The sequence below is a fragment of the Prunus mume genome, linkage group LG4, assembly GCF_029339155.1.
Source record: "Prunus mume cultivar Tortuosa linkage group LG4, ASM2933915v1, whole genome shotgun sequence".
Taxonomy (NCBI): domain Eukaryota; kingdom Viridiplantae; phylum Streptophyta; class Magnoliopsida; order Rosales; family Rosaceae; genus Prunus; species Prunus mume.
Window position 1 is genome coordinate 5,589,795 of NC_142701.1, and position 111,582 is coordinate 5,701,376.

The window sequence follows — 111,582 nt, forward strand, 5'->3', positions numbered from 1 at the left end:
ACCTAAACCCCCGCCATCCTTCTCTCCTCCCCCCTCCCCTCTCCCCCCAAAAATAATCAGATCAACTGGAGACTAGGGATTTGAGCTGGACGAAGGTTAGGGTTTCGACTATGTCGACGAGGGCGAGGGCGAGAGCTTTTTTAAGAAGTAGAAACCAATTGCTGGCGATCTTATCCTTTTGCTTCTTCGTTGCTAGCCTGACGTTGGTTGCTTCTCTGCTCCAGTCAAATAAAACCATCCAAGGAAGATGGACAAGATCACGAAATTTAATTTCCCAAAAAATTCAGAATCAAAATATTAAATCCTAATTTAATTTGAAGTCTTTGCTTTTTGCTGGCCTTTTGACTTTTGCGATTTGCTGTCCGCAACTTTCCAAGATTGAAGATTGGAGAAGGGCTTTATTTATTCATAGCTCTAGATTTGGAAAAAAGCAACCAAGAATTGAGTAAGCCCACACAATTTTTTTATGATCTGTTTGGGAACAACAGCGATTATAGATATTCTGGTTTTTCATGTGAAGAAGAGAAACAGCCATAGAAAACCACAGCGGCTAGTCATAGAGGGGTAGAAGGACGACGATGGTTTAGGTTTGATAATGGCTGGTGGCTGGGCTATGCTGGAGAAGTTGGGTTGGGTTGGGATGGAGAAGGAGAGAGAAAGAGAGTTGGGTTTGGGGCTGGGCGACGGTGGAGGGATGGCTAAGAGGTGGTGTTGAGTCGGGAGGGAGAGAGGAGAATTTTTAAAATAATAATGATTTTAATATGATTTAAAAATTATTTTTAATATGTACGTAATTTTTTATTAATTATTTGTCCACCTCTAAGTCTAACTCATTAAAAAATAGAATTCACATTCGCCACACCCTTTTATTTATTAATTTTACTATTTTTTTAATATAATTTTTTTAATTAAGTAAAAAGACTAAAATACTAACGGTTTGGTTCTAGGAATTACAACTATTATAAGTAAATTATCGGGACGACTGTTTTAATTGAATAATAAAGGATTTGCAGCTGACTCAGTCAATGTCATTGCTCCTCTGCCTCGTAATAAAATTGTAAATACATACGTGCTTGATGACGTCTCATCTCAGGTCGACGCTGGTCCAACGATCTTTATAGTTAACATGGTCGGTTGGGTGATGAGTTTAAAGGCGGAACTAAGAAGGAGCTCCAGTGGGCTGTAGCGTGGTACTAAGTTTCTAATTTAAGCTTCAATGGGTTTTTCTCAACCCACACAAAGGAATAAAGCCAAATAAAAGCACCTTTATATTGGGTATATATCTATCTTCCTTTCGAAACAGTTCAAAATCGTTCGAAACAAAGTAGTACACTTATCTTCCTTTTCAAAATCGTTTAGAGGGTTCTTCATATTGGTAGTTTTATCTCTTTCTTCTTATTTAATTCTAAATTTGAATTGTTATTATTAGATTTTTAAGGTTTGACCGTTAAATTTTGGGAATTCTTAGAGCAACAAGAAAAGAGACAACAATATTTATATATGCAAGATTTCAATTGATAAATGTTCTATATATATATATATATATATATATGATTGTTAGTGTATAATATTTTTTTCTTAGGATATAATGTTACATGATGAAAATAGATCGGCGAAGAGAGAAAAGACTATTCATTTATTCTTTGGAAAAAAGTGGTAATGATAATGAGAATACACCTTCTGCATCTAATCTTGATATTAAGAATACACTTTTTACATATAATGCTTGATACTTCAATTCAGTTTGACACTAGTTCTTTAGAATGAGATCCAAGAAAACGTGTTCCAATTTGTGAACACCCCATTAATCAGTGTGATGAGATTTGAAGGGTTTATACCAAATTAGGGCCTTATCAACCTAAATTTTTGAGTATCCAAATACTTTTTTTGGGCAACAAAGACATCGATTTCAATATTCTTGGTTCTCACAATTTTCATGGTTATAGTATTCTCCAATAACAGATAAGACATATTGTTTACCATGCTTTGTGTTTGAAAAGAATCCAGCAAATGGGTCTTCACTAATTACTGAAGGGTTCAATAATTGGAAAAGAGTGAATGATGGAAAGAAATGTGCATTTTTGCAACATGTTAGAGGTCCATCTTCACCACATAACACTTGTGTAAGATGTGCTAAAGATTTAATGAAATCATCTCAACATATTGAAAAAGTTATTCATAAACAACCAAAAGAGCAAATTTGAAAGAATTGGTTACGGCTAAAGGCAACAATTGAGAGTGTTAGGTGGCTTACATTTCAAGCATGTGCTTTTAGAGGTCATGATGAATCCATAGACTCAATGAATCGAGGAAATTTCATTGAATTGATAAAATATATAGCGCATTGGAATGATAAAGTTGTTGAAGTTGTTTTAGAAAATGCCCCGAGAAATGCTAAATATATCTCACCATTGATTCAAAAGGAGATTTTGCATATTCTCACTGACAAAGTGAGAACTAAAATTCGCAAGGAAGTTGGAGAATCGACTTATTGTATTCTTGTTGATGAAGCAAAAGATGCATTTAACAGAGAGCAAATGGCCATTGTTTTAAGATTTGTTGATAGAGATGGTTTTGTACGAGAACGTTTTTTTTGAGATTGTGAGGGTTGAAGACACTAGTTCTTCAACACTTAAAAAAGAGATATCTCGAGTCCTAATTAATTGTGATTTCCAAATTGATAAAATGCGAGATCAAAGATATAATGGTGCTAGCAATATGTGAGGTGCATGGAATGGATTATAAGCATTATTTCTTAGAGATTGCTCTTATGCAAATTATGCACATTGTTTTGCTCACAAACTACAATTAACATTAGTTGCAGCAACCAGTGGCGGATCTAGGATTTGAAATCCAACTTAGGGAAAACTTACATTAAAAACTCGAGGTTATGAGTGAATCTCATTAATAAACATAAAAATATACACCTTGTAGGAGGACATAATGAGCCTTACCCTCAAATGCATCTCTATACATGAATACAAGTATAGCGGAAAAAAAAAAAAAAACTATTCTTTTTCTTAAAAAAAATCTAACAAATTCTTTATTTTCTTGGGGTTCAAATTGTGATCTGACATAACAAAAGATAACCTATTTAATCCAACATCCCAACAAAAAATCAAATAAATTCTCATAATAACATCAATGCCTTTAATCAAACATTAACATACCAACAACAAATCAAAACATCTCAAAAATACCAATATCAAATCAAACATCTCAACAAAATTCCAAAAATCAAAGACCTAATTAATTTCAACAAAGTCAGCAAATTATAATTCATTCTTTAAGTAAACTCTAGAATAGATTAGAACACATAACTTCTAACCTATTTAGAATATATTAAATTCAATGTTGTCATACACAAAATCTTAAAATTTAAGGGTAGGAAATTAAAGAGAAGATAATTAAAGAGGAGATAATTAAAGAGAAGAGAAATTTTAGGTTATGCATACATATGGCTTACTTTTTGGGTGGGCATTGGTTTGTATGTTTCACATGGGTGGGCATTGGTTTGTATGTTTCACATGGGTTGGCATTGGTTTGTATGTTTAACTATTCTATATGGGTATTTTTTATTTTTGAAAATTTTGGGGTAGGCAGTAGCCTACCTTGCCCTAGGTGTAGGACCGCCCCAGGCAGCAACAAAAGATGTGGCTCTTATTTGGCTATTCTTTTCAACCTTGAATTCCGTTATCAATCTTATTACTGCTTCTCCTAAGCGCCATGGTGAGTTACAATTTACTCAAGCAACTGATATTGCACATATGCTGGATATTGGTGAACGTGACACAAGTAGAGGGGCTAATCAAATTGGTACCTTGCTTCAGCTGAAGCTACTCGTTGGGGTTCTCATTATGATTCTGTTTCAGACTTGATATATATATGTATAATGCATCTTGTTCAGTGGTTGAAACCTTAATTAAGGATGGAGCCATTAACTCTATACGCAAGGAAGTTACTAGTACTTTCAAAGTGATGACATCTTTTAAGTTCATATTTGTCTTGCATTTGTTGGATAAAATGATGGGAGTTACTAATGGCCTTTGCCGAGCATTACAAAATAAATTTCAAGATATCTTGACTACTATGAATTTAGTTTGTAGAACAAAAACTGTTCTTAAGAAATTAAGATTGGGTGGTTGGGATATTTTCTTGAGGAAGTGGAATCATTTTGCCAAAAACATGACATTGATATGCCAGATATGAACGCTCTTTAAAAAATTGGTACACATTGTTCTTGTCAACAACGTGATGATATTACAATTGAACATCACTACCAAGTTGATTTATTCAATGATACCATAGATTATCAATTGGAAGAGTTAAACACTAGATTCAGTGAAGGAACAATAGAAGTTCTTACTCTTAGCTCTGCTTTGGACCCTAGCAATGATTTTAAAGCATTTAAAATTAATGATATTTCCAAGCTTGCAGATAAATTTATTCCAGGAGATTTCACTTCTAAAGACTTACATTTATTGAGGTATCAGCTAGAACTTTTTTTAGTCTGAAGTACATCTTGATATCTTTCAAAATATGTCTACTCTTTTTGAACTATATCAATGATGAACTCAAACAAACAGAGCACAGACATATTATTTGATTGATAGGTTGATTCGTTTAGTGTTAACTCTTCCAGTTTCTAGGGCGACTACATAACGAGCATTTTCAGCTATGAAATATATTAAAACTATACTTCGCAACAAGATGGAGGATGAGTATTTGACAGATTCCCTTATTGTCTACCTTGAGAAAGAACTTTCTATGGATATTGATTCAGATTCAATAATCACAGATTTTGAGAAACTCAAATAGCGTAGAGTTCTACTTCACTAGAATGTTTGGCAATATGTGTTTAATTTGATGTTTGACAATGTGTTTAATTTGATGTGTGACCATGTGTTTAATTTGATGTTTTACATATATTATGTACTTCTTTGTATTATATTTGTTCGGTATGTGAATGAACTTGATTGTTTTAAGAAAAATATGTAATATAACATATCTCCCATAAAATAAAAAATAAAAATTTAGCTCACCCTTACAAAAATTCCTAGTTTTGCCCAACACTAAACCAAACGACGTTGTGCCCAACTCTAATGCAAACAAAATTCCTGTGACTTTGCATCAATTTTTTTATTTTTTTAATGAATATGAGCGATATTGAGGGGTGATTGGAATATAAAACTTGGGTGCAATAGTAACTACTCTTAAACACTTGAACCGCAAGCCTTATGACATGTGACTTTGCATCATTAACTAAAAAATAAGAGACGAAAAAACTAAACAATTATGGGCTTTGGGCGAGAGAAAACCAATCCCAGTGAATAAGAATGCCAAAACCAGGCCCAAACAAACAGACCAGAAAGTGTTTGTTCATCAACAAGCATTAAACGGACCAGTAAAAAAAGGACTTTCACTAAAACAAAAATGAAAATTATAAAACCAAGCACTATTTAAACATATAAACACACAAAACCCATCATTACACACTCAAAACCCATTTATACTAAACAGGTTTTTTAGGTTTTAGACATAAATTTTTTCACTTTTGGAAAAAGCCAAAGTTTTTTCAAAAAGACAAAACCACTCAACTTTCAAATCAAAGCATGTATTTGATTCCTTAGAAATCTAAAAATAAGTAAGCATTTTTGTCCATTTTGCTTCTTTTAAAATTTTCTCTCTCCTTTTCTTTTTAAAATGTCATAAACACACCAAAAAGTTGAATTTTGGGTGTGTTTTTATATTTAAATAGTCTTGAGTTTTTATAAATGCTTATTTTTATTTATAAATTTGTATATAAAAAAAAAAGAATCGATAAGAATTGGAGGTCAGCACCAGCGGCATTCACACAAAATGAAATGCAGCGTCTGAAATTGATACCTATGCTTTCTCCAACGTTACAACGCTCCGTGTGCTCCCATGTCCCTTTCTTATTCTGCCTCAAAATCAACTCCTTTACTTCTTCTTCTTCTTCTTCTTCCTTGCAATGTTCACCTTGGACTGGTCTGCAAACCTGGAGAGAGTCCCCACTCAATGAGAATCGTTGCTGGGGACCCAAAGGCCCAAAACCTCAGCCGCTACAGTCACAGCCGTCTTCTCTTAACAGCGATGACAGTCCAATGGTGTCATCAGCTTCCTCCCTTGCAGAGCTTGGTGCTCTGGTTCTCTCCACAAGTGACCCTCTCGCCAAATCCAAGCTTTCCCATCTTGCTTTTTCCAGGTGGCGCCTAGAGAACCTTCCAATGGGCTGGTGTGAACCCCCTGCTCGACCCGCTCGCCCTCTCAAACCTCAACTGGTTTGTTTCTCTGTTCCTTAAAAATACATTTTTTTTAAAATAATTTATAAATAATGATAAAGCCTTGTACTTGTTGCCTTTGAGGGTATTTTTAATATTCCCTTGAATTGGGTATTGCATATTTTCTCATGGAAATTTCCTGTTTCCAGTGTTTTAATTTATATTAATTTTTTCTGAACAAACTATAAAGATGTATACAATGCTTATGCACATCTGTGGGCACTCATTATTGCCATGTACTATGTGAATTCAGGTTTCCCCGAAAGAAATTCCAGCTCCCAAGAACTCGGGTTTGCCTCTTAATGCTTATATGCTTCATAATCTTGCTCATGTTGAGCTCAATGCGATTGACTTGGCTTGGGATACTGTTGTTCGTTTTTCACCTTTTAGTGAGACTCTAGGGGAGGGATTTTTTGCTGACTTTGCTCATGTCGCTGACGATGAGAGTCGCCATTTTGCTTGGTGTTCTCAGAGACTTGCTGAACTTGGTTTCAAGTGAGGAGAGTAGTTACTTTGGGTACATAATTGGTTGTTGTTTCTTAGGTTGACTTGTAACTTTGCTTTTGTGACAAGTTATGGAGACATGCCTGCTCATAATCTGCTTTGGAGGGAGTGTGAGAAATCATCTGAAAATGTTGCTGCACGTTTGGCAGTGATCCCTCTAGTCCAGGTAATATCCATAATCCCTATGTTATCTCTAATATTTAAAAAACAACATTTTTCTCAGCCAATAGATCAGACATAAACAAGCTGAGATGCATGTCAGTGCATTAGGTATCCATATATAATGTAACAGTTGAGAAAAATGTCCTTATTAAAACTTCTTGAAGAAAAAATGTGTTGTTTTTTCCATGCGATAACAATCTGTGACATCCCTCAATACCAATGTTTTGTATTGACTATTGTCTGGTGATTGGCAACATCTTCACATGTGCGCAATGTATATGTAATCAGTTTCTCTTGCTTTGTTGTGTAACATGTTGTTATCTTTTCAGACTATCAATCAGGATAGTTTAATTGGTTAAGTTGTGTCCAGTCTTGATTTGCTAATCTGCAGTCTTGATTTGCTAGACATTCGGATAAGCCTAAAAGAAAGAATAAAAGTAGAAACTTTAAGGAGTAAAGTTAAATGTTTTAAATGTCAAAAGTTTGAAAGAGATCATCCTATATATATATATATATATATATATATGTACGTAGTAACCAAACAGGAAGAACAAGAAGAATTTGAAAACTTTTATTTGAATGTATTTATCGATAATATTCACATGTTTTATGTATAATTTCTCTCAAAATTATCATGTCCTCCAAATAAAGAGAGCTTTATGACCTTTGTATATATTTGTATGGAATGTTGAGGGAGTGTAAGCCTATACGGTTGATACTAAAATAAAGTATGTTTTAAAACATGGGATCAAGTTGTAAAAGTTCGTGGTTTTTACATCTATAACAACATCTATGAACAATGATTAAACACTTACAGGAAGAAGTTAAAAATAAGCTGCTCCAAAAATTGATTTTGAAATATTGCTGAATGTTCTGAAATTTTTTGGAAGAAAGAATAATGAATTTTTTATACAGAATTTTTCTGAGAAAAATATACCTACTAAAGAACTTTTGTCAAAAAATATAATAAGACTTGTGGTTTTTATGAGGTCTGGAGGATTGTTGAGCTAAATTATAGGAAGAAAGCATGAGAAGCCTAGATTAGTGCTGTAACAGTTGACTGATTTATTATATAAACTCTTCTGCTTCTTGTTCTACCTTTAGCTACGATGACCAAATTTTGGATTTCTAGTGATGCATATTGGACACAAAAACAAATGATTTTGCGATAATGTTTGATGTCGCATAAATGTGTTGCATCTACTTGCCTTTACTGCAGGCAGGATTGGCATTGTCTTGAACTCTTAGTTTTCCTTCAATTAATTTACCTGACATGTACTTCTTGAGGCTATTTTTTAACATTGATAACTCGTTAAGAGTGATGGGCATTTGCTTCTTTAAAAGCTAAGATTTGGTGCTGTTTATAATACCAAGAAAAATTGGAGATGGTTGATTGATTGCAAGATAATTTCCTCATCAGTCACTCCATGAACATCTGGATATATAGTTAATTTGAGGATGGATGACTTAAGAAACATTAGTTTTTCCCCCCCAACATTTTGGCATGTTGTTATTAACCAATTTAAGGGCAGACTCCTTGGTAAGAAAGGGAAGAAAAGAATGCACACGTGTACACATGTGTTCTCCACACACATTAAAAAAAGGATGAAGAGAAAGCAAGAAAGAAAAGAAAAGAAAAGAAAAGAATTTAATCTTTGTTTCGTCCAGATTTATTCTCTTTAGCTTATATTTGATGAGTTGTAATCCTTGGTTTTAGGAAGCTCGAGGACTAGATGCTGGACCACGACTTGTGCAAAAATTGGTTGGCTTTGGAGATCTCAGGACATCAGACATTGTAGCTAGAATTGCTGATGAAGAAGTTGCACATGTGGCTGTTGGAGTCCATTGGTTTGTTGATGTCTGTCAGAAAATGGATTGTACCCCATCTTCTGCATTTAAAGGTTTGGCTGTCCCTTCATATTTCCTGTGTATATATTCTCATCTATAGTCCTACTACATTCTTAGAGCAAGGTTGATCATTATACGGATTTTTTACAATAACCATGCAGACTTGTTAAAAGAGTATAATGTGGAGTTGAGAGGGCCCTTCAATTATTCAGCTCGTGATGAGGCTGGCATTCCTCGTGATTGGTGAGCAAATTGTATTTCTTGGCAGTTCTTTGGATTGGTATTAATTAGGATGAGTTTTTGTACAAAATGTCACTATTAATATCAAGTTCAACTTTGTTTTATCTTTTGAAAAATGACTTAAATTCTCGTTCTAGTCTGCATGTGTAAAAATATATGTTCATGGAATCATAACAATTTGCTTCATCTCCTCTACAGGTATGACTTACCTACAAATGACCAGGATAAGAATAAGAAAAAGGATAAAACCAAGAAGCTTACGGAGGTATGTGATCCTGGCATTACATGCTCCGTGAAACTAATTTCAGAACTTTGTTATTTATCTTTTATCCTTTGGCAAATGGATACTCTTAACATCTCAACTGTTATTATTCAGGTTTATGATAGGCTTGCTTCCATAATTTCCATGGAGAGTGAGAACTCAAGTTTGAACAGGCCTTAGTTGTTTTGCTTCAGCAAATGTTTTTGTCTCCTAGCAATTGGTATGAAGCATATCCTCGTATATGGTTGCACACTTTCTTTCTTTCTTGTGTGTTCGCAAGAAGCATTACAACTCAGTTACCTATCTTGCTGATTTTTCTTCAGGGCACCACCTAATTTGGCATGTTTAGAGGAGAGAGAAAGCGCCATCATACTAGACCTAGAAAAGTGCACATACTTTTTGAGTTATTATCTTTACCCTCTTCTTCAATTTCTTTCTTTTTCTGCTCAACAGAAAAATTCAAGTAGAAAAGCTGTTGTCAAATTCTTGTAAGCTTCACAGTTGTTTTTTTTATTATTTGTTAAGATGCTTCACCATTATAGTTTTTTCTTGTAAATTTTGTACATGCATTTGTTATATGTACGATTATAGAAGTTTTCTCTCCTCTCTTCTGACATCCAAGCTGTATAAACCTTTTCTAGTGAGCGGTTAAAATGTGGTGGGAATGCATGGTATATAGCGCATGGCTCACATGGCCATAGGAGATGCTATTATTGCCTTATCTTCGCTTTATTTTTGCCTTGTTTGCAAATATTGCAATCACCTCTCGCATCACCACCTACACGCGTAGGCGACTTCTGTTCCCAAACTTGCTTTGCACATCTGTTCTTCATTTAATACGACACGCCAAGGAATCATGGGCTCACCGCCACACTAGCTTTGTTGACAAAACATCTCATGCAAGTCTTTTTCTTTGGCTCCACATAGAAATGTCTATTTGAGAAGGGAAAAAAGAATAAAAAAAAAAGGTCATATAGACAACTATTTAACTACAACCTACTTTTCTAGGTGGCAGCCCATATGGACATCTTTCAGTTCACGTGGCACATCTTCATTGCTGTGAAATTATTTGCTCCCACGTCGCTTTTGATGATTGTAGTAGGGATAAGGCGCAGTCCCCCCCCATTTTCCATTTGGTTCCCTTGTATTGTCGAAGTTCGCATTATTAACTTTATATATGGAAGAAGACGGGATGTAAGTTAGTGGAAATAGACATTAACTTTTAAATTAGTGGTTTTAAATTTAAATTTTATGGCACTTTGATAGGGATGACAACATAACGATTTGAGGCTGAATATGACAATACCATCATCATCTCAGCTTTCCATATGTGCCCCCGTGCCCCATTCCCAATAATAATTTTCGGGGAATTCTCCTCCCCGTCCTGTCGAGAGGCTCTCTCTCAAATCTAGCCTGAATTCTAGATTTTTTTTCTTCAAAAAATATTTATCCTACATTATAACATTTATTTCAACTTAAATTATCAATCACATTTAATTGACCTATAAAATTCAATGAAACTGCTCACAATCATCTTAATTCAATTTTAGAAAACTAAATGAATATTAAATTATATATTTATTGATTATATTATAATCATACATAGTAATATTATATGTAAATTACTTAAAAATAAATATATCAATTATCAGGCCAGATTTTGGTATGGGGATAACAATACCATCCCGCCCGTACTGATCAGAATTTTTAAATTCGGGATCTTCGCATTTGCCCCAATTTTTTCCCAAAATCTTCCCGTTAGGGTTGAGGACCCGATAAGGATTTTTTTCATCCTAATAATAGGGGTGGGCATCTAAAACCGAAATACAAACCATACACTAACCATACCGTTTCATTTGGGATGAGGAGATAATCTGCCATACCATACCAATAGAGTATGGTATGGTTATATCAAGTATTTGGTACAATACATCAGATCAAATATAAACATGTTCAAATAGAAACATATAGTTGTTGTGATGAACTGTGAAGGAAAGAAGGAGATTTTCCAAAGTCCCGTTTTGCAAATTTGTACAGATAAAAAAAAAGAATTTCTTGAGGTTGCTGGGGATTTGGGTAGCTGTTGTTTACTTTCATTGATCAATGTCAATGAATTGTAATTTTCTTTTTGCATCTTCTGTCAAATTTTCTCGGATAATCATATCTGGAAGTTCATTTTCATGGCTTAATTAATGTAAATTTCATTTCCTCAATTTTTGTTTTCCCCATTTCTGCAATTGAGTTGGGTTTTTCTTCCCCCATAATTAATGTCTTGCACATATAAGAAAATGTTGTAATTTAATATGGGTAGCCAACATTATGATGAAAAAAGTTATGTTTTGTCTTTAAGCTTTAGTCTGAAGGTTTGGATTCTCAAGGCATATCATATGAATGAATTATGAAATTTAGTAGCTATTTTTATTTTCTTATTCATTCTGTCTTGCATTTTTTTGTTGTGTCATTTTGGTACCGAAATAGTACCGATATTGATTTAGCATGCAGGTACGGTAACTTTGATAAACGATAATCCCATATCGTATCTGTTGGTTTTAATTTCAATATCGGTAGCTGACGAGTTCAATACCGTACCATGTCCACCCTTATTTAATATACAAATTTGTGTGTGAAAAACCCTTCATCCCCATATAGTTTAAACTATCACTTGTATTAAAAAGAAAAAAAACTTCATATCTCTTGTTACAAAATATGGGTGGGGAATTTTTAAAAAAAAAACATAATAATAGTCACTCTTTTTATTATTTAAAAAAAACAGTTGAAAAATACGTGGTTTAGAAAGTAAAACTTTATTCCGAAAGTATTATTTCGGTACCAAAAGAAAAGGTAAAAGATTCGATGCTTAAAATTTGTTTTTATTATTTCTCTCAGTAGAAAAAAATATATATTTAAATATTTTTTAATTGAAAACCAATGCAGATTTTTCGTAATCATGTATATCCCACTGGTTGCGTTGCGTTGGTAAAAGAAAATAGAAAAGCACAAGAAACTTCCAACAATAATACAACACACAACGTGTGCCGTCTCCCATTACTAAACAAGTCTCTCTCCATTCTCTTCTCTCTCAACTCTCAAGCAGTTGCTGCGGAAGAACCAAAATCCCAGAAAAAAAGAAGAAGAAAGAAAGCGAGAGAAAATGTGCTCTTCAGAAGGTGATTGCAGGCCTCTGGGCTTTCTGCTCGGCCTTCCTTTTGCTCTCCTCTCCCTCGTCCTCTCCATCGTCGGCATCGTTATCTGGATCGTCGGGTACAATTCCGTCTGCCTTTCTCAATTCAATTGATTTTCAGGCATATGGGTCATCTGGGCAATCTCTAGTTTTCTTGGGTCTTAACTTGTTATGCAGTTTCATTCAATTTGATCTTATGGGTTTTTGAAATTATGCGATTTTTATGCAATCTGATATTTCGTAGTGCCTGGAGCTTGTTGATTTTGAAGTTGGGGTCTGATTGGTTTTTTTGGTTTTTATTTTTGGGTGGGGGTAATTTTTTATTATTTTTTTGTGTGTAGATTGTTGCTGACTTGCATATGCCCGTGCTGTTTGTGCGTGACGGTGGTCGTGGAGTTGGCTCTGGAGTTGGTCAAAGCCCCAATTCATGTGATGGAGTGGTTCACTTCTCAAATCCCCTGCTAATCTCATCTCATTCAGATTGTTTAAATTTATTTTTATTATTTTTATTTTTAGTTTAGTCTTATCACTGAGTTTGGTGTTTTATATTCATCATGCACTGTGTTTACTGTGTACTGTTTATGTATTCCATGGAGGTGAATATGTAGAATTCTATGTGAATTTGAGTGAAAAAAACCCCATCAAAACCCCAAAGCAACTCATCAAAACCCATAAAAATCAGAGTAAAAAAAAATGATCATCACCATTCTGAAACTGAGCCATTCTACTCAAAACAGCAATTCAATTCACATTATATTACAATAACATTCAATCCCTTATTCAAAAATCAAGAAGTAACCGGCTTGATATCAGTGAAGGGAGAATATAAGGATGGCTTTGGTGAGGCTCTGGCTGTTATCTGCCTTTGGGTGGAGGTGCGTGAATTGAGTGGGGTAGCTAGCTGTGTGTAGGGGAGGTGGGTGGCTGCGGGATTGGTGGGCGTACATTTTTACGGCACATCCACACCTCCGAGGGGATCAAAACCAGCTCTTCCATGGGGATTTTCCAATTTTCAGATCCCCGTTTACCCCAAGGAATTCGCCGCTAGTCATGTGCTGCAGCCGGCTTTGGGTGGCTGCTGTGAGTTGTTTGTTTTAAAACAAATGCTGTTGAGGTAGCGGTGCCTTTGCTTCTGCCTGCTCTGCCCCTGTTTCTTAAACCATGGCTGCTGGTTTCATGTTTGCCCTCGTTCTATAATTTGGTCAAACTAATATAATATGCATAAGAATTCCTTTTATGGTTAAACAAAACTCATTAACACAACTTTTTCCTGCGAAACTCTTTTTTCCCTTGGAAGCCACAACTGGAAGCGAAAACAAACTGAAAACAGCGCGAATGGACTATGAAAAACCCATCTTTTGTGTTCTTGATGCTTTAACCTATGTGAGCTTCTGGGTTCTCAAAGGATTGCTTGGTAGAGGTTTTCACAGTCCACGCATCCAGAAGAATGGTGAGCTTTTGGACATTTTTCGCATGTTTTCTTTTTTCTTTCTTTAGGTTTAGGTTATGAGAATCTGAGTTATTTGATAAAGGGTTTGATGCAGGGGAAACAAAAATTCAGAAGAGAATTAGGGAGATGGAGAAAGTGGAAGAGATATTTTAAGTGTTTGTTGTGGACTACCAGCATTCTTTTGGCTTTGAAGGGTTGCTCTGCTATGTTCTGTTGTTTAGACAGTCCAGATATGATCAGTGGCGAATCTAGGAATATTTCTTCCGGGGTCGACATGTAAAAGTTCTAAAAAATATTTAGACAAAAGATACCGTAAAATTGAAACTCATTAGTATTGTCAATCATGATTCATGAAAGAAAGTCTCATTACCATACAAATTTTTCTTAACAGTTTTTGCTTGAAGCATTACCTTTGAGTATGTTTAATTTCTGAGTTGTAACACATACATACCCAAGCTAATAAGATCATCCTTCACTTGAAATTGAAAGAACTTTTGTCATGATAATTTGTTAAGCTATAGATAAAAGGGGGATTTACTGATTGGCTTCTCATAGATATATTTTCAATCCCTTCTGCTAGCAAGGATAAAATCCGATTGTCCATTGTATGTTTGGCCCACATATGCTTGTAATGTATGTATGTAGTGCATTGTATGTGTGACATTTATTTATTTTTGGCAAAAAGTCACTTTCAGTCCATGTGGTTTATCACTTTTACAACTAAGGTCTCCATGTGTTTGCCCGTTCTTGGTTTACTCCTATGATGGAAGGGCAAAGTTCCTACTGCCTTGAGAACCATAAACTGTCAACAAGTCAACTTTCTTTGGTGTCGAGCGTGCCACTGCTAGCAAAATTTCTAGCAGACTTGGTTTGGAATGGATAACTTGCGTCCCAAGTTACTGATTTCTGCAAACAAACGATTGTGAATTTGGGTGAGGAATATCTCCCAAGTAAGTTCTTTTCCTGCCTCAGACTGGTGAGGACTTTAACAATTTATCTCAGTATAAGGAGGTTGCCTTGGCCAGAATGGTTTGATGGGATTTAAATTGTTCTTTAGGCGGAACTGCCTTTTACAAAAAAATATATATATAACAGTGAATGCTTATATTAGAGGAAGATGAAGGGACAGCCGGGGCTTTATTTCTGTCGAGATAGAAGGTTCAGTCCGACTGGACTGGAGATACCACTGGGACGCTTGGGCTGGATGGACCGTTGACAACCTTGGCTGCTAGGCTTCAACTTGTAAATCGATACCAAAGGCTGATTCTGGCAGAGCTTTGATGTACCTCATGCTTTTGTGAAGCTTTTGAGTGGCAGAACTGCAATCTTCTTAATCTGCACGGGCAGGAGTGACGGTTTTGAGGGCTTCAGTGGGCTAGAGACTGCACTGTGAATTTTGTTGAGGTTTTCCATACTTGGAGGAGACTCAAACCCTGCCTGTCTTGGTTTGCTGAACCAAATTTGTAACGAAAGAAATCTCGTTTTGAATGACTTGTTTCTTAAATCTGGATTTTGTGTATCCTGATCTGGAGTTGGTTTCACTTGAAATTCAAGTGGGCTTGTTGGTTGATTTTGAACTTGTCTGTTGACGGTTTTCTTTGTGTAGGATCTTTGTTTGATTGGGTGATGATTTTTTTTGTTTCGTTGTTTTGTCCTTTACCCTGTTCACTCCTTCTTGTATTTATAGTAAAACTGTTTCTTTTCTGAAGTAGGGTGATTGTGTTTATTTATTGGGCGGCAAAGATATCTTCCCCCTTTTTCTTTTTTTAATGGAAGGAAAGAAAATAAGATTTCTTCAGTTTTGGCAGATAGGCTCTCAAATAGGCAATCACTTCCCTGATTTTCTTGAAAAGGAACCTAATCTCTTTCCCAATTTCAACTGCCCCTTGTGAGATTTTACCCGTGATGGTTAGTTTGACTCCTTTTCTGGACAGCTCCCTGCTTTCCTGCTTATCCCTCTTTGAGATTGTAACTTGCCTATCTCCTTGGGAGAATTACCTTCTCTGAAAAGACAGAAGAAAAATCTCTGAATATACATATATATATGTAAGAGGGATTTGATCTTCAGTTTTTTCAGAATCAACTTGATGTCATGAACCCTTCAATCACTTCTTCTATGACAATTGCCATTGCTGACTTTTCTTTATCCCAGAGATGTCACGTGGGATTGTTCCTATTTCTGGGCTCCTCTTCCTATTTTATTGGGCCTGTGAGGCCCAGATTAGCTGTTTGCTCTGATGAGCCTTGGGTCTCTTCGGTTTTGGGCTTCCATCTTTCTTTGATTTTTTGCGCTTTATTCGGGCCTAATTTTCACTGAGTGTGTCAATTTTTGGCCCAAACACCATGGTTTCAATTTCGTCACTTTTGTCCCTGTGGTTTCAATTTGATACAATTTAAGGACAATTCCCAATTTCTGATACTTATTGAGGGGCATTTCAATCCAAACTTGTAGCCCCTCCCCAACCACCTCCACCGCCACTAGCCCCCCAAAAACTCCTCCCTGTTGTAAACATTGACAATCCCACTGTCTAAACCAGCAACAAACAATGCTCCTTGAAGATGTACAAAGAGAGGTACCATTATACAACCTTCATTAATAATTTTTTTTAGAGATTATGTTGAATTACATAATAAGAAACTATCAAAGCTTGTGACACTGGTACAAGGTGCAGTAAGAGCTGCAATTGATGATGTTGTTGTAATCCTAGGCTACTTTTATGAAGCTTAAAAAGACCGAAGTAGACTTGCTCTGGCTACCTTTTTTTTCTTTTTTGGATGGAGATCACCTTCATCCCTTATGAAGAAATGAGATGGATTATGATTATAATTGTGAGTTTTTCTTTGGGTTAAAAAAAAAATAAAGAAATGTATCTCCCTTGTGTAATCCTAAGACCCGCTCGATTATGATTTTGTTAGTTGATGTTTATGTATAGATGGCCATAATTTTTATCAACAAAAATTCAAATGGAGCATTTTTTTGTTGTTGATTTACAACAGAGACAAGTTTTTGGAGGGGCTGCTTGGTGGTTGTAAGGTGGTTGGGGAGGTGCTGCAAGTTTGAACCGAAATGCCTCTCAATAAGTATCAGAAATTGGGAATTGTCCTTAAATTGGTTCAAATTGAAATGGTTCAAATTGAAACCACAGGGACAAAAGTGATGAAATTGAAACCATAAGGACCATAGTGGTAAAAGTGGTAAACCACATGGACCTAAAATGACTTTTTGCCTTTATTTTTTGTTCAAAAGAGATTAGAAAAACATAAAAAATGGGGCTGGGAATTGAGGTTTGAAATTGAATTTGTTTGTGGGGTTGTCAGGCTGGGAATAAGGTCGACATAGTTTTGATCGCTTATTCGGATCGAATGCCTTCTTGTTGAGCTTTATATACAATTTCTCTAAATGGAAGTATTGGTAAGTTCTATTAACAATTTGTGTCTAAATAAAAATACTAAAAACTAATGATGATTCCTTTCAATGACACAAAATCTTCTAATTTTTTAGGGTGAATAAAGGGCAACTGAGTTGGTCCTCAATTGGCTGGCGATAGGCGGGGGTTATTGGCCTGCAGTAGGAGCAGTGGTTGTAACATCCCATATCGACCAATGGAGAGGGGGTGATGTGCCTTATATGTACATGTCCGCCTCCATCTAGCACGAGGCCTTTTGGGAGCTCACTGACTTCGGAGTCATAAGAACTCCGAAGTTAAGCGAGTTGGGGCTAGAGCAATACCAGGATGGGTGACCCACTAAGAAGTTGCTCATGAGTTCCTAGAAACAAAATCGTGAGGGCAGAGAGGAGGGCCCAAAGCAGATAATATCGTGTTACGGCGGAGCCGATCCAGGGATGTGACAATTTAGTATTATAGCCACTTTGCTGTGTGGTGAGAGTGTGCCGACGAGGACGTTGGGCCCTTGAGGGGGTGGATTGTAACATCCCACATCGACCAATGAAGATGGGGTGATGTGCCTTATATGTATATACCCGCCTCCATCTAGCACGATGCCTTTTGGGAGCCCACTGGCTTCGAAGTCATAGAAACTCCGAAGTTAAGCGAGTTGGGGCTAGAGCAATCCCAAGATGGGTGACCCACTTGGATGTTGCTCGTGAGTTCCTAGAAACAAAACTATGAAGGCAGAGAGGGGGACCCAAAGCGGATAATATCGTGTTACGGCGGAGCTGATCCCATGCCCGCCTCCATCTAGCACGAGGCCTTTTGGGAGCCCACTGACTTCGGAGTCATAGGAACTCCGGGTTAAGCGAGTTGGGGTTAGAGCAATCCTAGAATGGGTGACCCACTGGGAAGTTGCTCGTGAGTTCCTAGAAACAAAACCGTGAGGGCAGGGGGGCCTAAAGTGGACTATATCGTACTACGACGGAGCCGATCCCAGGATGTGATAGTGGCGGCTGGCCAGAAAAGGAATTGCCGGAGGTGGACATGTGGCATAATGTGCTTTCCTTATAAGGAGTGGCATTGTGTGTAATTGTGATGTTTTACGTTATTGTAAAATTAGGTACTACTTTTTGGTCTTTGGCTTTGTGCTAATTATGTAAAATTGTATTTCTATCTTCCAAATTAGTAAACTATATAGTGTTTAAAATAAAGCTCCATGTTAATGGGGAGATTATAGGCTCAAATTCGAGATCTCAGTGTGCTTTCTGGAAAAAAAAAAAAAAAAACTTTGGCATTTGGAGGTACCAAATAAGGTTAAAATCTTTCTTTGGAGGGCAAGTTTAAATATTTTGCCTACATCACTAAATCTTGTTCAAAGGAAGGTACTAGCTTCAACTTCTTGTTTTGGTTGTGAGACTGTGACAGAGGATGTTGTCCATGCTTTCAGGGAATGTAAACGAAGTAGATGATTTTGGGCACAAACTTCCTTCATTGTTGATTTGGCGGGCATACAAGGTTCCTTTGCTAACTTTTGGAGGTTATGTTTCATACATTTTCAGCAAGCGATTTTGGAAAGGTTTGTGTGCTGTTGTTGGAGAGTTTAGAAGCTTTGCAATGGTGTGCTCTATGGAAAGGAAGTTGGTGGGCTTACTGAGGTCGTTGAATGGACCATGGAGTTTTTGGAGCATTTCAAAATTCATAATGCTCGCACTAAGCTAGCAAGGGTGCCACGTTTTATTAGGTGGATTGAACCTCATTCTTCTATTTTGTTATAGAACTGTGATGGAGCTATTGGAAAAGAAGGTTGTAATAAAGGGGTTGGTGGTGTCTTAAGGGACTCTGAGGGTAACTTCATTTGGGAGTTTGCAGATAAGGGTCCAGCAGGTTTGGATGTTTTTGCTACTGAATGTGTTGCTATACACATGGTTTGATGAAGGCTGCCAAGTTGGGACTATCTAGTTTTTTGGTAGCATCCGACTTGCAAGAAGTGGTGGCTTTACTGAAGGGTGATGGTGAGCTATGGAGTAATTTGGGAAATATTGTGGACGACACTAGAAGGTTGATGGTGCAGTTGCGTATTGTTGATGTTTGTTTTCAACCGCGATTGGGGAATTGAGTAGCCCATTCTATGGCGCAGTTTGGATTGCGAGAACAACATCCATCTCTCTAGGATGGTTTAGCTCCTTACTAGCTAGTATCAACGTTGGTAATAGACATGGAGGGCGGGTAGTTTTATTACTTTCGGATGTTGTGGTACTCTTTTTTCTTGGTTGGATTTCCTTCATTGGGGGTTTTTATGACAAGGTTTTAATGATGCCATTTCTTTTTGCATCCTGTTTTGTTTGCAAATTGTACCTTTGTTGGTTGGAATGAAAGTTTCTTACTCTTTGATATAAAAATATATAAAAAAATGAAAGCTTCCCAAATTTTATACCCTAATTGCCAATTGATGATAATATATGCGAAATTATGGTTTGTTTTATTGGATGAGATTTGTGTTTTGATTAAAGTTTATTGATAGCATTTTCCTTTCATTAATTGATTAAGGCTTATGTTTTAATTAATTGATTTTAGGATTTTGTTGATCGGCCTTATATGACAGCATTTGAGATTTGACATGGTAGAGCACAACGCAGGTAGTAAACTGTGTGAGGGGAGATATCTTGAAGGGGATTCGGTGGTTTGGGAAGTATTTATTCAAATATTTTGAAATGCTAGCAATCTTCTCTCTAACCTTCTCGTTTAAACCTTCTCCCTTATTCTCTTGATAAGTGTCATTTTCCTTACACTTAAAACAATGTCATTAATGCATCACACAACTAGTTTTTGTTTTTCAAATTTACCCTTATTGAATGTATTAACTCTTTTTAATAACAAGCTAGTTTTTTTTACAACTTTCTCACTACCTTGTTAAAAAATTAAATAAGTTTTAATTTTTTTTTTCCAAAGAGGACGTATGTTTTGTTAAACACAAAATAATGATGATATCACTTTCATGATAACAATGTTATGAAGCAAACTTTTTTTATTATTATTTTAAAAGGGACGTTTTTTTTTTTTAACAATGTGCTAAGGAAGTTGTAACAAAATTTGGATAAATTGAAAGAAATATAAAAGCTAATACGTTTAATAAGGGTAAACTTAGAAAACAAAAACTAACCTGTGTGATGCATTAAAGATATTGTTTTAAGTGTAAGGAAAGTGATACTTGTCATGAGGTGAAGGGAGAATGTCTAAAAAAGAAAGTTGCTAACATTCCCTTATTTTCTTTGGTATAAAGGTGGGACCACCCAACAAAATGTATATACTTTGGTATAAGGGTGGGACGTAGAGGTGTCAAACAGTAGCCCATCCCATTTAAACTCGTGCTTTTAATGTTTTCGTGTCAAGCCGGGCCGGCCCATTTAATTTATCGGGCCGTGCCGTGTCGGTCCATTTAGTAAAATTATTGATCCCGGCCTTGCCCAAAGCCCATGTCCATATTGAAACGGGCTGGGCCGGGCTCGTGCCTTGCCCATGCTCGTGCTCGTGCCATACTAGGGCCCAAGAACCAATCCATTTAATTTGAATTTTTTTCACTTCATTTTTTTTTCCACTAGATAATTCAAATTATAAACATTAAAAATATAATTAGAGGCAAGAAATGATGAACTATTTGAAAACATTAATCAATCAAACATCCAAACAATATGAAATGACAGAGGGCAAAAAGTGTCAAACTCTACAAAGTCTACTTCAACTTTTCATCTTTAAACAACTTATGATTTTATATGTGAAATAATATCTTGATTTGATTATAAGAGAAGCATATATGTCATATGTACTGATTAGATATCAAGTCCAATGTTGTTTAATTAATTTGTAGTTGATACGTTTAATTAATTAAAGACCCAAGTAATTTTCAGAAAATGAAAGACATCAAATATATATTTATGATTAAAAAAAACATATAAATAATGACATTAGATGTCAAATTATTGCATTTTGATTTTTGAAAAAGAAAAAAATGTTAAGTGGGCCATGCTTGGGCCGTGCTTGAGCTCGTGCTTGGGCTCGTGCTGTGCTTGTGTTTTAGATCGCGAATACGCCATTAATATTCAGAATCGTGCGCGCCGTGCCGTGCCTCATTTAAATGAACTGCGCTCGTGCTGTACTAGGCCGGTTCGTTCCGTTTGACACCACTAATGGGACGGCACAACAAAATGTATACCTTTGGGTTTTTGGGTATATCTTTGGGATAACCAGAACATCCAATCCAACAATAACTCTGTCAGTACTGTGGCTTCCAAGGAAACTTGATTGACACGACAAATCGTTCAAATTCAGACAAAAAATAAAATATCGTTCAAATTTCACCATCATTCGTTTTATTTCACCAGGGATAAGATATGCACGAATTGAGAAGAGAGAGAGAGAGAGAGAGAGTCCTGCAATTTGACCGCTCTGCTACTAAAACACTGGTAAATTTAGTAGTAGTAGTGTGTTTTCCTCTAGAGAAAGAAAGTGAGGGAAAACAAGAAAGTGATGGTGAAGCGGAGGAGGAGGAGGAGCGAAGCGCATCTGAGCAAGGATTCGAAGGTCGAAGTTTGTAGCAACGAAAAGGGTTACAGAGGTGCATGGTTCCCAGCCAAAATACTTGACCCACAACCCTCAGATCCCTCAACGAAGAAGAAAATGAAGAAGGCTCTGGTGCAGTACGAGACTCTGGGCTCGGACGATGACCCAAACAAGCCACATATTGAGCTCGTTCATGCGCTCTATTCGCCCAGTGCCTCCTCTTATCGACAATCCTGACCAGCCCTTTGAGCCTGCCGACGTCGTAGACGCCTCTTACATTGATGTTTGGTGGGTCGGGGTTGTAATGAGGTGTGAGGTTTCTTAAACCCACCTGGTCTGCTTGAGTTAAAGCGCTCTGAGCTGCGCCCTCATTGGGATTTTCTCAACGGCAAATGGGTTCGACCCCGGAAGAAAGGTACTAGTGGGTTCTACATTTTAATAATTATTATGCTTGTGGGTTTGTTTTTTTCATACAGGATTTGTACTTGGTTTATGCTTGCAAGTTACATGGGCTTTCTTTTGTTGATTTATGAATTTTCTTTGGATCTTGACCATTGGTTTTCATGATTTAAGAACATGCAGGTTGTTTATTGTACATTGGCCTGGCCCTTGTTGTTCTGCTTTTAGATTCTTCTTTTTTTCCTTAAAAAGATTTCTATTTTCCCGAAAAGATAATCTTTTTATGTTGTTGCACTCAAAGGATCTTTCTTTCATGTCTTCTCTTTGTTTTTTGTATCTCAAATTAGGATCTTGTGATTTTATAGAGTTTTTAAGTTTGGATATTTATTGAAGACTTTACTTATATGTTTGCAAGTTCATGCCTTTCCAGTTCATTTGCAATATATCTGGATTCCTTCTATTTTTGAGGGATGATAGAAATTTCTATATGCTGTGCTTCTATAGAAAGAAAACTGATATTTCTCACTAATTGTTCAAAAAGGATGGTGGGATCAGTTTTCAGCCCTGGGACAGCAGTGGAAGTGAATCTCAGCAAAGAACATATATTCGTTGCTTGTCTCCCAGCAATTTATCTTGGCGAACTGGGGGACAACTCTTACTTGGTTCAATATAAGAGCTGAAACAACTCTGATGCTAAAGTGATTGTACGTGGCAAACAGATTCGGCCTTGCATTGATAAATCACCTTATGGAAAGACAAAAAAGAAAAGAAAAATTAATCAGAAACCTAACGATGATGCAACCATTGTAGGTTTTTCCAAGAAGTTGATAGCATCTGAAGACTGTCATTTGAATGTAAGAAGTGATATATATAAAAAAAGAAAATAGAAAAGAAAAAGATATGCATGATTTTTTTCTCTCGTTTTGTTTCTTCTGATACCTGATGGTCCTGATTAGAATGCATTCTATTCCATTTGCAGAAGGTTGAGCAACAGCAGCTTGGAGAATTGGACAATCAAGCAATAATTTCTCATAAACGAAAAGGTAAACCACAAAATTCTTAAGGTGATATCCCTTGGCCAAGAGTGAGATATTATTTCTGTATTGACATATTTATTGTGTCATCCACATAAAACAAATGTGTTTAAATTATTGCAGTCAAGAAGGGCAGTGAAATTGAAAAGGTTGATGAAGAAGATGTTGAAGATGAGAATGGACTGGACAACATTGAATCTTCTGGTATAATGTCAGATTCTGAACTAACTGGGGGATCTCATGCTGGAACATCATGTCTGCTCCCCATGGAGGTATATCTGAAGCTCGTACGTTATGCTTCTTTGATATCTTTCTATGTATCAAAACTGCAGTCTATATTAAACTTTGGGTCAAAATTGCAAGACCAGTGTGCTTTCTATCAAACAAATATAAGGCCAATATGGTTGAAGGAAGGGATGATTCTCCTGTTAACTAATTGGATACATGCTAATTTAAGTAGTCATGTTGGTCATTTTGGTGATTAAAGTAATTCTCAAACATGACTATTTTAATCACCAAATTAGCATGCATCCAGTTAGCTAGCAGGAGAATCATCCCTTATTTCAATCATAGAGAGATATCAAAGAAGCATAACATACGAGCTTCAGATATACCTCCATGAGGTGCAAACATGATGTTCCAGCATGAAATCCCCCAGCTAGTTCAGAATCTGACATTATACCAGAAGATTCAATATTGTCTAGTCTATTCTCATCTTCTTCATTAGCCTTTTCGATATCACTACCCTTCTTGACTACAACAATTTAGACACATTTGTTTTATGTGGATGACACAATAAATATGTCAATACAAAAATAATATCTCACTCTTGGCCAAGGGATATCACCTTAAGAATTTTGTGGTCTTTCGTTTATGAGAAATTATTGCTTGATTGACCAGTTTTCCAAGCTGCTGTTGCTCAGCCTTCTGCAAATCTAATAAAATGCATTCTAATTAGGACCATTAGGCATCAGAAGAAACAAAACTAGAGAAAAAAAATATCATGCATCTCTTTTTCTTTTATTTTTTCTTTTTTTTATATATATCACTTCTTACATTCAAATGGTAGTCTTCAAATGCTATAAACTTCTTGAAAAACCCTACAATGGTTGCATCATCGTTAGGTTTCTGATTAATTTTTCGTTTATTTTTCATCTTTCCATAAGGTGATTTATCAATGCAAGGCCGAATCTGTTTGCCACGTACGATCACTTTAACATCAGAGTTGTTTGAGCTTTTATATTGAACCAAGAAAGAGTTGTCCTCTAGTTCGCTAAGATAAATTGCTGGGAGCCAAGCATCAAATATATGTTCTTTGTTGAGTTTCACTTCCACTGCTGTCCTAGGGTTGAAAACTCATCCCACCATTCTCTTTGAACAAGTAGTGAGAAATATCAGTTTTCTTGCAATTTTGACCCAAAGTTTAATGTTGACTGCAGTTTTGATACATAGAGAGATATCAAAGAAGCATAACATACGAGCTTCATATATACCTCCATGGGAGCAAACGTGATGTTCTAGCATGAGATCCCCAGGTTAGTTCAAAATCTGACATTATACTAGAAGATTCAATGTTGTCCAGTGCATTCTCATCTTCTTCATCAGCCTTTTCGACTTCACTCAGGCGGATCTTAAGCCAGGGCAGGGTAGGCTACCGCCTACCCAAAAATATTTCACTATAAAAAAAAACCTATATATAAGCTATGTAATTGATATCCATTCAATGTGTTGGTATACACTCTTGCCTACCCAATCCATATAAAATCCACAAGCCCACTCAAACTTTAAAAAACTGAAAAAAAATTATAACCAGCCAGCCCATGTTATGAATGGCCCAGTCAAACTTTAATAAAAGAAAGAATATAATTTAAGCAGCCAAGTAGTGGCTGTCGTTAATTCAGAGTCGGAGAGCTTCTTCTCAACGCAAGCCTTGGTGTCTTTGTGCAATCGTGGACACTGGACAACCTCTTCTCTTCTCATATACAAGGAAACAAGTATTCTTCTTAATCTCTTCTCTTTAATTATCTTCTTCTATTGGGTTATTCCTAAAATAAATGTATGCATCTTAGTTTTAATTTTAATTTGAAATTGAGTTTTTTAGGGTTTAATTAGGAATGAAATATAATTTGGGGATTTTGTTGAAATTAGTTAGGTCTTTGATTTTAAGAATTTTGTTGAGATGTTTGATTTGATGTTGGCATTGTTGAGATGTTTGATTTGTTGTTGGTATATTAATGTTTGACTAAATTCATTGATGCTATTATGAGAAATTGTTTGATATTTTGTTGGGATATTTGATTAAATAGGGTATCTTTTATTTGAAAAATTTAAGATTTCTAAGCCTCGTAGGGTACAATTTTAGATTAAAATAGTTTAGTTTTTGTGTTGCATTGCATTTACTTCTTGTTTTTTTTGTTAAGTTTTTATTTATGTATAGATATGCATATTTGAGGGTAAGGCTCATTACGTCCCTCCTGAATAGGTGTATCTTTTTATTTTTATCAATAAAATTCACTCGTACCGTCGAGTTTTTAAGATAAGTTTCGCCTACCTGACTTTTGAATCCTGGATCCGCCACTGACTTCACTGCCCTTCTTGACTGCAACAATTTAGATACATTTGTTTTATGTGGATGACACAATAAATATGTTAATACAGAAATAATATCTCACTCTTGGCCAAGGGATTATCACCTTAAGAATTTTGTGGTTTACCTTTTTCGTTTATGAGAAATTATTGCTTGATTGTCCAGTTCTCCAAGCTATTGTTGCTCAGCCTTTTGCAAATGGAATAAAATGCATTCTAATAAGGACCATCAGGTATCAGAAGAAACAAAACCAGGGAAAAAAATTATGCATCTCTTTTTATTTATTTTTTCATTATATATATATATATATATCACTTCTTACATTCAAATGGCAGCCTTCAGATGCTATCAACTTCTTGGAAAAGCCTATATATCAAACAAAGGCGAGCGGTATAAGACCTCCGGCCTGGGAAAACAGCGAACTCTAGAAGCTAGGGCTTTGTTTGCCTTTGGACACGAACACTATTCCGTTCTTAGCGGAAACCCGCCCTAGAGATTGAACGTCGACTTATCTTATTGCCGTTCAACAATTGCAGAATCTACACTCGGTAAAACCAAAAGTCAGTGTGTTTCTTTAATTGCAAAATCATTGTTTCTTAATTATGTTTCACCACCTCTGTTTACTGAGCCTTCCAAATTCATTTTCCTAAACACCCATCCAAATGTTGTAATTGACTTGTATCTTTTTCATCACAAAAAAAATATAGACTACCAATAAAAAACAAATTAGTGGAAGAAGAGGCTAGGAGCCATCAAATTAAATTGCACATGAGTTCCTCTTGTTTTTTTACATAAACGAAAGGTTTTTCCAAGTTGTGATGTACCATACAATTCTCATTTCACAACTTGAGTCTTAGTCAATTCAACTTGAGCAACAACTACAGTTCCAAACGACATCGATGTATCCCCTGAAATATCCGTAAATTGAAGGCCAGATGATATCTGTATTGCCGATATTTTCATCCTTGGTGTGAGGGAGCTACAATTAAATCCCTTAATATTTTTCTTTTGTTAAAATTAGTCTATAAGAAAATGTACAACATATTGGTAGGTGAATAGGAAATAAAAGGGATTTACTTATCCTTCTCACTATTTTCCCTTTTGGTAGTTATTGTTTAATCCTATTTATTGTTATCCCGTATAGTGCAAAATTCGTACCTTTCTTAAAATCATAGGTTATGAAGATGCAATGGTCGAAGCAGAAATTGAAGATTCTGCAATGGATATTGAGACAATAATAGAGGGCACAAGTAAGCTATTGTGAAAGTTTTCAAAGCATTGTTTTGGTTTTGGTTCATTTGTTTAACATCAAGGTTTCTTCTAGGTAAACTTGCTGGGATTTCCAAGAAACAAAATGAGGTCGGAGGAAGACAGGTTGAAACTGGTGTAACAGGTGAGACTGAGCAACAAGACAGTCCACTTTGCTGTTCTGAAATGTTTTCCAGTTGGGAAAAAAATTGAAACCATGGATGTATAAAAAGATGTTAGACTTACTAGGGATACGCTTGTCCTTTTTCTTGTGTTTTCCTCTTTCGATAAGCACTTGCTTATCCTATTCACTTTTATAGCTTGTGTTGTCTAAAATTTCATCTATCTTAAATTTGCAGGTTTTGAAGAAATGAAGAGAGACATAAACTGTGGATTTTGCAATGGATTACTTGACAAAAGAAGTTCAGGTGGCTGTGACTGGAATATCTGCAACGGCATCTGCCCATGATCAACCTTTATCACTGTGCATAGATGAAATGCATTCTGTAAAATCCATAGAGTGCTCAGTAAGCTATTGTGAAAATTTTCAATGGATTCCTTTGGCTGTAGTTAGTTTGACTAATATCATGATTTTGTTCTCTAGGTAACCCTGCTGGGACTGCCAGGCAACAAAATGAGGATGGAGGAACACAAGTTGGGCAACCACATTTGCCTTTTGTGAAAAATTCTCCATTATGGGAAAATATTGAATCCATGGAAGTATTCAAAAGATTTCCGCAAAAGCCACATTTTCATCCACTATTGAAGTGTAAAGAGGCCTATCGTGAAGGATCAGCCCTTGGAAAGATGGTAAACTTTGCCTTTATGGTGGGAAGACTTCCAAGTTGCAAGTTGGCGATCCTAGAGACTTATTTGATAGCATTTTGGAGGCACTAGCTGACTTGGAAATGTTGGGCTTTGATGTCACGGCAGTATGGGATCGTTTGAAGGAATTGCTTGAAATGAAAGTTAAGTTGGGGCAGCTTCAGAACCGATCACAAGAAGTTGACATTCAGATCACAGCGTATGCTCATGACAGAACCAGAAACAATGAAACAATCAGTGGTATTGATAAGGATATTAAGGACTTGCAGGAAAAGTGGGCGACGCTGATGTCAATTGATGTGGCCAAAGGTTCTGAAATTTTGCAAGTTGCAATCAAAAGCAAATGCTATAACTGAAGGCATTCAGAGCATCCATCGCAATTTTGAGAAATTAGCTGTTGCAGCATGGTGATTCTTATGATTCTGATGGATGACTCTTTAGATTACCACTGTTTTTGCTAACCTTTGCAACATCGTGATGGATGACCCTTCAGATTACCCTTTTGAATGGAGTAATGGAAGTGATACCAAACTGTTCTGTAGTGCTATTTTGTTACAACAGCCATTAGCCCTAGATGCTGGTAACAATTATCTGTACTACTATAAAACTTACTTGAAGCTACTCTGATCAGCAATCCACCTCTGTATCCGAGACCACTTTAAGCTGTCCTAGACCACTTTATGCTGCCAGCTGTAAGTAATTTTTATTTGCTTTTCTTGTTCCTTTCTGTACTATATACCTTGATCTACTTTGCCTCTTTGAACTTGGGTTTTGATACAAACGTCAAACATCTTTATTAACTTAAGAACTTAATATTATTGGTTTTATCTGAAAAATGTTCGTCAAACGTTACTTTCTAACTCGTAAATTTAAAAGAAGTTGGGTTAATTTTAATTTAGTATCCTGAATTTTTCACTAAATAGCATGGTAATACAGTGTTTTCAATTTGAATTGTCATTAGACTGATTATCAAGAATTAATTGATGATGAATCTAACTAGGAACTCACCCGTGGTGTTTTTTTTCTTTCTTGTTTTCAAATTATTAGATTGACCCTTTCAAGTTCAACCCTTCCCCTTTCAATTCTCGTGCAAGTGTTCTTTTTTATGCTCTTAGTTAACTTGATCAATTCTTCCTTTCAAATCATATTCTCTTCCCTTTCAATTCTCGAGCAAGTGTTCTTTTTTATGCTCTTAGTTAACTTGACCAATTCTTCCCTTCAAATCATATTCTGAATCGACATAGAAAAAATGAAAATGGTCAAAGAATGGGTATTTCGTGGGTGAAAATGAGGTCTAAAAAGGGAAGAATTGGTGGAATTAACTATGGACCCTTGAATTTCATGGCCCTTCTTTTGTTTTTTTATAGAATAAGCAAACTTGACGGAAGGGTAAATTTGATATTTTTTGAACCATTTTCATTTTCACCCCAAATTCGAAAATTCGGAAACAAGAAAGAAATAAAAACAAAGGGTGGGTTCCTAGTTAGATTTGTCATAAATTAATTCTTCTTGATAATCAATCTAATGACAATTCAAGTTGAAAACACCATATTACAATTAACCCAACTTCTTTTAAATTTACGAGTTATAAAGTAAATCTTGATGAACAATTTAAGATAAAACAGATAATATTAAGTTTTTAAGTTAATAAAGATGTTCGCTGTTTGTATTAAAATCCAAGTTCAAAGGGGCAAAGTTGATCATGGTATATAGTACGGAAGGGAATAGGTAAAGCAAATCAAAATTACTTACAGCTGGCAGCATTAAGTAGTCTGGGATATAAAGGTGGATTGCTGATCAGGGTAGCTTTAGGTAAGTTTTATAGCAGTACAGATAATTGTTACCAGCATTTCTAGGGCTAATGGCTGTTATAACAAAAAAGTACTACATAACAGTTTGGTATCACTTCCATTACTACATTCAAAAGGGTAATCTGAAGGGTCATCCATCACGATGCTGCAAAGGTTAGCAAAGACAGTGGTAATATGAAGAGTCATCCATGAGAATCATAAGAATCACCATGCTGCAACAACTAATTTCTCAAAATCATAATGGATGCTCTGAATGCCTTCAGCTATGGCATTTTCTTTTGATTGCAGCTTGCTAATTTTAGAACCTTTGGCCACATCAATTGACATAAGTATCACCCATTTTTCCTGCAAGTCCGTAATCTCCTTATCAATCTGACTGATTGTTTCATTGTTAACAAGTTCTGTCATGAGCACACGCCGGATGAGGAACGTAAACATTTAAAATAATTTCCCCAAGGAAAAAATATTTATTTTAAAGCTACCCATGCCACGTTAGCGAAATTAACGATTTTGTTATGAAACCTTGGTCACATAATGGAAGTTTAGAGGGGATATTGAGTCATTTAAAACGTCGGGGGGTAAACTAAGATAATTTGGAAACCACATGGAGCATTTCAACAAACTGTTGAAATTAATTAGGGCTTTGATTTTAAGAAATTCACTTGTACCGTGGAGTTTAGCATGTAAATTTTGCCCAACTAGCTTTCAAATCCTATATTTGCCATCCTTTGGTCTTTTCCAAAGTCTCCTTTTTTTTTTATTTTATCCCCCACATACAAAATTATGGGTTTGCCACTATCGAGAGCTAGGCATAGTGCAAAAGTGTCAGCTTGTAGAACATAAGTTGCACCTATCGATAGTGGAGAACATAGATTAAAAGGGGTGATGGGTAGTGGTGGAGGTGTGATTACGCCTGCAAGGGCCTTGGCCTTCCCAAAATTCTGAAATACTATACATATTGGCTTTGCATTGGACAACTCAAGATAACATATATATATATATATTAAAATAATGCTTATGGCCCCCACAATAAAGAGAATGATGGATTTACATTTCCCCTTCCAATTAAAAGGCTCTTTTCTTAGCAATATGACTAAGGCCCCGTTTGGGATTGCTTTTTTTCGCCAAACACCTGCTTCACTTTAAAGTTAAGTAGTTGTAGGGGACTTTTCTTCGCAATCAGAATCGGGCTGCCATGAAGGGAAGATGATGAAATTGTCCTATTTGCTGAGTTCGAAAATTAAGCCCAAAAATACTTCAAAATGGCAGCAGAGCCTTAGGAAGTATTTTGGTTACCTTCACCACCAAAAAATAACAATTTACTGAGTAATTTTTGTATGCTTACTGAGATAAACCTTTGAGCTGGCATAAGAGGCATGTGACATGAAAGCAAAATCAACATGAGTTTAGCACTGAGGGGAAATTTAGGCTTTCTTAGGGGGAAAAGGGAAGTGTTAAGGTGAGAAAGGAGAGATTTGTAGGAGATTTGGCTAGGAAAAGAGAAATGAAGAACAATGCTCTTCCGACAGCTTGACATATACTCTATCTGCCAGAAGAGAAGAATGGAGAAGAGGGTGAACAGTGCAGATTGCTGGGCTTATGCAAGTTAGAGAGAAAGCTTGCTCTCTGAATCTGGGTTGGTTTCATTGGGTAGAAGATGTCTCATTTTATAGCTACTGGAAATCATCCCTTCCCAAGAAACCCTAATGGTTTCTACCCATTTTGGCTAAGCTTTTCCATTTCTTTCTCTTCTCCTCCCTTTGCTTTTCCTATCTTGGTGAAATTTCCTCTGTCTATTCGCACAAAATCAGAAACTTTGGGAGCTCAAGGCCCCTTTCCCGCAGCTGTTCCAGTGGGAGGCTCCATTTTTAGCTATTTTTCTTCTTTTTTCCTTCCTCCTTTCTTGGCCAGATCTGATGAAGGAAAGGAAGTGGATATACATGCTGGTTCAAAGGGTGCTTCTGGCAGCTCGCAGGCTAATATTCTTTGGTTCCTTGAATGTTTCTTGCTTGGAACTTGCTCCCCTCATGTGTTGGAACCTCCAGCAGCTTTGTTCAATAAATCTTCATACCTCCCCCTTCGTGGCTTCTATTTTTCTAGCAAGGGGCTGAGGTTTTTGTGGCTTATTTTGGAGTTTTGTATGGGTCAGGGTGGTTCCTTAAGTAAGTGGGCTATTTAAAATGTTTGGGCTTTTTGGTTGAGTCAATAGGCTATTTTGATTGGGCTTATTTTTGGTTGGGTTATTTTCCCTTTTGTGCTCACTTATGTGTTTGGGCTTAAGAAATGGGCCAGTCCGAGACTCTAAACAACCCGAGACTTCCATTTCTCATCCCATCAATGGGCCTCATGTTGATTTATTACTATCCATACCACAACCCACTCAAGCAAGCCTCGGGTATTTGAGCGGCTTGGGCCCGCTTAGACTTGTAGCGTGGTTGGGTGCGAAATAACGATTTCGTCCTTGGCATGGCATGTCGCTTGACACGTTTTTAATTGTGATGCTTGATGAGATAATTAGCATGGATTTGTAGAGCTAATGCATTTTATAATCTTAATCTCGATTCCTAGTATAACGGATTATTTATTTGGCATGGCAAGTGGAGTATGACTCGTGCATGACGGATTTTCGTGTGCTCCAAATCGGGTCTTTTCTCAATAATATATCATTTTGGGCCAAGAATATATTCAAGCCCAACAATGGATTTTTTGGGCCTCAACATTAGCCCCCTTAATTATTAGGGCCATGGATAAGTGCTGGAATGGGCTGAATTATTAATCCCGACCCAAAATCAAATTCATAAGCTCCAGCAATTATTTGCGATTTCCCAGATACCAACTTCCTCCTTCTTCCTATTTATTATTTCTTCCTTCTTTTCCTTCTTCTTTATGCGTACCAGAGCAAACCTCTTTTTACCACTTTCCCCTTCTTTCTCTTTCCTTCCTCCAGTGAACTTAGAGAGAGAGAGATCAGGCAACAACCACCTATTTTCAGCCGCTGGAAGAGAGTTTGAGCCAAATCAGACTCCGTCATCCCCTATCTGAAGAAACCCGCTTGCCGCTTGCGAAGAGATTGTCTCTGTGCAGAATTTTCTTCCAAAATTCCCAATTCCTTCTCTCTTGGTGCATCTGAGGCTATCCTTTCAAGGATTAACAAGGTATGCCCCTTTCTCCTGCAATTTCTTGAATCTATTGAAGGGTTTGGTGGGTTCTTCATACCCATGGGTTTTGCTCTTTGTTTTGGCAGCGAAGCATCCACTCCTTTTGACCCATCCACCTTCTGTTGGAGTAATCGTTAGCAAGGAAGGGTTTGCATCAATTTTGGGGTTCTCCCATTTTTTGTTTCTTTCTTTTGCAAGTCTTTGGAAGGGTGCTTTGAAAGTGAGAGGAAAAGTCGCTGGTATGGATTGCTCCACTTTTCTTTTCTCTATTTTTCTTCCCCCTTTTTATCATGTGGTGGCCCCTTTTGAGCTGGTGAAAAGACTTAACTTTGCATGATGCGTTTTTTCTATGTAGGTGTATACGTCTCTAGCACAGGCGGGGAAGGTGAGTGCTAGAAGCTTTGACGTTTTGCTCTTTGGAACCTTCAATCTTCCACCTTCTAACTTGTATTTTTTTTTTTTGGGCTTCTGTTTTAGTCTTTCGGTAAATGACTCTGCCAATTTGAGTATTTGAGGAATAATTGTGGAGTTTGTTCTTGGCTGTGAGAAGTAGAAGTTGACAGGACGCAAGTCTTGCAATCCTTGATTTTTGTTTTGATGGAGAATTTGCTTGGCATGCTTATTGATTCACAAGATGAGAACTTTGTTTGTCATGAACTTAGGTCATAAATTGCATATTTGCTTAAACTCCTTTTTTGATTGAACTATATGCATCACGAGCATATGCTTGTACCTCTACAACCACTGCCATTGCCACCACTACCACCACCACCAGCTCCTCCACCTCTACCTCTACCTCCACAACCACCGCCACTGCCACCACTACCACCACCACATCCTTCTCCTCATCCTCGGCCACCACCACCTCCACCACCACCATCACCACCACCTTCAGCACTACCACCACAACCACCTCATCCTCCAAAACCTCCACACATCCACCACCACCACCACCACCACCATGCTGCCACTACCACCACCATGCTACCACTACTACCACCACCACCACCTCCACAACCACCATCCTCACCTCCACCACTACCACAACCACCAACTCCACCTTCATCACCACCACCACCTCCACTCTATCACTACCACTACCACCACATGATTAGTACATAACATTTTTAACATTATGTCTATTTTAGTCGTTATTCACAGTTACAACAATTTTATATTAAAATTTACCAAACGGTTTTGACACTTTTTTTTGTACTAACAACACTTTAAAAATATTGTTTACCAAATATGGAGCTGCTTTATTTTACAGCTAATTGTTTTCAAAGCACAACAAAAGCAACTTTTTAAAAAAGTGACAGTAATTCCAAACTGGGCCTAAGTTACTCTTGGATACCACCAACATAATTAATAAAAATGAAAAGAAACATCCAATCAAATCTTTCTTTCACAAGTATATTTAAGAAAATAGGAAATTAAAGATAATCGGTTATTTATTTATTTACAAGCTTAACACTAGGAAAGAGATCAACCCTAAACCCTAACATATTGCCATTCCCCCCCACCCACAACATAAAATCCTGGCTCCGCCACTGGTGATGGGGAACTTCAATCTAACCATGGTTTAAAAGAAATTATCACAAGGGGCTTTTTATTTAAAACGCCCCAGTGAACTTATTTACTAACCTAAAAGAAAAAGACGAGAAGAGAGGAGGGGGAGGAGGGGCAGTGACACTTTTTTCTCTTATTTTTCTTAGAGGAGGGGCAGTGACGCTTTTTTCTCTTATTTTTCTCATTAAAGAAAATCTTTTCCTGTTTTAGCTGTTTTTCTTTTGGAATAATACTAATCTTACCATATTTTTGTATACCACATTCCAATACCAACTTATGTGGTAGATGAGGTGACGGATCAATTAAAATTAATTTAACATTTTCTTTTCTTTTATGATTTATTGACACTTTTTAATTGATGTGATTGTCCACTTCATCTACCACGTAAGGTTGTATGAGAATGTGGTATACAAATGTGATAAGAGTAGCATTATCATATTTGGTGAAGAATTTTGAATTTGAATTAATGTGATGCTATGTATTTATAGATGGATGTAGTTGGTATGTGAAATTAAATTCCGGTTTTTAACTTAATTAGGTTGAGTTCTGAAAGAGGGAATCCATATATTTGTGCAGTATGAATATTAGAGTGTATTGTATACAATAATTAGTGTGATGTATATTACAGGACTTATAAGGAAACTACATATATACAGCTGTAATTGAGAGAATGGTGATATACAAAATCTGCTAATTAATCCAATCCTTGATTTGGTAACAACAAAAAATCAATACCCCTACTTACTGAGACATCAAAATTCTGGTGGTTGGTTGGTAATAATAATACAACATCAAAAGACCAAGTAGTAGTAGTAGAAGAAGAAGAAGAAGAGAGGGGGTCTAGCATGAAGAACAGGGATCACGACAAGAGCAGCAATGGAGGAGAGGAAAAAACTGAAAGAGTTGCATTTGTGAAGTTATTTTCGTTTGCAGATAAGACTGATATTATGTTGATGATGCTCATCGGCACGATTGGTGCCATGGGGAACGGTTCATGTATGCCGATTATGACGATACTGGTCGGGGAGATGAGTGATTCTTTTGGAACTAATCAAAACAATACACACATAGGACTTAGTGTTGTTTCCAAGGTAAACTTATGTTTCACAAGTCTACAGACAAGTTACAACCTGAGTTCTAACCTTCATCACTGGAAAAACGTCTAGTTTTATTTACATTATCAACTTCTTTTTTAATTTACGAGGTGAAATATTTAAGTTCCAGAAAATCCTGTTTGACTTCTGGAGCTCAGGTGTTTTTTTTATACATATATTTTGTTTCAAGGTATTCATATCATAATTATAACAAGATCTCTTCCTCTATTGATTCGATGAACATTTTGATGATCACGTACTTATCTTGGAAAATTGTAGGTCTCTCTAAAATTTGGGTATTTGGCTATCTGGGCAGCTGTGGCTGCAACTCTTCGTAAGTACATATCATAAGTTTTTGTTTTTGATAATGCAATGCATAGAGAAATTCTTTCTTCTATATATTAATTGAGCATTTGAACTGATTGATAAACCCCTTTGTTTTTTGTTCAATAGAGGTCGGTTGCTGGATGGTAACAGGGGAAAGACAAGCTGCAAGGATAAGGGCTTTGCATTTGAAAGCAATATTGAGACAAGATGTTGCTTTCTTTGACATGGAAACAAACAGTGGAGAGGTCGTTGGGAGAATGTCCGGTGACACTGTTCTCATACAAAATGCCATGGGTGAGAAGGTACGTCTACTAGTACAAGAAATAAAAATAAAAATCAGCTGGAAATGGAATGGAAGAACAGAAACCTTGAAATGTGTTACTCTTCTTATAATAATGTAACAACAACTTGTTGGTGCAGGTTGGGAAATTTGTCCAGCTATTTTCAACATTCATTGCAGGGTTTATAATAGCATTCATCAAAGTGCGGCCTCTTACCCTTGTCATGTTATCCTGTGTTCCTCTGCTTGTGGCAGCTGGTGCATCCATATCCTTCATTGTAACCAAGATGGCATCCCATGGACAGAATGCTTACGCAAAAGCAGCAAACGTTCTTGATCAGACGATAGGCTCCATTAGAACTGTATGTAGTCACATAACGTACATTTATTTGCCTTGGAGCTAGTTATTGGAATAATTAATTTCTTTTAAATTATTTATGTGACCAACCAAGAATATATATGATGATGTTTTTCATTTGATTGGTTCCTATATCATATATCTAGGTTGCATCCTTTACTGGAGAGAAGAAAGCTATTACAAGTTATAGTAAAAATCTTGTGGATGCTTACAAATCAGGTGTTCATGAAGGTTCGGCTGCTGGTTTTGTTCTTTTCTTATGCCTTGGCTGTATGGTTTGGTTCAAGAATGATAAGGGAAAAAGGATATTCCGGGGGTGTGAATGTGATTCTTGCTGTTTTGACTACTGTTTGTACAAATTTCCTCACGAGGATATTCGCCTAAGATTCCTTCGTCTTCTCCACTTCTCTTTCTCCCTGCAAAACAGATCGGGTAAAAGGACCACACCCGGGTGTTGGCCAAAGGCCCTCCGATGCCTAAGTTAGGTAGGGTATTTCAAGGAAAACCGGGTGGCCGGAGCCGTGTGTGGTGGCCGGAGCCTTGTGTCAGAGAGAGAAAGAAAGTGGTGGCTAGGGTTTGTGAGAAATAATTTCTGCAGAGTTTGTAGGAATTTAGACGTACCTTCACCTTTGTGCGTAGCCAAGTATTTATAATGGTCTCGGAGATTAGGGTTTCAGAGGAATAATTCCATAGATGGAAGGGAATTATTCCTCCCCTATTTGGAATTGATTTGATTAATTAGGGATTTGATTTATTTGGGTAAATCAAATCCCTAATCGTGGTAGGTATCAGATCAAATCCCAATTTAATTAGGTAACTCCTCATTTAATTGGGAATTGGGGTAGGAATCAAATCAATTCCCAACTTAATTAGGTAATTCTCAATTTAATTGGGTAACTCCCAATTAAATTGAGTAACTCCCAATTAGGTTGAGTAATTCCCAATTAGGTCAAATAATCCCCAAATGGAAGGAATTATTCGACCTAGGGTTTTGATTTAATTGGTTCCCACAACTACATCCATGTAAGCTCCACTCTTAACTTTCAAATTTCGTCCCTTTATGTTTTAATTTGTTTTTTTTTCTTAATAATTTGATAATTTTCTTTCTTTTGAAACTATTTGGGATATGAGTTGGGTCTCTGGGGTAGGCATCAACGTGCTTCAGTGCATTCGCCGCTGGTCAAGTTGCAGCATTTAAGATGTTTGAGACTATTAGGATGCCAGAGATTGATGCCTATGACGAAAAAGGAAAGACATTCGTGGAGATATAGAGTTGAGAGAGGATTTTTCAGTTATCCAGCCAGACCAGATGAACAAATATTCGATGGGTTCTCACTTTATATCCCTAGTGGCACCACCGCAGCTTTGGTTGGAGAAAGTGGAAGTGGGAAGTCAACAGTCATCAGTCTGATAGAGCGGCTTTATGATCCAAGAGCTGGTGAAGTTTTGATAGTGGTATAAACCTAAAAGAATTTCAGCTGAAATGGATTCGGAGTAAAATTGGTCTTGTCAGCCAGGAACCTGTACTGTTTGCATCCAACATTAAGGAAAATATTGCCTATGGAAAAGATGGTGCTATTCTTGAAGAGATAGAAGCAGCAGCTCAACTTGCAAATGCTGCTAAATTTATTGACAAACTGCCCCAGGTTCTAATTTATTTGCTCTAGCTAGCTCATTTTGATTGAACTGTACATATATATACACGCATGATCACCATAAGAACATAATATAGGCTTACTTCACTTTGGAATTGCATATATATTTCGTGTTCAGGGGTTTGACACCATGGTGGGTGAGCATGGAACTCAGCTGTCTGGTGGGCAGAAGCAGAGAATTGCTATAGCAAGAGCAGTTTTGAAAGATCCACGAATTTTACTTCTGGATGAAGCTACAAGTGCACTTGATGCAGAATCTGAAAGGATAGTTCAAGAAGCATTGGACAGGATTATGGTAAACCGAACTAGTGTTATTGTTGCTCATCGTTTGAGCACGGTGGGGAACGCGGATACAATTGCAATCATTCATAAAGGAAAGATGGTTGAAAGAGGTATTCTATCTAATAAGGTCATTCATAGCACATTATTTTTATTCTCATAATTAAATTATGCTGCTTTATGCACACTATCTCATAATTATTTCTGCAGAATTAACTTAGAGGATGATGTAAAAGAAAATCACTTTTTTCATTTTGTTTAAGATGGTATAGAAAATCAAACTGCCTGCATGCCTAATATGCATTTCCTGCTTCTTTCCCATCTATACATCTTTTCTGTGGACAGACTAGTTGGGGATTGACACTTAGAGTGCAGACGTACTGCTTAAAAATAATGTGAAAGGCAACAGGAAGTCCACTGCTGCTGCAGTTAATTATTATCTACTACGGTGAAGAGAAACAGCAGTATATATTCACAATGGAAAGATATACACAGAGGCCGTTAGCTCTGATCGGTACTTTCTGTATATAACAATTAACAGTAAATTTTTGTCAACTGATCAGGCTCGCACTCAGACTTACTCAAGGATCCTGAAGGAGCATACTCTCAACTTATACGCTTGCAAGAAGTAAACAAGGGATCAGAACAAATAGCAGAAGCTCAAAACAAATCCGAAATTACTATGAAATGTTTTAGACAGTTGAGTCAAAGGATGGCGTTAGTAAGATCCTTAAGTCGGAATTCCTCTGTTGGTAGCATGCATGAGGACAATACATTGCAGGCAGACCCAGAAGCCCCTGCCCTGCCATTAGAGCAACCTCCGAAGATCACAATGCACCGTCTTGCTGCCCTCAATAAGCCCGAGATTCCAGTGCTTCGTATTGGAACTGTAGCTGCAATCATCAGTGGTGTTATGATTCCAATTTTTGGTTTGCTTTTGTCCAAGGTAGTAAAGACTTTCTATGAACCACCTCGTCAACAAAAGAAAGATTCAGAGAAAGTGGTTCTTATTCCAGTGCTTCTATGTCCAAGCCCGAGATTCCAGTGCTTCTTATTCCAGTGCTCCTTGCAGGCAGACCCAGCAAGGGAATACTTCTTTTCTGTGGCTGGTAGTAAGTTAATTGAACGTATCAGATTGATTTGTTTCGAGAAAGTGGTTCACATGGAGGTTGGGTGGTTTGATTAGGCTGGGAACTCAAGTGGTGCAATTGGTGCCAGGCTCTCAGCAGATGCCGCTCTAGTGCGGGCCCTAGTAGGAGACACACTAGCTCAGATGGTTAGTAGCATTGCCACTGCAGCTGCAGGTTTGTTCATTGGTTTTACTGCATGTTGGCAGCTGGCATTCATTTTACTCGCATTGATTCCTCTGATCGGAATTAACGGATATGTTCAAGCAAATTTCATGAGAGGATTCAGTGCAGATGCAAAGGTATGATCTATAGCTCCCTGAAAGTAAAAGCTTTCTCATTTAAATACAGTTAGAGTTTGTCCACATTTACATTTTCAAGTGCCAATTCTGGATTATTAGAACATTTCACAATTTGTAAATTCAAATCCCTTCTTTCTTCTAACAATCAAGATGTATTAAATGGTTGCAGATGATGTATGATGAAGCAAGCCAAGTTGCAAATGATGCAGTTGGGAGCATAAGAACAGTTGCTTCTTTCTGTGCTGAAGAAAAGGTAATGGACCTATACAGAAGGATATGTGAAGGCCCTACGGAGGCAGCCAAAAGACAAGGCTTGATCAGTGGAATAGGATTTGGAATATCTTTCTTCTCTCTGTTTTGTGTCTATGCAACCTGTTTCTATGCTGGAGCTAAACTTGTTGAGGCTGGAAAAACAACATTTCCACACGTTTTCCAAGTAATTATTCACTCCATTCATCAAATAGTTTTTAAAACAAGACCAAAGCATATGTAGATGGTTTTAAGATGTGTATTTGGCCTGCAGGTTTTTTATGCTTTAACCATGGCAGCTATGGGAATTTCTCAGTCCAGCTCCTTTGCTATTGATTCTAGTAAAGCCAAGAATGCTGCTGCTTCCATATTTGCAATAATAGACAGGAAGTCAAAGATAGACTCTAGTGACGAGTCTGGTGTGAAATTGGACAGCGTAAAGGGAGAGATTGAGCTTCACCGTGTAATCTTTAAATATCCATCTAGGCCAGACATACAGATTTTCCGAGACCTAAGTTTGACTATTCATTGTGGCAATGTAAGCATTTCATCATTGATTTGGATTTCAATTCTGTTATTTTAAAAAAATTAAATTTACTATCTATATTTTAGTTTGATGACATGTTGAAGTGTAGGTCTTCATATAGTGGTTCTTTTGCGAATATCTTTTGCAGACAGTTGCCTTGGTTGGAGAAAGTGGGAGTGGAAAATCCTCAGTAGTAGCATTGTTGCAAAGATTTTATGATCCCGATTCAGGTCATATCACACTTGATGGAATTGAACTTGGAAAATTCCAATTGAAATGGTTAAGGCAACAGATGGGGCTTGTGAACCAAGAACCTGCTTTATTTAACGACACCATTCATTCCAACATTGCATATGGAAAAGATGGAGATGCAACTGAGGCCGAAATTATAGCTGCATCAGAGTTAGCCAATGCCTACAGGTTCATTAGTAGCTTAGGACAGGTTAGAACATTAATGCATTATAATAAATGTTTTTGGGTACAAGTCAACTGATCTTAGTGATAACTTATAATAGATTGTTGCAACATTAATCCGAATGCATTATGCAGGGGTTTGACACCATAGTAGGAGAACGAGGAGTGCAACTGTCTGGGGGACAGAAGCAACGCATAGCCATTGCGCGTGCTATAATCAAGAGGCCCAAGATGTTACTCTTAGATGAAGCTACAAGTGCACTCGATGCTGAATCTGAGAGAGTGGTTCAAGATGCATTAGACGGAGTGATGGTAAACCGGACCACAGTGGTGGTTGCCCGTAGACTATCCACAATCAAGAATGCTAATGTGATCGCAGTGGTGAAAAATGGGGTTATCATAGAGAGAGGCAAGCATGATACTTTGATGAATATCTCGGATGGATCTTATGCATCCTTAGTTGCTCTTCATATGAGCGCTTCAACTGCATGAGATTCTTGTACATCTTTCTTTTTCCTTGTAATGGTTTGGTTTAAGTCTGCCACCTTTTCTTTTCTCACCAAAGACTAAAGAGAACTGCATGAGTCTTCAACAGGTCATTACTTGTTTTTTTGTTGTTGTTGCAGATCAAACATCTTCTTCAGCAGCTTCCCTTGTTCATCAATTCGCAACTTTAAATTTCACTGAATCTGTTCGTACAAGTAAATAAATGAAATTGAAATATTAGAATGTAACCAGAAGTACATGGCATTGTGTTTTCTATTAGTCCTCTGCAACATCAATGTCTTCCAAGTTCAGAGATCTCTTTTTACGGGCACAAAGACAAGCCCTGAGAATTCCTATAACTGATTTGGCTAATGTTATGAGTTGCAAACCAGTTTACAGTTATTAACCCCAACAAGGACTCTAATGCAGAGTAAAATACATGTGGAAACAAGAAATTAAATGGATCTAGCATATATAAAAATCATATAATCTTGAGACACTACTGAGATCTCATCTATGCACCTGTAATTGATATGGTTGTCCACTTCATCTACCACATAAGGTGGTATGAGAATGTGGTATACAAATGTTGTAAGAGTAGCATTACCACATTTGGTGAAGAATTTTGAATTAGAATTAATGTGATGCTATGTATTGATAGATGGATGTAGTTGGTATGTGAAATTAAATTCCTATTTGTAACTTAATTAGGTTGAGTTCTCAAGGAGGGAATTCATATATTTGTGAAGGCTTAAGTTAGCAAAATGGTCCCTGAGATTAGCGAAATTATCACATTATGTTTTTGTGACATTAATAGTCCTTAACATTACCTAGTGTTGTGAAATGATTGCAAGCGCACAATCCGCACAAGTAATATAGAGATAAGTGAAGTGTCGTTCCTACGAAGACTGTAATTTCCTTTTAATTACCAATTATGATTAATGCATAAGTTTATTTAAACAGTTAATTAGGAGGATTGATTGATTTAATTAAACTAAAACAGTTATGAAAAATAGCAATTTAATTAAAGATATGGAAAATCAAGTTGATGAAACACTAGAGCATCTGATTTCACCATCACCAATGCCACTTAATTCTTATAGCCAATTAACCCTAAATACTAACCATATTGACAGTTGGTTTCTCCTAATTCATTTGATAACCCCTTTCGAGCTCAACCAAAAGTATTCTTAATTAACAACCTTTTCTCCCTTGAGCAACGGATTTAAAAAATCAAAAACCCATTAAGTTCTATGAGAACCTGCAAGAAAGCTGCATGAGTCATGTTAGTCCCTCTCGGGCACTTATTCAAGACATGGTATTTGTTACGATAAGCAAACACAAAACATCTCCTCTCGGTCTTCGTTTGGATCATCAAATCAATTAAATATTGGCCAGATATTCAAAGCATTAAGAACAGTAACAAATACTCAACATGGAATAGTAATCAGACATTAATATAACTATAAAAATTAAGTATTCACAGTTAGGCTACATCGTAGCCCTAGCAAGGAAAATTAGTTCATGACAAAAGAAAAGATAAACAAGAGAATTGTTGTCATAAAACCGATTTAGCCGATGGGTCATCTTTGGATTCTCCACAACACCTTTGTGAGCTCCAAAAGCACTGTGACAACAAATTCTTAGCTCTCTCTCTGATATATTTGTGGGTGTATATATGAAAGTTTTATATGGGGAGATGATAAATGATATGTGGCTCCTCATTAGAGAGAGTTTAGGGTGACCTTATATAGTGTAAAACAACTAAACCCTACTCTAAAAATGTTCGGAAAAACTCTGCTAAAGCAAAACAAAATCCCAGACAATTAAGGGAATAAACTAGGAAAGAATCCTTCTTTGACTTGGAAACACGTTAGCCAACTTGCCCACACGTTTTGGGGTTTTTCCACTTCCTATAAAATTCTGAAAAAATATGAGAAACGTAGCTTGATCTCTAAGCTTTCCAAGCATATATCACATGCCACTAGGAAAAATCGGAAAGGTCTTCAAATCTTCAATCTTCCACAGCAGTGCAGTTCTAACGGGATTTTAACTTAGGCTGTCTTGATTTGTAAGTCTGGAGCAGTTGGCTTGGTAGAAAATTATGAAATTTTGATACAATGATCTTCAATGTCTTAGCTTTCTTCAACAATTGGCCTTGCGCTAAAATTCATTCGAAAAGTCAATTTTTAGTCGAAATCCTTCCAATAGCGCAGAATAGCTGAAAATAAGGAAAGTAAGGTAATAATGCTCTTTTTAATTAACTTTCCCTACAAAAACCAAATATAAAGGTATAAAAATATAAGAAATAATGCACTTATCGCCTAGTATACAAGAAATTATAGAGTAGTACTGTATTACCACATCAGCTAATGATACTCCCATTCAAAATATGTCATGTGTCTTTATTTTTTAACAACTCAAATTTTATTTTACAACTGGACTTTAACCTAATTTTTACCCTTTAAAATAAAATTAAGAAAATAAACAATGGAAAAAAAAAATAGCCACAGCCCACCCGAACAAGCCTACCCCGCACCGCCGCTCTAGTTTAGGGCTCCCTCTCTTTTATCTTCCTCCCTCCATCTCTCTCTCTCTCTCTCTCTCTCTCTATGTGTGTTGCTGTTCTGCAATTTTCTCAACCTTTTGGTGACTACGCCAAGATCCATGTATATTTTATCATTGATTAAGGTCTCACTAGCAGATGTGAAGAAGGTTGGGATGGGAGGTGGGTCTGTAACAAACAGGCTACAAATCGACTAGAATGAAATTGATATGGAAAGGGTTGATTGTTATTGGATCTAATATCTCCATCAGATATTAAGATTCATTGAAAATGATGACGAAGTTTCCTGGTTGCAACAATTTATTAGGCTATGGGGATTTGGTTCTCTTACTTGTGTTACTAATGACTGTTGATGGCAGTCGGAAGAAGACGACAGAGGGGTGGCGTGCGGGTAGAATTGCTCGATATTCTCCTTTCTTTTTTATTTTTCTAATTTATTTCAGCGGATAAAACTTACGTCCAGCTGTAACAAAGAATAATTAATTTATTAAAAAAATTACATATGGCATATTTTGAGTGGGAGTATCACTAGCTAATGTGGTAATAAGGTACCACTCTATAATTTCTCCTAGTATACATCAAAATAGTATTACCGTTAGAAACTCTATTAAATTGCTGACGTGGAAGGTAAATGGGCTCCACATCTCCAATGACGTCGTGACACATGTATAAGATAAAATATATTTTTAAAACCATTAAAAAATTTAAAATTGAAGAAAAAAGTTGATTTTTTTTTCCCATCCCCCTCTGCCCTCTCTCTACTCTCACCCCATCCCAACCCACAACCCATGACACAATAGCATCCTCAACCCCTACCCTCTCCTCTCTCCATATGACTTCCAATGGCCCTTCACCACCACCGCTCCTCCCCTCTGTTTTGTTGTCTCCCCAACAACCTCCCCACCACCTCTGTTAATTTCAATACCTCCACATTCCGAAAAAGCTCACAGTCAATCCAAGCCTTTCAGAAACAATCGAAAGGTAAAATTATTGATCATGATTCATAAATGGCACCTTACAGCCTCCCATCTCAACCTTTTTCCAAATTCACACAAAATCCATCAACCAAAACATCCAAATAATTCAATCTTAAACACTTGGGTTTGTAAAAAACTATCAAAACTAGATAAAATCGATAGCATTTGGGGTAGGAGGTCGTGGGGGACAAAAAAACACCATATGGGAGGGTGGGGGGAAGGGGCCATTGGAAGTTGTTGAGGCCCAAAAAAGTTACGGGAAGCCCAAAGACATTTAAAGCCCAAAATAACATATATTGTCGGTCATGCGTTAATCCAAGCTGTATTTTGGGATTTAATTCATTAAATAAATATAGAAATAGCATACATGCCATGCCAAACTAATAATACATTTTTCTCATGCCAATCACCTATCAAGCTCACATGAACCCAAGTCATGTGGTTTATGGGGCTTGCATGAGGGATTGTGGTGTGGAAGGTTATGAAGGTCCATGAGGCCCACGAAGCTCTTGGATAATAGAGACTTTGGGCTAGCTACTTGGGAGCACCAAAGTCCAAGCCCATTACTTAGAGTTCTCCAATGTGGGTGAGTAAATAAGATATTTTTCAAGCACTTCCTTTTACCTATAGGAAATAGTCATTTTCCAAATACCTAGCTTTACCCATTGGAAACAAGCTTTTGAGCACTTCCTATTACCCACTGGAAACAAGTAGTTTCTAGTGCTTCCTTTTACCCATAAAAATAATCAGTTTGTGGTACCTAGCTTTACATGCTGAAAAATAGTATGCCCCAGTGCTCCCTTTTAACCACTGGAAATATGCTGGTTCCAACACCTCCATTTACCTATCGGAAATAAAGGAAAACCCTCACCCTCTATAAATTGGCATTCATGGCTTAAGCAAAGGGAACCAATTTTTCTTCGGCCAACACTTCTTACTTGGCTGAAGCATCCCAGCAGCCATCAACCCTTCTTGGTTGTTGCAAGCTTCTCAGCAACCATGAGAACTCACCTTTCCTTAGTTGTTGCTAGTATTCCAGTAGCCTTCATAGTCATTCCTCAGCTATCACAACCATGTCTTCTACTTTCTCACCCTTGAAATCCATCATCTTCTCCATAAAGCCTCACCAAGCATAACTCCAAGCTTTTCTTTCCTTCCAAGCTTTAAACATCATAGCTTTCAAACCTCAAGCTTTTCCTTACATCATCCTTCTCTTGAAACTCTTAAATCCCCATAGCTATAGCCACACACAACAAATTATCAACACCAAACTCAAATATATCAAACACCAAGCTGAGCACATGCATTCTCATTTGCTAAACTTGTGGGTCTTTAGCTCCCACACTCCAAGCTCTCATGCCAAGCTCATATAATCTCATATCAACATCAGCAAGTCATCTTCAACTCTTTGTCGAGCTGTCGGAAACATCAACACAAAATACGCATTCTTTGGAAGAAGAACAAAGTACTCCCCTGGGACTTGCTTCTCCCTCGGGGTACTTTGGGCCTAGTTCTTGCTAACTCAGAAAAAGGGGCATTGAAAGCTTGATTCATCACTCTATGGCGGTCCAAGAATCAATAAGCCCGGATGAGCCTTCCGACGAAAAAGACCCCAACATAAATGGCGACTCTGCTGGGGACTAGGCCATTATTCTTACAGCGGCTTCTCCACACAAGATTTAAGTCAGTCGATGCAAGATACCAAAGATAAGAGTGTTTCCTCCTTTGTTTCTCTTTCTTAGCCATATGCCCTGTAGAACAACCCAAAAAAAAATTGTTCGTAACATTTTCTCTTTCTCTGTTTCTTAGATCTATGTTCTCAAGCTAAACGAAATCTTATGGAAGGGCCACTGAGGTACCAGAGACACCAAAGCAAACTCCACAACTGTCCCTAAATCCAAATAACTTGGGGGCTTCATGCCAAGCAAATTTGATGCAAAATCAAAGAAAAGGTTTTCAAACTTGAGAGAAACAGAGCATACTGACAGAGAAGAGAAATGAAAGCTTGAGCAGAAGAAGGTTGAGCTCAACATCCATTCACAGACTAAGCGAGCCCTGCCGTTCACCTCTCCACCATGAAACATCATCAGCAAATCTGGCCATCGCCATAAATCACCTTCTTAGCAGCCTTCACCTCTCTAGAGTTGTGCAAACACATGAGAAATGGAGAAGGAACACTTGCTCAATGCTCTCAGCCTCATCTCTGCGAATGGCTTCACCAAGATAAGATTTTTTGTCTCATTAATCTCAATATAGCATATATATTTGTTTATTGTTTTAATATATTCATAAAATTCATGCTTCATTGAATTGTCTTAAGCATAGACAAAAGCACGTGGGTTGGTCTGCCCAAGTCAAAAGGGTTGATTGATTAGTGGTTATTATTATAGTCTGATGCATTATATGGTGCACCAGCTTGCATCATTTTCTTATTATTTCCACTACCATTATTTTACTTGTCACTTCCATTATTATATTTTATCATTATCTTGTTTAGTGTGTGAGTCAAATAGTCACATCACTTTATCACTCCATCTATGCATCATACCATCTAATGTTTGCCTAAAGGTTGCCATTCTAATAAAGCATGACTGTTTTATATGCCAAAGCTATCATCCCAAGGCATCATCACATTTACGAGAGTTGCTATTATGGTGTTGATATATAATACTAAAATATTAAAAGTTGTCACCTAATAATACAATTTTTCATAGATCATGTAGCCCAACACACAACATCATTAACCAGACTCAATTTGTGAGAATGATGTCCATATGCCGCATCTTCTCTGGCCAACAGAGGATACAAAGCCAGCTCTAGAACAACATAGCTATATCAGGCACAAAGCTGCACATACTTTTCGAGCCGAAATTGAATTAGGCCTCTCTAGTGTACAGATCTCCAGGGATAAACCTCTTCTCTCCGATATTGCACTATGCTCAGCTTATCCACATGTCTACAGTTGGGAATCAAGAAGGTCTTCTGCCATCATCATTTGCCCATTTGGAGACACCCATACGAATAAATAAAAAGAAGCCCCTACATAAATTGACGATTCTTTTTCTTTTCTGAGTATATGAAATCAAATTCGTGATGCCCTGATGCTGGAAGATTGTGTAGGGATTCATGCTAGTTAAGCTTTGATGAGAATCATGTGCTGGAAGAGACTAAAGCACAAGAGCTAGAAGGCTCTAGAGGCTTTGGCAAATCCATCATTCATGCCTTTGAGCAAACTACGCATGCAAACCCCAAAATACTTGGGGGCTTCGTGCCAAACAAGTTTTTTCAAAATAAAGAAGAAGTCAAACACAAGCCAAGCATCTGATACAGAGAGGCCATCTTCTCTGACCAATAGAGGAGACTTGGCTAACTCTAGAACAATATAGCCACATCTTGCACAAAACTACGCGTGTGCTTCAACTCAAAATTGAACAACCTCTCCGGAACGTTGCTCGCATCGCCTCCATCTTTGGCACTGCCCACAGGATGCCCTGACTTTCTATGCCGCTATTGGTTCCACAATCCACATGCTCTCTGTTGGAGGCCAAAGATAAGAAAATCTTTTTTTTCCTTTCTTACCTTTTGAGATTTCACAATAAAATATATATTATCATGCCATATGTCATACTTGTAAATGTAGCACGAACATGTCATCTATTCAAATATAAACATGTACTGATAAATTTTATTTATTATGTATATAAATCATGTTTGAGGCCAATACCAACAGAGTGAAGTTGGACTATTCAGCTCCCTTTATTTCTTGTCTTTCACTTTGAAAGGAATACAAGCACTAGGCATTTACACACTACCAAAAGCAAGAGTATCATCACATATTTTAATTATTGCCAAGGCATCACATGCTTGCATATTACTGAAAGCTACCTATGTTGGTTTTAATATTGATAAGGGATTCATTCGTTCTTTAATGATGTTGGATGACATCCATTTAAAATCTACAAATATTAATTATATTCATTTGCGAGCTGCAACACATGTATTATTTTAACCACCATTTGCTTTGGTCATGCAGAAAATTATATATCTATCAAGCACTCTATTCTTCCCAAGACGATGAGTACATTCCTCTACGCCTTAAGCCTTAAGGAGCATGGGACTTTATGTTCCTGTACTCATCAACATCTCAACAAGCTGAATGACGCCTTAAGCCAGGCCAATGATAAAATTGTGCCGTAGGAGGTGGTCTCAAGAGAAATCATGCCAAGGAGAAACAATCCATCTCCAAAACCATGCAACTCAAGCATTTCACTTGATGCAATCATTTCAAGCAAACCAAACCAGATATCACAAGATCAAGCTTTTCAAGCAACACAGTCATCATAAAAGTGATAATTTGGCATTTCTAGTTGCCAGAAGCACAGAGAAGAAGCCATGCTATCTTGCCAAATTGTCTCCGTTGCAACAAATGGATATCCTAAGTTCATCATGCCATGCAATGGCCAAAATAAATACTCAGAAGGCCACGCTGCAAGAGTTTTTGCAACTCATGCCAATCAAATCTTGTTATAATGATTATGGTACACTTGGGGGCTAAGAAGGAATTCATTGCAATCACCACCAGCAAAAATTCCAAAACCCCAAATGAGCTTAAAAATCCATTATTACCAAAGCCATTATTCCAAGACCAAAATCTCCTAGAAATTCCAATTATGTCACTATGACCTCCAAGTTTGCCACCACTTGCAAAAACTCAAGCTGTTGTAACCCAACACATTTGTTGCAGTAACCACATGTAAAGCTCAAGCTTCAATAGCCAAGCCCAAGCTTTTGGTTCCTAAAATATGCTTACAACAGCTGTAATAAACAATACTTAAGTCGCCATAAGTGATATGCTCCAGTGCCTCAAGCACTTTCTAAAGCCCTGACAATTCCAATGACCGTGTTTAAGAGTCAAACCAAAAGACCATTGGGATGTCTCAATTGCCACAATTCCATAATCAAGCGTCCTCAAGCCTCAAGCCTTATTTAAGAAATCCAAGTACTATGTTTTACTCAAGAAGGAAAACATCTCAGTTCATGGCAAATAGAAGGAAAATACTACGAAGGTAGTACTATGTTACTACCGGAAGAAGCGTAAACGCTTATTGTTAAGATGAAGTTTCTTTTACCAAGCAATCAAATTTTCTGAAGTGAGGTCAAGCTATCAAGAAAAAGAGTAAAGTCACTATGCAACACAACAACCAAAATATGCTTCCAGTAACCAAGATTCAAGCCAAGCAAAACATGGAAGATAATGATGCGCCGTATGAAATGCTCCTGGAAGATAACACAAGCCCTATAGTCATGCTGCCGGAAAAGACAACCATCATGCCACCAAATTTGAAAGAGGAGCCCCAGATCTGAGTATTGGAAGGCAACGCAGTGGACTCCAAAACTAAGATCTAGTCCAAGTGACTTAAGGCCTTCATATTGCAATGCTTGTTTGCCAACACTTATACCACTTTCAAGCTACCACAAACACTATCATGCTCAAAGCCTTAAGCATCTTCCTCTATATTTTTCATCTTCTAATCTACCAAAGCCCTCATGCCAAACCAAGTTATATCTTAATTCAACTGCACCCACTTGCTCTTTACAGCAGCCCAGGCCATCTGTAGCTGCTGGAACAAAAAAACCCTTACGTAAATGCCAAAACCCAAACACTCAAGCACATCCACCATGCTAAATAGCCCAAAAGCTATATTAAACCATGTCACTTTAGCCAATACCAAGCATACAAGCTAATACCAAGCGTGCACGCCAATGCCAAGCATACATGCCAATGCCAAGCATACATGCTAATGCCAAGCGTATACGCCAATGCCAAGCATCCAAGCCAATACCAAGCATACATGCCAAAGCCAAGCGTACAAGCTAATGCCAAGCATATAAACCCAAAATCAAGCATACATGCCAATACCAAATATACACATCAAAACCAAGCATGCAAGCCAATATCAAGCGTACAAAACTAATGCAACTCTTGCAAGTTGCAACCATGCCAAATCAAGCATCACTAGTCACTCAAGCACATCAATCATGCAAGCTAACTTATTTTGGGTTAAAATTCAACCAAACCTCATCTCCGATGTCATGCCGCAAAATAAGCCAACTTTTGGTAACCCCAGTAAGTAAACTCCGATATTACAGCGTCTAGGAAAGTTCTTCAAGGCGACACCTTTGGTGTCTAAGAAGATTGGGTTTTAAGCGGGACCATTGCGACCCCTCCAACCTTCTCAGAAAAGACCTGGCTGTGATTTCGAAGACTCTTGACAAGTTATCCTTGAGTTGCTCATCGTTACATATGAATATATATATATATATATATATGACCAAGCTAATAGTTGCCAAAACCATGCTAATCTTCATGCCAAGAAAAACAAAACAACTACGGTCAAGCAAGCAAGCATGGATATTTCATGCATATTGAAGAACCAGCCATGCCATGCCACTGCCAATTCTTTTGGGCTAAAATTGATTATTTGGCCCATCTCGCTGCCACTTCATAGCCCCAATAATCAAGAGGGCTAATGTTGAGGCCCAAAAAAGTTACGGGAAGTCCAAAGACATTTAAAGCCCAATATAACATATATTGTCGGTCATGCGTTAATCCAAGCTGTATTTTGGGATTTAATTCATTAAATAAATATAGAAATAGCGTGCATACCATGCCAAACTAATAATACATTTTTCTCATGCCAATCACCTATCAAGCTCACATGAACCCAAATCATGTGGTTTACGGGGCTTGCATGAGAGATTGTGGTGTGGAAGGTTATGGAGGTCCACAAGGCCCACAGAAGCTCTTGGATAATAGAGACTTTGGGCTAGCTACTTGGGAGCACCAAAGTCCAAGCCCATTACGTAGAGTTCTCCAATGTGGGTGAGCAAATGAGATATTTTTCAAGCACTTCCTTTTACCTATAGGAAATAGTCATTTTCCAAATACCTAGCTTTACCCATTGGAAACAAGTTTTTTCTAGCACTTCCTATTACCCACTGGAAACAAGTAATTTCCAGTGCTTCCTTTTACCCATAGGAAATAATCAGTTTGTGGTACCTAGCTTTACATGCTGGAAAATAGTATGCCCCAGTGCTTCCTTTTAACCACTGGAAATATGCTGGTTCCAACACCTCTATTTACCTATCGGAAATAAAGGAAAACCCTCACTCTCTATAAATTGGCATTCATGGCTTAAGCAAAGGGAACCAATTTTTCTTCGGCCAACACTTCTTACTTGGCTTGCAAGCATCCCAGCAGCCATCAACCCCTCTTGGTTGTTGCAAGCTTCTCAGCAACCATGATAACTCACATTTCCTTAGTTGTTGCTAGTATTCCAGTAGCCTTCACAGTCATTCCTCAGCCATCACAACCATGTCTTCTACTTTCTCACCCTTGAAATCCATCATCTTCTCCATAAAGCCTCACCAAGCATAACTCCAAGCTTTTCTTTCCTTCCAAGCTTTAAACACCATAGCCTTCAAACCTCAAGCTTTTCCTTACATCATCCTTCTCTTGAAACTCTTAAATCCCCATAGCTATAGCCACACACAACAAATTATCAACACCAAACTCAAATATATCAAACACCAAGCCGAGCACATGCATTCTCATTTGCTAAACTTGTAATTCTTTAGCTCCCACACTCCAAGCTCTCATGCCAAGCTCATATAATCTCATATCAACATCAGCAAGTCATCTTCAACTCTTTGTCGAGCTGCCGGAAACATCAACACAAAATACGCAGTTGCTGGAAGAAGAACAAAGTACTCCCCTGGGACTTGCTTCTCCCTCGGGGTACTTTGGGCCTAGTTCTTGCTAACTCGAAAAAGGGGCATTGAAGGCTTGATTCATCACTCTATGGCGGTCCAAGAATCAATAAGCCCGGATGAGCCTTCCGACGAAAAAGACCCCAACAGAAGTCATATGGAGAAAGAGGGAGAGTATAAGGGAGAGAAAAATAGTGGGAGAGGGTGAGGGGTTGGGGTTGGGGATGCAGTGTGGCATGGTTGCAGTGGGGATCGGGGTGGTGGGTGGAAAAATATCGAGAAGGAGATGGAGAGTAAAAGCACGGACATGAATACGGATATGGCGTACGATACGATATGGCGTGGGGATACGGCAAATCTTCAAAAACTAGGATACGTCATGGATACGACAATTAAAAATTTATATTAAAATATAATAATAACAATATATATAATTTAAAACAAATTTTAATTAACATAAAAATTCAAATTCATCAACCAAATTCAAATTTAAACTATAGAAAGAAAGAAAAATTGAAGTCGATTTCATTATTCTCAGTAGGATTAACATTAGCACTTGCACTATTATCCGAATGACTCATATTTCTGAATATAAATAAAATTCAACATATTAAATATAATATTATTAATTCACCTAACCACAAATTTTTTTTTTTTAAATCAAATTGCTCATCACGTGAAAGGGAGGGAGGGAGGGAGGGAGGGAGGGGGGAACATGAAATATGATAATGATATAATACATGTGTTGGTTACATTATATGTAATATAATATATATATATATATATATATATGTAAAGTGTTGGTCGCATAAGGACAAAAAGTGTGAACATGCAGAACCAAAAACAGAGAAAAAAGTTGGACCAGAGAACACATATCAGAGAGAGAAGCGTAAGAAACAGACAGAACCAAAATTCACCAACAATTCCACCACCACGGCGTCATTGGAGATGTGGAGCCCATTTGCCTTTCAAGTCAACAACTTAATAGAGTTTCTAACGACTGGGAGCATGTGACCATTTTGATGTGTAATAGTAACGTTAAGGACTATTAATATCACCCAAAAAAAAAAAATTAGTGATAATTTCGCTAATCTCATGGACTATTTGCGATAAAAGCCATTTGTGAAGTGTGAATATTAGAGTGTACTATATACAATAATTAGTGTGATGTATATTACAATATTTAAAAGAACATCCACAATGAGCTTTGCAAACCACATCCTTAGACAAATTTTAGGGAGGAAATGCTACACTTACCATATTTTTATCCTACATTTCTATACCACATGATGTGGCATGTCTATATCATATGACACATTAATTAAATCAGTGAAGTGTATTTTAATTAAGACAATTAGAAAAACAAATACTGGAATAAATCATAAAAGAAAAGAAAATATTATATAATTTTAATTGATGTGACTGTCCACATCAGCTGCCACATAAGATGATATAAAAATGTAGTATACAAATGTGGTAAGAGTAGCATTATTCATTATAAAAATACAACTCCAACTATGCTCCCTATCCACCTCCTAAAATAAGGAGATCTCTAGGAGCTCCTAAATCTGAGGAGAAAGAAAAAATTCTTAGTGATTCCCTATAATTTAATGCTGCTTTATTTAATGAGTATTTCAAACCTTTAATTAATCTTAACTATTTTTTAATAGAGATTGACCAATTAAAAAAGAGTTATAGCATTTATGACTCCTTAAACTAAAGAGTATGATCGGAGTTTAAATTTTACAAAGAGCTCTTAAAATAACTTTTATATAATTTTAGCTAAAATTTAACTAAAAAATAGAGAGCATGATTGTGGATGCTGTAAGGAAATTACATATATATGTTCGCAAAATTTTAAATAATAAATAAATAACTATGTATATACGGCTGTCATTGAGTGAATGGAGATATACAAAATCTGCTAATAAATAAAATCCTTGACCTTGACTCGATAACGACAAATGTCAATATCCACATACTGAGACATCAAAAGTCTGGTGGTAAGTGGGAAATAATAATACAACATTAAAAAGCAAGACCAAGACCAATAAGAAGAAGAAGAAGAAGGAGGTCTAGCATGATGAACAGGGATGATAACAAGAGCAGCTATGGAAGAGACGAGAAAACTGACAAAGTTGCATTTATAAAGTTATTTTCGTTTGCAGATAAGACTGATGTTATGTTGATGCTCATCGGCACGATTGGTGCCGTGGGGAACGGTTCATGTATGTCAATTATGACGATACTGGTCGGGGAGATGAGTGATTCTTTTGGAACTAATCAAAACAATACACACATAGGACTCAGTGTTGTTTCCAAGGTAAACTTATGTTTCACAAGTCTACATACAAGTTACAACCTGAGTTTTAATCTCCACCACTGGAAAAAAAAAACATCTAGTTTTATTTACATTATCAACTTCTGTTTTAATTTATGAGGTGAAATATTCAAGTTCCAGAAAATCTTGATGACTTCTGGAGCTCAGGTCTCTTCCTCTATTGATTCGCTGAACATCTTGATGATCACTTATCTTGGAAAATTGCAGGTCTCTCTAAAATTTGTGTATTTGGCTATCTGGGCAGCTGTAGCTGCAACTCTTCGTAAGTACATATCATAAGTTTTTGTTTTTGATAATGCAATGCATGGAGAAATTCCTTTTTTCTATATATTAATTGAGCATTTGAACTGATTGATAAGCCTCTGTTTTTTTTTGTTCAACAGAGGTCGGTTGCTGGATGGTAACAGGGGAAAGACAAGCTGCAAGGATAAGAGCTTTGTATTTGAAAACAATATTGACACAAGATATTGCTTTCTTTGATATGGAAACAAACGGCGGAGAGGTCGTCGGGAGAATGTCCGGCGACACTGTTCTCATACAAAATGCCATGGGTGAGAAGGTACGTGTACTAGTACAAGAAATAAAAATAAAAATCACCTGGAAATGGAATGGAAGAATAGAAACCTTGAAATGTGTTACTCTTCTTATGATAATGTAACAACAACTTGTTGGTGCAGGTTGGGAAATTTGTCCAGCTATTTTCAACTTTCATTGCAGGGTTTATAATAGCATTCGTCAAAGTGCGGCCTCTTACCCTTGTCATGTTATCCTGTGTTCCTCTGCTTGTGGCAGCTGGTGCATCCATATCCTTCATTGTAACCAAGATGGCATCCCATGGACAAAGTGCTTACGCAAAAGCAGCAAACGTTCTTGATCAGACGATAGGCTCCATTAGAACCGTATGTAGTCACATAACGTACATTTATTTGCCTTGGAGCTAGTTATTGGAATAATTAATTTCTTTTAATTTATTTATGTGACCAACCAAGAATATATATGATGATGTTTTTCATTTGATTGGTTCCTATATCATATATCTAGGTTGCATCCTTTACTGGAGAGAAGAAAGCTATTACAAGTTACAGTAAAAATCTTGTGGATGCTTACAAATCAGGTGTTCATGAAGGTTCGGCTGCTGGAATAGGTCATGGTTTCGTTATGCTAGTTTTGTTCTTCTCTTATGCCTTGGCTGTATGGTTTGGTTCAAGAATGATAAGGGAAAAAGGATATTCCGGGGGTGATGTGCTGAATGTGATTCTTGCTGTTTTGACTGCATCCATGTAAGCTCCACTCTTGACTTTCAAATTTCTTCCCTTTATTTTTTAATTTGTTTTTTTCTTAATAATTTGATAATTTTCTTTCTTTTGGAACTATTTGGGATATGTGTTAGGTCTCTGGGGCAGGCATCAACATGCTTAAGTGCATTCGCCGCTGGTCAAGTTGCAGCATTTAAGATGTTTGAGACTATCAGTAGGAGGCCAGAGATTGATGCCTATGACGAAAAAGGAAAGACATTGAATGACATTCGTGGAGATATAGAGTTGAGAGAGGTATTTTTCAGTTATCCAGCCAGACCAGATGAACAAATATTCGACGGGTTCTCACTTTATATCCCTAGTGGCACCACCGCAGCTTTGGTTGGAGAAAGTGGAAGTGGGAAGTCAACAGTCATCAGTCTGATAGAGCGGTTTTATGATCCAAGAGCTGGTGAAGTTTTGATAGATGGTATAAACCTGAAAGAATTTCAGCTCAAATGGATTCGGAGTAAAATTGGTCTTGTCAGTCAGGAACCTGTACTGTTTGCATCCAACATTAAGGAAAATATTGCCTATGGAAAAGATGGTGCTACTCTTGAAGAGATAGAAGCAGCAGCTCAACTTGCAAATGCTGCTAAATTTATTGATAAACTGCCCCAGGTTCGAATTTATTTGCTCTAGCTAGCTTCATTTTGATTGAACTGTCATATATATACAGGCATGATCATCATAAGAACATAATATAGGCTTACTTCACTTTGGAATTGCATATATATTTCGTGTTCAGGGGTTTGACACCATGGTGGGTGAGCACGGAACTCAGCTGTCTGGTGGGCAGAAGCAGAGAATTGCTATAGCAAGAGCAGTTTGAAAGATCCACGAATTTTACTTCTGGATGAGGCTACAAGTGCACTTGATGCAGAATCTGAAAGGATAGTTCAAGAAGCATTGGATAGGATTATGGTAAACCGAACTAGTGTTATTGTAGCTCATCGTTTGAGCACGGTGAGGAACGCAGATACAATTGCTATCATTCAGAAAGGAAAGATGGTTGAAAGAGGTATTCCATCTAACAAGGCCATTCATAGCACATTCTTTTTATTTTCCCATCCATTGTTTGGAGATTGCAGCAAATTAAATTATGCTGTTTTATGCACACAGATTAATTATTTCTGCAGAATTACCTTAGAGGATGATGTAAATAGAGCCAAACAGATTAATAACTAAGCTACAACTAAAAATTTATTTACTGCAAAAGATAATCATTTTGTCATTTTGTTTAAGACTAGTTGGAGATTGGCACTTAGAGCGCAGACGTATGGCTTATAAATAATGTGAAAGGCAACAGGAAGTCCACTGCTGCTGCAGTTAATTATTATTATATGGATCTGGCATATTTTTATCTACTAGGGTGAAGAGAAACAGCAGTATATATTCACAATGGAAAGATATACACAGAGGCTGTTAGCTCTGATCAGTACTTTCTGTATATATCAATTAACAGTAACTTTTTGTCAACTGATCAGGCTCGCACTCAGACTTAATCAAGGATCCTGAAGGAGCATACTCTCAACTTATTCGCTTGCAAGAAGTAAACAAGGAATCAGAACAAACAACAGAAGCTCAAGACAAATCCGAAATTACTACCAAATGTTTTAGACCGTTGAGTCGAAGGATGGCGTCAGTAAGATCCTTAAGTCGGAATTCCTCTGTTGGTAGCAAGCGTGAGAACAACACATTGCAGTCAGATCCAGAAGCCCCTACCCTGCGATTAGAGCAACCTCCAAAGATCTCAATGCACCGTCTTGCTGCCCTCAATAAACCCGAGATTCCAGTGCTTCTTATTGGAACTGTAGCTGCAATCATCAGTGGTGTTATGATTCCAATTTTTGGTTTGCTTTTGTCCAAGGTAGTAAAGACTTTCTATGAACCACCTCGTCAACAAAAGAAAGATTCAGAGTTTTGGGCAATTATGTTTATGACCCTTGGTGCGGCATCATTATTGGTGATCCCAGCAAGAGAATACTTCTTTTCTGTGGCTGGTAGTAAGTTAATTGAACGTATTAGATTGATTTGTTTTGAGAGAGTGGTTCACATGGAGGTTGGGTGGTTTGATGAGGCTGAGAACTCAAGTGGTGCAATTGGTGCCAGGCTCTCAGCAGATGCCACTCTAGTGCGGGCCCTAGTAGGAGACACACTAGCTCAGATAGTTGAGAGCATTGCCATGGCAGCTGCAGGTTTGTTCATTGGTTTTACTGCATGTTGGCAGCTGGCATTCATTTTACTCGCATTGATTCCTCTGATCGGAATTAACGGATATGTTCAAGCAAAGTTCATGAAAGGATTCAGTGCAGATGCAAAGGTATGATCTAGCGCTCCCTGAAAGTAAAAGCTTTCTCATTTAAATACGGTTATAATTTGTCCACATTTACATTTTCAAGTGGCAATTCTGGATTATTAGAACATTTCACAATTTGTAAATTCAAATCCCTTCTTTCTTCTAACGATCAAGATGTATTAATTAAATGGTTGCAGATGATGTATGAGGAAGCAAGCCAAGTTGCAAATGATGCAGTTGGGAGCATAAGAACAGTTGCTTCTTTCTGTGCTGAAGAAAAGGTAATGGACCTATACAGAAGGAAATGTGAAGGCCCTACGGAGGCAGCGAAAAGACAAGGCTTGATCAGTGGAATAGGATTTGGAATATCTTTCTTCTCTCTGTTTTGTGTCTATGCAACCTGTTTCTATGCGGGAGCTAAACTTGTTGAGGCTGGAAAAACAACATTTCCACACGTTTTCCAAGTATTCCCTCCATTCATCGAATAGTTTTTAAAACAAGACCAAAGCATATGTAGATGGTTTTAAGATGGGCATTTGGCCTGCAGGTTTTTTATGCTTTAACCATGGCAGCTATGGGAATTTCTCAGTCCAGCTCCTTTGCTGTTGATTTTAGTAAAGCCAAGAATGCTGCTGCTTCCATATTTGCAATAATAGACAGGAAGTCAAAGATAGACTCTAGTGACGAGTCTGGTGTGAAATTGGACAGCGTAAAGGGAGAGATTGAGCTCCACCGTGTAATCTTTAAATATCCATCTAGGCCAGACATACAGATTTTCCGAGACCTAAGTTTGACTATTCATTGTGGCAATGTAAGCATTTCATCATTGATTTGGATTTCAATTCTGTTTTCTTTTTTAAATAAATTTATTATCTTATAATATTTTAGTTTGATGACATGATGATGAAGTTTAGGTCTTCATATAGGTGGTTCTTTTGTGAATCTCTTTTGCAGACAGTTGCCTTGGTTGGAGAAAGCGGGAGTGGAAAATCCTCAGTAGTAGCATTGTTGCAAAGATTTTATGATCCGGATTCAGGTCATATCACACTTGATGGAATTGAACTTGGAAAATTCCAATTGAAATGGTTAAGGCAACAGATGGGGCTTGTGAGCCAAGAACCTGCTTTATTTAACGACACCATCCGCGCCAACATTGCATTTGGAAAAGAAGGAGATGCAACTGAGGCCGAAATTATAGCTGCATCAGAGTTGGCCAATGCCTACAGGTTCATAAGTAGCTTAGGACAGGTTAGAACATTAATGCATTATAATAAATGTTTTTGGGTACAAGTCAACTGATCTTAGTTATAACTTGTAATAGATTGTTGCAACATTAATCCGAATGCATTATGCAGGGGTTTGACACCATAGTAGGAGAACGAGGAGTGCAATTGTCTGGGGGACAGAAGCAACGCATAGCCATTGCGCGTGCTATAATCAAGAGCCCCAAGATATTACTGTTAGATGAAGCTACAAGTGCACTCGATGCTGAATCTGAGAGAGTGGTTCAAGATGCATTAGACGGAGTGATGGTAAACCGGACCACAGTGGTGGTTGCCCATAGACTATCCACAATCAAGAATGCTGATGTGATCGCAGTGGTAAAAAATGGGGTTATCGTAGAGAGAGGCAAGCATGACACTTTGATGAATATCTCGGATGGATCTTATGCATCCTTAGTAGCTCTTCACATGAGCGCTTCAACTGCATGAGATTCTTGTACATCTTTCTTTTTCTTTGTAATGGCTTGGTTAAAATCTGCCACCTTTTCTTTTCTCACCAAAGACTAAAGAGAACTGCACGAGTCTTCAACAGGTTATTACTTGTTTTTTGTTGTTGTAGCAGATCAAACCTCTTCTTCAGCTGCTTCCCTTGTTTATTGCTCCTGATGGTAAGCAGGCGTTGTCCCCATCGTGAATGTCTTCCCATAATATTGTAACATCCAAAGAAGAAGATTTAGAGTTTAAACACCAATTAAATATAATTAGCTATCATCTGAAGAGGAAATTAATAAAAGTTTCTAATTATTATAACATGGTAACTACTACAAATAAGACAAACTGTACTACACATATCATATAAATAGAAGCATAATCCATGCATTTCTTTTCAAAATTAAATTGAAGCATAGTTCGATCATTCCAACATGTTTTACTCAAAACCATTAATCCTTTTGAGTTATTTATGCTCTTTTTTTTCAAGAGACCTTTGGAATTGATGCAATTCGTGTTTTGGCGACGACGAAACTTAAAATTTCCACCCGTCACGCATGCCAACATAATCAACACTTCAAGAGGAGTGATTTATGTACGTGCATCGAAGATCGAATTGGCCGCTAAAGCCCTCGAACAGCTGGTTCTTTCGCTGGAAAACCTAGATACTTTTCTTCTTTAAATCGAGCCATCCGGCGTGGAATAGAGTCGAATCTTCGAGGGAAAACATAGAAGAGAGGTAGAGGAGTGTTTTATGCTGATATCGTGGCTTGTAATGGCCGGAGTTGGCCGGAATGAAGTTTGAAACTTCCGGTACAGCAGCTGGAAAACAGGGCTTCGGTTTTGTCTATAATTGAGCCCTAAATTTATGGTTTTGATCTCCAAGATGTACTGGGTTTTGAAGAGGGAAGAGAGACGAATATTTTGGTGGTGATTGCGTCACCGGATTCGACTTGACGGCGAAGGAATCGCTGTCAGAAACTCCGCCGTCGCAGGGAGAGAGAAACAGAGGAGAGAGAGTGTCGTGAAGTAGGAGAGAGAGAGCTGCCAGTTTTTCTATTAAAAAAATCTGACTTTGCAAAAATTACGATTGTGCTACTATTCTTCCGTAAATCATAACTTCTTCGTTAAAACTCCGATTTGAATATGCCACCTGTTTATGAATTCATATCATCTAGCTCTACTACCCTTTCGTAAATCATAACTTCTTCTTCCGTAAATCATAACTTCTTCGTTAAAACTCCGATTTGAATATGCCACCTGTTTATGAATTCATATCATCTAGCTCTGAATATGCCACCTGTTTATGAATTCATATCATCTAACTCTACGCAACAGTGCAGCTCAAATTCCCAAATTCTTTTCCAAACAAGAAGTCAATTTTAAACTCATTAAAATATTCTCTGATTAAAATCGTTTTTTACTTGAAAATTTTAATAATTAAAGATTAATTTAGCATCGAGTTATACATATAAAACATGTAGAACCTTTTGTTGTTTCCTCCAATGGGAGACATTTGCTTTCAAACTTACAACAAGGGTAATCTCGTCCCGATTTTTATTTTTATTTTATATAAAGTTGGTCTAGGTTAAGAAAAGTTGGTCCAGAGACGCAAAAACTAGACCTCTCATCAGAGCAAGTGCAGCGACGAGTTTTTAATACAGAATGCATATTCAAATTTATTCAACACAAAACAAACTTAACATCCAAACCAAAATTATAAACACAAATTACAAGTACCACAAATCTCAGTCAAAACTAACGACTGAGAAATTCCTATATTAACTCTTTGATTTATGCTTCACTTCATCTTGCCCAGCCCTTGCTTGCCTTGTTGATCAGTTGATGAATTCCACTCCCCTTGCTTACCACTCTTCTCCTCCTCTTGCCCGATCACCATGTCTTTCGTCGTCTGCGCGATCTCAACCAGAGTCTCCCCGATTGCTCCCAGCACCACCCCCATGCCGGCACCGCCACCGGCCACTTGAGAGGTATCCATGCCACTCCTGTATTCCTCACTACTGGCTTTGTCACCGCCTTCCTCATAAGTCCTCTCCTCTCTTCTTTGCTGATCACCACCTTCGCTCTGCGTTCCCTTTTGACCGATGTCCTCACCTCTCATGGTGCCCAGAACTTGACTCTGCCATTCCTGACCAGTCTCTCCTTGGCCCCCTTTGGATCCCTCTTTTTCTCTTCCTTGTTGAGTCTGACCCCCCTTAAGTAAAACCAAACATTGATTAAAACACAACGTACTCATCTGATACATTTCTACAGAACATAGGTGTTTCTAACACATATGTGCAGCTAATGTATAAATTCACAAGGCTCAATTAAAATGATGCACATATAAGATGTGAGATGGAATTTTAAAAAAATAAAAGCAATATGTAATTTGTACTGTTCCATACCTGTGACTTATTTTGCTCAGCTGACCTGGCCTCCAGTTCTCTCTGTGCCTCCTCTCTCTTCCTAGCAGTGTACTCCCCTGCCTTCTCACCCGCCACCGCCGCAGCATCTTTAGCCATAATCAAGGGCTTGGAAACAATATCCACAGCTGTATGACCCGCATACTCCGCCGCCCCTTTCACAGTTCTAGCAGCCAACTTGGTCCCCTCCACTGCCGCCTCTGTCGTGTAATGCGCGGCACTCCAGCCAGCCACAGTCGCCTTGTCCTTCAAACCCACCGCCACGTCACCGGCATATGCCCCCGCAGTCTTCCCGCCCTCCAACGTCACGTCCTTGGCCTTCGCCGCCCCTTCTCCCACGTAATGCAGAGTGGTCTGTCCCGCTGACACCGCCACATCTTTCGCGTTCTCTGCTACTGGGGCTGTTTTCTCCACGACCGTCTTGCCTGCGCTGCTAAGAGTTTCTTTTGCAGTTTGTACTCCTTGGACCAGTGTCTCCTTGGTTTGCTCACCTTTCTCTGAGACAAACTCGGTTGCGCTGCCAATCCCTTGCCTCGCCGATTCTTTAGCCTGGGCATAACGCTCCTCTGCGGCTCTTATTGCCTCCATGGAATTCTGCTGTGCTGCTGCTCTACACTTTGAGATTTCTTCCAAAGATGGTTGCTGTTCTTTGTTTTGCTGCTGACGACCCTCCTTTTCTTCTCTGCCTTTAGAGCCTTTCTCTTCCCCACCATCCATTTTCTCTCCACCCTGATCTCCTCTGCCCGTCATGTTTGTGCTTCTTCCTTCCTTTTCTTCCCCGCTTTTCATCTCACTTTCTCTGCCTCCTTTAGAACTCTTCTCTTCATCGAGGGTCATTTTCTCTATACCCTGGCCTATCTGTGTGCATCTAGATTGTTTATCAACTTCAGTACTTTCTCGGCCTTTATTGGCCGAACCCTTCTCTTCCTCACCACTCACTTCAAACTTACCAACAGATTGAGCTCCGCCTTTTCCTTCACCTCCAGCTTGCCCAAGAGATTGACGACCTCCGCCTTGTCCTTGGTGCTCTTCAACCTTCGCATGATATTGACCACCACCTCCTTGTCCTTGAGCCCCGGCTTGTCGTTGGTGCTCTCCAACCTGACCACCGCCTTGGCCTTGAGCCCCGGCTTGTCGTTGGTGCTCTTCAACCTTCGTATGAGTTTGAGGACGCGCTCCACCTTGGCCTTGACCTTCACTTTGACCTTGCCCTTGGTGGTGCTCTTCAAATTTCCCACCTTCGCCTCCTCCTTGACCTTGAGCTCGGCCTTCGCTCTCTCTTTTAGCCAAGGCCTCTTTATCCTCCACCATGTTCGCCGTCCTCCCTTGATCAGCCCGCGCTTCTGTCTCCTTATCCTTGTCCTTCTCTACTTGATCCTTGAGAGACTCGAGCTCATGAGCCTCTTTTGCTTTTCCCATGCCCACATCACCCGCTGTGCTTCCACTCCGCTTTTTATCCTCATGCTGCTGCTGCGACTGCTTGCTGCTGTCCAGAGAAGTGTCTTTGCCTTCCGCCCCTCTCAGAGCCTCAAAGTGGGTCGTGATCTTCGGCACCTTGTCTTTCTCAATCTCCACCTCCCTCTCTGAGGTGGTATTTTCCCTTCTCATTTGCTGCTCAGAAGCCATTTCCTCTCTCTTTTTTTTCTCTCGAAAATATTGAAAGCTGTTTAATATTGCTGGTTTTGGTTTTGAGTTTTGTTTTGCTTTTTTCTGGGTTTGAGAACTGATGAGAAAGGGTGGTTCGAGATTGGTGTTAAAAACATGAAGCCATGGCGGTGCCCGAGGAGGTGGTAAGGACGTCTATGCATGGAGAAGGACGTGTTGGGTGGAGCAATGCCACGTGGTGGGTTCTGGGGAAGAGTCAGATATCATGTTCGACCAGGAGCTCACACGTCAATTGTTTTAGATTAGCATTATCGCACATTGGTTTGTCCGTACATGCAGGGACACGTGGCGAAGTCTTTTGGTGCCACGGAGGTCGACTTCTTCGGTTGTGCAAAACACATGGCATGTCTAGTTCGACTTGAGACTCAGAGATACTCCGCATTGGCTTCGTGAATAAGATGATTACCAATAAAGAACGCTGATTTATGGGTTCAAACAACGTTTGATTGCAAAAATATTTTGTCGAGGAGCCATTGATCAAATGTTTTGTTATGGGTTGTGGGTCAAAATGTTTTCCAGCTGGTTTTGATGGGCTAAATATGATAAAAGCCTATAGCTCTATATATGGGCAGAATTTAGTCAGCCCCAAAGCTGCATTGGGCCCAGGCCGCCTATACACAGTTTCGCTCTTGAATAAAGGGAATTCAAACACATGATATTACATGCATAGATGACTGTTGTTAATCACTTGAATTATAAACTCTTGTAATTTTTTCATTTTTTAATTTATATATGAAGAGTGGCTAAATCGGTCCCTTATGGATATTTGGTCATAAGTTTGGTCACGTGGTGTAAGGATTGGGAATTCATCGACTGCGCCGTTATTTAACGGTGAAACTATGAGGGTCTAACATTGCACTACCAACGTTACATTGCAAATTTTTAAGCAAGATATCTAAATTTGCAATTGATGTCGAACCTGAGAGGATAAAATGCAATTATCTACAAATCATGAAGTCAACATGTCTCCACACTAGCATATTTAGAGCAACTCACTCCATTTGTCCTTGTCATGGCAAGTAGGACACCACTATTCACGAATAGTGGTTGCTCTTGCAAATAGTATTGTGTTTCCCACCCGTTGCCATGGCAAAGGGCAATTACTATTCACTTTTTTGTTTTTTTCACAAATTTTTTTACCTCAATAATTAATTTGAATAATATTTTCGGATAAGATTTTCGATTTCCTACGTGTCAAAACTATTCATAATCGGATAAGATTTTTGGGTTCAAATTTCAATGAATTTCAAAATTCAAATTTTAGATAAATTTTTTAGTTCAAATTTCGAATGAATTTCAAAATTCAAAATGATAAATTTGGGTTCAAATTTAGGATGAATTTCAAAATTCAAATTTCAGATAAATTTGGGTTCAAATTTTGAATGAATTATAAAATTCAAATTTCAGATAAATTTCAAATTTCAAATTTCAGATAAATTTCAAATTTCAAATAAGATGTTCATCCAATCAAATCAAACAACGTGACATTTTATCTAGCCAACAAATAAAATACATGAATTAGACCAAAAAAAAAATACAAATCATGAAAATACAAATAAATAAAAGGTATGCCAACTAATTTAATGGTTTTGATCATTTAACCAATTCGTGTTGCTAGGTCCATCGTCACGGAAAAGTCTTCTTCTCATAACATCCCTTCGTTCTAGCTTCCAAAATTGTTTTGTTTCAGGGGACATATGGCTTGTATCCATCGCCATGGTTTCCCGATCCGTCTTGTCCATCTCTTTTTTGCGCAAATACTCCCTTTCTTTTGCATATTCTGCTCGAATTGCCATTTCGTTCTCTTGGCGTTTCTGCTCCATTTCAATTATTATGGCACCTGCTTTGCAATTTCCTCCAAAATTTTTGATGTATTACTGCTCAATTACCCAATTTCTTTGCCTTCACCTTTCGGCCAATAGGTCTCGGCTCCTTTTCAATAGGTGAGTCTTGACTCATAGGGGAATCGAGAGATGAATCCGATGTCGTTAAATCATGGAGTGGCGTCTCGTTTAACATAACAGCGGGACCCGTGGGATTAATTTTGAAGCGTTTGCAATTTTTCACCGCCTCCCAACATTCATGATGGTTGAAAACTTTTTTGCCTTACCCAATTGCACCAAACCACATATGTGCTTGAATCATCTATTAATAAAAAATATATAATGAAAATCCAAGAAATATTTAAAATATATTGGATATGCAAGTAACATTAAAAAAAAATAATAGAAATGCAATCAACCTTACAAATATATTAGATATACAACAAATATTAACAAAATATTATTTATGCAAGAAATAATAACAAAATATTGAAAATACAAGATGAAAGGACCTAACCCAAATTCCACTTTGGAATCTGGCCTAACCTGTTTATAATCGACACTTGGTGGGTGTGGGTCACAAATGACCAAAATGCCCTAAAAACAATAACACACACTCAAAGGCTCACTCGTGATCGCACCTTATAATCGTAGGCTTACGTACTTTACTAAGGAATCAAGCCACACGTAATTCTTTCCTCTGTTCCGATCGCAAGTGGCAAGCCTCGGAATCTGCTTCTATCCGGCCGCAACCTATAACTAACTATCTGCTCATCCCATAACAGATTTAGATAACTCCTTTCGATCTGGACTTGTTTAATGTAAACCTAGCTCTAGGGCTGACATTTCTAAAATATATGGAACTCCGTTTTACGATCCATCAACTATTATACAATGCTGGAATTACCTGAGTCAACATACCTGAACACGACTACGATCCAACGGGTCAAACATCTTGAATCCGGAAATCACACACTGGCGAGATCCGTTCGGGGTTCAAACGTTATCCGAATTAAGGTCCGCGAAATCCTACGCACTCGTGAGGACTAAGGGATTATTCTAGGACTGATTGTGGTCCCCACCCTGCCGCTCACACGCCGCCACACACGCCGACAGCACGTGGTGCCTAAAGCGATACCGCTTCGCCGAAAAATCTCCAAATCACGGCTCAAAACTCCTACCCTAGGTGTAACACCCTAATTGGAGCCACTTTTGTTCTTGGACCTACCCCAAAAACTGGCCGGAAGTGGCCGGAATCTCAACCCGAAATCCGGCCAAACTTTGGATCCAAGATCGAGTTAACTACGCTAGAAATTTCTGAAATCCTACCCAACCGGCAGCTAGGGATCGAGAAATAGATGAGTTTTCATACCTGGATCACCGAAAATGGTGGCCGGATGACGGAGAACGAGCCGGCGAAAGTTTATGAAAAACTGTCCAACACCCCCTGTTTCTTGGCTGTTTCCGGCGACTACGGCTGTGGATCGGGGAGACAAAGAACTGGGGCTAGAAGAGGGAAGTGTAGTGGTTCTAACGGGACTGGTCTTGCTTGAATTGGTGGTCTGAGTTGAGAGAAATCACCTCCGGAAGTTGTCTGATCGAGCCCCCCCGAAATGCAGAAATTCTGTGTTTTAAATTAACTAAACTTCGAAATATTTACGGTTATGCCACTGAACTTCTTTTGATCACCATTTCTTTGTTACAACTCCGATTTGAGTCCACTACGTGTCTACGGAATCGTTTCGACATGCTCTACGTAACGGTACAATTGAAATCCCCAAATTCCTTCCCGAATAAAAAGGTAACTTTTAAACCATTTAAAATATTATATGGGTATAATAGTCCTTTATTAGAATAAATTAATAATTAACTAATAATTTAGGATCGGGTTGTTACACAAGACATATTAACAAAATATTTAAAATGCAAGAAATATTAACAAAATATTAAAAATGCAAGAAACATTATATATATTAGGACATTAAACTTAATAAAACGAAAATTACAAAATACTTACCTCATTACTAAGATTTTCCCCGCTTTTATGGTTGTCCATCGCTTTTGCCAAGACATCTCTCCATTTTACCAACTCTTTATTGAGAATTTTCCACCTACTAGACAATATCATTTCCGTACGAGTCGACCCTGGAATTCTTTCAATAAATTCGGCATGAATTTTTTCCACTTATGACAAAATTTCATCTCATTGCCTGATATGGGACAATGACTAACTTGGAGCCAAGACTCAGACAAGAAAACATCTTCCATAGTGCTCCACACCCCTCCGCTTTAGATAGAAAAAGTCATAAAGAAAAGAAATAAAAATAGAACTTGAAAGATAATAAAATGTTGAGTAAATAGTAAATAATAGTAAAAATAAAAGAAAATGTATGAGAATAGCTCTTATGGGCACGTGCACAGATTGCGAGCCCATGTCGTGCTAATATCTGGTTCAAGAAAATGGTTATTAGACAGTCCTTGATAAAGCAAAAGTAGAGCTGGCCCAACCTATTTTTAGCTCTAAATGATTGGTAAAAGCCAATAGTTATTTAAGACCAAAAAAATAAAAATAAAAATAGTTATTGACCCAAAAAAAAAAACAAACAAAATGCCAATAACTATTATGATTGGTTTAGAAAGTTGCACATCGACTGTGTGCAGTGGCAGAGCCACAGAGGTGTAAAGAAGTGCAGCTGCATCTCCTTACCTCGAAAAATTTATGGCTCTACTACGGCTGGGAGATCGAGTTAAATCACCCAAAAAAAAATGTTCTATAATTTAAAGGGCAGTTTTCTACAATTCTAGGGATCAATCAATCTGACTGCCAAATAATGTAAATATACAATTGAATCACGAACCCTTTTATTGCTCAAATGCACAAGTAATAAAATGCCCTACTTCCTGAAACAATGAGAGTTTCTTTCAAGAATTAATGCACCTAATTCCGTTAAATACAACATTAATCAATGCTTGTGAATTTTTTATTTTTTATTTCCTTCAACCAAATAGAGCTGCATATAGGAGGTCGTTCCAAGTATCGGGGAGGCCAGGAAGACACCAATGGCTGCAATCTGTTCCCCCGTGGCCGCCACTATACCTAGATGGGTGAGCATCTTTACGCATTTGTGAGAGAAATGTAATGTCAAGAAGATAGACTGGTTTCTTAATCCTAGCCAACACTTTGTTGACTACAACCCAAGACAAGGGAATGCCTGCTGGGTACTTTGCTCCAAAGAATGGTTGTGTTTCACTTGAGCATGATCTTGTTGGTTGGTTCCAATCCCTGCCCCTAATTTCATATAAACAACCATCACTTATGTAAGATTGATTGCACTTTGTTAGTGTTTGCTTTCGCAAATCAAAATATAAGAGATTAGATAGCACATAGGAAGAGCTAAAAGTAACTATATAAGATAATAGGATTTCACTAATAAATTCATTTAAGCATGACAATCGTAAAAACAAAGTATGATTTTTGGCAATGAGAAACATTGATTAGGTGAAAATATTCGGTTTTTTTTATTCAATAATAGTCGTTTATAAAATTCAAACTAAGAACTTCCTCTAACAAAGTAAAAACTATATACATATATAGGTTTTTGTGTCAATTTGGTCCTCCGACTCTTAGAACGTGTTCCAATTTATTCTTCCCGTTAAATTCCGTTTATTTCAGGATAAAACCATCAATTTGGATACAATTATTCTCTAAAAACCAACCAAAAATGTTACCGAATGTCTAAATTGGAACACGTCCAAAAATTGAATGATAAAAATGAAATTCAAGTATAAGTTCATAAACGATCACGGTTAAGTAACATAACATATTAAATATATATAATAAATAAATAAAATAGAACATAATGAAGGTTGAAGATGAGATTACTCACTCATAGTGGGTTGGAGAAATCCCTTGGAAGAAGACCTTGGTTTTGGAAGCATCAACATATCGGTTGACCCATCTAGACCAAGTTGTAAGTCCTTTATAAAACGCTACCAGACGGTTCATATCTTTGTACAATTTGCCCCTCTCTTCCAGATAGTCCCATCTGCAAACGTGGAAGACGACACGTTAATTTTGGTGGATATGGACAAAAAACAGACCATGTGAATGCCATGAAAATGGGAGTGTAAACGTACGGCTGTGCTCTTCCTGTGTGGGTCCACCAGTGCCACGTGTCGAAGATCAGCAGGTCCATGCCTCTCCATGCGTTGCCGCTCCTAATTGAGTCCAGCTTCAACACTCGGCCTACCTTCTCGTTGACAAGATCCACCAAGTATGTTGTGCGATATAGTAGTATTTGAACTCCATAATCCTGTCCAAGGAAATTAATAAATAAATAAATAAAAATAAGAATGATGCTTTCAATTTTTTTTTCTCTCATTCAACGAAAAATATATATATACTTTTCATTAAGACTAAAAAGTTATATTCTTATCAATTTAATAACTAAATGTACAGAATTCAAACTCCCGATCACATGTACAGAAATTAACGCTAATAATTATTTGATTTCCTGATCAAACTAAGTTTGAATTAAGGAATTGATTCTCTTCTCTAACTATGGGAAAGGTCAAAAAACATGAAGAAAGATTGGCCTCTCATAACTTTGAGGGTGGTCCAACTTTGGACTTATTTCTTTTATTTAATTATTTTAAGAAGAAAAAAAAAATAGGGGTTTACGCCTAGCCCACCCAAAAACTTTTATTCCAAAAGAAGAAAAAAGGAAAAAAGAATGCCAAAAGAAAAAGATCATTATCCTTCCTCTCCAAAACCCAAAAAAACAAAAAGATAAATACACTAACAAATACGATTAAAGATGTAGCAATAAAAGTACAGATGTATAAGTTCTTCTTTTGTTCAACACATACATAAGTCCAAGATAAACGAGTGATAGCTGGGCCGTCCTATGATGTGTTGTCGTTTTGTATAGCTGGATTTGAGTGCTAACTAAAACATATCTCAATTTTTTTTTTTTAAATCTTTCTTATTGAGAAAGATGATAATATATTAAAATCACACACTAGTGGGTCCTTTGCCATTGATACTAAGACTCGAATTCAAGACTTGTCTGAGGGAATAAATACTCCAAACTACTATACTAGTGGATTCTTTACGTAAACAACATAAAACATCCCCCATATATTCACTTCCATTTTGATACATCTCAATTTTAGAGAAGCATGCAATGGACTGATTATAACGAACTCTCAATTAAGGCATCATAATTGATTGTTCCAAACTACAGTTCAATGTAAAATAGGACTTTTCAAGCAATGGGAAGTTTTATTAGATTCAAACTTTCATTATACATTTTTCCCAAAAGGGCACTCATAAAGAAAGAAAGGAAGGAAAAGCGAAAGAGATTATAGATGACATAACCGTCTCGATTTTTCAATAAATCAAATCTATAGTTTGACAAAACAAAAACAAACAAAAAAACCATGGGCCATCAAGAAATGTAAAGCTTCTAGAAATTTGAAGTTAAAAATGAAGTCGTAAAAGTAAGAGTATATTTAGGGTTCCTATTAATCGTTTTATTAGTCCTTAAACTTTGACTCGATTTGCAGATTTGAGTACCTCAATTTTCAAAATGGTTAAAGTGGTCCTTTAATTTTAGTTTCATTTGGACAAATAGTTCTACCATCAATTTTGTTAACTTTTTCTATTAAATGCAGGGGCAAAATAGTATTTTTATATTAAAACAAAATTGATTAAAATATGAATTAAAAATCATATCTTTAAAATAACAATAAAATAAAATTAAATAAAAAACTCTCTCCCCAAAAAAAAAAATCAAGTATCCCGAGGGGAGTATACTCCCCTCAATCGGGACTAGAGGGGAGAGAGAGTTAAATTTTTATTCATATTGGTAATCAATTTTGATACAAATATACTATTTGTGCCCCTGCATTTAACAGAAAAGTTAAAGGACCTCGATAACTATTTTGAAAATTGAGATACTCAAATACAAATCGAGTCTAAATTCAAGGACTAATAAAATGATTAACTCCTATCTTTTATTTATGTCATTTTTGTTTTGGCATACCACCGGCAAAGAAAATTCATTTACCACATAAAATAGAACACAACCTCTGACATACCACCGGCAAAGTGAAAAGGCCTAAGCACCAATCACGCTCCACTTTTTAATGCTCTCACACTCTCCACAAGGTTCATACAAGCATGGCAATCGTTCATACTTGAAACTAGCTCAAATTTTGCATCTCTCTTTCTTGTTCCAATGGGCAAAATAAATTTCAAATCATTTTGAATGGAAAAGCTTAATTACCTTTTCTTAAAAGCTACAGACTTAAAAGGGACAAAACATGCACGCACTGTTATATCCAATGATTATCATACCATCTCTTTTCAAAACCAAAAAAAAAAAAATTAATAATTTCAACACACTCACCTGGAATGTGACTGAAGCTAATCCATCTTTTCTAAAATGAGTTGTTCTGGAATTTGGCACCCATGCATGAAGCATACATGTTAAAGACACCCACTGGTTGAAACTGAGTGAGTCCCCTACAAACATAATCTTCTTCCCCCTCCATTTCTCCAAAAATTTCAACCCATTAAACCTGCAAACCAAAATTTTAAAAAACATAGAGAGGGTAAGTTTCTCTTGAGCACCCATTTCAATTTGTGCCGGCTCGGCCGGTTTGATACCTCTAAACTCGTGTTTGTAAATTACAGTTTGACACGTATGTATAAATAAGAAGCTCACACTGCCGAATAGTGATTTGTCTGTAAAAAAGAAGGGCTAAAAGAATGAGAAGCAGGTACCTAGGCAAGGCACAGGAGAAGGGCTGCCATCTGTACTTGAGGTAAGTAGAATCACGGCGACCGTACTTCTGGCAGTCAAACTGCGGATCTAAGAAAGGACAGGTGGAGGAATCGTAGGGGGGCTTGGAGGAAGCGTCGTAGACCCACGTACCACGGAACCAGTTGCATTTTCCTGCAAGCTTTCTGGGCACTGAATTGGAAGCAGCAGTAGTAGTAGTTGAAGAAGCAGAAGCATTATTATTATTATTGAAGGAATTGAAATCCTCTGCTTTTGTTTGGTGGGAAACCAAAAACAGAGTTAAAAACAGAGTTGAAAACAGAGCTTTGAATAGGAAACCCATTTCCTTGGGTTTCCAAACTATTGGTTTCAAAGAGAAAGCAAAAATAAAAAGGACCAGGAGGAGTGAAGAAAAAGTTGTCTGAAATGGCTGCTTATATAATGTGTGAGAGAGAGAGAGGAGGGAGGGAGGGAGGGAGGGAGGGAGAGTGAGGGAGGGGTTTCACATGGAATGTGAGACAGATTGCAATTTTATTTTTAAATTTCTGACAGGCATTGTGAAATCTTTTAGATGGGTTTTTTTTTCCTTTTATTTACTGTGTGGGGTTTGAATCTAAAATAATGGGAAACAGTTTCCCTACCAAGAAAGATAGAGTGGGAAATACTTTTTAGAGGTAAATTTTTGGGAGGCTGATTCAACAGCTTTTTTCAAATGAGATAAACAGTGGGAAAATGTCACATATGCCCTTCAGATTTGTACTGTGCATATTTGCTGATGTCCTTCCTTTGATGTTTGTTGTTGTTGGGTCCCAACTCAATTTATGAGCATCCCTCACCATACCATAAACCCTATTGTGTCGAGCTCTCAACCTATCAGCCTCTTCATCCTTTCAATATTATCACCAAACCAAATCAAAGCACTTCTCTAATGCCAACTTCCTATTGAAGAATGCTTGGCATTCCTTTTGATGCCTAGTTAGTAAGTTCACGTGTGTTTTATATACGTGTGTGTACATATCTTTCACCGTAGTTTTTTAAAATTTTACTAAATAACACACGTACATACTTTACTCGTATTTTTCCCGTGTGTTTACTATGAAGTATGATGTGATGAAACTCCTTTAATATCATAGGTACTAGAGTTAGAGAATAAAAGAAAAAACTCCTAAAAAATACGAGAAATGCTAAACATCGAATTATAGACCATATTATTCATCACATCCTCTGTATATATAGAGTAGTTTGGATTTAGTCTTTTGTGCTCTAAATAGGGGACCCTCCCTCATACCGGGAAGCCCCGCCTAACACGTTAAGGTCCTACAAGGACCACTTGTAATAATAACCACTTTTCATTGCTGTGAGCCTGTGATAGTAACTTGTGGAATTATAGTGCAGCCAATTTAATAAGTATGCTGATTTGTTTTTGTTCCAAATGACGTGTGACTTATTTCGAAGACAACTTTAATAGCACGACACTCCAAGCTAAGCAACTGGAAGCACAATTAATATATTGAGAATGGCTCGACTCCTTAAAACTAAGCAGTTGGTGGTTAGTATTTTTTCCAAAGCAAGGGTGAGGTGAGGACATGTAAGTAAAGAGTTATTATCTCATCCGGATGCTAAAATCACTTACATACAGCATGTCATAACACGTGAATTGGTTGCATCATGTGACTGTATTTTAGTATCATTCGATAACTTCTTGATTGCACATTTTATTTATCACCTAAGTAATGAAACACACTTTTAGAGACATACTGATTGTTGCTTAAACCCAAAAGAAAATCTTTACGGCCACCAAATTTGAAAAGGAAAAAAAGTTCTATGCGTGTCAATGTATGAGTTGTCAGACACTACAATATTGACAAAATTCAACAAATTAATCAAACGTTGAGAAAAAGAAAAAAAAAGAAAGAAAGAGAGAGAGGCTATTTTTAATAATTTTTTTTAAAAATACTTGCGCTAATATGCAAAATAGGAGAATATTAGTCCTCTAGATCACGTTTGACAAAGTTGCATGCATTATTGAAGTCTTGGACTGGACCATTTCGGGTCCTAATCCAAATTGTGGTTCACCCATATAGTTTGGTCATTTTGGAATTCTCCTTTTAGGCCATTGATGTTTGCTGGTTAAATTGATTGATTGGGGGTCAATTTTGGTGAAATAAATGAACAACAGATGGACCATCGGACCGTATCCAACACACGGAACCAAAACCAAAGTTTAATCATAAATGGTTTCGCTTGCAAGCATAGGTTGGAACTAAAAGTCTAAAATGAACTTTAGTCTAAAATGCAGGACTCATGTAAAGTCCACAAAAAATTATAATATATTCTCATTTTTTCCATTTTCTAGAAAAAAAAAAGGTTTGTAATAAAGTGTTGAGAGTACTAAGAAAGCATTACCGGATTATATTTTAGGGATTGAGTATTCTATATTGTCTAAGGCGTTTGCCACCAGGTTCTTGATATCCGAGAGATGACATGAGATGTGGAAGTCATGTTCCATAAAAATTGTCTTCGTAGTTGGATAGATTCATGATTCATTTAAGATCTCCTTTAAAGATGATGATGTTCTTGTGATGGTATTATATGGCGTAGATTAGTTTGTGATTCAATTAAATTCTTAGCCCAAACAAAAATTTTAAAGTGTATGGCGTAAGAAAGAAAATTTCCTTCCCTCAAAACATCACACGGTTTCTCTCTTTGTACATAATGATTGGCTATAACATGATTACGCGAATTCTTTCAAATTTTGAATCGCTAAAATAAGCTTTATTTTCTTCTTAAATTTAAAAATTATTATTTTGTCAAAGTATTCGTCAAGATCTATAATTTTGTCATGGATCTCAATTATTTGTTCTTCGCCGGTGATATTTGATTAGTGAACTACACATAATATATATATATATATATATATTAATTAATTATAAACAACACACTATGAGTTGACTGGTCTGGTAATTAGATGGCATTGTACTATGAGTTGACTTGTCTAGTAAAATTAGTTGGCATAAAAGACGCAGAGAGAGAGAGAGGTTTGGATTGTAATCAGAAAAGATGGCAAACAAGGGCGCCGATGTTTACATATCCATCCATGCATGTGGAGAGAGAGAGAGAGAGAGAGGTGTGGATTGTAATCAGAAAAGATGGCAAACAAGGGCGCCGATGTTTACATATCCATCCATGCATGTGCTTCTCTCATGCAAGTGTCAGTCTCAACTTCATATTGTTGGTCTCTTTTTATAGTCTTTCGTATATAGAACAACACTCTACCTTCACTGGTCGAGTCATGAAGATTGGAATATACTACTAGAAAAAGGCTCAACAGGGACCTTTCACATATATATATAAGATCAGTCTCTACAAAATGCTATTAGGAACTAATAAAAAAAATTTCATGCCCAAAATAGTAGGTACTTATAGGTTTATAAGATTTTCTATAGTATATGCGTATGGTAAGTACATATATTGGTGAGTGGAGTGAAGAACTCGAATTTAGGTGTAAGGGGAATGAGCTCACTACTCTAGCAAATGACTCACGTCTATTATTGAATTTTTTTTTTTTAAAATTTTAATGAAAGAATGAGAGGAAAGTAAAGTCGAATTTGTAACATTTTCAATATCCAACAACATTAGATTTATTTGTCAGACTTAAAGGTTTAGATTTTCTGTTCTAAGTATCAAATTGTTATAGGGAAAAATATTAATATCAGTGCAACATATGAGGATAATGTCTGTAATGCATGGCAGGAACACATTGGTGGAAAATAAAATATAATGTCCGTGTCATTACTAGCTAGGGTTAAATGGAGGGCCTGTCTTTGTAAGGTCTTTAATAGAAGAAGCCATAAAAAATAAATTGACTTTGTTTTCGATTTGTCTTGTTCCTCTTGGATTGGATCAATCATGCACTGTCCTGAAAGCCACCTCCACCACAAAGTCACCTCAGAAGAAGCTCTGCCTAGGCGGCCTCCCCAACCCCACGGCACAAAAAGCAAAGAAAATGAGAAACAGTACTGGCCGACCGAAGATTTAATCTTTTATTTATTTATCATTACTTGTCTGTCAACAACATCAAAGATGCTGTGAATAAGTTTAGATGATTTTTAATTATTCAATTGTGAATAAAAGGGATGAAACTTGTGCGGGTGTTACACGGAAAGGATGTTGTCTTTTCTACTCACAATTTTTTTTTTTCATTAAAATTCAGCGTTAGGTAAAAGTAATGTTCTATTTTACGGAATAGAAATATCATTGATAAAAGTCGAAAGACTCGATTACAATAATCACAAAGACAACCAATCACTTGAATCTATATTCAGACTTATTAGGTGGTATTTTTTGGGACTTACCTATAATCGATCTCCACCTTTGGTAGTGATAAATTAGTTTGGTTTTATAATCTTTCAGTTGTGTGAATGAACTCAAAAGTCAAACTTTTCCATTTGTTTTCTAATTTTTTTTTTTGGGAGACTTCATTTGTACTCGAGTTCAGAATAATTCTTGGATATCGATGATCATTACTAACCATATCATTTCGATGGTGGAGCCCAGATTCGACTACTCATGTTCATCCCCTTAGTGAAATGAAAACGCATTTTAAATTGTTAGCCACGGCAATAACAATAATAATCAAATCTTAGCCTTCACAACTTGATGAAATTAAGATGCCTTGAATGCTACTCACTCCTCTAATTGGATAGCTCATGTGAACTTTGAAATGATTGGTTCTTTAGGTTAAATTTAGCACTTACAGCCGCACAAGCAAGCATCTTGATAAAGAAGGGCGTTCTCTTTGATCAATAAAATTATGGTGTTAACCCAACTGGTGAGAAAAAGAGAGGAGTAGGAGGTGGGGGAATGGGGAAATGATCTCTTATTCTTGTAAGATCCACTTGTATACATGAATTCCACCACTCTTTTATTTCCATACGATTCGGCATGATAATATGTTTTTTTACGCTGAGTGCTTTTATCCAAAACTATAGTCAATCGGCATGATAGTATAATTTTTGCACTGATATTTTGCTTATGTCCAAAAATATGTTCTCAAATGCTTAACTTTCGAACTTAAAAAATGATGTTACTTTGAACAGAAGTATAATATAAAACACAAAGAACGTAAAAGCAAACGTTGCTCTCACACACTTGCAATCTTCTTTTGGCTAAAAATGTGGAACCAAAGCCAAGCTTTATAGTTGGTTCATATTAGTTAAGTGATGTGAACGTCATGTACAGCGAACCAGTGGGACCCATTTAAATGAATAATTAGTACCTAACAAAATTAATTAATTAAATAGATTGATGGTTTTGTGTGGGGCTTTCTAAAGCACATGATTCAGAAATACGTAATGCGATGACTAGTGTCCCATTTAAAGACTTAATTATAGCGACATCCCCTTTGTGGTTGATTGGTTTGACTTGGCTTCATTTACCTAACTTGTGCTTTATGTATGGCCTTGGGCGCGAGGAGGAGGAGGAGGCAGCCATTTGAGTATGGATTACTTGGTCAATTATTTTGTTCGCTACAAATTAGAATTAATTACATCCAAAGCACATAGTTTTTAAGAGGTAATGATTATTGTACAAGTTGAAGCACATGTGATGTGAGCTTAAATATAAGATAATTAATTGAAATATATATGACTGGTTTGGGTTGTCACCTTGGCTCCTTCTTTCACTCCAAATCACTGCTATTTCTTATATATGTTTGGTGTGATATGTAGTGCTAATCAAGATGGGGAGCCTCTATAATGAGGGACTATATTGAGGGGTTATAATATTGGGGTTTAATCCAACAATTCAATAATAACTCTGTGTAGGAGCTTTTTCATTCCGGCAACTACTACGAGCCTGGGCTGCCATAAATAGCAAAATGAATGAAATTGCCCATTGAGCCTGAGTTTGAAGATCAAGCCCCAAAAATGCTTTGAAAGGATAGAGATGTCTTAGGAAACACCTTGATTACTTTCACCAACAAAAATAACAACAGCTTACATATAGATTTTCTAGCTTGACATGAGAGGCTTGTGGCATGTAAGTAAAATTGACATGAGTTTAGCACTGAAGAGAAAGCTATGTGTTCTTGGGGGGAAAAGGATGAATAGAGCACGAATTTGCTGGGTTTTGCACATGAGAGAGGAAGCTTGCTATCTGAATGTGGTTGTTTTAGCTAATGATGAAGTAGTGGGTGTGCTGGGTAGTTTCCAGCAACTCAACGAAAACTCTGTCAAGCTTTGGAAAAGTTTATCAAAAGGGAAAATGGGAAGAGATGGAAGGATGAGGCTCGAAATTGCAGAGATTTCAGAGGTGAGAGATAAAGCTCACTCTCCTGATATGTGTTGTGATAATGGGTAGGAAATGCCTCTTTTTATAGGCACTGGAAGTTATCATTTTCCAAGAAACTCTAATGGTTTCTATTCAATTTTGCCAAGTTTTTCCTTCATTTCTCCTTCTTTCCTTTGACTTATCCTATTTGGTGAAATTCTCTTTGCCCATTTGCACAAAATTAGAGATTTTTGGAAGCTCAATGCTCTTCCTGCAGCTGCCTCAGTGGAGAACTTCTATTCCTAGCCATCTCATTCCTTTCTTTCTTTCCTTCTTCCATGGCCAGGTCTGATGAGGGAAACAAATGGGTATGCATGTTGGTTCAAAGGTTGATTCCCCTCCTAGCAAGCTGCGTGCCAATATCTTTGGTCCCTTGGATGTTTTTTACTTGAAACTTGTTCCTTCCCATGTGCTGAAGCCTCCCAGTACCTCACTGACATGGATATTTTGGCTTTCATCGTGGCTTTTGTTTTCAACTAGGTGCTGGAGATTTGTAGATATTTTCTTGGGTTGCTTGGGCCTTCTAGGACAATAAGTTGGTTTATTAAGTTAATGGGCTAACTTCATCAATCGTTGGGCTATTTTGGTTGAAGTAATGGGCTACTTTCTCTTTTGTGCTCACCCATATGTTTGGCCTAAGAAATGAGCTTGAGTTTCGGGGTTCCCAAGCAACCCGGGACTTCCATTTATTGTCTCATCAATGGGTCTCATGTTAACTTATTACTATCCATATCACAACCCACTCAAGCAAGTCTCGGGAATTTGAGTGGCTTGAGCCCACTTAAGCTTGTTAGTGTGGTTGGGTGTGAAATAATGATTTCTTTCTTGACATGGCATTTCGCTTGGCAAGCTTTAATTTTATCGTTCCTGAAGAGGGACAAGACATTCAATTTAGCTTGGGCCTGAGCCAATGCCTTTTATAGGCTCATTTCAATTTTTAGCATGACGAATTGCATATTTATTTGGCATGGCGCTTGGATCATGACTCGTGCAAACGTGAATAACGAACTTTTGAGTGCTCCAAATTGGATTTTTTTCTTAATAAAGTATTGCACTGGGCCAAAAATTCATTTGGGCCAAACTGTGGATTTTTTGGGTATCAACACTCTACATTGGATTGGACGGCTATTAAGGACCCCCTCATTATAACCCCTCATTCTAGCCTCTTTGAATCAAGGTGAAAGCATGGGATTTTTAAGGTTTCGGACGTCTTAGATGATAAATATTAAAAAAAAAAAAAAAAAACTTGTAAGGCATTTCAGATTAGTTAGATTTCACAAAGTGGAGTGAAACAAACCCATGAAACTAGGATGAGCTACTATACATATGATAGATTCATTTTTTGTATATATAATCTATCTCTAATTGCATTATTTTCATGTGAAATTGGTTAGTTTAATGTGTTTAGTGAGGATTTTGTAGGCAACTGTTCCTAGCAATGCTATGGAGCAAAAACTATAATTTTGGAAGCTTAAGGGACCGAATTGAGTGGAATTATCAACTCAACAAAATCTCAAGAACTCACTCTATCATTTTATTAAATACCTGGAGTGCATCTATGCAAGTGTCAATTTATACCACAACTAGTCTCAGTGACTATCACCAGAGATAGAATTAGAAAGACTTACCATCATCTTTGGAGCTGAATTTGTATGTAGTTGTTCCCTATGCAACTGTCGAGATTAGAGCTTTTCTAGCAGTACAACCAAGAGGAGGGTGGGGGAGGGGGCGAAAATTTGGTTTCCAGCAATAAAAGAAGGCACGGGCAGATGGTGGGACCCAGCAGAGGCTAGCCCGTGCGCTTGCCCGAGTTTTACGCTGATGTCACGTCGACGTCATCCATGGTGTTCAATTTTTATTTTTATTTTTAACTATGGCACGTGCAACGACGCACCAACATTAAAAATTTGAACGCTACCGCTACAGATAACCAACGGCTATCTTCCATGTGTCGCACTCTGGGCTCTCCGATCAAATTTTTTCCTCTAATCAAACGACAGCCAATTTTTGTGCAATAAAAAATGAAAAAAATCAAAATTTTTTAAAAAAAAACCAAAAAATTACTGATTTTTTTTTCCTATAAATACCAACCAATACTCTTTACTTTTAACACCAAATCCTTATACATTTTCTTCTCCTTATACTATTATTCACTTTCTACTCAATATTTTTTTCACTTTCAAGTTTTATTTTTCTCTATCGTATTATGGCTTCTTATATTGAAACCGAAGGAGCATGGAGCATGATAGAAGATGTTTTGTGGTGTGAGTGTTGACACGTAGGAACCCAAATTTTGAAATTTATATAAAATTTGAAATCGAAAATCTTATCCGATTATGAGATATGAATAGTATTGACACGTAGGAACCCAAAAATCTTATTTTAAAATATTATCCAAATTAATTGTTTAGGTAAAAAAAGTTGTAAAAAAACAAAAAAATGAATAGTATTTGCTATGACAAAGGCAAGAAACACATTCTTTTGTAAGGCAATTACTATTCAAGTGAATAATGCCCAGCCTCCCTTTGCCGTGACAAGGGACAAACTGCTAGAAGCGCTTTTAGGTGTCAATACCTGTCGGCTTTTGCTGATTGAGCAAGCAAAATACATACATATATGGAAGTGGTATTGTCTGCTTTTATTCAATACGTTGGGCTGATTCAATGATAAAGTAAAGGGGTCAATATCTTTGTATTACAATGGAATGTGACGGAAGATGATATCCAATAGGCTGAAATTGAATCAGTGTCATATGGGCTAACTACTCTTGTCGGGATACCTTGGTCCAATTGCCTTATTTTTTCTACCCCAAAAGCCATTCCCTTCTTTGACTTGAAGCCGCATGTTTATCTCCTTTTGAGAATAGGTTTTGATTTTTCTAATATTCCTATTTTTCTTTTCCTTCTTAAATAAATATTTTTTTCTTATTTTTTGGAGGATTCTCTTGGCCTATAAATATAAAGCTTTAATTTAAGAACCAAATGTCATCTTCCCATGTACAACTTTTATACATCCACAAATATATCAAAGAGAGAGCTAAGAGTTTGTTGACGCAATGCTTTTGGAGCTTATGAAGGTGTTGTTGTGGAGAATCCAGAGAACAAATCCATCTACCAAATCGGTTTTATGCAATGATGGAACCAGAAATTTTTCTAGGGTGGTGTGCTAATGTTTTTTTTTGGTTGTTGTTGCTATGGAAGATCATGAGGACCAATTTTTTTTAAATTTTTTTGAGGTATGCTAATTAATACAGTGAGAACCAAAAATAAAACATATATCATTAGTAATATATAAACAAGAAAAGAGAGAGAAGAAATAAAAAGAAAAGAGAAAGGAGAGAGAAGAAAGAAATGACAAAGAAGAAAGAGAAAGAAAAGAAGAAAAATGAGAGAACAGACAAAAATGACAAAGCAGAAACCAAAAAGGGAAAGAGAGAAAGGGGAAGGAAGGAGGAACCCATTTTCGAGAGGGAGGAAGGAAGACAATGTTTTGGTCTTTGTTTTTAATTTATTTCTTTGGTCAGAGTGTTGATTGTGCTTAATGGACCAATGGGCTGACTTGTGGAGAGTCTTGGGCTGATTTCTAACTTAGCTATATTAAACTGCACATATCCATTTTGAAAAAACAGGGCTGTGCTAGAGCCCACCCCAGCCACCCCTGGTTTCGCCTTTGGTTTTATGACAACAATTCTCTTATTTATCTTTTCTTTTGTCATGAACTAATTTCTCTTACTAAGGTTACGATGTAGCCTATCTATAAACACTTAATTTTTATAGTTATATTAATTTCTTATTACTATTCCATGTTAAGTATTTGTTACTGTTATTAATGCCTTAAATATCTAGCTAATATTTAATTGATGATCCAAATGGAGATCGAGAGGAGATGTTTGGTATTTGCTTCTCGTAACAAATACCATGTTTTGAATGAGTGCTCGAGAGGGACTAACATGACTCATGCAATTTTCTTGCAGGTTCTCATAGAACTTAATGAGTTCTTGATTTTCTAAATCCGTTACTTGAGAGAGAATGAGTTGTTAATTAAGAATACTTTTGGTTGAGCCCAAGATGGGATATCGAATGAATTAGGAGAAACCAACTGTCAACATGGGTAGTAATTAATGTTAATTGGCTATAAGAATTAAGTGGAATTGGTTATGGTGAAATCGGATGCTCTAGTGTCTCATCAAACTTGATTTTCCATTGTTAATTAAATTTCTATTTTTCATAACTGTTTTAGTTGAATTAAATCAATCAATCTTCATAGTTAACTGTTTAAATAAACTTCTGCATTAATCATAATTGGTAATTAAAAGGAAATTACAGTCTTCGTGGGAACGACATTTTACTTATCTCTATATTACTTGTGCAGATTGTGTGCTTGCAATAATTTCACAACAACATCCACAAAGGTCAGTTATGATCTTGAGGTACATTTTGGTCCTAAAAGTGCTCAAAATGTTTACAGTAGTATAACTTGAGATCAAAGTAAGGCCCATACAAGTTTTTCTCCACATTAAATTTGGTTATCCATTGTATTGTAATTTCTATAATTTCTCCCAAAGCTGTCTTGTTTATAGGCCTTTAGGTCCATCAAGACAATACTTTACTATCATTATGGTGATCTTGCTGAATAATGTGACTATGTCTTGTTTGGTGTTTAGGATTGAATTGAATAGGTATTTAAAGCATGTTAAGGGAAGATTGAAATTTTTTGACCAAAGTTGAAGGTCTCTAATTACTCATAAAGAAATTTTTTCTCATATATAATCCCCACAAGATGGTAGGATATCAACATCTACATATCCCTCATAATCCCCCCCAAAATGAAAATTCAATCTCCACTATATCTTGATTTCAACCATCAACACATTCTAGATTTAGTGACTTATCCAATCGAATCCAATACTAGATATCGGAGGGGACATTGTCACATTGAAGCATACTAGATGTCATTATGTCACAAACACACTGACCGTACCAAAGAATTTGTTCAACCAGCTCCTAAGCTTAGAATGTAAGCGAACGATGCATTTTATAGCAGAACATATGTGGAAAACTTACAGTGGTGAATAAGTGGTTAACTAGGGTTGAATGCAGTTCGGTTTGATTCGATTTTCACCTAGAATCGGAATCGAAATCGAATTATTTTTTCCAATGTGGTTCGGTTTGGTTCTTAGCCAAAGATTATAATAAAACAGAATTATACTGGACCTATTAAAACTGGTTCGGTTCGTCGGTTTTGAGGTTCCAATGCCCACCCCTAGTTGACATGGAAGGTGTTCACTTCACACATACCCTGTGAGCGTAACAGAGGAAGGTTATATTGAAGATCTTGTGGAGGGTAGTGGTGGGTCATTACCCAGATACTAAGTCTATGGTGAAGGACGAGATCAAACGTGAGATACCATCAATCAAATATTTACTACATAGTTAACTAGTCATTTGAGTAATTATTAATGTCACTCTAAGTTGAAATATTTGAATATTGCTAGTCCTTTTTATCTTCTACAGAAAATGAGTGCATAAGATCAAGTGTGCGATATGATAATTCAGATAACATGCATGATTGCTTGATGGGATTTAGGAAATTAGGATTGCCAATGTGAGCATGTACACATGTCTCTAGCTAATTTCTTTTTTGGGTCCTTAAAATTAACATTTAGATACCATGCATTTGGGTTGTATAATTTGAGACAAAAACTGGATATGTATATACAATGACAAGGATGATAAAATTACCAAAGACGAATGGAAAGCTTACTGCCATTCCTCTGCTTTTAACTCTTTCTAGTTTTTACTATTGATTCCATATGGTCATGATTAAACTCTCTCTCCCTCTCTAAATTTATTATAATTATGTTATTGGAATGCCAGCAAAGATTGCTTTGAAATCGCTATCCTTTCGTCAAGAAATGAAAATGAAAATCATTCACAACTCATTTCGAGTCCCATTAAAAATGGACAAATTAAACTGTTAGAGTAGCAATAAGAACAACTTGAGGATCAGTATTTGGGTGGAAATATACGTGAATGTGGAGAAATCACAGCCTCCTGTATGTACTTCTTAGAGTTGTTGGGGCTCGAATGCATTGCACTCATCTCCCCACAGCTGGAAGTGAACCGCCGCCGTCTCATCTGCCACGAGTGCCAGGCATGTCTGGTTAAGGCCTTCCGATGATGACGACGTCTTCATGCTTTTGTCCAAAAGTATGAACCTTGTGTTTATGTTGTTCTGTGCTGCTGGCACTATGTCTTTGAGTGGCACCATCTATCTATATATCTTTGCTTTGATTATAACAAGAAGGCAACATAAACCACAGAAAATGACCACAGGTTCTCATCTCATGAGAATTTAACTTACCTGGGTTTTTTGGATTGGGGTTTCAGTTGCGAGACGGCTACAAGATGAGCGAGATACGGTGGCTGATGGCGGCGAAGACGGTTGTGAGACGGCTAGTTGGAACCTAGCTAGTGTGAGTGCAGAGCGGCTGACCAGGAGATGAGAAAGAGATTGATATAGGAAGAAGAGGGCTGATCCTCTTGTGTTACGCAGCCCACCAATGACCCCTTTATCCGACTACTACTAAGGCCATCCCCAATGGGGTTTGAAAGGAGTCTGTACCACCATTGGGCTGCAATATATAGCAACCAAAGCAAAAAAGTCATTCACCCAATGGTTGAATTTTGAGGCCTTATGAACGGTTGAGCCCCATCGGAGCTATACCCATATTTAGGGGATCCATGGAAACTGAATGTGGACCCATATGGAGAAAAAGCTACCAACCCATGTGTGTTATCGATGATTTGCCTTGGGACTGCAGCTCCTCATACTCTCTTCTTGACCAATGGCTGCTTCCTCTTTCTTTTATTTTTTATTTAATGTGACCAATGAAAGGGATAGGTTAGATAAGGTTTGAGTTTGGGTTTGACGGATGAGGCTTGCTTGTTTTTTCTTTTCCAAGGTAACAATCAAGGTTTTTTTTTTTAATAGATAAGATTTTCAAATCTTGCCCAAATTTTAAATTTTTTGGTTGAAATGTTTTTTAAAAAAAAAAAAAAACCTAATATATCATTAGATACATGAAAGTAAAATAACTTTTATTTTTAATATAAAAAATTATATAGAATATAGAATTCCGGATATAGAGTCCTTCACATGTGAGAGTTATGCATTTAGGCCATCTCCAACCATGTTGAGGCTTAATTCAGACTTCCACCCTCCAAAATACAAATATTCATATATTTTTAAGACTCAATTTTTTTTTTCTTCTAGCCTTACAGACTCATAAGTCCACAACTTTATTAAATTGTTTAAGAATGATTAACCTTTAAATTTTTTTTTTCTCATTAATTTTTCTTGACATTATTTTTGTTTCAACCTTCGTGATTTAATTTTCTAAACATTTTAACCTAAAAAAAATAAAATTCCAAAACATAATAGAATTTCACTTAAAAATAAAAACAAGTACAACAACATTTTATTTCATGGACTTTGGAAGTAAAAACAAGTTACACACGATTTACATTAAAAACAATGGAACCACACGATTTTTTTAAAGCGGCGGCAATCCCTAGAGCTGCTACTTTTGTGTATGCTTGGAATAATTCGAATCCTTCATTGAAGCCATTACCATAATTGTCTTCCATTTTTACTTTTGTTTCATTGGATTCTTTATCTTCATTCAATAATGTTCTGAACTTCTGCCCACCTCCACTTGTGTTCTTCAATTATTTTATGAACCATTTCCATCTCCAATTGTCTTATTTCAATCATGTTCTGAACCATTGCTCATCTTTGTCCATATCACTTTATTGGATTCCCTTATATTTTCATATCTTCATTCAATTATTTTCTAAACCATTTCCCATATCTTATTGTCTTGTTTCAATCATGTTCTGAACCATTACTCATCTTTGTTCATCTCACTTTATTTGATTCCCTTATCTTTTCCCTATCTTTTTCTATCTTCATTCAATTATTTTCAAACATGTAGGTCATCTCATTCTCTTGTCTATTTAATAAGTGTTATTTTATTGAATTGACCACACAATCTCCTTCAATCTCATTCAATCTCATTCTCCTTCTTACAATGAATTCATGTGAGAAGGCTATATAAAATTTCTTCAATGATGATTCTGATGATGATGACCTTCATCAACAGAGGGTTGCAATGGCTGTTCAACACCATCCGTTTTTGTTGGTGAAATATGCTCAATAATCCAAACACGGTGGTTCTATTGTAGGCTGTGAATATAAGAATCGGAAGCGAGAAAAACATCATAAGAGTCTTATGGAGAACTATTCTGTGAAAGACCACTTTATCCCTTAGTGGACTTTCGCAAGTGGTTCTGCATGAGAAGAGAGCTTTTCTATCGCATCTTGAATGATGATGCTGCACATGAGCCATACTTTACCTAGAAGATAGACGCTTGCGGATGACAAAGTCTATCCCTAGTGCAAAAGCTAATAGTCGTTTTTTAAGATTTTCCAAGCATGATACAACTTGAAAGGCCTATTTAGAGGTTTATTATCATTCAAGAAAAGTGTTTTTGCATTCATATCCTACCCACAATATCATTGATAAATGAAGCAGTTGTGGATTTCAATTGATTCTAGACTAATAGCTTGCGGTATCGTATTCCGCTCTGCTCGTGCACATAATTTTCTTTTGGTACTGAGTCCAATAGTCAGATATAGAAACTCACCCTTCGCATAATTTGATATATAACAAGAATGAAAGTAGAATAAAGAAATATAATTTATTCAATTAAAAGGTGGATTTTACCAAATGGGCTATTTATAGAGTTTGAAATAAGTTTTGGGATTGGATTTGATTTAGATTAATTATAAATATTATTTTGACCGTTTGTTTTAAAATTGAAACGTTGGATGTGAAATTTCACCGTTTAGATTGCCTAAAATTAATTCTAATCGTTGAAGTAAAATATAGCCGTTGCAATAAATAAATAAATAAATAATTTGTTAGCCACGTGGGCCCAGCTGGGCTGCTTTGGGCTCTATACAGTGGGACTGTGACATTTCTCAAATTTCGATCCAAATGGCTTAGTCCAGAGATTCTATTAGAGCCCTAAATGAGGCTCTATCAACCTCTTTTAGAGCCCCAACCATTGGGGATGGATTAACATGTTCAGTCTCAGATATATTAGTTATTAAATAAAACATTACTTTTAAACGATTAGTTGAGATTTTAAAAGATTTTAAAGAAGTTTAAAAGTCCAGGTCTATTCAATCACATTTTTATAGAAGCAAAAATTATGGGTGTATTCAATCCGGTTTTAAGAGTCTATCTAAATTTGGATGCATCCAATCATGACTCCATAAAAGTTTGGTTGTATTTTTTAAAAACTCATTGATAAATGATGAGTTGTGGATTTCAATTGATTCTAGACTAATTTTAGGCTCTGACAAATCTTTGCTTCCACAAAAAAGAATTTGATATATATTACTTTATTCAATTAAAAGAAAGCGATGGCGGTACAGTCGACAGTTGTAGTGATAGTGGTGGCAGCGGCAACGGTGGTGATAGCCATGACAATATAATGGTAGTAGAGGTGGTGAAGTCATATCTTGAAAATTAATCAGTTTGGATTTTCACGGGTTTTCATTGATTTAGAGATACTAAGTGATTTTTATTGTAGAAATGTTGGTGTTAATTGTTTCGTTCACTTGACACATTGGGTCAGCCCGAACTCTATACAATTGTAAATGATTCTACTTGAACACGACATGATTATAAGCAGACAACATCTATTAATTCAATACGAATACAACCCATTAACATGAATAGCCAACTCTAATGTAAATGATAGCTTATGTTTGTTGTTGACATAAGCGATATTGAGAAAAGGAGATTCAAACACATGATCTAAGGTAGATTCCACTGACCTAAGGTATAGAGTAACTGCTATTGACCATTGGAGCTATAAGCCCCTCGCTTATGCTAATATTCTATTATTTCAAACTTGTTGCCGAGCTCATGTAAAAAGCTGATTCCATTAGTAGGTGTACCAAACACAGAAAAGAAATCCCATATCCATTATTCACATGAGCGTCAAAAACAGAAACAAAATACTCCCTTAAATTGATCAAATGGAGAGAATGCATTCATGATCTAGCCTCAAGGGCATCCAGTGACAAATGGCCAATACAAATTCATGAGGAGACATCAACATCATCTAGAAAATATGGTTTTAGAAAATTGGTTTGTTATATCCACTCCACCCCCAACCATATGTGGAAAAGTCAGGAAGCTAAAGCTTCCACCTAAACCATCAAGTACCTGCTACTGCTTCTGAACGTGCTTTGGTAACCACTCAGTTCCACTGATTACAACTTACAAAATTTTATCAACTTTGGTGATTATCAGTTTTAACCCAATTGCTTATAAGTTATATTCAAACAACTTCAACCATAAACCTCTCTTCAGCTTAATTACTGCTGCAATGGACACCATATCCTGCATTGGTGAAGGATGGAGGCTGTGCACAGCTGCAAGCTTTATAAGCTGCATCATTCTGATATTCTTTCTCAACCACAGCCATGACAGGGTAAACCTATCAACTCTTGGGAACATAGCCATAAAATCAACACTACCAGCCAATGAATCAGATGCGAACATGAAGCTCTTGCAAGTAGCAGACTTGAAGGAACACATGAAACAGATAAATAAAGAAGACAAATGCAATGTATTTGATGGAAAATGGGTTTACGATCCGAAGCAAAGCCCTCTCTACCAAGGAGCTCAGTGTCCATTTCTTAGTGACCAAGTCAGCTGCCAAAGGAATGGAAGGGCAGATTTCATGTATGAGAAATGGAGTTGGGAGGCCAAGGGGTGTAAGATTCCAAGGTGAGCTAATTGATTAATTAACCCAAGTATGTGTTAATAATATTATTACATTTTGTTTGTTGCATCAAAATATATGTAAACAAGGTTGTTATGGTTGAAGGTTTAATGGAACAGACATGTTAGAGAGACTTAGAGGAAAGAGAGTGATAGTAGTTGGGGACTCTCTCAACAGAAACCAGTGGGAATCTCTAGCTTGTCTACTTTACTCAGCTCTCCCACCCTCTCAAGCCCAAGTTGATGTGGAAAGTGGCATCTACAAGGTCTTCACAGCAAAGGTAGGTTTCAAAGTGCTTCTAGTTGTAGAATCTTTCTCCTAGTGAACCCTTTTTAACTGTGAGACACTTGGTTGGTTGGTTCTATATTACTGCAGGAGTATAACTGTTCTGTTGAGTTCTACTGGAGCCCATTTCTAATGCAGCTAGAAATTAACCAAGAGAATGGTGCTAGAATTCTTAGGCTTGACAGAGTTGCTACCTCAGCCAAGAAGTGGGTCGGGGCAGATGTTATGGTATTCAACACTGGTCACTGGTGGGTGCACCATGGAAAGATCAAAGCGTAAGTCTTCTTGATTTATTTTTTCTCTACTAAAGAAAATCAATGAATATTTATCAAAGAGTTTGTCTAATGGATGTCAGATTTTCAGGTGGGACTTGTTTCAAAATGAGGGAAAAACGGTGGAGAATATGGAGATTGAATCAGCATTTGAGAAGGCTATGAATACCTGGGCACGTTGGATTGATCAAAATGTGGATGTGACCAAAACCAGAGTCTTCTTCCGGAGCATTTCCCCAGAGCACAAGGGAAAGCTTTGGTGCTACAACAAAACCCAACCCATCACGGATGATTCCTATGAAACAACATTTCCCAGAAAAATTATAGAAGCCGTTGAGAGAACAATCCAGCATGAAGACCCCGTGACATACCTGAACATTACGAAGCTGTCTCAGTATCGAAGAGATGCACACCCAATGATTTACAATACAAAGCAATGGAAGCAGTTAGCTATGCAACAAAGACAACCAGAGTCCTCTGCTGATTGCAGCCACTGGTGTCTGCCTGGCCTGCCAGATACCTGGAATAGGCTATTGTATGCTTCATTGCTCTTGGACACTTCCGAAGTCATTCTTAGCTCGTAAGACCTGCTTGTTTGATCTGTCATGAGTGTTAGTGGACTTTGTATACTTCGTTCCTTCAACAGAGTTATAAGAGAAGGGACTTATAAGAGAGGATGAAATGTACAGAAAAGGTACCTACATTAAGTCAGCTGGCAAGCCCTGCAGGTGCCATAAATCAGCATGACCTAATAGCCTGTCTAAATTAAACTGGCAGGCAAACTAAAATCTCGGACCACGTTTTTACAAAAATCAAGTGCACTAAATCATATAAATAATTTGGCTTCCGTATGGATGCAAAGGCTCTGTATGTTCTCTTTAAAAAAGGCAGAGAAAAAATAAAAGAAAAGAAAGTCACTATCTTCAGCGTTAAGACCTTATCCCCATACAATGCATATAATAACAAGCATATCAATAAGTTGCTTGCCATCGGCAACAAAAACCATGAAGAAGATGTTTGCACCACACAGTAACCATAATAACTCTAACTTGAATAAGTTGTTCTCCTCTCTAGTCACTTAGTTGAACCATTTACGCAAGTTCAACACATTCCATTCACAAATTCAACACAGAAAACAATAAAATAAAATAAAATAAATAAAATACAACACCAGAAAACCACAAAAGAGACAGCATAGCAGCGCAAACAACAGTTTAACCATGCATAATAGTAGCCAATATATTAACAATGCTGACTACAAAGGTACGTCTCAATTGGCTTGGTCCCATTTAAAATATAAATAACATTTCCAAGCACTTTATGTTAGGGAGACTACATAATTGTTAATATACTCCCTGGTAGAGCAGGTTGATCGTTGGGAATTTTACCCACTTCGGTACAAATTTTATCCTAAGCTAGGAATTTTGGACAGCACCATAATCAGCAAGGGGAGGCTGCGGAGAGGCTGTTTATTTACATAAGCTTTTTACAAGGGTACCTACAGAATCTCCCATTCAGATTCACAAAAATCATGAGATGGTGATTTCTTCGTCTTCTCCATAGTAATAGAATGAAGCACACCGTCTTCACTTCCAAATTTGATTTTGCATCATCCCCATACCATAATGCAAGCTGCTCATATTCTTGCTTCCTTGCAGACCTCAGTCTTGAGGAAAAGGCTTTCTGAAGTTTTTTCTAGAAAAGAAGTCTCAATTAAAGCCAGCGAAAGTAGGGAGAAGAAGGGGCAGGTGGGATGGAGAGTGTACCTTGTAAGGCCTACGCTTGCCTTCCATGTGAGGAACAAAATGAACATCCTCACCAGTCACCATCACACAAGTCTCCTCAAGTTTCACCTTGGCAGATTGTTGAATGGTTTCCATTTCTTGTACAACAACAATATTACTCTCAATCGCATCCAAATTGGAGTCATGTGATCCCCCTGAAAAATTTGCAGTCATCAGTTACTACTTACCACATGTACAAATGAACATTCAAATTATCATGAACCAGTACACAATCTAGAAAACCCATATAAGTGAAATACAAATTCACGTGTACAAAAGAGATTTCAGATTATCATGGACCCATATAAAATCTGGATCCCACCTGAACATAAATCTATAATGGTCCAGAGTTGAGAAAAATATCTCCATCATTATGTCAGAGTTATTATCTTCACAATCACTTTTCATCAATCAATTGTCAATCCAAAACCGACATCAACAAAATCTTGCCTCAACTCAATAACAAGAACAAGAAGGTTAATGTGCATCAGAATGAGATGTACTCAGTGGTACCAGGATGAGACGCTGAGACCTCCTTTTCAGCATATCTCTCACACTGTACTTGTCCACTTGGAGAGGATCCTACTAGAGAAACCATCCCATTGATGAAACAAATGTCTGCAGCTGCCAAACCCGAAATCAAAAGTGAACAAGCATCAAGGTTGGTGAAAAACAATACACTTTTACAGGGTCCAATAGGTAGTTACCATTTGGTTCTAATGATAAGCCACCAAAGGATGAATCTAATATTTCATTCCATTCTTTTGCATCCGACTTATCCAAAACAATCATATCAGATGAGCGGCAGCCAATTGAAACATCAGAAGTACATTGGCTTGCATTTGCAATCACACGACCTTCCCTAGTGGAGTCACATGCCATACCTTCATCTATACAAGGGGTTATAAATGTATCTATATGCTCGCATGAACCTTTATGGGTTTCATGGCAGGATGATGATTGTCTGCTCAAATCCTTTTCAGCAGGAGGAATCACCTGTAGGACATCTGTGCTTCGTTGGATTCTCTTTGACAGCCAAGTTTGTATTGTTAAACATATTCCCATCATGGTCTTGTCTTGAGTACAAGTCCAAGCATGCTTCTTCTGCACAACTCTCTGCAGATTGTGTGCGATAGTCATATATGTGTTGTTCAAGGAAGGATGGTTTATGGTCCGCATCCTTATTCTTAACAGAAGATATCACCTCTGAATCCCTATTTAAGTGTTCAACATTAGCCTTTATAGGTTCTTCTTTCTTGGTAATCCTTGAACTTTTAGGATTATCAACATCAAAAATATTTTCGACAGGGAAACCACAGGCTGACATCTTCTCTGGATCCATCAAAGAGTCAGGGAGCAAATCTTGCATTACATCTGCATAGAACTTTTTAACACTTGCACCAACAGTCTGTACCTGATTCTCAACAAATTTGACTGTGTCCTGTCCCAAATAAAAGAATGAGCAAGAATATCGGTTAATGGGAAAGGAAACCACTAGAGCAACTCAAGAATAAAATTAAAAAGATTACTGTCTCAGATGAACACAAAATCACATAAAGCCGTATTTGGCATAGGGCACTGAAATAGATGATCATAGATATAATTGTAAAATAAATAACCAGTATAAAGAACAATACAGGCAAGAAAAAGATGTCAATAAGTGCTGAAAGGAGGATGAAGACGAAGAAATAATTGTAAACTTATGAATTAACACCTCCAGATCAGCAGTCTATGGCAAACATTCCATTTATATAGATGAGGACCTTATCTTAGGAATCCTGTGGACAGAAAAAGACTAGCAACTTCAAAGGGCTTACCTGGTACATATTTTCTTCCACCTCCAAGCACATAGATTCGAATTTCTCATATACACCCCCAACCCAGGTTATACCATTTACATCCATAGTGATCATGAATTAAACTTTACAGAACAGGTGTATCTTCTGCTATTTTGTAGTTCCGGTAATCAATTCTTATATCAAATTGGCATTCATCTGCAAGAAATCATATGAAATTTAGAAGAAGTCCACACGAAACATAAAAATGACTCTTATCTGAAGAAGAAGCAAAGGACCCATAAAATGTTTTTTTGAGTAAATTATAAGCTTCTAGCTACGGGAAAATGTACATAGCATTCAAACAGAAATATTATAACCAAAATGGTGCATGATTTTTCTAGTGCTATTGAATTTGTTCTTTCTGCTGTTAAGCGTGTGCCATTGACTTAAATATATTTAAAAATTATTGAAAAAAGCCAATGTCTTCAACAAAAGTACAGAAATTTTTGTAACCGATGATACCCAAAGATTCCAACAATGAGATCTATTATCAATTAACAAAAAGCTATTATTTAATATCCCAAAAGGGGCACCTAACAAAGGCAAACGCCAGAACATGGTCTAATTCGTAAAAATAAAAAAATCACAATACAGATGCACTGCAACACACTTCTTGTTCAACTGTTGATAATCATGATCTTCCAACACAGAAACAAATTTAATAAATATCTCCTGTACCAAGTTCAGGTAATGCTTGCCCTTTACATTCAAACTCTTTAATGCAAAAAATGATTCCACTTCAAAAAGCACACTAATTCTGTTGTGCTTTCATGTTGCATGGAGGTGCAATCATCAAATAAATGCTAAATTAAGAATTTCATATATCCCCCCTCCCCTTCTCTCCTCTCCCAAAATGCAGCCATTAGTCACTCTGGACACCAGCCAAAGGGAAAGATAAAATTTGCATACTCGAGCATTTGTGTGAATGCATACAGAGAGTTATGGCCTTTGGATATAAATATTTTAATGAATAAATTGTTACCAGAGCTGCAAGAAATATCTCTGAAACACTAAATCGCCTATTATGGAACAAATGAGACATTCTGGCTCTGTATGATACCTACGAAAGGACAAAACTTTACTAGGAAAGATCTAACGAGCAATAAAGCAATACAGCAGCATTCTAGCTTATGCTATATGTCTATGGTAGCTTTAAAGATTTCAAGTCTAGTCGATTCCCGGATGCTTTCCGTCTCTCAAAATGACACTAAGTTGTTTATGAAAAATCAATTTTAGTAGAGTTACACCCAGTCTCAGCCAAAATCATTATCAGTGTGCTACATGGAAACATGTCATAGTTTCTGTTGGTGAACTGAACAAATCAGACAAACAAACCAACTGATTAGAACAGTAACTTTCTCCAATTACCATCTGTACATCACCTCAAACAAGGACTAACATTAGGCATCATATCATAAAGTTTGATGGGTATGTCACATGATTGCCTTGATGAAATAGAAGTTAAAAATTATTGACTGGACAACAGCCCAAAACACAGCCAACATGGAAGACTTGCACATACATAGATAGAGTATAGGACAATTAATTTGTCTCCATGGAGAATCCTATCATTATATGACTGGAAGTCTTGGCATCCTATAATTACTTTAGAAGCAAAACCAAAGGCCTAGTATTTGAGAGCCATAATAAATAATCAAATAAAATAGAAAACCAAAACCTATTTCAGGAAGCAACAGCACTAACGATCCTTAACTTGAAATGCAAAGCAATCTATCTACAATTAATTGAACCCAACTAGAGTAAAATGTTCAATTAATTTACCAATCCATTTACAGTTAATTGAACCCAGATAGAGTCCTTCAATTAATTTACCATTCATATCTCATAATGCAGAAATTCACTCCAGAGAGAGAGAGAGAGAGAGAGAATAAGAGGATACAGAGCCAGGAAACTAATAAAAGTAGCTCATTTATATGATTTTCCAGCTATCTTCGTACAGGGACCAAAAACAAAAGCGCCACTCTTGAATTTGATTATCAAGATTGGAACCGTGACAACTATACAGTAGTTTCGACTATCCCACAACAATTTCACATCACAGGCCCAGCACCGTACAGATACAAAAGCTTTTCACAAAACCTAAGTCACAACAAACTGATCATCTACATGAAACAAGGAAAACTAAATATGCAATAGAAAAAACAGCTCGCATGATCAGGGCACAGAAACTCTATTGTAATCATGATCAAGTATACAGCAAAATAAATTTGATGGTCAGTATGAAATTTGAAGTTTGAGAACTTACTTGTTGTGAATTGTGAGAGATGAATCAGATGATCTTGTTGTGAATTGTGAGATATGAATCAGATGATGTAAATACCCAGAAGCCAAAAAGCTTGAGAAGTCATGGATTACGCATAAACCCCAATTCTGTTTTGGCTTTGCTTATAAAGGTACTAGAAGAAATAATAAACTACGGACCCAGACACGGAACACACAAGAAATATGAAGGAGAGAGGCCGAAGAAACGTAAGACAGTTCATTGACCTTTCTTTCCATTCCAGCCTCCACGTGTATAAATTTGATTAAACAAATCAAAATACTTTTGGGGTTTTACACCATCCACATTGAGGGTTATCATCAAAAGACTTATTTACCGTGAAAGTATGGTCAAATTTTACTTTGTTTCTTGGAAGCCAAGGTGACCCACTTTATCTTATCGACCAAATTCTTTTCTAAAATTTGTTATTTATCAAACCCTATTAAGTATTGACCAAAGTTTGGTGTTCCATGTTGTCTACGTTGTTATATCCATCTAAACTCCATCAATTTTGATGATGTGGCAAAGGTGGTTTAGTCATTTCATATATGTGGCTTTCTACACACAAATTGAACTGCTGATGTGGCAAAGTGGAGCCCACCTCTAGCCCAAACTCATTGACTAACGACTTTTTTACTTAAAAATCGGGAAATAAACTTACAAAATGGGAAATTAAAGTTACAAATTGAGGAAATAAAGGGGGGTCCATTTAATTAGGATTCTAGAGCATTTTAAAAGAATTTTTTTAAGTGCCAAATTTCATGGAACTCTATGGAACTTTTAGATTTCACATAGACTTGAGAAGAGTTCTAAATAATTTTATTATAAGATTTGTATGGCTTTTATTCCAGACAATCAAAAAGCCAAGAAGAGATGTTTGCTTTTCGCCTAGCAGTAAGTGGTGCTTTCTTTCTTTAGGACATGTGTTTCTGATTGCTCTCTCGTTTGGCACTTTGTATAAAAGGTATGGTGCAATAGCTATATGATTTTGGAAGAAACTTCAGATTTTTTTTTTCTTTTTTTTTTCTTGTGGTTATTGAAGACTTAAAATACATAAACTCTCTTCCCTAGTGATTTCTAACCAGGTAGTTTGGTCAAACATAGTAATGGTGAATGATTTTCTTATAACAAAAAGCAAAATTCATTAAAAAAAATATATATAAAATACATAAACTCTCTTCTCTAGTGATTTCTAATCAGGTAGTTTGGTCAAACATAGTAATGATGAATGATTTTCTTATAACAAAAAGCAAAATTCATTATAAAAAAAAATTATGTTTAACAAAAAACAAAATTCATAAGAAATTCATAAGAAATTCACAAGAAATATAGCGACAAATGTATAACAAATTTGAAAGCAAAGTTTAAGGAAAATATTCAACATTCATTTATTATCCTTGATTCTCATTGTTGTCATTGTGCCCGGCATCTCTTCACATATTCAAAGCTATACCAACTCTCCATTCATGAGCATTTTGTCGTTGTTGTTCTTGTGTTTGGAAACCTAGTTCAGGATCCCCTTCATTAATCGGTAATAATGAAGATGAAGAAGATTCTTTCTCCAATTCAACAGGAAATTCGTCAGATCTACACTCTCTTCGAAGAAAGTTGTGTAGTCCTACAGAAGCTAACACTATCTCTGTTTGTGTTGTATATGGGAATGGAGGTGCGGATTTGAAAATTGTGAATCGTGATTTAAATATACCAAATATCCTCTTAATGACATTCCTCAAGGCTGCATGACGAAGATTAAACAACTCAACTTCATTTGCAGGTTTACGACTTTGACCATCAAATTCTAGGAGATGATATTGAACACCTCGAAATGGAGCCAAAAATTGGCGTTGATTTGGAAATCCACAATCCACTAAGAAAAATTTACCTATCCAATGTACGACCTAATGTAAACTATAAATGAAAAAATAAAAAATAAAAAAAATACCTTGTGGCACTTTAAGTCCATTTCTCCTTGTTAAAGCATCATGTAGTACTCTTGAATCATGAGCTGAGCCCTCCCACCCATTAAGGACATATATGAATTCCAAATCAAAGTTACAAGCTGCTAATATATTTTGTGATATCGTACCGTGATGATCATGATAGCTACTTATGTCGCGTCTCGTTACCATTGCTGGAATATGTGTGTCATCAATAGCTCCTATACAATCTTGAAATAAACCCAAAAGTTTAAAATATATTATTAAACATAAACAATTTGAATAAAACAAGTTGCACCAAACAACACATTTACCTTAAAGTATGGGTAAAACTTTGTACTTTCCCTTATTTTAACTGGTACTGCGGATCCAGGTTTGGCTAGCATCTCTGGTGTTATTGTGTTCAAGGCCTTTAAAACTTTGTTAAAATTTTTACTAGCAGTGAAGTGGGATTGGCCAAATGTATCATGCACTAGAAAATATCTATTATTTTGACCCGCAATAAACAAAATGTTGCAAGCCTTTCTTTTATACAAATGAATCTTGTATCTTTTAAGAGTGTTTTTTCTCTAATAATACTGCATAACTTTTGAAACACACCAGGATACATTCTATACCTTTTTTGGAAATCCTCTAGATCGTCATTCAATACATGATGTATATAATCATCTCCTTTCGTAGTAATTGGTCTCTGGGTTAATGGACGTTCAATATTTTCACTATGCATGATAATCTCATTCAACGCATAAGCTACTGTTTGAATCACCATTAATAAATTCCAAATTGTTTCATAAGTTTCTTTGTCCTCCTTAATTTCTTGCCTAATTTGAAGCTCTTAATGAAAGCACCAAAATTGTTTGTGCTTAATAAATCACGGTCATGAACTAATTGAAGGGACTTCCCTTCGGCCCTGGCGCCTGCCGTTTCGTCAAGCATTTTGCCTTCTTAAAAACAAAAGAAGAGCTACAAAGGCAAAATCCTCTCGGCTTTGCAACCACGATATTGAAGGCCTAGGTTAAAGGCCGTAAAAGACACGGCTTAAAAAGGCTATGGTTAAATCACCACGTGGCCTCAGGGCCCCACGCTTCATTTAATGAAGTAATGCCTCTGACTTCGCAGCAAACCCACTAGTTACAAGAGACATTAAATGCACATGGGAAGTGACTAAAGTCAGGATTTGGTGATTGAAATTAGGGTGGTTAGGCGCAGACATGCTCACAAGTAATCTCACGACTTAGGGTCGGATCACCAACCACCAGACCAGGGCATTAAATGCACTCCCACGGTCAAGGCGAACCCACGATCAGGGCGGTGGCTGAGATTTACCGAGATTTATGGGGGTCACACCACCATGCTTCTAAAACCCAAACCGCCATGCTTCACGATCCCAAATGCCGATTTGACTACCCACTTGCCCCGGTCAGACTCCACCGCGCAGGTTTTGTCAACCTCGAATGTCCCTCCAGGACTCCTATAAATACTAAGCTCAGGACTACATTCAAAGAGTTTAAACACCAAACCAAAAGCCTCACACGGAGCAAATTATATTTCCCTGTAATGCACTTTCAATACCTTTATTTGTTGTCTTAGGAGTAGTGGTAGATTGTAAGGAAAATCCATTCATCAATATATCATACGACCCTTGATTTTCAAGGCGCCGGAGCACCATCCCTGTTATCACCTCACTCACCCCATATATCATATGACCGTCGCTCTCGGAGCAACGCGCCGGAGCACCGCCTAAAACCCGCCACCAACACCACCACTAAACGGCCTTGTAGCTCAGGCCGTGAACCGACGGCCGAGATCAGTTCCTCTCTCACCACAATCTTTTGATTAGGAGTCAAACGTAAAACAGCGCAACATTTAAACAATCTTATACCCGAATCTCATCATCATCTCGACGCACAGAGACCGTGTTGGCACGCCCACGCACAACCGCACCGCATCCAAAAGAAGGACATCACATGTTGACGACATCCTCGGCCCGAGCGCCAAGCCGTGAGATTCGCGATGCACAAACACTTTTGCACGACGGTGGGACTCTGTAAAAAAACTTATGGTGGAAACTAGGGCACAGGCAAAACTCAAAAACAAAATAGCCGAAATGACTTTCGAAGCTCCCGAGTCCACCTCACCAATCACTGTCACCGAGGCCGAACACGAGGTCGAATCTCGGCCAGCGGTCTAATGACGACGGATCGCGTGGCCGAGTCCTTGGGAGAGCAAGCAATCGTGGAAGATCTGATGGCAAAGCAGCCTAAAGGATAGAAACATCCTTTATGGCCGCGATAGACAGATTCTCCTTAGAACTACGAACTTTTTTCGTGAGAAGATGTCGCGTGACATCGCCCGCAACGCCTGCACCGGCAGAGAGGCCAAGAGCGCGAGAGGTTCGAACCCTACGGTGAAAGCAACAGCCTCGGCGTCTCTAATCGCACCCAAGCCGCCAAAGCTACGACCAACATTCTCACCGCGACAAATAGTCGGGCAATCCCACTAACATGGGTAAATCCTGACCGACCTACCCAGAGACGACGACAGCCCACTCCATGTTTTGGCCAGATCACTGGGCAAAGCAGCCACGCACACCGCGGTCCAAAGCAACTTGGCCCACCAACATCGCGGCCTTCCAGACTCATCCCGCCCAAGCAACTCGACCGCCGTCACACAAAGAATACGGCGAGCAATTAGACCGATTCACCATTACATATGTTGTCATCGCCAGCTCCCATCTTCAAGACGGTTCGGCCGTTCCAAATACAACCCATACGAACCCCGGTCAAACCAACAGCGATATCCGTACTACCTAGCTTAGTCGCAACGGCCGAACCCCCATGCTCAAATGGCCTAGTAAGGCCGCAGAACGAGGGGCAACAAGCTCCACGGCCAGTCGCGGCCAAAGAAGAAGCGCCTCTAAGGGCTCCGATTCAAAGACGCTCGACGAATGATCTAGGATGGCGGGCTCGAGGCGCCGAAGAGCTAAGGTATACCAAACCATACCCGCCAAAAATTGACCGAACCCTCTTCCCGAACTATTGATTGCCGAATTCATTCTATTCTCTAGGATGGGCAGACTCCTCCATCGAACACATAGGCCGTTTCCGCCCAAAGGCGAAGAGGCCGATTCGGACTCCCGCTTTATTCATTCACTCTGACCGCGCGGCGCTCGTGGTTCATAAACCTTCCAATTCAGTGAGAGATTAGTCTGACATGGAGAGGATATTCCACGAGCATTTCTATCAGACCAACCAGAAATAACGGTCGCCGAGCCGGCAAGGATGAGCCAAAGGCGTCGACGAATCACCTCTTGACTACCTGCAGCGGTTCAAAACGTGCAAGAACTGGTGCCGCACGAACCTACCGGAGCGGGAATTTGTCAAAATGGCCCAAGAAGGGTTGTTATTCGAATACCGGAAGAAATTCCAGGGGATTGAATTCTTGAATATGCACGACTTGATCAACAAGGTGGACCGATATGCATCCTTGTTGAAAGAAGAGGTGCAGAAGAGGACGGCTTCAAAAGGGCCTTACTATCGAATCCCGTAGTCACTATGCCGAAGGCATAACCCCACAGAGGCCGAGAGCGACGAAGTTGAGATGAGCTCGTTGAGGTCAGCATAGACAAGCCATTCGTCTGCAAAGGACTTGTCAAGGTCGATAGTAGCCGCAACAATAGCCGCACAAAGATTCCCGACGCCAAGTTCGCAACTCGAGAGACGAAGGCCTACACTTTTGATTTGACAAGAGCCGAAGCTATCTTTGACCTACTGTTAACCGAGAAAAAGTCAAATTGTCCTTCGGCCATAAAATTCAAACCCGAGAGCTTAAAGGAAAGACGCTTCGCAAATACCACGTTCTTGGTCTCACAACACCAACAATCAATCGCTCGCGAGATGTCATTCGAAGTTGATAGACGAAAAGAAGCTTCAATTCCCTAAAAGGCAGCCATGCAAGTCGATTCTAAGCCATTCCCTTCACATCATCAACATGGTCAACGCCACCCGGGCTGAATATAGGGAAGTTCGTCGGCTGCAGAAGGAAGGAGCCGCTTGGCGAACCGTAGCCTGCGGTGCAAGCATGAGGTCGGTTAGCTCGACCGCCAGAAAACAAAAGGAAGGCCATCGAGCCATCTCGACCAACTATGAGGAAATTCTACGGCCAATACGATCGGTGGCGGCGAGAAGAGTTGTTTTCGATCGAATTAGGGCACAAGGCCCCGATACCTCGATAGGCCACAAAGATGGAGCCGCTCCTAGGCCGGTGAAGACTTTCAAACCATCGGCCGTACGAGATGAACGTTGGTATCATGCTCGACTGGGGCAGCACCGAACCACCGACAAAGACCGGTGAGAAGGATGCAGAGGTAAGTTCAAGAGCTAAGATATAGACGGCCCGTGTCTAAAACGCCAAAAGAAGATGGCAGCTGCAGACGAACCACCATTCGCGCCAATCGTTCCCTCTACAACGAAGGTTGCTAGTGTCAAGCCTCTAAGGGTGTGGTGCCCTAGGTGAGACGGTTATCCCGCGGAATGACGGCCGTTTCGGTCTAGCTAAAGGCCGTGGCCCCGGAGGGAACGGATGAAAATATCATCGATGTCTACCACGAAGGACCCCCTTTTTTCGGCCAATGGTTTGTCCTTTCTCCCGAATTCCACAAGGACCACTCGGCCATCGACCCATACGGCATGACCCCAAAATGAAATCGTGGACTTGGCTCTCGAAACGCCAAGGCGTAAAGGCTCCTCATTACCAGCAAATTGACTCGCCATTAAGGTCGATACCGTGAACCGAGAGGCCAGAGCAAGAGGGATGCGTTACCGACTGAGCAGGGAAAATTGAGGCCAAGGCCCTTCGGTAGAAGCGATTTGGAATACTCTCCGCCGATATTTTATCGTGGACTTTACCGACACTCATCTTTGGTCCGACGACCGAGGAAAGGGGTAAGCTGGCTTGACGACATTTAGCAGCCAGGATGCGTTAGCTAAGGCTAGGCAAGCCCTTGAGGAAGAAGTCGAGACCTCGACTCCCCTAAGACCAAAGTCGAGGATGACTCGCGTGGGATGACTCGCTGGGACTCTCCGATGAAGACTGCGATAGATCCTCGGGATGATTGAGGAAAAGACCTCGCCTGACGGCCGCGGTCAACAAAGGAGGTCAGCATGAACACGATTTTGGTGCTACCGTCCGAATTTTCGGCCCCAATAGGCCAGACTAATGGCCTGGATAATGACATGGCCGAGGAATAGCTTGATCATAGGCCAAAGACAAAGGAATAATTGTTGGCTGTGGCTTTTAACAAGGTAGTACCTAGGGACGAGCCAGACAAATATCGACGCCTCAAGCCGTTATACATCTCGGCCATGTGGAGGGTGTGCCCGTATCCAAGGTCTTCATTGATTGTGGGGCGACGGTCAACATCCTTCCCTATTCCCTGATGAGGAAGCTGGATAAGTCAAAAGAGGACCTCATCGCGATGTGGTCATGAGCAGCTTTGTCGTGATAAATCTAAGACTATTGGGGTGTTGCTTGAAAATCACCGTGGCCGACTGACGAGAGTCGCGCCTTCTATGTGGTCGAATCCAAAGATGGCTACAATATATTGCTCTCGTGGATCGGAATTTAGGACGACGACGTGGATGGGTTGTCCTCACCGCCATGATGCAAGCGGCCCGCCAACCAGACAACGACTCGTAAAGTGCGGAATTAGCGCCGAGAATGTTCGGCGATTCGGCGCAAGTATTGATCGACCTCACCAATGTGGATGATGACAAAGCCACTAGAGAGGAGGGAGCGACGGCCGTGACCGATCTCGCCGAAAGATCGCTGGAACATTGGGCAGAGGAATCCTTATAGCCAAACTCGCGATCAACCTAATCGCATTCCTCCATGAGTCGATGAGGCGGACACTTTGGCCTTTAACGACTTGGGAATGGTGCCCGCGAGATGGAGGATGACTATCTCAAGGTCCAGACTCACATTAGAAATAAATGTAGAGACCGACCCAAGCACGACATCTTTTGTAAGCCACCTTTTGAGCCCTGAATTAGCAGCCGAGATTATCGGCCTGCTTCATGAATATAAGGATTGTTTTGCTTGGGATTATCATGAGATCCCTAGATTGCCAAGAAGTTTGGTCGAGCACGAGCTAAAAATTAGGGAGGGGTTTAGGCTTTTCCAACAATCGCCGAGGCGATTCTCGATCGAAGTACAGCTTAAGGTCAAAGAGGAAATTGAACGGCTCCTTAAAGCCGGCTTTATCCGCATGGCCCGGTACATTGAGTGGTTGGCTAACATTGTACCGGTGTTGAAAAAGACGGGGGCTTTGAGAATCTGCACCGACTACAGGAATCTAAACCTCGCGACCCCCAAGGACGAGTATCCTATGCCTATGTCCGACCTCCTAGTAGACGGAGCCGCGAAGCACGAGCTTTTGTCTTTCATGGATGGTCACGCTGGCTACAACCAGATCTTCATAACAGAGAAAGATGTCCACAAGACGGCGTTCAGATGTCCGGGCACAATCGGGACTTATGAATAGGTAGTCATGCCATTCGGCCTGAAGAACGCTGGCGCAAAGTACCAACGAGCTATGAACCTTATTTTTCACGACCTAATTGGCCGAACCGTCGAAGTCTACATCGACGACGTTGTTGTAAAGTCCCTATCCAAAGCTGACCATGTGGACACCTCCGACAAAGCTTTCAATCGCATGCGGGCACATGGCTCTAAAGATGAACCCTAAGAAATGTGCCTTCGCGTCACCGCCGAACTTTCTCGGTTTCTTGGTCCACCAACGAGGGATCGAAATAGATAAGAATAAAGCCACGACCATTATGACGGCACCCCCACCGAGGACCAAAAAGGAACTCCAGTCTTTCCTAAGGTCAACTTTTTAAGGCGGGTCATATCCAATTTGGCGGAAAAATCCGCCATTAACTCCTCTACTCAAACTGAAAGACACGAAACGGTTCGCGTGGGGAGCAGAACATCAAGCGGCCCTCGACGACATCAAGCAATATTTATCTCAACCACCGGTCCTTATGCCGCCGAAAAGAGGGAAACCCTTGAGGCTTTACATTTGGGCTTCGAAGGCTCTATCGGTTGTCTGCTGGCCCGAACAACGAGTCCGAACGAGAGCAAGCAGTGCATTATCTGAGCCGCACCCTTAACATGGCCGAGCTAAACTATTCACCATATTATGCTTGGCACTTTATTTCACGGACACCAAGTTGCGCCATTATATGCTTCCTTCGGTCGTTCAGATCATCTCCAAGACCGACCTCATCAAATACATGCTTACTCGGCCAATCATACGCGGCCGGATCGGGAAGTGGACGATGGCATTGTCCGAATTCACCTTCCAATATGTGGCCTGTCGGTCAAAAGCCGCATTGGCCAATTTCTTGGCCCACCACCGCTCAGGGGTAAGAGGGGGAGTTGGAGGTTGAGATTGGCATGGCCTATAAGGAGAAAAACTACTGAACCATGTACTTCGATGGCTACAATACCGAGGCTGGTCTGGGGCCTGGTCGTGATCGATCCCCCAAGGCCAAAGATGGCAATTTATGCGTTCCAGCTTGATTTCAAATGCACCAATAATCGCGAATATGAAGCACTCATCATCGATATTGAAATTCTAAAAGAAATGAAGGTGACCTCGTGTCCTGGTTTATGGTGATTCTTAGTGGTAATTAACCAACCGACCGGGAATATCAGTGCACGAGTGAGAATGTAACATTGTATTATGTAACGGCCCCAATACGGTCGACGAATTTTCTAGGATCTCATTCGCTTACGCATCGCATGCCGAAAACCATGAGGCCAATGAGATGGCCTAGGTAGCGCCGTGTAACATTCCGCATAAATGACCACGATCGCGTAATAAGGGTCGAGAGGTGTTCCCGCCGGCTTTGGCCGAGCGAGGAATGACAGAGCAAGTATCATCAGCCGAGGTTACCGACGAGGTCGGCGGCCGACCGGGCGCTACCCCATAGTTAAGTATCGCGCGATCCCTCCGGCAACTATGAAAGGACTACTCGATTCCGAGCTTGGTGTTATTTGATTTATCAAAATGAGCTGTATCGAAAAGGATCGACGGTTTATTACTCCTATGCCCTGCCGCCAAGATATCAAGGTTATCGGCGGCAAATCCCGTAAAGGGATTTGCGCGCCACCAATCCGGCGTTAAGATGAGATGGTTGATCCGGAGGCACGGCTATTATTGGCCGACCATTTTAAAGAACCGCATAGAATATGCGAAGGGGTGCATCAAGTGTCAAATCAACGGCCCCATACAAAGGGTATCGGCCGACGCCTTCACCGGTTACTAAACCATGGTCGTTCGTGGATGGGCCGGATATCATCGCAAAATCTACCCGCCTCGCCCAACCAAAGATGCCGGATTTTGGTGGCAATTGACTATTTCACTAAATGGGTTGAGGCGGAGTCCTATCGGTCCTAGCACACAAGTGGTCAGATTCTTTGAAAATCACATCGTCCACAGATTCGGTATACCCGAAACCATCACGGCCGATAACGCCCGGATTCGTGATCACCGAGACTCGAATACGCCAAAGGATGGGGATCAAATTGGTCGACTCGACACCCTACTACCCATAGTCTAACGGACAGGCCGAGGCGAGCAATAAGGTAATCAAAGGTATCCTCGAGAAAATGATTGAGGAAAAACCTAGGGTATGGCACGACTTACTCCCGAGGCCCTCCGGGCTTACAAGTCTCAAACAATCACCATCGCACATCCCCTTATGCCTTAACCTACGGTTATGAAGCCATCGTCTGATGGAGCTAAAGGTTCGGTCTTTCCGGTGACCGAACAACCAAGGGGAAGAAAGGGACTATGCGCAGGCTATGACTCAGAGCTAGAAGGTTTGGAGCAATCCAGGCTTGACGCCTATAACCTAATGCAGGCACAAAAGCAGATCACGGCGAGGTCCTATAACAAGAAGGTGAAACAAAGGACTTTCGCCGAAGGCGACTTGGTATGGCGTGTCGTTCTTTCTATCGGGACCAAGGATCCTGCGGTCGACAAATTCTCACCCAATTGGGAAGGGCCGTTTATTATCGAACGAATCCTTGGCCGAGGTGCATTTCAGTTGAGAGATAGGGATGGGGAATGGCACAACTTGCCAATAAACGGGCAATATTTGAAGAAATATACCCCGTCGTTATGGGAGATGGCCAAGAATGGGTTATGAGGTTTGCAATCGGCAAAGATAAAAGAAAAACCATACATTCGATCAGAAGAAAAGGGGATCATGCTTTATTTAGATTAAAAGAAAGGGGTCATGGTTACAAAAGAACGGTCGGTCATGGCCGAATGAAACATATAAGCATACATGTGCGAAAAAAAAAATAGAATGCATCCTAAATCTATGGGCAGCCGCTTCTTGATCCCCTTGCTTGAACGGGTAGAAGATTCTTCCCTAGACGGTCCCTCCACCGCCCACGCCCACCGCCATGGCCACAAAGTAGGTCGCTACTCGGGCATGGGCGTAACTGTGTCGAAATGAAGGCCGCCACTCAGACATGGCCAGGCCGCTACTCGACATGGGTGCAATTGGTCGAATCAGGCCGCTATTCCAACCATGGAATGAACGCCACCGACATGGGTGAAACCGGTCGCGATCAAGGTTGTCGCCCGACCATGGCCAGTGGGCCATTCCGGGCACAATCGTGGTCGGGTGAAGCTGGCCGCCACCCGCCATGGATGCAACCAAGGTGCTAGGCCAAATGGACATGTCCAGTTGGAATCGCCATACCAAGCCCTTCCATCTTCATCATTCGACACGGTTTCTCCGCGCCTCATACGGCGGGAGGTCATTCTCCCGTGGCCGTGAAGGAATCTCACCACACTACGACCCCGCCGCATCGACGCCCGGACGAAAGATTGTTGATGGACAGCAGGAGGGAGAAAACCATCTAGATCAGGCCACGACGCCGGGATCCGTGGATATGGCTCAACCTTGGTTCTAGAGAAACTACAAAGGGAAGGCCACCGGAGCAGAAAGGAGTGGAGAAAAATGAAGAAGGACAGGCTTTATATTGGCACTAGAGTTTGAAACGAAAGGGCATGGCTCTCTTGAGAGACGAGCGCTTGATCGGCGATCGCGATACGCGATGACGTGGCGAAGCCCGAAGCCGCTTGTTTCATTTAACAAGACAAACGGCGGTTTGCAATAATGGCTCGCAGGTGTGCTTGCGCATTTAATACGCCGATTGACCTACGATTTAAAGCACCAATCACAATCACTTTCGAGGAAGACAGGTCCATCCTTGAATCCTTTCGACCGCCTGTGCCGTGATGTAAGAATCCAGGATGTGGGGCAATGTTTGTGCTTAATAAATCACGGTCATGAACTAATTGAAGGGACTTCTTCGCCCGGGCGCCTGCTTTCGTCAAACATTTCGCTTCTTAAAAACAAAAGAAGAGCTGCAAAGATGAATCCTCTCGCCAGAATCACGATATTGAAGGCCGTAAAAGACACGGCTTAAAAAGGCTATGGTTAAATCACCACGTGGCCTCAGGGCCCCACGCTTCATTTAATGAAGTAATGCCTCTGACTTCGCAGCAAACCCACTAGTTACAAGAGACATTAAATGCACATGGGAAGTGACTAAAATCAGGATTTGGTGATGGAAATCGGGGTGGTTAGGCGCAGACATTCTCACAAGTAATCTCACTACTTAGGATCGGATCACAAACCACCGCATCAGGCATTAAATGCGCCTACGGCCAAGGGGCGAACCCACGATCGGGCGGTGACCGAGATTTACCGAGATTTATGAGGGACACACCACCATGCTTCTCAAACCCAAACCGCCATACTTCACGATCCCAAATGCCGATTTGACTACCCACTTGCCCTGGTCAGACTCCACCACGCAGCTCTTGCCAGCCTCGAATGTCCCTCCAGGACTCCTATAAATACTAAGCTCAGGACTATATTCAAAGGGTTCAAACACCAAACCAAAAGCCTCCCACGGAGCAAATTATATTTCCCTGTAATGCATTTTCAATACCTTTATTTGTTGTCTTAGGAGTAGTGGTAGATTGTAAGGAAAATTTATTCATCAATATATCATACGACCCTTGATTTTCAAGGCGCCGGAGCACCATCCTGTTATCGCCTCACTCACCCCATATATCATAATGACCGCCGCTTCTAAGCAATGCGCCGGAGCACCGCCTAGAACCCGCCACCAACACTACCACTAAACAAACCTTGTAGCTCGGTGAACCCGATGGCGAGATCAGTTCCATCTCTTGGCCACGATCTTTTGATTAGGAGTCGAACGTAAAACAAAGTGCAACATTTAAACCATCTTCTACCCAACCTCATCATCATCTCGACGCACGGTAGACCGTGCTGGCACTCCCGCGCACAACCGCACCGCATCCAAAAGAAGGACGTCACGTGTTGATGCACATCCCCTCGGCCCGAGCACCATGCCGTGAGATTCGCGACAGACAAACAAAAATATACTTAACTCGTTGCTGTCAAACGTAAGAAATCTGTTTCCTTCCACTTATCACTCAACAGAAGCCTTCCAAAAGACCGCCGCGATGACTCAATCCTCGACGGGTTCGAACCAACATGATGGCGAGACATTGAACCAGCCGCCATAATCTATCGCTGAAGCCAGCTCCCATGCCACAAGCATGGCTGCCATCATGGTTCCAATCGGCGCCGACTTCTCCGTCCTCGTAGCTAAGAGCATTGTGCAGCCACTTTCTTTCGTGCCTCCTCCCGCCTCGATAAGCACGACCTTGATGCCGCAGGCTAGCCGCCGCCCAGAGCCACCTCCCTTATTGCTTCTTGGTTGGACCCGAGGCACACCTCCATGGTGCCATCGCGGCTCACGGCGTAGCACAACCACGCTCATTCCTCCTTTGCCATCATGTTTGATGTATGCTCTCACGCTGCATACTCCAATGAAACCCTAGCCTGCGTGCAATTGGGCTCTACACAATTCTCTCTTCCCGATCCACGCAGTCAAGTAGACATCACCTTAGAGTTGACCAATTGACTTAAAGAGTAGACGACCAAAACAACCTAATTGGACGGCTCCTCAGGCATATTGACTTGGTCGAAGACCTTGGCCTTAGATCCAATAGTAAAGAGAGAAGGATGGACGAACACACTGGCAAGCAGTTCTAGAGGTCTCATGCTGGTCGAATAGGAACTAGCAAGAGAGAAGGAGGACAAGAACACACTACCCAGCATGCAAGCTTGTCACAAGCATCCATGAGCTCTAGCCCAAGCAGATCAAATCTTTGTTTGAGGCTAGGTCTCAAGAATAATGTGCACTAGAAATTGGGCCCGCGATCCAATGTTAACGCTTATCTGGGACCACAAAGAAGTGTTCATTCAAGGCTAGGCCCACAAGGAGATCAGCCTTGGGATCTTCCTCCTGAGGTACGTGAAGAAAGAAGCTCACCAGCCCGCATTGGAAGAGCCAATACAAGATGACAAGCCGCATAAAATACGCCGAGCAGGTAGGATAATTGAGGAGATTAATCCCCGATTATCAATGAGGAGGTCGATCAGTGACACCTGATGCGCATATTTTATATTATATATTTAACCCCATTTTTAATATAGTTTGGTTAATATTTTGGAAGAATTTTGATACTTTGAATTATATTTCCAATATAGGACTTTCGATTCCCTCTGGAGC

General features: G+C 38.4%; 10 protein-coding genes, 3 long non-coding RNA genes and 3 pseudogenes across 17 annotated transcripts; 9 read left to right on the forward strand and 7 right to left on the reverse strand.

Annotated features, from left to right (window-relative positions):
* Positions 1-5,810: 5,810 nt before the first annotated feature.
* On the forward strand, positions 5,811-9,934 carry LOC103342634 (diiron containing four-helix bundle family ferritin protein, putative (Protein of unknown function DUF455)). Its single transcript, XM_008246267.3, has 8 exons — positions 5,811-6,302; positions 6,556-6,797; positions 6,876-6,972; positions 8,686-8,869; positions 8,978-9,059; positions 9,255-9,321; positions 9,433-9,538; positions 9,642-9,934. Exons 1-7 carry the CDS (start codon positions 5,865-5,867, stop codon positions 9,496-9,498), a joined length of 1,176 nt encoding a protein of 391 aa, XP_008244489.2. The 5' UTR covers positions 5,811-5,864; the 3' UTR covers positions 9,499-9,538; positions 9,642-9,934.
* A 2,359-nt stretch (positions 9,935-12,293) lies between these two features.
* Positions 12,294-13,025, forward strand: LOC103342633 (signaling peptide TAXIMIN 1-like). Its single transcript, XM_008246266.3, has 2 exons — positions 12,294-12,579; positions 12,841-13,025. The coding sequence occupies exons 1-2, from the start codon at positions 12,470-12,472 to the stop codon at positions 12,962-12,964; spliced, it is 234 nt and encodes a 77-aa protein (XP_008244488.1). The 5' UTR covers positions 12,294-12,469; the 3' UTR covers positions 12,965-13,025.
* An 8,726-nt stretch (positions 13,026-21,751) lies between these two features.
* On the forward strand, positions 21,752-28,659 carry LOC148917741 (DUF724 domain-containing protein 1-like; annotated as a pseudogene). The gene is made up of 9 exons (XR_016126100.1): positions 21,752-22,121; positions 22,215-22,313; positions 22,802-23,151; positions 23,277-23,340; positions 23,446-23,618; positions 27,063-27,168; positions 27,243-27,311; positions 27,587-27,703; positions 27,771-28,659. The product of XR_016126100.1 is annotated as a DUF724 domain-containing protein 1-like (transcript).
* A 6,565-nt stretch (positions 28,660-35,224) lies between these two features.
* On the forward strand, positions 35,225-37,859 carry LOC148917742 (ABC transporter B family member 11-like). Its single transcript, XM_089050397.1, has 6 exons — positions 35,225-35,620; positions 35,903-35,957; positions 36,077-36,252; positions 36,371-36,592; positions 36,735-36,863; positions 37,737-37,859. Exons 1-6 carry the CDS (start codon positions 35,375-35,377, stop codon positions 37,857-37,859), a joined length of 951 nt encoding a protein of 316 aa, XP_088906523.1. The 5' UTR covers positions 35,225-35,374.
* A 26-nt stretch (positions 37,860-37,885) lies between these two features.
* On the forward strand, positions 37,886-39,723 carry LOC148917743 (ABC transporter B family member 4-like). The gene is made up of 3 exons (XM_089051075.1): positions 37,886-38,234; positions 38,362-38,635; positions 39,086-39,723. The coding sequence occupies exons 2-3, from the start codon at positions 38,374-38,376 to the stop codon at positions 39,706-39,708; spliced, it is 885 nt and encodes a 294-aa protein (XP_088907201.1). The 5' UTR covers positions 37,886-38,234; positions 38,362-38,373; the 3' UTR covers positions 39,709-39,723.
* LOC103342632 (ABC transporter B family member 11-like) lies at positions 39,689-41,880 on the forward strand. Its single transcript, XM_089051074.1, has 5 exons — positions 39,689-39,951; positions 40,121-40,387; positions 40,475-40,738; positions 40,875-41,168; positions 41,276-41,880. The coding sequence occupies exons 1-5, from the start codon at positions 39,796-39,798 to the stop codon at positions 41,630-41,632; spliced, it is 1,338 nt and encodes a 445-aa protein (XP_088907200.1). The 5' UTR covers positions 39,689-39,795; the 3' UTR covers positions 41,633-41,880.
* Positions 41,881-54,967: 13,087 nt separating this feature from the next.
* Positions 54,968-57,461, forward strand: LOC148917744 (ABC transporter B family member 11-like). Its single transcript, XM_089050939.1, has 7 exons — positions 54,968-55,262; positions 55,488-55,542; positions 55,664-55,839; positions 55,958-56,179; positions 56,322-56,560; positions 56,671-57,196; positions 57,324-57,461. The coding sequence occupies exons 1-7, from the start codon at positions 55,020-55,022 to the stop codon at positions 57,405-57,407; spliced, it is 1,545 nt and encodes a 514-aa protein (XP_088907065.1). The 5' UTR covers positions 54,968-55,019; the 3' UTR covers positions 57,408-57,461.
* Positions 57,462-60,706, forward strand: LOC103342631 (ABC transporter B family member 11-like). The gene is made up of 6 exons (XM_008246265.3): positions 57,462-57,596; positions 58,063-58,898; positions 59,072-59,338; positions 59,422-59,685; positions 59,829-60,122; positions 60,230-60,706. Exons 1-6 carry the CDS (start codon positions 57,497-57,499, stop codon positions 60,584-60,586), a joined length of 2,118 nt encoding a protein of 705 aa, XP_008244487.2. The 5' UTR covers positions 57,462-57,496; the 3' UTR covers positions 60,587-60,706.
* A 36-nt stretch (positions 60,707-60,742) lies between these two features.
* LOC148917745 (uncharacterized) lies at positions 60,743-61,699 on the reverse strand. The gene is made up of 2 exons (XR_016126290.1): positions 61,081-61,699; positions 60,743-60,795 (listed from the first exon to the last, which is right to left on the reverse strand). It is a non-coding gene; the product is annotated as an uncharacterized LOC148917745 (long non-coding RNA).
* A 535-nt stretch (positions 61,700-62,234) lies between these two features.
* LOC103342630 (uncharacterized) lies at positions 62,235-65,648 on the reverse strand. Of its 2 annotated transcripts, XM_089049599.1 has the most exons (3): positions 64,194-65,648; positions 62,995-64,124; positions 62,235-62,801 (listed from the first exon to the last, which is right to left on the reverse strand). In XM_089049599.1, the coding sequence occupies exons 1-3, from the start codon at positions 64,636-64,638 to the stop codon at positions 62,388-62,390; spliced, it is 1,989 nt and encodes a 662-aa protein (XP_088905725.1). In that variant the 5' UTR covers positions 64,639-65,648; the 3' UTR covers positions 62,235-62,387. The 2 variants fall into 2 exon arrangements, with proteins under 2 accessions (XP_088905725.1, XP_008244486.2); XM_008246264.2 differs by having other exon boundaries at positions 62,995-65,648.
* A 430-nt stretch (positions 65,649-66,078) lies between these two features.
* Positions 66,079-68,509, reverse strand: LOC148917746 (uncharacterized). The gene is made up of 2 exons (XR_016125769.1): positions 67,873-68,509; positions 66,079-66,822 (listed from the first exon to the last, which is right to left on the reverse strand). It is a non-coding gene; the product is annotated as an uncharacterized LOC148917746 (long non-coding RNA).
* An 831-nt stretch (positions 68,510-69,340) lies between these two features.
* LOC103342628 (protein trichome birefringence-like 39) lies at positions 69,341-73,695 on the reverse strand. Its single transcript, XM_008246262.3, has 5 exons — positions 73,291-73,695; positions 72,914-73,085; positions 70,638-70,813; positions 70,388-70,546; positions 69,341-69,789 (listed from the first exon to the last, which is right to left on the reverse strand). Exons 1-5 carry the CDS (start codon positions 73,629-73,631, stop codon positions 69,498-69,500), a joined length of 1,140 nt encoding a protein of 379 aa, XP_008244484.2. The 5' UTR covers positions 73,632-73,695; the 3' UTR covers positions 69,341-69,497.
* Positions 73,696-85,520: 11,825 nt separating this feature from the next.
* LOC148917747 (uncharacterized) lies at positions 85,521-86,263 on the reverse strand (annotated as a pseudogene). Its single transcript, XR_016125778.1, has 2 exons — positions 85,982-86,263; positions 85,521-85,892 (listed from the first exon to the last, which is right to left on the reverse strand). The product of XR_016125778.1 is annotated as an uncharacterized LOC148917747 (transcript).
* Positions 86,264-89,693: 3,430 nt separating this feature from the next.
* On the reverse strand, positions 89,694-91,543 carry LOC148917748 (uncharacterized). Its single transcript, XR_016126249.1, has 2 exons — positions 91,412-91,543; positions 89,694-91,335 (listed from the first exon to the last, which is right to left on the reverse strand). It is a non-coding gene; the product is annotated as an uncharacterized LOC148917748 (long non-coding RNA).
* LOC103342627 (protein trichome birefringence-like 42) lies at positions 90,085-91,712 on the forward strand. Its single transcript, XM_008246260.3, has 4 exons — positions 90,085-90,488; positions 90,589-90,763; positions 90,859-91,043; positions 91,132-91,712. The coding sequence occupies exons 1-4, from the start codon at positions 90,085-90,087 to the stop codon at positions 91,622-91,624; spliced, it is 1,257 nt and encodes a 418-aa protein (XP_008244482.2). The 3' UTR covers positions 91,625-91,712.
* Positions 91,713-92,253: 541 nt separating this feature from the next.
* Positions 92,254-97,170, reverse strand: LOC103342626 (uncharacterized; annotated as a pseudogene). Its single transcript, XR_016126250.1, has 6 exons — positions 96,929-97,170; positions 94,642-94,818; positions 93,532-94,265; positions 93,338-93,448; positions 92,807-92,979; positions 92,254-92,735 (listed from the first exon to the last, which is right to left on the reverse strand). The product of XR_016126250.1 is annotated as an uncharacterized LOC103342626 (transcript).
* Between the last annotated feature and the right edge of the window lie 14,412 nt (positions 97,171-111,582).

What these genes read in the sequence shown, in the direction of transcription:
- LOC103342634 (XM_008246267.3), top strand. Translation starts at nt 5,865, where the DNA reads ATGCAGCGTCTGAAATTGATACCTATGCTTTCTCCAACGTTACAACGC. An exon ending in GCCCTCTCAAACCTCAACTG is followed by an intron (nt 6,303 to 6,555) that starts GTTTGTTTCTCT and finishes ATGTGAATTCAG; the next exon opens with GTTTCCCCGAAAGAAATTCC. An exon ending in GCTGGCATTCCTCGTGATTG is followed by an intron (nt 9,060 to 9,254) that starts GTGAGCAAATTG and finishes TCTCCTCTACAG; the next exon opens with GTATGACTTACCTACAAATG.
- LOC103342633 (XM_008246266.3), top strand. Translation starts at nt 12,470, where the DNA reads ATGTGCTCTTCAGAAGGTGATTGCAGGCCTCTGGGCTTTCTGCTCGGC. An exon ending in ATCGTTATCTGGATCGTCGG is followed by an intron (nt 12,580 to 12,840) that starts GTACAATTCCGT and finishes TTTTGTGTGTAG; the next exon opens with ATTGTTGCTGACTTGCATAT.
- LOC148917742 (XM_089050397.1), top strand. Translation starts at nt 35,375, where the DNA reads ATGAAGAACAGGGATCACGACAAGAGCAGCAATGGAGGAGAGGAAAAA. An exon ending in GACTTAGTGTTGTTTCCAAG is followed by an intron (nt 35,621 to 35,902) that starts GTAAACTTATGT and finishes GGAAAATTGTAG; the next exon opens with GTCTCTCTAAAATTTGGGTA. An exon ending in CGATAGGCTCCATTAGAACT is followed by an intron (nt 36,593 to 36,734) that starts GTATGTAGTCAC and finishes TCATATATCTAG; the next exon opens with GTTGCATCCTTTACTGGAGA.
- LOC148917743 (XM_089051075.1), top strand. Translation starts at nt 38,374, where the DNA reads ATGGTGGGTGAGCATGGAACTCAGCTGTCTGGTGGGCAGAAGCAGAGA. An exon ending in AGGAAAGATGGTTGAAAGAG is followed by an intron (nt 38,636 to 39,085) that starts GTATTCTATCTA and finishes TCAACTGATCAG; the next exon opens with GCTCGCACTCAGACTTACTC.
- LOC103342632 (XM_089051074.1), top strand. Translation starts at nt 39,796, where the DNA reads ATGGTTAGTAGCATTGCCACTGCAGCTGCAGGTTTGTTCATTGGTTTT. An exon ending in TGACTATTCATTGTGGCAAT is followed by an intron (nt 40,739 to 40,874) that starts GTAAGCATTTCA and finishes TATCTTTTGCAG; the next exon opens with ACAGTTGCCTTGGTTGGAGA. An exon ending in TCATTAGTAGCTTAGGACAG is followed by an intron (nt 41,169 to 41,275) that starts GTTAGAACATTA and finishes TGCATTATGCAG; the next exon opens with GGGTTTGACACCATAGTAGG.
- LOC148917744 (XM_089050939.1), top strand. Translation starts at nt 55,020, where the DNA reads ATGATGAACAGGGATGATAACAAGAGCAGCTATGGAAGAGACGAGAAA. An exon ending in GACTCAGTGTTGTTTCCAAG is followed by an intron (nt 55,263 to 55,487) that starts GTAAACTTATGT and finishes GGAAAATTGCAG; the next exon opens with GTCTCTCTAAAATTTGTGTA. An exon ending in GCTGTTTTGACTGCATCCAT is followed by an intron (nt 56,561 to 56,670) that starts GTAAGCTCCACT and finishes GATATGTGTTAG; the next exon opens with GTCTCTGGGGCAGGCATCAA.
- LOC103342631 (XM_008246265.3), top strand. Translation starts at nt 57,497, where the DNA reads ATGGTAAACCGAACTAGTGTTATTGTAGCTCATCGTTTGAGCACGGTG. An exon ending in CATTTCCACACGTTTTCCAA is followed by an intron (nt 59,339 to 59,421) that starts GTATTCCCTCCA and finishes TTTGGCCTGCAG; the next exon opens with GTTTTTTATGCTTTAACCAT. An exon ending in TCATAAGTAGCTTAGGACAG is followed by an intron (nt 60,123 to 60,229) that starts GTTAGAACATTA and finishes TGCATTATGCAG; the next exon opens with GGGTTTGACACCATAGTAGG.
- LOC103342630 (XM_008246264.2), bottom strand. Translation starts at nt 64,638, where the DNA reads ATGGCTTCTGAGCAGCAAATGAGAAGGGAAAATACCACCTCAGAGAGG. An exon ending in CTGAGCAAAATAAGTCACAG is followed by an intron (nt 62,802 to 62,994) that starts GTATGGAACAGT and finishes GTTTTACTTAAG; the next exon opens with GGGGGTCAGACTCAACAAGG.
- LOC103342628 (XM_008246262.3), bottom strand. Translation starts at nt 73,631, where the DNA reads ATGGGTTTCCTATTCAAAGCTCTGTTTTCAACTCTGTTTTTAACTCTG. An exon ending in TTCTCCTGTGCCTTGCCTAG is followed by an intron (nt 73,086 to 73,290) that starts GTACCTGCTTCT and finishes TTTGGTTTGCAG; the next exon opens with GTTTAATGGGTTGAAATTTT. An exon ending in TAGCTTCAGTCACATTCCAG is followed by an intron (nt 70,814 to 72,913) that starts GTGAGTGTGTTG and finishes TTCCTTGGACAG; the next exon opens with GATTATGGAGTTCAAATACT.
- LOC103342627 (XM_008246260.3), top strand. Translation starts at nt 90,085, where the DNA reads ATGGACACCATATCCTGCATTGGTGAAGGATGGAGGCTGTGCACAGCT. An exon ending in AAGGGGTGTAAGATTCCAAG is followed by an intron (nt 90,489 to 90,588) that starts GTGAGCTAATTG and finishes TTATGGTTGAAG; the next exon opens with GTTTAATGGAACAGACATGT. An exon ending in ACAAGGTCTTCACAGCAAAG is followed by an intron (nt 90,764 to 90,858) that starts GTAGGTTTCAAA and finishes ATATTACTGCAG; the next exon opens with GAGTATAACTGTTCTGTTGA.